Consider the following 144,179-nt stretch of genomic DNA (forward strand, 5'->3'; position numbering starts at 1 on the left):
GAGGATCTTTGCGTCTATGGCCACCTTTAGTCTGCAATCACCCTTAATTGGTGTATTCTCACTCACAGTGAGTGAGAATACACCAATAAAGGGTGATTGCAGACTAAGTACTGCTGATTCTTGGTCTGTTTCTAATCTCTACAAATAGAAAAATAATTGAAGTACAAGTTTTGTGCTAAAGCAGAAAACAGTAAATCTAAATCTCATCAGATTGGAGTTTCAGAGAACAAAAAAACCCAAAAGTCCTCTCTGAAGTCACAAGGCATTCCCAGTTGCAGAGGTAGTCTCACAGCTTCCTGAACTCCCTTAGCACAAGGTCCCCCTTAAAAAGTCCCACCGGTGGACTAATTGGCCAGAGTACTTTCTAACCATGCTCCAGGGTCCTAGCCTTTCTTAACCTGGAAATTTAAAGGAGCCAATACCTCAGCCTAGGTGCTATATACCTGGCATCATAACACAATTCCCACTATGACAAACCTCTTTGTCACACGCTGTACTCTGGGCATAAACATGAAGATGTGCTTTTAAATTTTACATTACATTTTTTTAGCTTTTGGTTGAATGACGAAAGGATTCTCCGTAGGTAATGGTGCTATAAAAATTACATTCATTTTCATAAATTTATCAGAGACCTAGAGTTTATCTCAGACTTTTCCCTCTAGAGGAACTGAAGAAACTGTTGGCCAGTATGTTTGCACAATTCTCTCTATAGCAGGAGTACCCATGCTTTACTAATGCAAGGTCTACTTTTAGTGATGTTGTTATGATCTACATCCATAAAAGCATTGTTAGCATTCTGTTACATGGAAAATATGACTTAAATATTGATTTGAGAATAAAAATATATAGGGTTATATTTAAACATCTTATGTAACCTTAATGTAGTCAATATCCAAATGAAAAGCATGACACAGAAGGGTGATTTAGACAAGCTGTTTGTTGACAGTGTTTTGAAATCTACTGATAGACCACGATCTACTGATCTTACTTTGTATTCAATCAAGGTATAAAAAAAAAACCTCTAACATTGACCTTTAATAAATAATCTCCTTACAATATTCATATTGCATTATTTCCAACAGCAACCAGAAAAAGGAAAATCTGGGCTCATTGCACGTGAATTAATTGTATTTAGCAATAAAGGCAATGGCTCATAGGCAAAGTTATGTGCCGCCCAAGCAATTTTGAGCTTGTGGCCCCTTGGAATTTGCTGGCCATTGATTTGAATGGTAATGGTTTAGAGTTAGACCCTTATGTGTCTGTTCTTAAGGCAGTAAAAATTGACCATTGCAGTTTTCCACCGGACAAAATGGCCAGCGTACCCTAGGCCTAGGTAAAAATTTGTCTTTTAACTTTCTCCTGCTGATCCTCACACAGTCTCTCAGCTGTATCCAAAAAAGTCTCCATTGTGCGGCGCTCAAATTCTCCTCCCTGGCTATCTCCTATAGAAGGCAGGGAGGAGAAATCAAGCGCCGCACGATGGATCATTGCCCTGTCACCTTTTCTGAAGAGGAGCGCAAGCGGAGTTTCAGTAAGTTATTTTTTAATAAAGACTTTGCAATTTTAAAGTTACAAATGTCTTGTTTTTTTTCTTCCGTTCTATACAAACAAATTTTAAAAATAAAATTGACGTTACTGGTCCTTTAAGTGCATTGGTGATACCGATATAATTCTATGACAGAGCTGATGTGGGCAGAGTGCCAAAATTTAATATTCTAATTTCTTCTGCTGCTTAAAGGCAAAAGCACACTGTAGGGCTAATTAATAAACAATGGGCTAATTTGCTCCTGGGCAGTAACCCATGGCAACCAATCAGACGATTGCTTTCAGTGTTGAACCTGCAGCTAATCACTGATTGGTTGCTATGGGTTACTGCCCAGATGCAATTTTGCCCAGTGTTTATAAATGAGCCCCAGTATGTGTTGCTGCCTGCTCTTAGTCTCCTCCAGCACAGGTGACAGCAAGGAAATGCAGGAGAAGGCAGCACTTACAAGATTTAAATGTTTTATCAGCAGAGAACACACCAATATAACAGTATTTTCTGATGTTTTGGTGTCCATGCTGGAGGAGCCGACACCTTTAGGCAAGTAGTACATTTACCATTATTCCCACACTCCCAACATCGGAGTGCCATGGTTGTTACTCAGCACTCCAGAATGAATACTTACTCCAAATCATGTCATATGGTCACAACTAATGAAAATCTTTTTTATCAAGCCTACATGAAAACACCACACATTAGAACATTATGAGAAACTATCGCCTACCTGCAAAGTTTTGCACATGCTTGTGAAGCTCACAACTGCTTTTTTACAGGCAATTTATAGTTGAGGGATACTAGTTTTAGATTTATCCTTTGATTTCCTACACAGTTCTACAATATAGCAGCAAATACACACACTGCTCATCTCCATATATGAAATGAAGGTTGTGTGAGATACAACTGTACATACTGTATTTTGCTTTTATAATAAATGTACATATGATCTTTTACTAGTGTGCATAGTGTACACATACCTCATCTTACTTAGCAGTCTGGCTACTTGACATTACCACCACCAACTTACAGAAGTAGCACATTACGAGCTGCAGTCCACATTCACAGGTCTAAACAAAATCAATAATAATTAGGCCTTGGGCAGAGGTTCCCAAAATGTAGGGTTGGTCCCATAATAAATTCAAAAGCAGAGGGGGACGACAGCTGCTTACCTACATACACATTTGTAACTATAGCAGGCTGTTGTTACAGTTCATTTATATATGTTTTAGATTTTTACAAGCTAGAGAGCCTACACATACGCTGGGCCACATTACAATGACATATAGTTTTCCTTAAAATGGGATTATTGGAATTATACCTCTAAACAATGAAGGTTTGTATTAAAATATATCACATATAACTGTCCACATTTAAACTAAACTACACTATTTTAACCCGTCCTTAAAACATTTAAGGGCATGTTCACCTTTTTTTTTCTTCAAATTTTAGTATGATGTAGAGTGATATTATTTTTTTTTTTTTCATTATTTGTGGCTTTTGAGTTATTTAGCCATTTATTCAACAGCTGTCCAGTTTGCAATTTTAGCAACCTGGTTGCTAGGGCCCAAATTACCCTAGCAACAATGTATTGATATGAATACAAGACTGGAATATGAATAGGAGGCATTGAATAGAATGATGAGCAATTAAAAGTAGCAATAACTATACATGTGTAGCTGTACAGAGCATTTGTTTTTAGATGGGGTCAGTGACCCCCATTTGAAAGCTTGAAAGAGTCAGAAGAAGAAGGCAAACAATTCAAAAACTATAAAAAAAAAAAAGGAATAAAGGCCAATTGAAAAGTTGTTTAGAATTAGCCATAACTATTAGCTGTAACATACTAAAATTAAAGGTCAACCACCCTTTAAATTTAAAATGCCAGTGAGATGCAAGTTATGCACAAAATTACAACCACATCTGGAAAATAATTTTTTTTAGCAAAGTCACTTTGCATTCACCAAGGTAGTGCCTGCTGGGAAATCTTGGATGTATTTGGGGCATTTATTTATGTATATTAAACCTGACGCAAAATCAATCAAATAAGGCTCTTTCATTCAAAAGGTATATGTCACTAGATAATCCCACATTGAAACACTGTAATTATATGTAGTAGAGTCCATCCCATTGGCTTGTACAAGGCACTGTGCTCACACACAAGCCTAAAGCATTCGTACATGTTAGGTAACATCAACAAATGAATGGGCAGATAATCAGCGATAGGACAAACATAAAATTGTGTCTGAAAACAAAATGACAAAATACACAGATATGTATATGTTAATTTCAGGTCAGCATATAAATGATATTTTAAGTTTTTGTTTGGAAGGTATAGTTTGCCTGTAATACCTTCCTTGATGTACTATTTGACAGTGTCCAGAAGGGTCTTAGGCTAGGGCCACATGGGTGATTAGGCTAACGTGAAGCAGCTAGAATAATCAGCGTTAGCAATGGGTAAGATTGGCAAGAAAATCATGGAGCAATCAGCAGCAGTGTGGTCTCTGTCCAATGCTGGTAACAGTGTATTTCACAAACCAGTATCAACAGGAAACAGTTACAGGCACTGACCAGATAGTGTGCCTTGAGACAGAGTGGCAACACAGCACATACAGAGACTGGCACAGGGGGCACTTCTGGGTGCTTTGTCAGTCCCATTCATTTCAATTTCTATCATCTAGACCCGTGGGTCAGGCAGTAGTCAAAGTGAAATCCTGATTGTGGTTGTTAGTAGGATTATTAGAGAAATGTATGCAGGCCTGGATTTGTGGAGAGGTCACAAGGCCCGGGCCTAGGGCAGCAGAATTTTAGGGGGCGGCATGCTGCCCAACCACACCCATATTGGTTTAGAAACACTGGGGATGCACAGGAGATATAATAGCTTTTTAAATTTCCCGTGCACCAATCCCCATTGCGCTGGTCCCCTATGAGGAAAATTTGCCCGAATTAAGGGGAGGGGACTGGGCGACCAGGGTTAGACTGGGGGGCCTAGGGGTGCCCACGGGGACTAATGTTCAGGGCCACCTCCGACCCCCGCCCCCCTACTAGGATGCACTGAGCGCGCATGCGCAGACAGGAGAGGGGACTGGCCCGGCAGGGCCCATTAAGGGTTGGGGCCATCGGGGTTTTCCCGGTGTTCCACCGGGCCAGTCCGACACCGCGGACGACAAACGGCAATTGCCTATTTTCCTGCTGAAAAAGGCCGAATCCTGGATTCGGTGCATCCCTACCCTAAACTATAGCACACTGCTGTCCTGTGACCCCTAGCCTTGCAGTAGATGTTAGGGCTGTCCAAATGTTTAGGATAGCTATGTTCTCTGCCACCCTGAGTGTTACTGCATGTCTACTTATCAGAAATGGCATTACTAAAAATCAATATATAACACAGTTACTAGAGCAATGGAAAAGCATCGCTGCAGAATGGAACCCTTAAAGCTGGAATTCCTAGAGGCTACATTTTTACAATATGTGGTAACCTGAGGCACGTCATGCAGTCGAGCTGTCCAACCAGTCAACCTTGTTGGACTACAAATCCCAGTAGTCACTGGGCGCCTAAGGAATGTACGTCAATAGCTGGGGGGGGGGCGACACCAAAATGATTCCTATAAGCACAAATGACCATTCTTTCATTAACCACTCTGAGTGACCGACGTCTGTCGCCTGAGTCAAGACTGAAACTGCTGTGGCAGGCCTGTGACTGTCCCTGCATTTGTATCATTTCCCAAACATTCCTATATGATGAGATAAGAAGGTTCACAAAGCAAGTGCACAATATCAGCAGGACAGATATAGGGGGATGTGTAATCCCTGCTCTAGGCCCTTACTCACCCTCAAGGGTTTCACATTGCACCAGATTAAGGTAATCTCCTTGAGACAAAATGCCGGCCTTGAATCCCCGTACCAGTCCTTCCAGATACCCGCTGTCTACGTTGAAGTACAGCTCTGAGAAGGAAGTCATGTTGGCAGCACTGTTCGGCATCTGAATGTCAGCAGCTCCCGGTGGCACAAGCTCACGTCACAACAATAATGGAGACCTGGAAAATGTCACATGAGCACAGCCTCGCTTCTCACGTGATCTAGTGTATCTCTCACGTGATCTAGTGTATCAATTGGGTTTAACTTTTAAAACCCGCCCAATTTTTTTATGCAAATTGTAGTGCAGCTCCTGGAGAGAGACTGCTGCTGTTCCGACACAGCACGCCCCGCCCCTGCTTCCATGCTGGCCTGTGTGGAGACTGGGTGGGTGGGGAGACAGAGTGTGGACGTCAGGACAGCTGGGCTGCCTCGACACGCCCCCCTCCCCACGGCTTCACACTGGCTGGCTGGAGTCGGACTGTGTGTCTGCCCTCTGTGGAGACTGGATGGGGACTGGGGAGACAGAGTGTGTATGTCTCCACTCATGGGACTCTGAGAGACACTACCTGCTGTAGTGTGCTGCCACTCATCACGAGTACGAGGTAAACCTCAGTCAGAGTCAGTCTGTGCAGGAGTCTTCTCTTCTTCTGCGCTCACACAGCACACTCCTCCACAACTGTCTTCTCTCTCTGGCTGTCAGAGTGAGCTACAGAGGGTTGGAGGAGAGAGGGGGGGGAAGGTTGCCAGTCTCAGGCAAGTAGCCTGTACACACACACACACTGCTGGGGTCGGTAAGGCCATCTGCTTTGCATAAGGGAAAGGCTCAGCTTGAGAAGCAGCTGGGGGGGGGAGAGATTGAAGGGCTGCTAATTTAGTCAACAAGGGGTATGGGAAATAGAATTGGCAGTATATGAATTGGGCTAGTTTTGGGCTACTTTGAAAATGGCCTTTGGCTACTTTTTGGCTAGTTTTTTGAAAGGCTTTGACTGGTTTTGAAATGTAAACCTGGCAACCCTGACGCAGACGGTAGTTGTAATGGTAAGAATGGTTACAGAGCCGTGAAAAATTTAAAAATGTGCGTTGTTAAACGTGGATGCTGTGTAAACATGATTTCTTACAAGTCTTTTGAATAAATAAATCTGCTCTAAGTCATGTGAATGTTGAATTAGTATTTTACATGGATATCTTGATATGGCCATAACCTTTCTCTGAGGGAATCCCAATAAAAATGGAAAATTGGTTTGTGAAATGGGTTTATATATATAAACCCATTTCACAAACCAATTTTCCATTTTTATTGGGATTCCCTCAGAGAAAGGTATATATATATATATATATATATATATATATATATATATATATATATATAATCTATTTTCTGTTGCAGGAGGTTATTTTCCTGGATTCAAGCTGATCATAGTGACCCACCCAAACCGGATTTACCCTTCCTGCTAGTGTTGCCACCCAGCCGGTATTTTACTGGCCTAGCCGGTAAAACACCTGCGAAGGCCGGGGCCGGTATTACAAATTTACCGGCAATGTAGCTGCCGGTAAATTTGTAATACCCTTAAAAAGACCCCTCGGCCTGCCCCCAATCCCCTGTAAAAACTTAGCTTTTGTGACTTTTGTGGCCGTCTTGAAATGTCGGTGCCGTGGCCACGCCCCTTTTACGGCACGGCACCACCGCTATCACGTCACACCCGCCCCTTTTTGTTCCCGCCCCCCACCAGGCCGGTAAAACAATTCGGAAAAGGTGGCAACCCTACTTCCTGCCCCCCTAGGCCCAGCTACTGCGCAACCCCCCGGCATTTTCTGGAAGTGAATCTTTATCCAATCAGGACATTTATGCAAAATAAAATAACGCAGACAATAAAATGAAAATAATTGTATATTAAACCATAAATAACTATTTTAAATATAACCAATATGTATATCAGTAAATACAGTAAAAAATAACACACAATTATCTTGAAGTGTAGATCTGACAAAATCTGAAAACTTTAGGATTAACAAAGCCTTTTAGAACGAACTTATCTTTGCAAACTTATCAATGATGCTGTCTTAAGAAAACTTTCTGACAATCTCAGCTTCAAGCAAGTAGAGCAAAGCTGTTTAGCTTTTCTTCACTAAGAGAAGATCTCAGGTAGTTTTTCACTCTTTTTAAGCAAGAAAAGGATCTTTCAGCACTGCAGTTTGTTGCCAGTGTGCAAAGAAAAATGCGTAATGCTACATACACATTTGGGTAAATCACTTCCAGTGAGTCTCCAACAATGGTTTTCAGCAGCTGATTAGAAGAAAAGAGGTTCCTACTAAGTATTCGGAAGGGGTTTTTTACAGCTGTGAAGATGTGGAATTCTCTCCCTGAATCGGTGGTACAGGCTGATACATTAGATATAGATAGGTATAAGAAGGGGTTGGATGGTATTTAGCAAGTGAGGGAATACAGGGTTATGGACGATAAATCATAGTACAGGTTTATCCAGGGACTGGTCTGACACAGCACTATTATTATTATTTATATAATTCATTCATTCATTAATTAACTTTTTAACCTACCTCAACTGTAAGAATTGCAATAATTAAAAAGTACAGGTCAGTACTGCAGCTGCCACCCACAGTCACCTCTAGCTGATGATTTTGCAGCCTGCCAAATTCACATGCGACTCCTGTGCTGTTGCACTTGCACTGTCTGTGCACGCCAGTCCACGTCTGTGGACTGGCGTGATTGCCACAAATTATCAAGTAAGTTACTGTGCCTTTTATGTCTGCCAATGGAAACTGAAATAAAACTTTAATCGAAAGCTTGAATGCAAAAGGATATGACAGATTTCCCAAGTGAGCAGCTGTTTTAAGGAGCTTTATAGTAGGGGTCTGAGAAAATCCATTCTTACAGTTCTAATCAGAGGTAGCCTGTTCCAAAAGAGATCTTCTGATTGATCTTTCTGTGATCCTTAGAGTCTTCTTTTCTTTTCATTGTGGTTGGAGTGTTTCATGAATCAAATTATATAGTGAATAAAGTACCCCCTCTTGTAAAATATAAGGATATTATAAGTTACCAAGGAGTTTCATGACCATATAAAAACACGAGGCCGAAGGCCGAGTGTTTTTATACAGGTCATGGAACTCCGAGGTAACTTCTAATATCCTCATATTTTACAACTGGGGGTACTTTATTTATTATAATACACAAATTTCAGTGAGTCATGTGACAGAAATGACATCAGAACTAACCGTTTATAACTGATGACATCAGAACTCACCGTTTATAAGGATATAATTTACAGGATATTCATGGCTTTTGTGTATTATAATGATATAAACAACTGGGTATATACATAGAACATATGTTTTTACCAGGAACTTTTCATTTTTAGTCAAGTGTTTACAAACGGTGTATGTCAGCACCAGATATATGGAACTTTTAAATAACCTTTTTAGTGAATTACAGCAGTTAAAGGGCCAAAAAAATAAATCTAAAAAAAAAAATATGTCCATAAACATTTAACTGCTTTGCAATGAGATCAGATGAGAGATTCTAGTAGCATACCTCAAAACTGTCTCAGGGTTCCTGCAGGGTACGTAAAGCAACCTTGGAATCTAACAGCCTTGACCTAATAGTAATTATAGTTCCCTTAGCAGGTTGTACCCTATGCCACAACTGGATGCTAATGGTGTTAATGCTGTGTGCATTGATGCACCAAAAGTGACTTCATCCATACTAAACACTGCATTGTAACGTGTGCAGTTTAACAACACAGATGTTAACTTTCAATTTCTGGGTGATGCTGATGCTACTTAGTGGGTGCCCACTAGTTTAGTACAATTTTAGGAATACCACTTGTGGGGGATTGCTCGTAGCAGCGGGTTGGGTCAGGCAAAACAGTTCCACAGATGAGACAGGAGACTTAGGTTGGCAACAAAGGTTTGCAGGCTCCTGCCTGTGGTTTAATTTCACAGCAGACAAAAATAAATGAAGCTTTAATCAAAGAAGGATAAGTGAAAAAATCAAATACGTGTGAACCTGCTGTTTCAACACACAAAATCCGTCATGTGATATTCGATTTGCAGATCTTAGAAACAGACCGGGAATCAGCAGTACTTAGTCTGCAATCACCCTATATTGGTGTATTCTCACTCACAGTGAGTGAGAATACACCAATAAAGGGTGATTACAGACTAAGTACTTGTCACGGTCACCCAACACCAGAACAAATGCCAAGCACCCTGGTCTCAGCTTGTGCTTCACCTGTAGTGTGACCGCCTTTGGCCTCGGGAGGAGCCCTCAGCTACAAGAGGTGCAAGGCTAGAGGTTCTGGATAGGCAGAGGGGCACGACTGTTAGCGAGAGTCTTTGGGCAGAAGGTCGTAGTACAAGGCCTTAGGAAATAGAGTAGTCAGATCAGGCTGAGTCGAGGCAGGCAGAGAATAAGCGTAGTCAGGCAGGCAAGGGTCAAACCGGGATATCAATCAGAGGGATTACACAGAAGAGGTAGTCGATGTTCAGGCAAGGGTCAGGAATCAGAGATCAGAATAGTCAGAAGCCAGGCAGGGGGTCACAACAGGAATCAACAGAGTAATCAGAAGCTCAAACGCACAGAAGCACCAGGAACAAGATCCTATAACGGGCAATGTGTAAAACTGTTTTGTGGTTTTAAATAGTTTAAAATTTCACGCCACTGCGCGTTGACACCACAAGACCAGCGCACATGCGCAAACAAATTAGGAAGCGGCGCGCGCCCTAACATTACACCTATTGCGGCCCAGAGGAACGGCGGCGTGGCGGGCGTCCCCGCCGAGGAGGCTGCAGGCGTCCCTGCAGACTTTCTCCCACTAGAGCACCAGGGTGAGTCATCACAGTACTGCTGATTCCTGGTCTGTTTCTAATCTCTACAAATACAAAAATAAATGAAGTACAAGTTTTGTGCTAAAGCAGAAAACAATACATCTAAATCAGATTGGAGTTTCAGAGAACAAAAAAAGTCCTCTCTGGCGTCACAAGGCATTCCCAGTGGCAGAGGTAGTCTGACACACAATTCATTCTTTTTCTCACAGCTTCCCCAAACTTACCGAACTCCCTTAGCACTTAGTCCCCCTTAAAAAGTCCCACCTGTGGACTAATTGGCCAGAGTACGTTCCAACCATGCTCCAGGGTCCTAGCCTGTCTTAACCTGGAAATTTAAAGGAGCCAATACCTCAGCCTGGGTGCTATATACCTGGCATCATAACACAATTCCCACTGTCATACCTCCCAACTGTCCCTTTTCAGAGGGACAGTCCCTCTTTTGACAGCTCAACCCGCAGTCCCTCATTTGTACTGGAAAGTCCCTCTTTTCCGTGCACTTAGCCAGAAAAAGAAACAAAGTTTCTCACTTAATTGGCTTTTAGCAGAGAGCCCAGAACAGCTAACAGGTGCAAAAAAGATACTTTGTAACAATTTTGAGACACAAAAACACAGTTTAGATAAGGAGAAATATTTTCATACTTTCATAACCTGCCAAATTTTTTAAAAAAACATGGTAATTAGGGGGTGTGGCCACAGAAAGGGGTGTGGTCAAAAAATTGCTGCGCTACGTGCGGAAAAAAAATTTTTGTCCCTCTTTTTACTTCCAAAATGGGAGGTATGCACTGTGACAAACCTCTTTGTGTGCTGTACTCTGGGCATAAACATGAAGATTTGCTTTTAAATTTTACATAACATTTTTTTAGCTTTTGGTTGAATGACGAAAGGATTCTCCTTAGGTAATGGTGCTATAAAAATTACATTCATTTTCATAAATTTATCAGAGACCTAGAATTTATCTCAGACTTTGCCCTCTAGAGGAACTGAAGAAACTGTTGGCCAGTATGTTTGCACAATTCTCTCTATAGCAGGAGTACCCATGCTTTACTAATGCAAGGTCTACTTTTAGTGATGTTGTTATGATCTACATCCATAAAAGCATTGTTAGCATTCTGTTCCAGTATGTTTGCACAATTCTCTCTACAGCAGGATTACCCATACTTTACTAATGCAAGGTCTACTTTTAGTGATGTTGTTATGATCTACATCCATAAAAGCATTGTTAGCATTCTGTTCCATGGAAAATATTACTTAAATATTGATTTATGAGAATAAAAATATATAGGGTTATATTTAAACATATTATGTAACCTTAATGTAATAAATATCCAAATGAAAAGCATGAAACAGAAGGGTGATCTAGACAAGCTGTTTGTTGACAGTGTCTTGAAATCTACTGATCACCAGCTAAAGGTCTACTGACAGACCTACCTTTTGGGCACCCCTGCTCTATAGGGATAATTCAAAATTCCACTTACAATTGTCCTTTAGTGTTTACTTTAATACTATTTTATACTGGGTTTGGTAGTTCTCTGCTTACAAAAGCTATTTCAACAGCTTTACAATATATGTTATAAATGGTAATGAAACTCCTCTGTGACTTATAATATCCCAATATTTTACAAAAAGGGGTACATTATTTACTATATTTTTCCACTTACACTTGATTTGTTTATATTAAAACATCAAGGTCAAGAGGTTAAATGTACAAACACATGACACATGTTATGTATTTATAATACACTTATGACTTATACTTATAATGTACAATATTATTCCATATATAATTCATCAATCATCAGTATTTTCTACTTAGCGGGAAGAATTGGTACTACTCATTTAGAATTACTGATGTTTTAAAATTTACCAAGATCTTTTCCTATTGCTGGGAATCTTATCAAGCATTTCCCAGTTCAAATTTGAGTAAATCTGCTCCAAAGTTGAATAGCGAGAGCATTCTGTCGTCTTCCTATATGTCAAACTTGCAGTCTAGTCATAATTTATTTAAAAAAAAAAAAAACAAGTCCATACCATATTTGTTTTAAAATATATGATTTTATTAAAACAAAAACGACACTATCAACTACAGTTATCAAAAGTATCAACTATAATAATTTAGCTTTTTTAACCCTTTAGTGCAAAGACCTGTAGGTTACATATATATCAATGTATATGTAATTATATTAGTTAATTACATAGGTAAATATTAGCTTGATCTGTTTTAACTTACATTGTCTTCAGCTATACTATATTCATCTATAAATGTTCACAAAATAAATAGACAAACAGTGAAGCATTTAATGAACATGACATAATATTTATATTTTGCATTAAGATAGCAATTAACAAAACTACAACCGTAAATTAAGATCAATGTACACATTAGTAATAATGCCGTGACATCTAAGGGCTCCCGGGTATGCTAATAATATTCATAACCTCTCATTGGAGGAGTTGAGAATAACTAATTCTTTCCATGATGGCAGTTGATGCTTGTTTTTCTACAGTAACAGAATGCATTAAAGAATCGGCAGTAACAGGTAGCACAAGGACTGCAACATGGCAGGTGTCCAACACAAGACTCCAGTAGCTGAACACATCTTCTAGGTGAGCGCTCTTCCCTTGAAGATACTTCTAGTGACAAAGCCTAACAAAATCATAAAAGTCTTTATTATTTGCATAAAAATGCCTCAAGCTAAATTACACTGAAAAAAATCAACAAATGCAGCCCTAATGATATAAAAGTACCCAGTGATGTAATACATAGTCTGATTTATGTAGCAGAGTTTTTAAATAAAGTGGAAGTACCATTTTAGTGTAATAATATAAATTAATCTAGGTTAATTACTCTAGTCTCTTAATCTAGGTTAATTAATAAAAATGATTAGTGATGCCAAGTTTGCTGTGAAAATGACGCCCATAGACTCTAATGGGTGAAAAAATTTGTTGCGTGTCAAAAAAACTTTTGGCACCCATGCAAAACGACGCAAAATGGGCCCATCACTAATAATGATGTTTAATTCAACCATGTGTTCTCTTTGTATAGTTTATTGGAATAGGGTCATTAACTAATAATTACAAAGCAGAGTGTAAAAAAGGTGTAAAGAGCCATATTTGTTGTACACTTTGTCCCAATGGGGACCTTCACTTTAGGCAGCGGTCTTTGTGCTGTCTAGCTTATGGCCCCTAGCTATATGTTATTCAGATGTGCAGGCTTGGGATAACCTACATGCACATGGTGCTAGGGAGCCGGTATGTATTAGGGGCATCCTTAATTTACAAGGATTTAGTCATTTTTGTGGCTAACAAGCTGTGTAAAGTTGGCCATACACAGGCCAAAACCAAATCCCTGTTCAATATCTGGCTGATTTTCGGGCAGTTTTAAAAATCCTGTTGTTGAACTTTTGTCTTTTTTTCAAACCAAACTACAGTATATTTTTTTTTCCACAAGCAGGTTTTTGACAAAAATAAAGTTGACCAGGTTTTAGATGGCCCCTGTCTGTACCTATGTGTGTCTTAAAACAGAAAAAAACATGCAGGCATGCAAGGATATGACAACACAGGACTCCTTGGATAAAACCTTATAGTGTAAAAGGCATCAGTTAGAAATGATTTACATTGATTCAGAAGACAATGTAATACCAGACAATTAAAATACCCTGAAAGCACTCCTAAGGTTTTGTTATGTTTTCAATTGTGTTTTTACCATGTCAAAAAAAGTGTAATTTATGAAAATACTAGTACGAAAATGAAATAATTGCACAAGGTAGAGAGCACAGTTACCCCCCAGACTATAGGGCAATTATTTAGATAATTATTATAATGTTGCTAACACAAAATGGAAAGAAGGAAGATATATTCATCACAATATGGCAACCTACTCACCCTTGGGTCAAGTAGGCTGTAATCCTCTATCAAGTCGTCTTCCTCTACTCCTGAGTCCAGTTTCAGAAATTCATTTCTAGCCAAATTCCCTGTAACAGATTTGATTATGCTTTTTATGCAAAGCCAAAAATAATGCTACTAATGTAGGTTAAATAACACTGGGACAATTAAAGTGATATTTAAATGACAGACCAAGAAACTGCTGTGTAGGAGCAATGATTTCTAATGTAAATGGGGTAGAATTCAAAGTATAGCCCAGATCATCCTCAGTGCTTGCCTAAAATCAGGGTGAAAGTCTGTGTCTTTGTTCCACCTTTACTTGCCAGAAACATAAACTCTATAGCACGGCCATAAAAGTACCACCAGGTACAGTTGTAAACACTTGTGGCTATAAAGGCCCCCCCAGATGCAGATACTTCAGGATGTGCAAGTATATAGGTTTTAGAAAGCGACATAAAGCCCCCAAAGGGTATTCCTCTGATTAGACATAGCTGTTCTCCATGTGGGCTGCAGTATTAGTAGCAGTAGCAATACAGGGTTTATAAGATTTGCAGATAACTTCTCCACATGAGAATCCACCAGGTAGATGGCTGTGGAATAGTACTTTAAACCCTAAAGGGCTGATTCCCCCCCTCTAGGTTTTATTGAGTGGTGACCATGGTGACTGCTTAGTAAAACATTAACAGAGGTGTTCTATTGAAAAAAAATGCTTATATTGTCTGCATCTGCTTATATTGTCTGCATCACGAGCGGACCTTATAGTGTATGGCAGTGATCCCCAACCAGTAGCTCGTGAGCAACATGTTGCTCTCCAACAACTTGAATGTTGCTCCCAGTGGCCTCAAGCCAGGTGCTTATTTTTGAATTCCAGGCTTGCAGGCAAATTTTGGTTGTATAAAAACCAGGTGTACTGCCAAACAGAGCCTCAATGTAGGTTGACAATCCAAATGGGGCTACCAAATGGCCAATCACAGCCCTTATTTGGCAGCCCAAGAACATTTTTCATGCATGTGTTGCTCCCCAACTCCTTTTACTTCTGAATGTTGCTCACGGGTTCAAAAGGTTGGGGATCCCTGGTGTATGGCCACCTTAAGGCTCTGGATTGGCGTTAGTGTACATTGCTTGTCTGCATCCTTTCTCCTTGCATGCAGTACACGCTAAGGCTCTGGATTGGCATTAGTGCACAGTGCTGCTGTGCCCCGCATAAGAATTGTATGTGTTTGACTGCTTGAAGGAACAGTAACATCAAATAAATAAAAGTGTGTAAAATAAATTAAAATATAATGTACAGCTGCCCTGCACTGGTAAAAGATGTGTGTTTTCTTCAGAAACAATACTATAGTTTATATAAACAAGTTGCTGAGTAGCCATGGGGCAGCCATTCAAGTTGGATAAAAGGAATAAGTCACCAAGTAGATATCAGATAAGCCCTGTAGAATACAATGGTATTTTATCTGTTATCTAGGAGGAATAGGAAAAATATCATTCATTTATTTCTAAATAGTGTATATTGTCAATTAGCCATTAAAGAAAATAATTTATAATTATTTTGCTTATAGTGAGCACAGAACAATCCATCTCTGTATGTCTGTAGTTATGCATAAGTGAGAAGCTGCCATACTGCTTAGGGCCATTTTCTGTAAATCTCAAGATAACATCTCAGTCTGGTGGATATAAATGGATTGTCTTTTTCGAGTTTTATTTTTTCCATTCAGTAATTTTATAGTATATACTTTATATACTCGGTTCCTACCTGGCACTTCCATTGCAGTCTCTTTCACTTTGCGCAGCAAACTTGGATAGCTATATCTTCCATTGCTTATGCCAGAGTTCAATGCTTGGAGCCTTTCATTACTGGTTTCTGAAGTGAGAGATGCTTGGGTTGTCTGTATTATTGCCACACACAACAGGACTGTGTTGAACATTGTGTCTTCACAACCTGCACAATGCATATAAATGTATAGCGGACTTATTATTTGTCAAGTAGATGCATTTTAAAATATTAAGACATTTTTCTATAAGTATTTGTTTACCCTTTTGCACTTGGAGGTAAAACTATAAGTTGCCAAAAGCTGAAAAAATTACCTGCATGACTGACATAACTGTATCCCACACCAACTTCCTTATCCTTTCTGGATCTAAATAAACAATACTCACCAGTAACTGTCTTAGGGCTGTGAACCATCTATAGGTAATCTGCAATGGCATACAAAACAACACATCCCACAATGCAGTACTTATTAATAATTATATGCAAATTAACTATAATACCTATATTGAGCTGTGCTGTGTATAAGGTCCATATACTGTGTATATGTAAATCTATCATAATGGTAGGTAGTTTCCAGTTAATTAGCAGCCTTAATAAGCCTTCTGTAAGCAAAAGTGTAAGTGCTCCCAGGGGGCAAGAACTCTCTACTTAAGGTCGTTGCCTGTCATCTTTTTGCCACAAGGCCAAGAAGCCTATGTGATCTTGAGTGCACTTATCTTGTACCCTAAAGCATGCTACCTGTCTCATGTTTTCTTACTTTGCATTGCCTGAATCTAAGGTACAATCATTAATAAATATGCCCCTAAGTATTACTAGAGACACTTGCTGTAGAACATTATACGCATCATTTTGCCAAGCCAAACTGGCTAACACTCAGGAATTGTGCAGATCAGCACTGGAAATTGTATGTATGCGTATTATTATTATTATTATTATACACAACAAATCCTACATTATTTTTAATCAGGCTTCAAACAGGTTAGCAAATTGAAAAAGGTTCTCTTATATTATCTTCTGTATTGTGCACAGCAAAGTATGGTCGTGGTACTGTTTTCTTCAGCAGGTATGGGGATTTTTTTTTTAAAATAGAAGTAATATTAAATGGTGCAAAATTCAGGAAAATGCTGCAAGTGAACCTGTTTTAATCTGCTAAAAACTGAACTTCATGCAAATGTTCATCTTTTAGACAAGGATTTAACCACAAGGTCAAAGTAACATTGAAGAGGCTCAATAAGAAAAATGTGAATGTCCTTCAATGGCCCAGTCAAATCGCTGATCTTAGTTCAAGCAAAAGTCTGTGACACAGTTTGAAAATGGGGGTCCCATAACCAAATTATTTTTATAGTGCTTTATTATATTCTATTATAAAATTATCAGTTGTTTCCAAACATGGAAAAAAACAAGTCCGGTGCAGGACTTGTTAACTCTGAACTGAGGATAACATAATTTATAAAATGTTTTGTTTAAACTTACTGCTTGATAAACCAAGCAAGCATTCACTTTTTTTTTTTTTATCATATTTTAAAAGATTTGCTTTGTGGAATGGTGTGGTTCACCTTCAAGTTAACTTTTAGTATGTTATAGAATGGCCAATTTTCTTCCAGTTTCAAATGGTGGTCACTGACCCTATTTAAAACAAATGCTCTGAAAAGCTACAAATATATTGTTACTGCTACTTTTTATAACTCATTTTTCTATTCAGACCCCCTCCTATTCATATTACTGTCTCTCGTTTAAATCAGTGCATGGTTGCTAGGATTATTTGCATCCTAGCAACCAGATAGCTGAAATTGCAAACTGGAGAGCTGCTGAATAAAAAGTTAAATAACTCAAAAGCCACAAATAATAATAAATAAAACCAATTGCAAATTGTCTCAGAATATCACTATCTACAGCATACTATAAGTTCATTTAAAGGTGAACAACCCCTTTAATGCAAACAATTCTGAAAAGAGTATATGTAGTAATAAAATGTTCAATCTACAGACAAAACAGTATGGTCTGTCACAGTGTTTAATGGGGCTCAATGTGTAGCACTTCTGCCTTGCAGCACTGGGGTCCTGAATTTGATACCAGTTTAGGCATTTTCTACAAGGAGTTTGTATGTTTTCCCCATGTCTGTGTGGGTTTCCTCCAGTTACTCCAGTTTACTAACACACTCCAAAAACATATAGGCATGTTAATTGCCTCCTGAAAAAATTGACCCTACTTGTTTAACTGTGATAGGGACATTAGACTGATAATAGATAATGGAATGGATGATATAATGGAAATGTCTTGATGATGGAAATGTAGTGGTGCTATATAAATGCCTGGTAATTAATACAATGCACATGTTTCTAGCTACATTAAAGGAACAATTTACAGTAACACCTTTTTTCTGTAGAAAACATCTTGCAGACATGCAGTTAACTAGGTTGCAGAACTGGATTAAGGGTCTCACTGATCTAAACATACAAATTATAATGGGCCTAATACCTGAACAGCCAAAAGAGCAAATAGAACCTGCCTCATACCTATAAGACATAAGGCAAGACTGCAATCACTGTTCATTGAAACTGGCTCTTATGATTTGCAGAGCAAGCGTATCTTACCATTTTGCTGGCAAAAAAGATAGCACATCAGAAATAGAAAATAAGTTAAGGCAAAAAGTGGTAAACTAACAAATGGATAAAATAACAGTGTGTATGTGTTCAACTGTAGGCAACAAGAACCACAACAAGTGAACCCCTAAAACAGCCCATATAGTCAGAAAGACTTTTTACTGTTGTCTATTCAATGCAAATGCAAAAGGCAGTGAACACTTAACTCTGTTAAGAACACATAAACTGTTATATTTGGTAGTGTACATACAATCATGTATATGCATGGGTGTTTTTTGCCAAATTGCAGAGGCATTATACGAGAAATTCATTAAGGCAACAGTGACTATGTAAATGCAAAAAATATCTACAATACAACAACATTTAAAACATCACTTTCATGAACCCTTCTCCTAAATATACTGTATATATATATTTCCATCTCTGTCAAGTTTACAAATGAAAAGAGAGCTGGAGCATTTTATTAAAACATTAAACATTTTATGTATATATATATATATATATATATATATATATATATATATATATATATATATATATATATATATATATATATATATATTGGTTACAGGAATAACTTACGCAGAGATGAGTTGAATGTTTCTCTGTACAGTCAGCTTGGAATGGGGTCCACTCAATATCTAGGTTTATATAGACATGTGCCTATATTGCAGTGACGTTTCCACACACAGTAACAAGTAGGAGGGCTTTGTTTTTATTGCTTTGTAGAAACAAGCAATCAACACAGGCCATCCAGAACTCAATATTTATTAACTGAAGTGTTTTGTTAAAAAGACTGGCATTAACCCATATAGCTCTGCTACTATCTGATGAGAGATATTTCTGTCTGATAGGCAGCTGTTAAAATGGCTTTGACAGACAGACACCAGCAGCTTAAAATAAAACAAGTCTTCTGTTTCTCTATTTGCTCTGGTATATAGTAATAACAATAATTCAACATTATATTTCCTTGCATGCTGTTATACCTATTTCTGGATCTTTCCTTTTCCACCATAATCCTGCTTTTTCCCCTTTTTTTTAATGTAGAACCAATGCTGTTATACCAATTTATTGTTCTTTTCTTTTCCACCATCATCCTGCTTTTCCCCCTTTTTTAATGTAGAACCAACAAAAGTCACAACAAACACCTAGTACCTAAGCAATGAAATTTGTCATGTTTTCTCAAGACAGGGTACATGGCCAGTCATGTCCTTGGCCTTGTAGCTTTCTGTAAAAGCAGTAACTGGTGTCTTTTGCTGTGCCTTTTCACGTGATGAATAAGTCTTGTAGTCTACCCAAAACTGTTAAGGTATAATAAAAGCTTTTGTTAATTCACTGAACCTTGCTGCTCCAAATCTTGTAAAGAGGTTCTCGTGTCTTAAAAAAACAAAAAGGATGATGGGATAGGGAGTGGAATAGATAGGGCAATTTAGATCTTGAATATATTTATTCTTTTCAACCAAAAACATTTATTGTTAGTGCCAGACCAGGATTTTGATCTAAATTAGTGATTTCAAATTGTTGGATTGAAATGTAAAGAATAAGGTTTCTTTTTTTTTATATGCACAGTTGGTTTAACTAACAAATTTACATGACAATGACTGTGAGACCTTTAGAGGCTATACATAACTTGACTTACAGGTGAGAGTGTGATCTTCCACTATTGCCACAAGTGATCATTACCACCATTATAGTATAGGCGAAGATATAAGCCAAAGCATGTACTCTCCTGCCTAATCTTGCAGGCAAGACACCTCTATGGAGAAATTCGAACCTGCCACATATGTGACATTAAGCAGATTTCCAGTACTGGCCACATGTAGGCAACAGACACCTTGATAACTTAATGGTTGAGGACTGTCTTGCATCCCTGAAACAATTAAGACCAAACTTGCCAAGATGTATAACTATTTTGTTATTTTCACTTGAGGCATGCATGTTATGCTCAATTATAGTCCTACAAACCTACACCAACACTGTTGGCATGGGAAGCCAGACTATAGGCTCCGGACCCCTCCAAATTATTATTTCAATTATATGGCATAATTAAGTCCTCTTAACCCACTCCATTTGACAAAGCAAAATGTAAATGGTCCTCAATTATCCTCTCATTAGACAATGACCAATGTGAGGAAGCCACACATAACATATGCCAATTTATAATATCACTCAGGAACAGAATGATCCAAATTAAAAAGGTCCACCAAAACTATATTATACCCCTGAGGCTTAAAGCTATGGGAAGACTAGAAGGAGCCAAATGTGTGAAATGGGGGTGGCCAGGTTTCTTCCTTTAATTTGGGACAAATGCCCTTGAATCAGATCTCCTGAGACCTGCTTATTAGGTACAGTATAATAGACGAGTCAGTACCCCTACAAAAATATAGAACACTGCTACACTCCATTATGTTCTATGCAAAAAAGTTAGTAATTATGAAATGGATGAGCTACAATTCTTGTACACTCCAACAATGGATTGCCTTTAAGGAATTGGTCAGTGTAAAAATAAAAACTGGGTAAATAGACTGTGCAAAATAAAAAATGTTTCTAATATAGTTAGTTAGTCAATAATGTATAAAGGCTGGAGTGACTGGATGTCTAACATAATAGCCAGAACACAAATTCTATTTACACAGTTTGTATTTTCACAATAAACTGTTCCTTTAATAAATGTTACATTGCCTCTAATCAAATTGACATTCAATGCTCAGGAACACCCAGAAAGTTTGAGAAAATATGCCAACTATGGTTGGATGCGAACCCACAAGTATCTTTACCAGAGGACTGAATACTGAAATACCGAATAGTGACTGAAAAGTATAATTTGGTAATCACATTGATAATCTGACGCTACATTACTTCCTCTGTGACTGTTCATATGCAAACAACTGTACCTAGTCTTCTTGGAAGTGCCAAGCATGATTGTTTATTTCTTTTTTTTGTTTGTTTTTATACAATGCAACATAAAATAAAAAAACAATCCTCAGCATGTATTTATATGTTATGGACCATGGTTCCTACATTTGGCACGTGTTCAGTTGTGATATATAGGACAGGTTGGTTCAACTGGTTCTAATTGCAGACAATCACCTTAGGGAAAGAACCCTATTAATTCTAGCTGTAGTATGTTAGTACATAAACACAGGGGCAGATCTTCTAAAGCGCAAATTGTCACCAGCGACCGAATTGCACCCATCGCAACACTTCGCCAGAAGCAAATGAGCTCAAACTATGGCAATTAACTAAAATGTGGAGTTTCAACGTGGGAGCAGAAATGCTGGCGACTTTTTGCTAGCGTTGCGTTGGCAATGCGCTAGCGTTCATTTCTGCCTAGCGAAACTGTGCTAGGGATCTTTGCGCTCAGGTCAATTTGCATAGGGCGGGAAATTTAAAGTCGTGTGCACGTCTTTATGTTAAATGTTGGTGCATATACTTACAAATTACACTTTTTAAAAAACATGTCCAGGGAACCTTAATAAAGACAATAGAGTTATTCTAATGCCCTACACATGTGCCCATTGTAAAATTATTGTTCCATATGTTTGCAAATGTATGGGGAAAACCTGTTACCCAAAAAAAGTTTGTTAGGTCTTTGCAGGCAATCAGGCTGAAAAAAGGAAAAGACGCCAGCATTTTTTGGACTTTGATGCATTTTTTGCTCACAGAATATAATGTAAGTGACAGAAGATTGAGGAAGATCTAGCTACTTGAATGCACTTTGCCTGGTCTGAGGTGGCGAAGGCAACTATGGCAAAAGAGGTAACGTTCAGTAAAATCCGCACTTTAGTGAATTCGCAGAGTAACGACCGTTCACCAGAGTGAAAAGTCGCCTGGCGATAGAGTTAGAATGACCGCTAGTGGCAGTCTCTTTCACTAGTGAATTGGCGCCCATTTAGTAAATCGGCAATGTCCCTGCAGGTTTTAACGCTAGTGAATTGTCGCTAGCATCAGCCACTTCGCGATTTAGTAAATCTGCCCCATAGACTATGCATACAATCCAACGGGCTGCTGCACACTGATGAAATTAATCAATTCTTTAGTTGTGCAATTTTATTGGCTCATACAAAGTAGACGGGCAACGTTTCGGACCTCACAGGGCCCTTTATCAAGCCTGAGGCAGTTAACAGTTAATGCGATTGAATGCCTTCTCTGACCATATACAGAGCAAGAGGACTTCCTGTTTTTTATAGTTGCATTTATTGAAAACCTCACTGGTGGTGCACTCTATCTTCAGAAAATAGGACAGCTTTCCTAAAACATAGTGGGTGACCCAAATTCACCTTTTGGACAGATAGAAGCTAACTTACTAGATAGCCGAATGCTATAAAAACCTATCCAGATTCAAATACTTCTTTGTGAACCAGATGACAATGATATATACTGTTTTGTAGGACATGTTCTTGTATAAAATCGTACTGAAATTAAAAAATGGTTAATATATATTCCCAATATTTATTTCATGCTGCATAATTAATTATCTCCCATCTATGTCAGGCTGGGTTGAAGAAATGGGTGATTATGAAAATAGATTCCAGGACCAATCCAATTCATACGTTTGAGGTCTGAGGCCATTGGTTTTGCTCTTTAAAGGAATGGTTTAGTGTAAAAATTAAACTGGGTAAATAGATTGGCTGTGCAAAATAAAAAATGTTTCTAAGATAGTTAGCCAAAAATGTAATGTATAAAGGCTGAAGTGACTGGATGTCTAACACAATATAACTTCTTGCTTTTCAGCTCTCTATGACTCCTGGGGAGGCTGACCAACCACTTTTTAGCTTATATATGTAGGTATGAAGTCCTATAGGGATAACCCCTGAATTATGAGAGTAAAGCCATTACCAGTAAAAGTATACTGTCGGTAGTTCCTGCACCCCAGCAAATAAAAAGAGGATAACTGCCATGTGCTAGGCTTTTCAGCTCTCTATGACTCCTGGGGAGGCTGACCAACCACTTTTTAGCTTATAGGAATATAACTCAAGGAATATCCTTTAAAGCAAATATCGCTTAAAGGATATTGTGGCATAATTATTCTAAGATTAAATGGGTTGTTTATCAAAGGTTTAGCGTCAGTGTTTTTATACCTCGAATTAATTCGAATGAACTCACAACTCAAATGGTATCTTATTTAAGAAAAAACCTGAATGTGAAAAACCCGATTCTGCAATTTCAAGTCCCGAAAAAAAACCTCAAATCGCTCAAATCATTCGAGTTTTCGGGCAAAACCCTTTCGAAAAAACTCGAACATCAGTTGGCTGTTAACATCTTCAAATGGTTCAAGGGACCTCTGCCATTGACTTCTTCATGACCACGAAGAATTTGGTGTATGGTGTATTTTCAGATTTGAACTATTTCCAGGGTCGGATATAATACATCTCTAAAAATACAAGTTTTTTTTTAACCAGAAAATGTGAGTTTTGACCAAAAAAATACAACCTTGAAAACTCAAAACCTTAAATCTGCTCCTGAATGTTCAGTAAATTACCTCTTCATGTTTAAGACCCACTGGGGACAAATTGAAGACCCACTGGGGACAAATTGATTTCATTTTCCTTGTCTGCAAGTATCAAAATATCCCATCCCATTTTTCATTTGTTATCAGCATGGAATCATGTTTACTAAGTTAATACCCTGTGCAATGTATTATAGTGGAAAAATCAGCCAAAAATTATTATTTGTTTGAATAGGGCACTTTTTTCAGATCTAATAAATATAATACCAGGTATGTTTTTTATCAATGGACCCCTGTAACATCTTAAGGACTGTGTGGTCTCACTCGGAATTTAGTATAATTTAATTGCAACCCCAAGCAGATACAACATGTATGGGAAAAATCCTCACAGTTAATATGACTTGGTTAGCAGTCATCCAAAGAAAGAATCCTTGTCCAGTTTGGACCCCATAATATTATTTAATTGTTTGGTCCAGAGTCTAGCAAATAAATCACAGTAGCTGCCTGCACAAACCAGAAGGGATCAGGCTGAATCTGCTCCTCAATGCTATCACCAACCAATAACATTCCTGCTAAAAATCTGGCAGAGATTCACATATGTGTTGTAGGGGTAAAAGATGTTGTTCTTGGCCTCTTACTTTGCCAAAACAAGCATCGATGAAGGCAGTACCTCAAAAATGCAGGTGGGATGATCTGAAATTTTCTACAAAGTGCAAATAAACACTTGTGTAAGTCCAGCATTAGAGGCAATAGAATGAAAAATTCTACCATAATTCTTTGTGGGAAGTTCCACTGAATATTTCAAAAAGCTCACAATTCATTATAATTAGGTCAACTTTGCATCCATTTTTATATACAGTATAATGTTTGCAAAACAACTTTTCTGTATCAGCCACATCAAGACATTACTCTGCCAGATTTATACATCATGGACACAATGCACAACATGACAAGAAGATATGGATACTTTGGATTCTTATAATCTTCCCTAGTGATTGAGTTGTACATTATCCATAAATAACCTTGCTGAGCTCTCTACATCCTGTCAAAGTAAATGATTTGTTTGCCTCATGTTGTAAACAAAATGGAGTAGAGATCAAATATGTCATCCTGCCTTGGAAGCACTGAGTATTCTTTACATTTCTCTGCTTTTGTCTGAGTTGATCACTTCGCATTAAGCAGAAATTAGTGTGTACATTTGACCTCATAATAAATATTTTCCACAGTCATTTTAACTTGCACTAAAAACAACCCATCTGACCTGACTGCTAATTAAAAACCCATTTCTACACTGAACAAATAGCTTGTTTATTATAACCGCAGCTCAGTTGTGCACAGATAGAAAATGAGTGAAAGTAATGAAAATGGCTTATATCTTAATCTTGTATATTTGTCAGTATATATGGTTACATTTTGTATTATGACCTCTGAATTTTAATTTTTAGATACCATTCAAACATTTCAGCCTTTCAGTAAAAATAAAATTAGTGTTTTTCTTTTTTTCCAGCTGATTTGATGCTAGTTTTTAGAGATTTCTTTTTTATCATGCTTTGGAAAACCTTATGTACTTAAATATATCAAAATAGTCACAGCAAATTATTATTATTGATATATTATTTCTGAATTCCTTCTGTTTACTACATTTTTAAAAACTGGGAAGCAGTTGTAATGTTTATACATATTTATTGCTTAAAGTGATAATGACACGTTCCTATAAAAATAGGAATGTGTCAGTATCAGTGAATATAAGCAGATAAAAGCTCCCCAAAGCAGCCCCAGCCCGGTGAACTTGGTAACGGCGACCCTCCAACACCATTAAATCATCTTCCTGAGTTGTTTCAGTCATGCTGGGCTGGGGGCTCGATAGCTCCATAGGTTAATTACAAATGAAACAGGACTCCAGCCTATGGAGGGATCACACTGCCCCAAGCCCAGCTTGACTGAAACAACTCAGGAAGGTGTCGGAGGGTCGTCTTTACTAAGGTTCACTGGGCTGGGGACGGCTTTGGGGGGCTTTTAGCTGCTTATAATTCTCACGCAGCTTCTTTTCACTGAAAGCAACATGTCCTATTTTTATCGGAATGTGTCAGTATCACTTTAAGGCATATTTAAGGCATGAATGCCTGTTGCAATCGCTTATTGCATGGCCAGCTGTCTTTATGGTCGCATTAAACAGGCCATGCCACATTTATTACCTCTGTGACATGATATAACTCAATAAAAGTAAAACTCACCTTGCATATATACAGGTATGAGGTCAGTTTTCAAGAAACCCTTTATCCAGAAAATCAAAGGAAGTCCATCTCCCGAATACTCCATCAATCAAATAAATCACATTTTTAAAAATAATTTCAGTTTTCTCTTTGTTAAAATAAAACAGTACCTTCTACTTGACCCCCAACTAAGATATAATTAATTCTTACTGGAGGCAAAACAATCCTATTGGGTTTAATTAATATTTTTTTTTTTAGGCAGAATTAAGGTATGATGATGAAAATTAAGGAAAAAAACCCTTATCAAGAAAGCCCCAGGTCCCAAACATTCTTTATTCTAATACCTGTACTTATTTAAAATATAGGCAAAGGGGTTGTTCACCTTTAAGTTAACATTTAGCATGATGTAGAGAGTGATACATGTGAGACAATTTGAGGCTATCTGTTTGCTGCTTGCTGGTGTTCAAATTACCCTAGTAACTATGTATTAATTTGAATGAGAGACTGGAATATAATTAGGACAGGACCTAAATAGAAAGATTAGCGATAAAATAACATTATATTTGTAGCCTAACAGAGCATTATTTTATTAGATAGGGTGAGTGACCCCCATCTGAAAGCTGGAAAGAGTCAGAAGAAGAAAGGAAATCACTAAAAAACTATATAAAAAAAAAAACGAAGACTAACTGAAAAGGTGCTTAGAATTAGCCATTCTACAACATCCTAAACGTTAACTTAAATGGGAACCACCCCTTTAATAACATGTAATGCTGTATTTTACTCAATGGTTTCAGTCATAAGAATCTTTGGGAACTATCTGAAACGTTTTTACCCCCGCCCAGACACTTGGTCCCCAGGTACCCCTCTGTGGGGCAACAGAAACCTTCCACATTTATGCAACTTCCTCCAGGCTGAAATTTGGGCTTTGAGAGGAATCAAATACTTGACCCAAGTAATAGAGGGGGGCCAGCTCAAATCCTTCCAGGAGCTACAAGAAACATATCACCTGCCTTCTCATATGCTATTCCGATACATTCAGCTCAGGCACGCCTTCACTGCACAGTTCTCTTCCATGCCACTAGATATTTCACAGAGCCAGTTAGAACTTCACCTCAGGAGGCCAACCTTACTGAAGCCAGTTACAATGATATACACAATTCTGGGCAGCTCCTATAAGTCTCACCTAAATGGGCTCCGACTAAAATGGGCAGCAGATGTCTCTGAGATGGAAGAGGAAGCTTGGGAAGAGGTTTTAGACCAGGTCCCTGATCTCACTATCTCCAACAGAGATAGATGGATTCAGTTGAAGTTTCTCCATAGAACCTACCTGACCCAACATAGGTTGGCAAAGATCTATCCAGGCACCTCAGACACCTGCTTTAAATGCGGTATAGAGGCGGGGACCCTCATGCATATGTTTTGGACATGTCCTCTTATCCAAAGGAATTGGGAGCAAGTCCTTCAGTTCGTAGCATCAAATTTTTCCCTTCCAAATATAAGATCTCCGGAGCTGTGTTTGCTAGGTTCCACAGGTCCCCTAGTGCTAAAGTCATATCAGAGGCTTTTTTTTTTACAGCTGTTGTACTATGCAAAAAAAGCCATTCTTTTAACTTGGAAGGACACCAGCCCTCCCACGCTAACCCACTGGAAAAAAGTCATTAATGACACACTGCCTTTACACAAAGCAGTTTACTTAGCAAGGGGCTGCTCTGACAAATTCCATGCAATCTGGGGTCCCTGGATTGATCTGCTCCCCACGGCTGCTCCCTAATAGAATCTCGTGTGACGAGCAATTTAAGAATGGACAACCTAACTTGTGAAGTGACGTAAGATGTTTTATCTGTGAGGGCCAAAACCTGCAATGATGAATGACCCTATTATTGTGTTATACCTGTCTTGCACTTGAACCTTGGATTGTATTATCTTTGTTTTATTCTTTTTAATTTCTTTCCTTTCTGTAATGGTTTATATAATTTTTTCTTTTTGAAAATGCTGTATTTTAACTAGTTGTGAGCCCATACACTTTGGAAGATCAGAGTTCTTCTGATAGATATGTACAGATCACCTCAGCACATATATTAAGTATACTGTAATTCAGTGCTGTCCAAATTCTGTGGTACCGAGGGCCAAAATTTTACTGGCCTATGTGGAGGAGGGCCGCTAATGGAGTCAGTGTTGGCCACTCCCCCTTTTAAACCACACCCACTGTAAACCACACCCATATTACCACAAGAACTTTTAAGATCGTATCCACATTAACGGTGGTAGCACACCAAAAAACCAAATGGTTGGTGCTCACTGCAGGGAAATCCCTCATCACTCATATGTGAAAAATTTAAGTCATGTTAAAAACATCCCCTTAAATCCATATGCCTCATCCTCCTCTGTGGATAATACAACAACCCCCCAACACTTGATTAAACACCTTAGGGGCCCATAACAACAATTTCCAAATGCTAACAAACCCCTAACAGGCTTACATCCCACAGGTAGCGTAGGGCAAGCAGCACTGGGCAAGCAGAGAATGGCACACACAGGGAGGCAGGGCCGGGCCAAGGTATTTTTGCACCCTAGGCAAAGGCTTCTATCATTGCCCCCTCACCCAGTCCTGCATTACCATTTCCCACCTTACCAGTCATATAGCCCCCTGTACCTGTGCCAGCACCTATCATATTGCCTCCATTGTATCTATGCCAATGGCAGTCAATCCCTCAGATTGCCCCAATCTGTACCTGTGCCAGCATAAGCCAAAACATTCATCATATTTTTACCCCCAATCTGTACCTATGCCAGCGGCAACCAAAAGAATCCATCATATTGCCCCAATTTGCATCTGTTCCAGCAGTAGCCAAAAATCCATCATATTGCCCTCAAACATCTGTGTACCTGTGCCAGCAGCCACCATATTGCCCCATGTACCTGAGCCAACAGTAGCCAATACCTTATATTGCCCCCAATCTGTACCTGTGCCAGCATCAGCCAAAAGATACACACTATTGCCTCCATATATGTACTTGTGCCAGCAGCAGCCAAATATCCATCATATCATCTGTTTACCTGTGCAAGTAGCAGCCAAGATATTGCCCACAAATGTACCTGTGCCAGCAGCTGCTGCCTGCCCCTAGTTCCAGCCCCGCAGGGAGGGAAGGCAGAACAGAGCAGGAGATAAGTAAAGCTATCATTCTAATATGTACTACATACAGTGACACAGTGCTGGTGCTCCATTAGCATTTTGAATAAGGTGTGAACAGGAGAACAATGTGGGCAGTTTCAGTCTGGGTCTCAGGTGTGAACAGTACAGGCCTTTTAAACAATAGAGGTGTCACAAGTGTGAACAATACAGGTGGGTCACAGGTGTGATACAGGGGATTAGAGTCTGAATTTGAGGTTTAAACAATGCAGGGTGCAGTTTATCTCTACAGTGATACCTTTTAAATTTTACATGTGGTAAACAGACACAGCATCTGGGGGGCCAAAGAAGGGGGGGTGGGCCCGCGGGCCGCCAGTTGGACAGCCCTGCTGTAATTGCATGTCCCTAAAACATTATGAGGCAAATTTACCAAATAACAGACTGGGGATTCCGAACAGTTTGACATTTTTTTTTTTCATTTATCCAAACTTCCCTGACAGTCAGGAAAAAGTTTCACAAACCAACACATTTATCAAAATACCTTTCCTGTCAGTTCACAATATGCTCAACTGCTTTGAGCTGTCAAACACCATTCTACTGTGTTGGGTTAGCTGATCTTAGCTACAGTGTTGAATTCTAACAATCCTCTGCATTGTTTATCCCTGCTACAAATTGAAAGTGTGAATTAAGTAATCAGAAATGTACTGTACTTCACTGGAAATTGGGCAACAATGTTGGACAGATCTATATCTATCCCTCAGGTTATAGCTCTAACTACTGTATAGACTATTGTTGATCTGCAGTTGCAAAGACATGGGTGTAACTGGCTGTTCCTAGTCTTGACATGATCCTGTTGGCCCAACATTCTGGTTATTTGGGGGACTCACCTGCTCATTATGCTAACACCTTTGCTCATTGTTAAAGTTTGTAGGCCTCATTTTACCATTGAAGGGCAAGGTGCAAAGTCCAAAAAGAGCCTGTTCAGCACTTGTGCAGATGCATTAAAAAGATGCAAAGTTGCAGACCATCTGTATATGCAGCACTTTCTCACACATATAATGAATTCAAAAATAGAACGGTTTTGATATCAGAATCATTTGGAAATGCATACACAACCCTTAGAAAACTTGGTTCAGTTCAGTTTTATTTATTATTACACCAAAAAATCAAAGTAGAAGCTGGTGCAAAATTAATGGAATATTTATAAAATTCAGTTATTGCCACCATGCATATTGGTAGCAGAAATTATTACAAAGAGGTAATTGTACATCTGTACAGAGGTAATACTCTCCTACTCTTGGGGGTTGTGGGATATGCTGAATAACCCTACATCTGAGATACTCAGCAGAGTGACCTTTCTCAAGACAGTGTTTAGAAACTGGAAGTGTGTAATTGCAAGTATAAACTGTAGATCTATGTTGAGAGAATCTGCCCCTAATACTTTGGACAGTTTCACCAAACTTGGGTAAGGTTACACGGACATACCAGCAAATACAAAATATACAAAATTGGTAACACAGCAGAAGTGCCCTCTAATCTTGAATGTCCTGTGAGTAACAGGTAAATAACAGGTGATACCTAGTCATACCTTGGACTTAAAGGAGAAGGAAAGGCAATTTACACGTTTTCATATTTCCCAGGGCAGACGCAAAACAAAAGCAGAACAAAATAGCCGGCTTTTTCATTGAAGTTCAGCTTTTTGCTCTACTGCGCATGAGCAGCCACGAGAAAACCGGGGAAGCAGGAAGAGGCTTGCTCCATGGTGCTCAATGAAAGAACCCCCGGGCTGGTGCAGATTTCTGCTGATAGGAGCACTGGCCCGGGGTGTCAGGTAAGTAAATATAATCACTTGGGGTTGCCTAACTTTTGGAACCCTCAAGTATAATTTGCCTTTTGTTCTCTTTTAAGTAAATGAGGTGAGCACTGGCATTTTATTGATTCCAACAGTAACAACAGTCTGAGGCCTGAGACCAACTGTTCTGTAGGCAGCAGGAAATTATACTGCACTCTTATGGAATTGGTGAATGCTGTTTCCACGGGCTAAGCTTTAAAGGAATGGAAATGCAAAATGCTGCTGTGTAGCCATGGGGGCAGCCATTTAGTCTGAAAAAAGAAGGAAAAAAGGACACAGGTTAGATAACAGATAATCTCTGTAGAATGTGTTTAGATTGAAACTTTTAAGTTTTGGTGTTACTGTTCACCAAAAACAATTTTTACTTTTTACAATTTACTTTTAAAAAAATGCATTCCCGTGTAATTAATCATTAAGCTGTGCCTGCTCATGGGAAATTATTCAGTCAGCAACCTAGCCATATATGTATATGGTAGCTTTAACCATTTAAGCTGCAGCCCTATCATGGTCACTTTGATACACCAAGGAGGCAATGTGCATTTTGGAAATACAGAAATAGAAGCTGTTCATCTCTAGGACTGCTTTGCTTGACCACCAAAATGTAAAAGTTGTGGCTGCATTGAACATTTCCCCACTGTGCCCAAAAGTCTCCTCCACATTTAGAAATGGCAGAGCTTTTTCAGTAGGTTTAAAGCAGAGCTTTACGCATGTCTCTTGGCATATTTCACAGAAGGGGCTAAACTCTGCAAGGAGCAGAAAGGTAAGCTCTGGATTTACCAAATCTGAATTTCTATCAGTTCTTCCATTGAAGAACAGGAAACAAGCTTCATCAATTTGCAATGACAGCATATTAGCATTGATGTGTGTTGTTTACCTATATTGAAATGTTCCCAGCTGCTTGATTTGACATCCAAAATAATATTCTAATGGAGAGACTCTTGAATACCGGGAAGATACAAAGAAAACCACTGCATGACGTACGAACAAAAGAAAAGGAGTAATTGAGGAAGTTCATCTGTTCTCTGGCAGATTACTCAGACCTTTAAACCCCTAATTATCTAAATAGGCGAGAGGTGCTTTAAATCAACCAGGATATGATGGTAGGAGATTTTGTTAAAAAAATATCCGTAGCTTAGCCATGTCATTAATTACACCTTAATGTTGCTATGATAGCTTTAATATTTTATAATTTCTATTTTCAAAAATGTATTTCTGTGCAAGGATGATCTGGTTTCTAGAAAACATATTGCTTTTAGCTCACCCTGCCTCATGGAATTGCCTCATGATTTTTTCACTAGAAGAGAACAGCCTGTGCTTCTGTTGTTTGTTCTTCTTCCATGCCACTCCACGCAGTCCATCCTGAATTTGAACTTGGGGTTCTTATTAATAACGGAGTTCAACGCACGGCACCTCTCTTTCATGGGATCAGGTGATGCTTTGCTGCCACTCCAAAATGTATCATGGGTTACATCAAACCCTGGCCAAATAAGTTATGGCCAATACTTTTAAATGACACATTTTATGGTACATTGTAAACAGAAAGTCTGATTTATTTTAAGAAGGGGGAACTAAAAAGGGTCAATTTCATTGTTATGAGTCGGCCAACTATACACCAGTGATGTATGGTAATAACATGTTTCAAGGGGCTTCACCATTCACCATTTTTGTACTTGCAAAACAAAAGATGTAGGGCACCATTTATTAAACCTTAATTTTTTTGTGGTTGAGGTTTTTTAGGTGAAAAAAATAAAAACTTGGAAAAATGCAAGTATATATTGTGCAGTGTTGTAAAATAATTGGGTGTATACTTTAAACATACTCATCCATGACTTTTCACATGAATAACCTTTTTTCACTGAACTGAATCTGGCAAAGTGTGGGAATGGTCAAGAGCAAGCTGTGCTAAGATGAAGCTATGCTAAAACAGATGAAGGTAAACATCTTTAAAGAAGAAGAGAGATTGGTAGAATTTCAGACAGAATATGGAAAACAAATTCCAGAGAAGGGGTCAGCTCTTGCAAAGTCTTGAATGCTAGCATGTGAGGAGGTAATGGGAGTGGAGTTGAGGAACAGGTCATTAGAGGAGTGTGATAAGTGGGTTTGTGAGTAGTGGATGGGCAGGATCAAGAATAACCCCAAGGTACCGGGCCTGAGGAGATAGGAGGTTAATGGCGTTAAATGTGATAGACATTTCTGGTATGTTATGGGTGTTTGATAGTGGAAAGAGAATACTTTCTGTAAGGGAGAATATGATGTTCCATTGTACGAGACGCTGAAAGAACGATTTGAGGGGTAGGAAGAAAACCAGGACAAGACAGTGTCTTATCAAAAAGGCCAAGAAAATGAAGGGACTGGAGGAGAAGAGGATGATCAACAGTGTCAAAAACAGCTGAAAGATCTAGAATAAAAGCTAAAACATGTTTAAAAAAAAGGGCAGAGTTTTTTCAAACACCAGAACCAAGTTTTGGGGCTCTAAAAATATCTGTTTTAAAAACTTGCTGAGAATATCGCATGCATACCTACAGTGCCAGAATTTTGGAATACTAATGCTTAAAGGGGTTATTTACCTTTCAATAAAATTTTATTATGTTATAGAATGTTCTATTCATAGCAACTTTTCAATTGGTCTTCATTATTTATTTCTTATAGATTTTACATTTTATTTCTTTATTCTGCCTCTTTCTAGCTATCTAAGGGGTGTCACTGACCCCAGCAGCCAGAAAATATTTAGTATGTTATAAAATATCCTCTTCCTAGCAACTTTTTCAGTCTGTCAAAATTATTTCTTATAGATGTTGAATTTAGATTTTTTTTATTCTGCCTCTTATTAGCTGTCAGATGAGGTTCACTGACCCCCAGCAGCCAAAAAAACTATTGCTCTATGAGGCTACAAAGGTGCGGTTATTATTCATTTGTGTTACTTGTCTTTCTGTTCATGCCCTCTCCTATACATAAACAATCAAACCACTGTATGGTTGCTAGGGTAAATGGGACCCTAGTTACCAGATTGCTTCTGAAATTTAAAATTGGAGAGCTACTGAACAAAAATAAATAATTCAAAAACCATACAATATACAAAATGAAAACCAGTTGCAAATAGTCTTAGAATATGAACCTATGTCATACTAAAAGTTAATTCAAAGGTGAGCCACCCCTTTAATTTAATATGGAGGAATGATTCCCATCAATGCCAATCAAACTAAAATGATCCATTTGATATAATTGATGTTATATTGTTATTTTAACTAACGGACTTTTTCTTTTGCAGTTTTCTTTTCTTTTAAATATACAACATTATAAATCATGATAGGAGAATACAAAGTATAGCTGCTATTGTTGCACACTACTATGCAAATTAAAAATAAAAAATACCTAGTGTCCTCTTTGAACCTGAAGTTATGTTTCCTAGTAGGTTTACAACAGACTGCTATGCAAAGATTTTTTTGTGCGTTGGGATTATATGGCCTTAGCTGCATTATGTGGCTAACCAGTTACAGAGGCAGACAGTCTCCTTCTCTTCTCCTGCTTTCATCAGTATACTTTATTACCCAGCTCACCTTCCCTTCAAGTGCTTTCCAAAACACATACTCTTCCTTTATCCCTTTAGATTAGCTCTTGTGATTAGGGACCTCTGGCCCTATTGTTTTTACTCTGTAACCCTTGTTTGTAAAATTATTGTAAGAGGGAAAAATTAGAATGCTTTCTCCTTTGCCTACTAATTAAGTGGTATGGGTAAATCAGATAATTAATAGTAGAGGTAGGTTACAGACCTCTTCACTTAAATGAAGAAGAAGAGGCTAAGCTCATGTTGTAAATAGTAAAGGCATCTAGTTTGGGTCAAGTCTTGATAATGGGGGATTTAAATTAGCCGTAAATTGGAGCGAAAGTGGACTGTAGCAAAAGTTTATAACTTGTTGAATGACAACTATATGTTACAGATCTTTTGGACCCAACTAGAATTAGAACCCTTGGGCAATAGTGACCATAATGTACTATCATGTAATGTTTGTTGAAATGCAAGCATACACTGGGTCAACAAATTCAGGAAAGTAAATTTAAGCATCTTGAGAATGGTACTTTATTGCATAGATTGGGACTAGGCTTTCCACTAATAATACAGAAATGGTTGTCATTTTCAATCAAGTCAATGGCGGGCACAGAATATTGTACTTAAATGTTTGCTCAAAGAGTTAATGTGAACAAACCCATGAATACATAAAGGGTTTAGTTCAATTTTAGCCAGGTCACTTTTTCAGATTTTTTTTCACGCTTTCTTTTTATCGTACCTATGGAATGAAGTAAAGCTAATAGCTTTAAGAAAGTTTGAAAGGCATTTTGAGTGAGACAATATACTGAAATTACTTGTAGTACAAAGCTGATCTAGACAACTGTTATCTGGAGTGAGGAAGGATTACATTCTCCTCTGAGGCAAATTAGAAATGCTTCAGATGGGGTTTTTCATTTCAGAGGCAATTCAGCCCTCATAGCTGTCCTGAGGCAGCCTACCTGATGACGCGCTCCCTCCCCCCAGCCACATTTATATTTTTAGTGTAGTCCACAAACTCTGTGGATCCTGTTTTCAGATGAGACAGAGTGGCAGAACAAAGGATTGACCAGACATTATATACCCTCTGGTACGAAACTTCATGAGAAAGCTATATAAAGGGAGTTTAGGGGATGATATGAGGGATATGTTTCAGAGTCCAATTATCTCGTATTGGAAAATAAAGGAGTAGCTGTAGATGAGCTCAGGGACGATACTCCTAGGCACAAGAGTACAAAAACAATACAGGATACTGATAAGAACCGACTCGGCAGATGTTACACATAACCTTCAAACAGTTTCTAGAAGGGCCCCATGGGGACTTTGAAACTGTTCACTCTACTAAGGGGGGTAAAGCATGGCCTGCAAAACTTTCCCTCCACAATTCCCCCGTTTTGTGAGTATGTCTGACAACGATAATACAAAACAAACAACTAAATATAGCATACCTAATAAATGCTGTGAATACCACCTATATGAGAATACATGTGGTATATAATGTTGATATACTGTGATGATTAAATGAAATCATTTTTGACTTTAAGGGGCAGATTTATCAAGGGTCGGATTTCGAAGTACAAAAAACTTCGAAATTCACCCACCGAATTAAAAAGCTTTGAATTTGAATATCGAATTCGAAGGTTGTTCAGTAAATTTGACAATCCTGCAATCGAATAGAAATTGTTCGATCGAACGATGACTTCGAAAATTCACTCGAGCTTAGTAAATCTGCCCCTTAGTGTTCTTAGGATAGAAAAGAACAGGCTTAGAAGAACTAGCCTTTGAGTGGAAGCAAGGCAATAAAGGTGGTAAAATAAGAACAAAAGCAACAAATGATGTTAGGAAAACAATAGATGATTTGAAGAATGACACCAACACAGACAAGGACATAAAGGATAGTATGGAAAATCTTTGCAAACCAAGCACTGATACCTTGGAACCTTGTGGATGGGTCCAACCAAGAGAAGATGGACTGTTCCGTGTGATTGGTTAGAAAGGTGTCCATCATCTGCTAAACCTTCTCCAGGTGCTTGTCAATAGTGTCTTCTACATCATATGTATCGTCAATGTAAATACAACAGGCTGTCTTTACCACTGTACATAACCCTCCTTGACTAGCTGTAAAATAATCTAAAACTAAACAATGCTGCATAACTTCCTTCTTCAACTGTTGCAGTTCATGGCTGACTATCTTGAAAGTGTCATCATATTGATCTGTAACATTATCAAGCAACAACGACAAATCAGACATGAGGCTAAAGGCTTTCTTAATGCAACATCTATTAACCCAGGGGATCTCAAAGAGAGCTCTGGCATTACCTTTACGAGATGTACGCTTAGCTAGGTAGTGTGCTGGAATCTGAGCTATCTTAATATCATTAGCTTCCATATACCAGTTGGGAGGAAGCAATCATACATACCCCCATGGGAACCTTTTAGTAACAAAGAATAAGCACGTTTACCACAAACAAAGTAATAAGGTGAAGGTAAAGTGTAAGGAAAATCGAGACCTATAAGGTAGGTTAGTCTTAGCAACATGTCGGTGCTTAGCATACATTTAGTAAAAGGATTACTGCAATCAACCTTGAAATATAAATCATTTCTTTGGTCAGTGCTGGATTTATCTAGTACTAGTGAGGCTGATTCGCAATTAAGGTCCGCTAGGTGTAAATGATTAGCTGAAATGTTGATGCAAAGGCCATCAGAACATAAGTGTACCGACTTACCAATATCCTTGGGCGACACAGTTTTTTTTAAACACCCTACTGGTAGTTTACTGAATCCTGAGATGGCCACAGGAATAAGTGTAGTGTTATACTGGCGAAGTGTAAAATTACCTTGTGGCATTTTAACTATATACTCTGAGGGGATAGAGGTTCTGCTATGTATGGCATACTCCGAGCTGTAAAAGGAGAGTGTGTACATATCCAACAATCAGTAATATTGAGTGTGGATGCTGCCATAACATGCATTTTAACAAGAGCATTATCATTAGGCTCAAACAGTTGTGCATATGTCTCTTTTGACAACTTTGTGAGCTGTTGATGAAACATTAGCCTCAGGTATTGAAGCTGCTGGTGAGGCTGCTGTTGTGTTGACTTGTGACTTGTCATCAACGGCAGGCTTTATGAGTGCTGTAATCAGCACAGCAATGAAGATAAGTATGTGCAGCAGGAAGACACAGATGATGTCTTTTGTCCAGCTTTGGACCAAAACATCTGGCCACAACAAAGACATGATGATGCTGCTGAAGATTTGCCCTGGTGCTTGATCTTCACCCGATGGGGACCTACTTCCTTAGTACTGGATGTTAGGGTCCCTGGGACTTAGGTGGTGGTGGGAAAGAGGCGTTATTATGTTCTGCAATTCCCCCACTTACACAACAAGTGGAAGTTGAGTCTCCTTACAGTGAGACGCGTGGATCCAATTTGGTTTCCCTTCAACCTTTACAGCTGTCTCTGATGTGAGGAGTACCTGGAATGGTCCTTCCCAGCGATGCTGAAGAATTTTGGCGATGTGTCTCTTTATGAGGACCTAATCTCCTGGGATGAGAGCATGCAATTCCGGAACATCTGCTATCTAGTAATGAAGAATAAACTCAAGAATGCAATTTGGTCAGTTCTTTATGTAACTGAGTAACACATTGAGTCATTCTTTCATAGTTCATGCAAAGAAGATCAGCAGGAGGAAAGTATGCTGGTCTCCCAAACAATATTTCATGTGGGGAAAGTTTAGTTAGCCTTTGTGGAGTGCGCCTGACAGACATAAACACTATACCAAGGGCATTTGGCCACGCAAGTTTCGTTTCTGCACATACTTTACTTAGTCTGTTTAAATAACACCATTAAGACTTTCCTACTAGCTTGGGGATGGTAAGGTGTTTGAAACATTTGATGTATCCCAATGTCCTTGCAGATTAATTGCATTACATGTCCTGTGAAGTGTGTACCTTGATCGGAGGATAATATCTGCAAACAGTCTCTGCAATCATCTTTTTAGCTATAGCTTTAGATGAAGCTTTTACATTGGGCCAGAGAATTGGTCAACACAAACAAGTACATATTCATAAGTATGACATTTAGGTAACTGTTTGTAATCTATCTGCAATAACTGAAATGGGTATATTGCTTTAGGAAAGTGTTTGGTAGGTGTTGGAACTGTCCTGGATTGTGTTGCGCACAAATGAAACATAATTGTACATATTTGGCTGTGATAGACAAGAACCTGGGGGCAAACCACACTCTTGATTCTGCATCACACATCCCCCCTTTTTGAATGTGAATGTGAGACGATGTGAGGCAGCAACCAAATATAGTAATAGAGCACGGGGTGTGACAGGGCAATCGCCTAAAGCCAAACAGAAACATCACCATCTGGAGTTTGTGTACACTTGGCTTTAAGACAATGTTCTTACTCTCAGGTTCCGCTTGGTCCTGAAGGGCTGATAAAACAGCACTAGAGGGAACAGGTATAGTTTTACAAGACATGCTTTAATTATTGGAGTCATTAGTAAAAGCAAAAAGGTACGGACTATCAGGATGTATCTTCACAGAGTAAAATGCTGCAGCTAAGTCTAAAATTGTGGTGTGTTGCATCCGGTGGGATTTGACTGAAAATAGTAGTAGGATTAGGCACTACCGGATGGGATGCAAAACAATTTTATTAACTTCCAAGTTACAGGCACGAAACGTGTTAGTTTGCACCGCACTGCTGTAATCTGATTATGTGTGCTTAAATAAAGAAGCCAGTTTTGATATTATAGTCTCCCCTGTATTGGATCAACGCACAGAGGCGAGGTTATTGGTGTGTAGAGGCACTCCTGGGCCAATGGATACTTCCACCGGCCTTGTTTCTGCCAAAGGGATAGGATTTACTTCCACTGCCGTGACTACATTGCCAGATAATGGCAGATTTGGGTCAGTCCTGAAAATTGAACGGGCAGTACCGGTATCCACTAAGCAAGAGAAGGGTAATTCATTAATAAAAATTTTGATAAGGTGGTCTGGGAGTTGATTAGAAGTGTTTTTAAATACTGGTACCTTCAGTCAAAATTTATGAGGGATGCATTGGAATGTGTAGGGGCTGCATCTCCTGCTGGGAGAAGGCTTTTCTTTGGGGATTTGCACTTGTTAGCATAATTCCTTGGCTTGTTACAATTGAAACCAATAACTGTCTTTTTGTTAGATTGTTGCTGAACGAGTAACACCTGCTGGGGCTTAGGATAGGAGCCCCTGAGACTTGTGGCAATGGCAATTATCTCTTCTAACTTCTTATGCTTCCAGGCAGGACTATGTATGCTGAGTTTAATTTTAAGATCATCTAATAAACCTGACACAAAGGCAATAGCAAGTAACATTGTTTTTCCATCATTGTTAGGGCAGCCGGTCCGCCACAAGCAATGACCCTCTCCTTAAAGGAATTGTTTAGTATAAAAATAAAAACTGGGTAAATAGATAGGCTGTGCAAAATAAAAAATGTTTCTAATATAGTTAGTTAGCCAAAAATGTAATGTATAAAGGCTGGAGAGTTTGATGTATAACATATCAGTCAGGGGGCGTGGTTTACGCGTGCATGTAGCTGCACGCATTTTCCTGTGGCTCCGGTCCGGTGTGGCTCAAAGCAGTTCATCACAGCAGTCCCAGGGGGGGTACCAGCTACAAACATTCAGGAACGCCTGCGGACATGACCAGGAGAAGGCCTAAGCAGCAGCCGCTGCAACTCACTGATTTTTACGGGTCCCAGCCGAAAATCTCTCTGCGCAGTAAGGCCCAAGATGGCGCCCGATCCTCTTCTAACGCATCCTCGCCAGCGCACAACGAACCTGTTATGGAGCAACAGATAGATAAGTATGACGATGACCCGCAATGCTTAACGCAGGCACACTTAAAAGTTATGCTTCTCCAGCTCAGGGAAGACATTCGTTCTGATACTAGACGTGCTGTGCAGGATTTGAAAGCAGAGATGCAGGCTATTGGTGAACGCACTGACCACCTTGAAAACAAGATGGCAGAATTGGTGCAAGTGCACAACACCATGGCTGACACAGTAAACGCGCAGGACACAGAGATAGAGAGGCTGCAAAATAAGATTGCTGACTTAGAGGACAGGTCTAGACGGAACAATGTGCGGTTGCGGGGGATTCCAGAGGACATCTTACAACCTCAGCTTTGTCAGTATGCCCAAGATCTCATACTGGCTGTGCTCCCAGAAACCCCTACAGACCACCTCATGATAGATAGGATCCATAGGATCCCCAAACCCAAGACTGCACCGAGTAGTGCGCCAAGGGACACAATCCTCAGGATCCATTTTTTCCAAGTTAAAGAGGACCTGATGCGGTTTACCAGACAGCACAAAACTATACCATCACCATATGATAAAATACAGATTTTTGCGGATTTGTCAGCGGCTACCATGGCAAAGAGGCGCGAGTTAGCAGGAGTAACCCAGACCCTGCGCCAGCACAACATACCATATAAGTGGGGGTACCCAACCAAATTGATTGTGCACTGGCAAAATACAACCAAAATTATTGCCACTGCGGCCGAGGGTAAAGCTGCCCTCAAACACTGGAATCTCCTAAACGAAGTGCAACAGCCGCCACAAGCTTCGCTGGGGCATATGCATGTCGACCAGGAATGGAGCAAAGTTAATACTTAACTGTTTAATCGATTGATTGCTTAACTACTGCATCATCTCCCCCCTTCCTGGGTCACCTGCCCAGATTACAGTTCCACTCACCGGAATATGCCACTTAAGATCGTTACATCTGATCTATCTACCCCTTGTCTACTCTTTATTGCTGGACTTTCTGCCCACATAGGGCATGCAGGCAACGAGAGAACGGCCAATTAGATTGGCGCCATTGTACATACGTTATTTTTGTTCTGTTTGTTTCATGCTCTTCCTTCTTCCCCATCTTTTGTGATGCATGTGTTATTAACCCACTGGGTTTCAGCCAAATGCGCTCAACTTAGCATATCTAAGATGTATCATGGTCCTCAAATGTGTTAGCGTTAATGCAAGGGGATTGAATACCCCCCGAAAGAGATTGTTAGCACTTGCTGAATGTAGAAGGCAGCACGCAGACATTGTTTGGTTTCAAGAAACCCATTTTAGAGTAAAAGATCAAAATAAGGTGGAAAATAAATATTTTAAAATGTTGGCAGCTGCGAGCTCGCATACCAAAAAAAGAGGTGTAGCCATTTTGGTTCGGAATTCTTTAAACGTCGAAAGTGTCAGGCATTTGGCTGATTCCAAGGGCAGATGTTTAATTGTCATATGCCGGATTAATCAACAGGAATATACTTTGGTTAATCTTTATTCCCCTAATACAGGTCAGAATGTATTTTTGAAGCAGGTTTTAGACCACGTTCAGGGTGTCAAGCAAGGCATAGTCATAATCGGTGGGGATTTCAATAACATATTGGATCTGGTAATGGATAGGACCCCCCCAGCCTCAGCCCTGCCCAAGAAATATAGCAAAACAGTAACCAAGGAATCCCTTCGGTTTACAAAATTGTTGGAGCAGCACAATTTATATGACGTGTGGAGAATACATAATCCCACTTTAAAGGATTTTACTTATTATTCAGCCTATCACAAGTCCCATACTAGAATAGACCTCTTCCTGATCTTCCCACATATCATTCCCCTAACGTCTCATTGTACAATACAAAGCACGACTTGGACGGACCATTCCCTTGTAGCATTTACACTTCAAGAGAAACATCAATTTTCTACTAGACCCCCATGGAGACTCAATAATGCACTGGTAATGGATAAGGGAATTCAGAATCAGCTGACAACTAGCATAGCTGATTTCTTTTCCCTGAATGACAGCCCTGACATAGCTGATCTTACCCTCTGGTGCGCTCATAAGGCGGTGATTAGAGGGCATCTGATCAGTATAGCCTCACATAGAGTGAAAACAGCAAGAACTAAACAAGAACAGTTGCTACTTTAAATTAACCAGTTAGACCGACTACATCGCACAGCTCCCTCACCCACTGTCTTGGACGAATTAAATAGGCTCAAGGAGGAGGTCAACCGCTGATTTTAGGTAGATGCCAAGTTCAGCTTACAAAACTTAAATGTACATCATATGCTATGGGGAACAGAGCAACAGCCACTCTTAAGAAACAATTAGTGCATCAAACACAACAGTATAGAATTGGGAAAATACAAACTGCATCTCATCAAACCAAGGTCAAACCCAGAGATATAGCTGATACGTTTGCAAATTTTTATAGTGGCCTCTATAATCTTAAGGACGACGCGTCCATGACCATACCCTCAGAGGAAAATATCCGTTCATTCCTTGGCCAGCTGAATCTTCCTGCTCTGCCTACCTCTAAGTTCACTCTTTTGACTAGCCCAATCGAGAATGCAGAAGTCCTTCACGCAATAAGCACTATGCCAAAACATAAAGCCCCAGGCCCGGATGGGTATACGAATATGTACTATAAAACCTTTGGCAGCTTACTCTCTCCCTACCTTACCAGAGCCTTAAATGCAGCAGCCATACAAGGGAAATTCCCTAAGGAAATGCTGAAATCATATATTTCAACGATTCCCAAACCTGCCAAGGACGTCACCCAATGCCCGAATTATCGCCCCATCTCTCTCCTCAATGGCGACTTAAAAATGTACGCCTCCATACTAGCAAAAAGGTTGCAATCTGTATTAACCCACCTAATCAATAACGATCAAACAGGCTTTGTCCAAGGTCGCCAACTCCATGATAACACGAGACGACTGATCACCTTAATACAACAATTGCACCAAAGTAACACTCCATCCTTAGTATTAGCACTAGACGCCGAGAAGGCATTCGATCGTGTAAATTGGACTTATCTTACACTGGTCCTCGAGGCTTTCCAAATTCCTACCCCATTTATCACTGCCATTATGGCTTTATATTCAGATCCGACAGCTCAGGTTAACATAAATGTTTTTTTATCAGATCCATTTGCGCTAACGAATGGGACCCGGCAGGGATGCCCCCTCTCGCCCATTATTTATATCTTAAGCATAGAGCCACTAGCCCAGGCCATCAGGCAACGACAGGGCATACAGGGCATTACGATAGGCCCCCAAGAACACAAGATATTACTGTTCGCAGATGATATTGCATTAACTATAACTAACCCTGCACTTGCTTTACAGGAACTGTTTGATTTACTTGGGCAATTTGGTCAACTTTCACATTATAAATTGAACGTTACTAAGACACAAGCGCTACCGATACATATGCCAGACACGGACATTCTCAGGCTAAAGCGGGACTATGACCTAGACTGGCAAGTACATACGATTGGCTAACTGGGCACCAAAATGACAGCGAACCCAACGTATCTTTACCATTACAATTATGGTCAAATTCTGAAGGATACTAATACCACCCTACAGCAGTGGAACACTTTATATGTATCCTGGCTAGGACGAATCAACGCTGTGAAAATGCTGATTGTGCCAAGAATTTTATACAAATTTCGGGCTCTACCCATTCCTCTACACAACTCCTTTTTTCAACAGCTCCAGAGATTCTTACTAACCCTCATTTGGAACAAAAAGAAACCAAGAATATCGCAGGTCGTTATGTACGCAACTAAACAATCCGCAGGGCTTGCATGCCCTAACTTGCAACGTTACTACAAAGCCACCATCCTAGACCAACTATCCGATTGGCATCTGCCCTTAGGTTCCAAGAAATGGGTAGACATGGAAAATTGGATTTACAAATCCCACCTGGGACACTCGACCGTAGCACATATCTGGTCTATGGACAAACACCACCGCACCGTTGTGGACGGTTTGCCTCTGCCCATACAGGCAACTTTATGGTCATGGTACACTACGAAACATAACCATAATCTTGCCAACCCCCCGACCCCGCTCCTGCCACTTGACATCTTGGAAGAGATAATCCCAGACTTGTATCTGACTCAATGGCGGACACGGGACATTACTAAGATAAGTAACCTCTATGACCAAGAGGGATTAAAAACCTTCTCCAACCTAGAACTTGAATACATTTCCTACATACCAAGCATTGGAATGGCATACACCAGCCAACTCGATTTGAGGCTAAATGCTGGGCCCCTATGGGGAAAAAGAAAGGAACCAAAACTGTGTATAACCTACTACTACAGCCTGGTGTGGCGAGGACTCCACCGGCATTAGTGCACTGGGAAAAAGACTTGCAATTACCTCTACCGGCAGATCTATGGAACCGGTTGTTTCTAAACACGGCCAAATACTCACGAGCACTAAACCATCATGAGCTGACCGTTAAAATAATGTACAGGTGGTACATGACCCCGGATAAAATTCACAAGGCTTTTCCAAACACACCTGATCTTTGCTGGCGGTGCCTGGCGGAGTCAGGCTCTATGTTACACATATGGTGGTCCTGCTCAACTGCAACACGGTACTGGGAAGTAGTGAATCTGCTAATTAACGAACTTGCTGACCCTCATATTAAACTCAACCCAGCTCTGGCACTGTTGGGATATGATCCTGAACAAAGAGATATACAAACCAAGCGTACTCTTACTCGGCTCTTGCTAGCCGGCAGAACCTTGATAGCAAAGCACTGGAAACAACCCTCTTTACCCACTTATGCGGAGATAAAAGCTGAATTTGAGCGGATTCAATTATATGAACGAACATATTTCTACCTCTCTCTTGGGCTATAACGGTCATTGAGCTAGATTCGGTTCTGTGAGGCCCAAATATGTTGTCTATTGGCCAATCTTGTTTATCCTTGGATTCCTCCACTAAAAATAACTGTATGTACACGTGAGTGTAAATTTATGTCTACGAGTTATTGCATAGGGCCTTGAGCTTGCTCATGCATGCGTGTACAGGTCACCTGCTGGTATTCTAGGTTATCCAAATGCTTATTGTGTATCGTTTTTACAGCAGTACATGCCAGTTCTCCGCATTCTCCTCCCCCTCCCTTCCTTCCTCTCCCTCTCTCTCTTTCTCTCTCTCTCTCTCCTTTCTCCTCTCACCCTGTAAATTTCTCCTGTTTGATGGGAGTGTTGTGAAAACTTCAAAAATTGTTAATAAAAAAAAAAAAATCATATCAGTCAGAACACTACTTCCTGCTTTTCAGCTCTCTTGGTTTACACTGAGTGGTTACCCTGGCTACCAGGCAATAACCAATCAGAGACTTGAGGGGGGGCCACATGGGTCATAGCTGTTGCTTTTGAATCTGAGCTGAATGCTGAGGATCAATTGCAAACTCAATGAACAGAAATGTACCATGTGGCCCCCCTTCAAGTCACTGACTAACTCAGAGTTATAGAGCTGAAAAGCAGGAAGTTGGATTCTGGCTGTTTTATTAGACATCTGTTCACTCCAGCCTTTATATATTACATTTTTGGCTAACTAACTATATTAGAAACATTTTTTTATTTTGCATAGTCTATCTATTTACACAGTTTTTATTTTCACACTGAACTGTTCCTTTAAATCTGGTTGCATACTGCACAACAGACTCTTAGGCATCTTGGTTAAATTTAAAAACTGTTTCCCAAGAAGCTTCTGGAAATATGGTGCCTACAGTACCTTCCAGAGCATGTAAGCGGACCCCTACTTGGACTAGGTCAGCAGGGCTAGTATCCCAATTCATTTTGGCTAACAGATGTTGGTAATCCCCTGGACCACACACATGTTTGAGTACAACTAACATATTGGTCCAATTAGGGTTATGGGCACTATGGACAAACAAGTTCCTGTACAAATTGTGTGGATTAGTGCAGGGATTTGGAACGTCTTGAAAAATCCTTCTAAGATCTCTCCCCCCTCTTCTCTAGTTTGTACTGTACGGGTGGGGTAGAGCTTGGCTGTGGGGCTGAGAACTGCCTGTATCAGAGCTGCTGTTTTCAGCACTGAAAGATAAATTGTCTCTAAGATGTTTGACTTTTAGGTGTCATTTCTCACTATTCTCTATTTTCTGACGTTTCTCTTCCTCTAGCACTTTCCTGACCTTCTTCCTCACCTTTTCTGCTGCCTTCTCTGATTCCTGCTCTCCCCTGCTCTTAGTTATTATGGGAAACATCCCAGCATAGGGGGTTGATGGCTCTATGTATGTCTTATGAGTTACAACCACTCAAATCTGTAGGGCTAGAGCTTCTGATATATCAATGGTGTACAGTTTATTTATGTACTTAGATGCCGGTACCCCTGTCTCGTGATCTCATGTACCATTTAGAGGAATAGCAAAGGACTTTGTTTAAGTTACTCCACTTAGGCAGGTAAGACACGTTCCCTCATATGTAATTAAAGGCACTAAGTTTGCCCAGTAGCAGTAACCCATAGCAACCAATAAGATATGTGTTTTTAAACAGGTGACCACCTCATTGAGCTTAGAGCCCATCTTAAAAAAAATGCCCTCATCCCTCAAATCCTCAGACTAATGTTGGGGTGTATCTGTGGTACCACTGGTTTCTTAACAAATGAGGTGGGTTAGTACAAGTCTTATAAGCAGCGAAAGTATGGAAGAGTTGGAACTATTTCACTTGGCAATTAGTTCCCAGTCACACGCACATTCATACAGGACACATGGTTAAGACAAACACAGATACCTCGAATGATCTCCTTGGGTCAGGCTGGTTGCACAGCAACACCCAGTCCGTGGGGAACTGGAGGAGAAAGGAGACAGAACAAGGTATGCTTACCTTGTGTGGCCACTCCTGTTCCGGTTCTTACTGTGGATGGGGGAAGTCAGCGTCTTGAGCCTGCCCGCATTCGACCACCATTTGTTGGGGAAAAATCCAAAGACCAGAGATCACGTGAGGTGAAAGGGTTAACCAAGTTTATTATTCATATAATAAACATACACGAGCTCCGTGGATCCTGTACTCAAACGAGACAGAGTGGCAGAACAAAGGATTGACCAGACATTATATACCCTCTGGTACATGAGAAAGCTATGTAAAGGGAGTATAGGGGGGTGATATGAGGGATACGTTTGAGTCCAATTATCTTGTATGGGAAAATAAAGGAGTAGCTGTACAATACAGTATAAAGATAAGAACCGACTCGGCAGTTGTTACACATAACGATCAAACAGTTTCTAGAAGGGCCCCATGGGCACTTTGAAACTGTGTACTCCACTAAGTGGGGCCAAGCATGACCTGCAAAACTTTTCCTCCACACTACTGTATTGCTATATTCCATATATGCTGTACCTGTTAAAATTTATGTGTACTAAAACTATAGCACAGTGCTGTTCAATTGGAGGCCTGCAAACCGCCCCCGCTTGTGTGGCCCCCCACATGAAAGTCTGCCTGCTTTGACTGCTTACCTTGTATAAGCTTTAAAAGGTATCAGAACTGAGAGTAACTGGTCCCTGCATTGTTTACATCTCACATTAAGACTGTAAGCATTGTTCATACCTGTAATTCCCCCTGCGTTGTTCACACCTGTAACATCTCTATGTTCACACCCATACAGCCCAGTACTGTTCCCAGCTCACACACAGACTGAAAGTGCCCACATTGTTCACTTCATACAAACTGCTGGAGGGGCACTAGCATTGAGCCACTGTATGTTGCACAGTATATATGCCTGCCTTATGCTCCCTGTGTGTGTCATACTCTGCTTGCCATGTGCTTCTTGTGTGTGCCAAACTCTGCCTGCCTCATGCGCCCTGTGTATGGCATACTCTGCCTGCCCTATGCTCCATGTGTGTCTCACACTCTGCCTGCCCTATGCTCCCTGTGTGTGTCATACTTTGCCTACCCTATACTCCCAGTGTGTGTCATAATCTGCCTGCTCTATGCTCCCTGTGTGTGTCATACTCTGCCTGCCCTATGCTCCCTGTGTGTGCCTTACTCTGCCTGCCCTATGCTCCCTGTGTGCACCATACTCTGCCTGCCCTATGCACCTGTGTGTCACATATTCTGCCTGCCCTATGCACCGTGTGTCCCATACTCTGACTGCCCTATTCTCCCTGTGTGTCCCATCCTCTTCCTGCCCTATGCACCCTGTGTGCCCTATACTTCCTGCCCTATACTTCCTGCGTGTGTCATACTCTGCCTGCCCTATGCTCCCTGTTTGTGTCATACTCTGCCTGCCCTATGCACCCTATGTGTCTCATACTCTACCTGCCCTATGCTCCCTGTGTGATTCATACTCTTCCTGTCGTATGCTCCCTGTGTGTCCCAAATTCTGCCTGCCCTATGCTCACTGTGTGTGTCATACTCTGCCTACTCTATTCTCCCTGAAGTGTGCCATACTCTGCCTGCCATATGTTCCCTGTGTGTGCCATACTCTGCCTGCCCTATGCTCCCTGAGTGTGCCATACTCTGCCTGTCTTATGTTCCCTGTGTGCCATACTCTGACTGCCCTATGCTCCCCGAGTCTGCCATACTCTGCCTGCCCTATGCTCCCTGTGTGCCACACTCTGCCTGCCCTACTGTACCAACTTGTTGTGTCCTACTCTGTCTGCCCTATGCAACCTGTGGGACATGAGCCTGTTGGGTTTGTTAGCATTTGTAAATTGTTGTTAGGGGCCCCTAAGGTGTTTAATAATATTGTGGGGGTGTTGTGTTATCCACAGGGGAGGAGGAGGCATATGAATTTAATGGCATAAAAATGACTTTCATTTTTCACATATAAGTGAATGCCAGTGTTTAATGATTAAGGACCATATATATTTTATAGTTTTCAAGGATTCATCACATGCAAGGCCCATTCTGAGGGCAAGGGGACATTCAATAACCCTTGCACTTACACCATGTGCCAAACTCCTGGGAATTTGTGAGACTTCATTTACCAACAGTATTACAGCATGGCTTTTACCACTCATGGCTGAACATAAATAGAGACATATAAATGACTATGAAACAGTGGTATATTCAACATGTTAGTCTGAAGCAAACATTAGTATATTTTCTTCAATACACTTTTTTCAGCTATAGATTGACTGGAGGTAGAAATGCAATAGTGTAAATCTTACACAGACCACACAACTTATGGGTTGTACCCTGCTGATGTAACATGCTTACAGATTTTAAATCAAGTTCGTTATTACTTCATATATACATAGGACAAGGAACTGTATAGGATTATAAGGCATGAATCACGTTGCTTTGATTTGCTTTTTTGCTATTCTCAACTTGCCAACACTATCCATTTTACTGTCATAAATCTAAGTAGAGGTTCTCTACAGTATTTATTCTGTCCTTCATAAAACAGACAAGAGACCTTTACTTTATCTTTTAGTTGAGGGAAGCAACCCTTGGACTACTAGGTTTAACAAATTCTAGTCACTTAAATGCATATTTTGGCAAGAATGTGATTCCTTTTAATAGTTAACTATAGCGTAAATAATTCAGGGCTTTCTGGATTATCTGCAGTCTTTCTACAATCAACAACTTAACATGACTTTGATTATTCTAAATGCACAGTATTTTATATTTATACAAAGATTAGATGCAAAATGTATTAAACATTACATAAAATGCAAAATGAGGCATTTACATACAGTATACATTCTAAACCAGTTTGAACCAGGGAGAGTTAAAGTAACAGACGAAAGCAGCATTGAGACACAAAGACAGAATGCTGTAAGAAGAAACCAACACACAAACATGTCTGAGCTGAACCTCTGTCCACTGGTTTAAACTGGTTTTCCTGACCGCACCTGACCCTAACCCGCCCTGCTCCAGAGAAACGAGACTATAAAACCTGAAGTCGGAAGTCGGCATAGGAACGCAGGGAGAGCAGGAGAAGAGCTCAACCTGCACCCACCGCCACCCGCGAGGAGTAGTGCGAGGTCAACCCGCACCCGCCCGACCCGCGGGTATCGGGTCGGCCCGCACATCACTAACACACACCCCTCCATACTTTCACATAAATTATATATACCTATACTAACTATAGAGTTTAGTATCACAATAGTCTTTGATATTCTGTCTGTCCAAAAAATCATCCAAGCCATTCTTAAAGGCATTAACTGAATCAGCCATCACAACATCACCCGGCAGTGCATTCCACAACCTCACTGTCCTGACTGTGAAGAACCCCGTACGTTGCTTCAAATGAAAGTTCTTTTCTTCTAGTCTGAAGGGGTGGACTCTGGTACGGTGATCCACTTTATGGGTAAAAAGGTCCCCTACTATTTGTCTATAAAGTCCTTGTAAAGTGCAATCATGTCCCCTCGCAAGCGCCTTTTTTCCAGAGAAAACAACCCCAACCTTGTCTACCCTCATAATTTAAGTCTTCCATCCCTCTAACCAGTTGCACATCTCTGCACTCTGTCCAGCTCATTTATATCCCTCTTAAGGACTGGAGTCCATAACTGCACTGCATACTCCAGATGAGGCCTTACCAGGGACCTATAAAGAGGCATAATTAATGATCAGATTTTAGTTGATAGGACAGGTTCGAAGATTTTTGTCAGCTAACAATATTATCTCTGTATTTATTGCTGATTTGATAATATCAGTGGGTGACTGTCGCTACCATTTGTCAGACATAATTTTCGTAGCGATTGCTGTCGGTCAATTAATGGCCAGAATATCATCGGATTTGTTATTTTTACTACTATATTCAATCTGAATAGTTAGTTGTCGATCATTATATAGAAATGAACGATCTTTTGTCATACAAAGAATAGATTAAATATCTGTGCTCAGCGCTGGGGTGCACATGACAGCACTGTCATTACCGCCTGCACCAATACTCCATATCTTGCATATCTGATTGACGCACGAGTTAGAGGACGAAAGGTAGAATGCCTACGTGCTTCTTTCTTTCTGTCCCTCATGAATACAATACTGCTGAACACAGCCAGCATTGTATTTAAAGGCCAAGCTTCATTCTGGATCGCAAGGGCCAGTGTCTCTGGGTGCTATCAGCAGGAAAGGCTGATATGGAATATGTAGAAACATATGGCAGATTACACCTGTTTTTTTGCATTTTGCATCCTGCCCCTACAACGGTAAATGGCCCATCCTGTTTTCATAGGACACAAATCTAAGGCCTATCTTTACTTCTTTATTTGCCTAATATTTTCAGAAGGTATATATTGCAGTCCTAACTGTAAATCCTGGGCAACACTCCATTCCACTGAGCAGGAAGTAATTGCAGGGCAGTTAGTGGAGTAGTAAATGCCACCACCTGACCCCAACCAAATGTCACAGTTGCTTGATAGAAAATAAACACTGGAGACCCTTAAAATGTGATTTCTGCACTCTACTTTATATCTGTACTTTAGAGTGGAATTACATCAACTTTGTATTGTATCAACGATTGTTTGCTTTGTGGTTTTTTTTTTACAGCCTTCTGCCTCCCCCTATTACTGTTCCCTTTCACTACTGTAACACTGCATTTTTGACTATTCCCTAGATGTTACATCACAAAATGTTATCAGGGAAAGTGTTAATGTTTAGAGAATGTGGAACTTCAAGTTACATGCTTAGCAGCTACTTCCTGGAGTGAACGAGAGTAGTGAAAATAAGTCACAGGCAGAGGCAGTGAGAGATAAGTAACAGAAAGAAGCAGAACCCTGTGGCAGAGACCAACAAAGTTAACATGTCTGAGCTCAATCTCCGCACTGTCTTGGTGACTGGATCAAACCGGGGGATTGGATTTGAATTTGTGCAACAATTTCTTAACAGCCAGAATCCTCCTCATAAGATATTTGCCACATGCCGGGACCCAAGTGCTCAGCAGAGTCAGGTAAACAAAATCAGGTCACTTGACTGTAGGGTGGCCATTTTTCTAAATCTCTTAAAAGAAGGACACAGACACTGAAGTTACCCTTAACCACTTAAATGAGAACTAAAGCCTAACTAAAGTAGCTAGAAATGTACATTATGTTTTTGGCTTCTGTGCCAGCCAAAGGCAACCACAGCGCTTTAGCAGGGAAGATCTATATCTCCAATGATGCCCTAGTAGCTCCCAATCTTCTTTCTGCTGATTCACTGCACATGCTCTGTGCTGCTGTCACTTACTGAGCTTAGGGACCAACTCACAATTTATAGTACACATAAAATATTTATGTCACAATATAAGACTGATTAGTAATTAATACAGATAATTACGATATGGCATCACAGAAAACAGTGAACTAGCATTATAATTTAATAATCAGCCCTGTAGAATCAGCTTATATTACAGCCAAATCTAATTTTCTGCTTGATAATTTGTGATGACCCTTAAGCTTACCTTCTCAACAGCTGCTCAGAGCCCACTGAGCATGTGAGTATTGCAGACACTTTCCAAGATGGTGACCTCCTTTATTTTAAGTTTGAAGTCCTGGATCATTGCTGCTATTGAGAAGCTGAAACTTTAGGCTGGTGCAATAAGTTATAGTATATAGAATATGAACTTTTTAGCCATATTCATTTTTAGTTTTCCTTTAACCAAACATGTTTTATGACGAATTTAAATTTATAAAAAGATTGCAGAAAATATACTTAGAATAATTTATTTGTCAAATATCATACTGTGTTTCCAATGGCAACTACATAAAATTGTAATAAAAATAGGTTAATGGTTTATTGTGGCCTTCAGTTCACACTTGACAAAGGGCGCCGCCCGAAACATGTTGTGTATCTCTACCCCCAATAAAGAAATTATTGCAGTCCAGTTGCTGCCTTGGATTTGTCCCACACCTTCATATTTTCTTCAGTTCCTGCTGTTTTAGTATAAGGAAGGTAATTTATATAATTCTTTATAGACAGGCCTCAAAAATTAACGTGGCACAGGATGGCGGTCATAGTTCTCAAAAACAGGACTGTACTGCCTAAAGCAGTACAACTGGCAATCCTACTTGACTGGTTTAGCAGAGATTCCAATACTGAATAAAATGCATTCCATAGCCACCTATTCTGCACAGAGCCTCATGAGCTAAAGTGCCCTTGGCTTACCATGCAGTTGTTTTCTCTCAATAGCAAACTAGATTTTGCTGCATTTACATGGGTTTGACAAATGGTATCTGCTCCTAAGTACTGACCTTTAGTAACTTTTGTCTAATCAAATTAGCAAAGTGTTATGTTTTGGGTAGCCGAGGATGAGTATAACTGTGCTTTATTAGCAGAGTCATGTAGCCATTGCACAACAGTAAGCTTTCACTTTTAAGCTTCCAGGAAGTATGCATAGTATAAGTATGAGCACAGTGACATCTACAGGCCATTTGCATGAACACCACACCACACAAAGGCTATGTATTTTAGTTGTTTTGTTTTCTTTTTTAGAATTTACCTGGTTGCCAAGGTGACATATAATATGACATGCTCCTTTAATATACAGCATATCAGTATATAAGTGGCCATTATAAAAAGGGTGACATTTCATTTAATGGGATACTGTCATGGGAAAAAATTTTTTCAAAATGAATCAGTTAATAGTGCTGCTCCAGCAGAATTCTGCACTGAAATCCATTTCTCAAAGGAGCAAACAGATTTTTTTATATTCAATTTTGAAATCTGACATGGGGCTAGACATATTGTCAATTTCCCAGCTGCCTCCAGTCATGTGACTTGTGCTCTGATAAACTATAATCACTCTTTACAGCTGTTCTGCAAGTTAGAGTGAGATCACCCCCTTCCCTTTCCCCCCAGCAGCCAAACAAAAGAACAATGGGAAGGTAACCAGATAGCAGCTCCCTAACACAAGGGAAGCAAACAAGTGGTGCTATAATTTAGAATTAGCAGTGTTTGTCATAATTCAGTAATAACAACCGAATGATTTAAAGGGGTTGTTCACCTTGTAGCCTGATGTAGTGTAGTGATTTACTAAAATCCGAATTTTTATCATATTTTATAAAAAAAACAACGACCAAACTCCCATTCCCGATTTTAGCTTGTTTATTAATAAAAAAAACTCAGTTTAATTGAATCTAGGAAAAACTTGATAAAAACAAGCAAAAAATCTTTCGAGCTTCCTCACGAATTGCTCAAATTTTTTTGACTTTTTTCTCCAAATTTTAAAATTTTTTGTCCAAAAGCCCCCCAAAAAGTCGGTGTTGTTTTAGAATAGATTACTATGTTTTACATCACAATACAAGTTAATATAAAGAAAGCATCTTCTTTAAATTAGATTTTAAGTTACCAGTAATCATTTATAAAATAAGTTTACACTGTTTACACTGCAAATAATTCCCTCTACCACTCTACCATATAAAATGTTCCTGAACCAACAAGTTTTTTTTAGTTGTAATATTGATGTGTAGGCAGCCATCTCAGGTCATTTTGCCTGATCCTGTGCTTTCAGAAAGAGCCAGTGCTGCACTATGCAATTTCTTTCTGACAAGCTATTGTTTCTCCTACTCAATGTAACTAAAGGAATCGCAGTGGGACCTGAATTCTTATATCTACCTGGGAGCTATTATCTTGTGTTAGGGAGCTGCTGCCTGGTTACCTTCCCATTGTTAGGCTGCTGGAAGGGAAAGGGAGAGGGGGATATCACTCCAACTTGTAGCAGAGTGACTGAAGTTTATCAGAGCTTAAGTCACATGACTGGGGGCACCTGGGAAACTGACAATATGTCCGTTCCCCATGTCAGCCCCATTTCAGATTTCAAAATTAAATATAAAAAAACAGTTTGCTCTTTTGAAAAATGGATTTCAGTGCAGAAGTCTGCTGGAGCAACACTATTAACTGATGTGTCTTGAAAAAACATGTTTTCACATGACAGTATCCCTTTAAACATGTCTGAACTTGTGTAAGTGATGCCCTAGGAACTGTTTCAGATGGTGCATGCAGCTGTGATTTCTATTAGTAATCCTGCACATCACAATGGATTATTACCCGTCCATTCAGTGGACATATACTGCATGAGGCCATTTAACGTTTGGTTAAACTGACAATTGCACCAGTGGGTTCTGCTGCAAAAAAAATAGATAGTGCTGAAGTGTATGAGATACATACAGGAAATTATCACAAATAATAGGCCACATCAGTTCTATTCAGTTTTAGGTGCTAAACCATGAGATTCAGTTTTGTCAAGGTGAACTACACCTAACCCAAATATTGTTCATTTAAGGGAGTCCTAACTTTTACTCCTGCTCCAGTTCAACTTTTTGTCTTGTTTGTTTTTCCCTGCCTTACTCCCATGTTGTACTATTCCAGCCATACTTCATCTTCTATTACTACAGCCATGTGGTCTCCTTCTAAAGGGAACGTGGCTGCAGTCATGCTACAAGGTGTCACAAGGAGCACCCAATATACAGTAAGCGCTAGGAAAAGTAGAGTGGAGCAAGGCAAGTCAATAAAACAAATCTTTCCTTAAACTGAATGACTGTAGTTTTTATAACTGCTCAATGGATGATGTTAAAGTCGGCAGTGGACAATTTATAGGTGCCAGTGAAGGATTTTAAAAGATACAGGTATGAGGAAACAAAAGAGAATAGATATGAAAAAGGAAGTGAACTACGACAAACTAAAAGGGTGCAAAAAGAAGGTGTTACAAAAAGCGCAATGAAGTTAAAAATAAAATATATATAAATATAAACTGTATGTTAGAGGCATATCTTGTGTAAGTGATCAGATGAGGAACGTCCGTATTGTGACATTATCAAACAATCATAGTTACATAGTTAAATTGGGTTGAAAAAAGACAAAGTCCATCAAGTTCAACCCCTCCAAATGAAAACCCAGCATCCATACACACACCCCTCCCTACTTTTAATTAAATTCTATATACCTATATTAACTATAGAGCTTAGTATCACAATAGCCTTTGATATTATGTCTGTCCAAAAAATCATCCAAGCCATTCTTAAAGGCATTAACGGAATCAGCCATCACCCGGCAGTGCATTCCACAACCTCACTGTCCTGACTGTGAAGAACCCCCTACGTTGCTTCAAATGAAAGTTCTTTTCTTCTAGTCTAAAGGGGTGGCCTCTGGTACGGTGATCCCCTGCTATTTGTCTATAATGTCCTCTAATGTACTTGTAAAGTGCAATCATGTCCAGTAACGGAACTTGGTGGGGGCGGACCCTGGTGCGGGCCGTGCAGCCGGGCCCGCCCCCACCCTCGTCTGCGTGATTTTTCTCTGCGGCTGCAGCCGACTCCAGCCGGCTGCAGCGCGTGATCTTCCGGGGGGGCCCTGGGGGGGTGCAGGCCCTGGCCCAGTTGCACCCCCTGCTCCCCCAGTAGTTACGCCCCTGATCATGTCCCCTCGCAAGCGCCTTTTTTCCAGAGAAAACAACCCCAACCTTGAAAGTCTACCCTTATAATTTAAGTCTTCCATCCCTCTAACCAATTTAGTTGCACGTCTCTGCACTCTCTCCAGCTCATGTATATCCCTCTTAAGGACTGGAGTCCAAAACTGCACTGCATACTCCAGATGAGGCCTTACCAGGGACCTATAAAGAGGCATAATTATGCTTTCATCCCTTGCGTTAATGCCCTTTTTTATGCAAGACAGAACTTTATTTGCTTTAGTAGCCACAGAATGGCACTGCCCAGAATTAGACAACGTGTTATCTACAAAGACCCCTAGATTCTTCTCATTTAAGGAAACTCCCAACACACTGCCATTTAGTGTATAACTTGCATTTATATTATTTTCGCCAAAGTGCATAACCTTGCATTTATCAACATTGAACCTCATTTTCCAGTTTGCTACCCAGTTTTCCAATTTAGACAAATCACTCTGCAAAGTGGCAGCATCCTGCATGGAACCTTTAGACAGCAGTCTAATTTGTTTTAATGAGAAATTTAAATGAACATTGATAAATAGGTAGATAATAAAAAAACAAGGGGTTCAGTGCATAGTGAGGTAGGAAAATGTACAGGGAAAAGACACACAGACACTCATTTATTATCACTGGGAAAATTTGTCCATGGGCAGTAACCCATGGCATCCAATCAGTGACTGACAATAAAAGCAAATATTTGATTGGTTTCTATGGGCTACTGCCCTGGAGCAAATTTCCCCAGTGTTTATAAATGAGCCCCACAGAGAGGGATAAATAATGGGGTGGACAGGTAGTTGAATGTATACTGTGCACAGAGATGGCAAGCCGAGAGAGTTAATGCTTTAATTAGCTATGCAGGCCCGGATTTGTGGAGAGGCCACCAAGGCCCGGGCCTAGGGTGGCAGGATTTAAGAGGGCGGCATGCTGCCCAACCACACCCACATTGGTTCAGAAACACTGGGTATGTGCAGGAGTTACGAGAGTTTTTTTAAATTTCCCGTGCACCAGTCCCCATTGCTTATGTCACACTGATGAAAATTTGAGCGAAGAAAAGGGTGGGGAAGGGTTTGACAAATTACAGGGGGCGTAGGGGCCCCCAATATTTAAATCCGGCCCTGTAGCTATGTATATGAGAGGTGTGAATATAATATTAGACTAAACAATTGGTGTGTGACATGATCAAAGTGGAGCTTACTCTTAATATAATGATTTAGAGATATAATGCCCAGTCTATTAGCTTGAGATAAACCATTTTTCTCATTTGTGGGGTATAGAACAAGCAGAGTGGGAATAAGAAGTGTTCCCTCTTTTTCTATTGATTTTTCTTAAAATAGATAATGAACATTTATTTAGAATTCTTTTTGCCATTCTCTATGGACTAATTATTGCAATATTTTTTATTGAAACAGTGCTAATGAAAAGTGGGTAAAAACTGCACTAACTTGATGTATCCCAATGATCACCATAAATAAATACTAGCACATATATTAATGAAATTACCAAATACATACCAGATATCTGTATATAATTAAACATTTTACTTGGTGTTATTTTACAGGAGTTAAGGAAGCTGTCTGAAAATCATCCAAATGTTGTAGTAATTCAGCTAGGTAAGTTGACAATACATTAGTTTGTCTTGCTTAGGACTTGGGCATTTATATTTTCTCTTTTTCATACTACAAGCACCAATCACAAGCTTACACACACTCATGTGCAACACAATCATGGATATTTGAGTTCAAGAAAAAAAATACACGATAATTGCAAAAAAGTGGGCCAGAAAAGAATCTCGTGTTTTTCTCTGTGATGGAATTTATTTATTCTAGAGTACTAGCCTGTTTAAGAAAAGGCTGAATAGTCACAGTTGCATTTAATCATGGAAAAAAATTTCACACAGACAAAAATCACATTGTTCCATTTATTTTCAATCAGACTGAAAATCTCAACCGTTTTAATAAAATATGGAAAAAGTACTCAAAGTTGCATGGTATTAATTTCTATTTTATTTAAAATTTTTATAGAAATTATCTATACAGTAAGTATATGTGTGACTGGTTGTTATTTTTTACTGGCCCAATAGATTTGCAGAGTTACATTATGGGTTATGTTTTAAAAATTATGCACCAGGTCTACTAACCTCTAGCAATCAATCATCACATAGCAATTAAGGTGGCCATAGACACACAGATCGGATCGTACGAATTGAGGATTCTTCTTTTCGGATCGTGTGTGGCGTGTGCCGACATCTTTCGCCCGGCGGAGATCGGTCGTTTGGTCGATCGGCCAGGTTTGATTTTGACCCGACCGATCCCGCCGGAGCTCATGGCACATCGTAATCTGATCGTTCGGCCATACGGCCGAACAATCAGATTACCCCCGATATAGCCATGCCTGTTAATGGCATATCGGGGAAAGATCCGCTCGTTTGGCAACATCGCCAAACGAGCGGATCTTTGCATCTATGGCCACCTTTAGTGGTACCCTGTTTGAAAGCAATCATGTGGGTTAATTGACCTAATGCAAATGGCTTTTATTACACTCTCCCAGTATAAAGACATAACATATTTGTATTAAACTCACAACTGATTATCTCTCTACTTTCCAGATACTACCAACCCTGCAAGTGTTAATGCATCTGTTAAAGAAGTAGAGAAGCATCTAAATGGACAAGGCCTGGACCTGCTGATCAATAATGCTGGGATTATGAATCCAAACTCACTGGAGACCCAGACTTCGGAAGACATGATGAATGTCTACAACGTCAATGTAGTTGGCCCTATGCTAATGACTCAGGTTAGAGCTAAGAAGAAAAATACCTTAAAAATAACTTTTAGTATGATGTAATGACTTCCTTTCTGAGACAATTTCCAATTGGTTTTCATTTTTTATTTGTGGTTTTTGAATTATTTTGCTTTTGCAGCAGCTCTGCAGTTTAAAATTTTAGCAGCTTGCTAGGTTCAAATTACCCTAGCAACCAGGTAGTGTTTTGAATGAGAAAAGTGGAATATGAAAAGGATTGGCCTGAATAGAAAGATAAGTAATGAAAAGTAACAATAAAATTGTAGCCCAACAGAGCAATAGTTTATTGGCTGATGATGTCGGTGACCCCCATCTGAACGCTGGAATAGTCAGAAGAGGAAACCAATTAATGAAAAACCTATAAAAAATGAAGACAAACTTCAGCGTTGCTAATAATTGGCTATTCTATAACATATTTAAAGTTAACCACCCAACCTAAAGGCATGCATATACAAATATTTGATTGCTTTATGTTCTGGTGCCACGATGAGCTGACTGTGTAATACCCAAAATGGCAATTGGACTAGTCCCTGGATCAACTATCTCTCATAACCCTGTATTCCTTCACTTGCTAAAAAGCCATCCAACCCCTTTTTAAAGCTATCTAATGTATCAGCCAGTACAACTGATTCAGGGAGACAATTCCACATCTTCACAGCTCTCACTGTAAAAAACCCCTTCCAAATATTTAGGCAGAACCTCTTTTCTTCTAATCGGAATTAGAGAATTAGAGAGATTATTATATGACCCCCTTATATATTTATACATAGTTATACTATCACCCCTTAAGTGCCTCTTCTCCAGCGTGAACTTGACCAGTCTTTCCTCATAGCTAAAATTTTCTATACATTTTACCAGCTTAGTTGCCCTTCTCTGTATCCTCTATAATACAATAATGTCCTGTTTGAACACTGGAGACCAAAACTGTTTGGCATATTCTAGATGGGGCCTTACCAGAGCTCTATACAGTGGAAGAACATACCATTAACAACCACCCTCTGTACCCAATTCTGTAGCCAGTTTCCTATCCATGTGAAACAGTCATTTGTGGGGTACGGTATCAAACTCTTTGGCAAAATCCAAATAGATCACATCTACTTCCCCCCCCCTCACTGTCCAGCATCTTGCTTTCCTCATCATAAAAAGCAATCAAATTTGTCTGACATGACCTATCCTTCATAAAGCTATGATGATTGCTGCTTATAATGCCATTCATTAGGACACAGTTTTGAATGTGATCCCTTAACAAGCCTTACATAATTTTTCCACCACAGATGTCAAACTTACTGGCCTATAATTGCCAGACTGACATAGTAATCCCTTTTTAAATATTGGAATGACATCAGCTTTTCTCCAATCCATAGGTACCATACTAGAAAATCAAAAATAGGGGCTGTTGAAAAACTAAAACTAAGCTCTCTTAGAACACAGGGGTGTATGCCATCTGGCCTGGTGCCTTGTTTACATTAATTTTTAATAAAGCTTTATGAATCATATCCTGAGTCAACCACTGACTAGGGTACAGGGTGCTAAAGAGCAGTTCTGAATGCCAGTGGCACTGTATTCATTAGGGGAGCTCAAACTATAATTATTGAGGTGAATGCAAAGACCTATGTTCATTGAGCAGTGGGGTAGAGTGCAAAAAAAATGGTAGTTTGCACCATTTTTTGACCTTATAGACCTGCATAATTTTATTTTTCCTATCAGAATATATTTATTTGTGCAAACCTGATTTTTACTATAATGTGTTTTAATGCTTCTTCTTCTTGTTTTTAGGCATACCATCAGTTGCTAAAACGATCTGGAGTGGAAAGCTCAGGAAAATCAGCTATTGTTCATATTTCAACTCTGCTTGGCTCCCTAGAAGAGCTTCCCCATCTGTTTTCAGCATTTCCAGTTATCTCCTATCGCTGCAGCAAGGTATGACAGATAAATGACAGTATATCACAAGCACAACACCTGTAATTTCCTATATAGGGTACATTATCCATTATATAACATTTGCACCTATGGGTGATAAATTTATATTTACATTATACATTCATATATTAGTCTGTGATTTTTAATTTCAATTAAATGTTGAATTCTAGATGTAATTGTACAGAGTTGCATGAAATATTTGATTCTAGATGCCAGGGCATATCAGTTACAAATACATTGAACCTGTATCTTTGGGTTTGATTTAATGTTGAGTTTCTTAACAAAAGATTTGTCCGAATACCGAACCAAATCCTAGCACTAATTTGCATATTCACATTTGAGAAAAATAGGACATTTGGGGTGACAAGACTGTCTTGCACAAACCATACAGTGAACTGCACCTCATGCCAGAATTTTTTTTTATCTAGTGCAAGGTGCAGAGTGTAGCCAGACCCTGGCCATAAGTGCTTTGTGAATGAGAACTAAGGGGTACAAGCATGTGCATACCATAGTGCTTTTGCACTTTTGTCCAGGGTCTTAATAAATGTCCCCTGCGATGACCCAGACCAAGTCTGTTGCCCAGCCTTGCTTACATACACTAAGAGCAGCATGGGCAGGCAGTTCAGGGTAAATGATCATAGCTAATTCCCCTTGCTGCTGCTGGTTTAAAGACATAACAATATCACAGAGCTATTTCTCTTTTTATTAATCTGCAAGATGGGCATGACTATGAAAGATTGTTTTAATTTGTTAATAAATGTTAAAGATTTATAAAAATATGAGGGTTTAGATCTTCTTTTAGCTTTTTTATTCAGTATCGTTTGAAACTTCTGCAATCTGGTTGCTAGGGTCCAAATTACCCTAGCAACCAAGCTCTGATTTGAAAAAGAGACTGGAATATAAATAGTAGAGGCCTAAATATAAAGATAAGTAATAAAAAGTAGCAATAACAATAAATTTGTAGCCTTACAGAGCACTTGTTTTTTAGATGGGGTCAGTGACCCCCATTTAAAAGCTGTAAAGAGTCATAAGAAGAAGGCAAATATTTCAAAAACTATAAAAAATATATCATGAAGGCTAATTGTAAAGTTGCTTAGAATTAGCCATTCTATAACATACTTAGGGGGTTATTTATCAAGGTCCGAATTTATCCAATATCGGCTGCTACAAACTCCGATCTAACCGCTTGGGTTTTTAATGCTTATTTTCCCTTGCGGGAAAAGCTCAGATTTTCACGATTTTTTTGTGAAATTTCCCCGAAATCTCAGAATTTTTCTGAGTTTTCACCATTTTCAACCCCAGACACAACCATAAATCAATGGGACTGTTCCCATTGACTTTTATGCAAACTCCACAGGTTTCATATGCCGTGTTTTTATATTCGGCCTTTTTAGCCCTCGGGGTTTAATAAATTCTGAAAAAAGTTCGATTTTATAAAAAAAAATCAATCGGGTATTTGGAGCTTAGTAAATAACCCCTTAAAACTGTTGCTATGCACCTGGAAAACTAGCAGGCTGCAACAGAACCTTTTTTGGACTGGTTTAAACTTCTTGTAACAAACTTGTTTAGTTTAATGTCAGTTGTAATGGTCATAATACGAATTTACTGTACTGTGCTTAATGGACCATATATTGGTGCTCTGATATACAGGCTGCTCTGAACATGCTCTCAAGGTGTCACATGGAAGGTTACAGGCAGGATGGAATTATTTCGATTGCTATACATCCAGGCTGGGTGAAAACTGACATGGGGGGTGAAGAGGTAAGAAAAATACTAAAGAAAAAGAAATAAAACAAGACATCAATATAATAATTTTTATGCTTACATATCTTCATTGTCTGTTTAGATTCAGTAAATCAATATTGCTTAGCTATGAGCTCCTTACTGCTGTATAATTGCCTATCCCCTGAGGGAGCTTTTTGAAAATTGGAAAATTCTTCATGATTTTTCATGTTTCATTTGCTTTTTTACTCAGTAATTATGTGTACCATTATTTTCTTAAACATCTAAATGTGTGAGAAAATGTTTTCACTTTGTGCAAGGTTTCCTGTAGACTTTAAAGGGATACTGTCATTGGAAAAAAAAATTTTTTCAAAATGAATTAGTTAATAGCGCTGCTCCAGCAGAATTCTGCACTGAAATCCATTTCTCAAAAGAGCAAACAGATTTTTTTATATTCAATTTTGAAATCTGACATGGGGCTAGACATTTTGGCAATTTCCCAGCTGCCCTGGTCATGTGACTTGTGCCTGCACGTTAGGAGAGAAATGCTTTGTGGCAGGCTGCTGTTTTTCCTTCTCAATGTAACTGAATGTGTCTCAGTGGGACATGGGTTTTTACTATTGAGTGCTGTTCTTAGATCTTAGGCAGCTGTTATCTTGTGTTAGGGAGCTGTTATCTGGTTACCTTCCCATTGTTCTTTTGTTTGGCTAATGGGGGGGATGGGAGGGGCCGATATCACTCCAACTTGCAGTACAGCAGTAAAGAGTGATTGAAGTTTATCAGAGCACAAGTCACATGACTTGGGGCAGCAGGGAAATTGACAAAATGTCTAGCCCCATGTCAAATTTCAAAATTGAATATAAAAAATCTGTTTGCTCTTTTGAGAAATGGATTTCAGTGCATAATTCTGCTGGAGCAGCACTTTTAACTGATTCATTTTGAAATTTTTTTTTTTTCCCATGACAGTATCCCTTTAATGATAAAGCAACTCCAAGCGCTTTTTTTGACAGCTCTTGGAGTAATAGAATGAATTCCATTTATATAATGATATGCTCATTCTTAATCACCCAAATTACGTAGTAAAAAATGCAGTTGGGAAGACATAATTTTCTTTAATGAGATTGAAATACATTTTTATCTTTACATTTGTTCAGCTCCCAGCTATGAAGTTTTGCTGTTTTTTTAAATAGATGTTAGATATTAGAAGATGGAATATACCCTATTTCCAAGTAGGTTTAGCATTTATTTACCATATATATATATATATATATATATATATATATATATATAAAAAATACTTGCCGTCACTGCACTCACCACTCATTTGCGTCAAGGCTGGGTGCTAACCAAAAAATTATAAAGTCCAGTAGATGAAAGCACTCACAGCTCCATTGTAAAGTTAAAGTTTAAAAGGTTTCTTTATTGAACCCACATCAGATCAACGCGTTTCAACCCCCACAGGGCCGTCATCAGGATAGTGCAACCAAGTGAAACACCCATTTTAACTAGTGATAATCCAATCAGTGATGTGTGATCGTGATTACATCATCATTTATCTATTTAACCCATGGCATACCAACTTTAGCACCAGTAAATCCATATTTTAAATCTCAATCATTATTTAGTCAGATTCATTTCTGTTATTAAAAGACACAATTCATCATATTTTCATATATTCATCACAATTCACCCATATAAATACGAACCTATTAAATACAACAATACAGATAATAAATTAACTAGAAATATGATAGACTGGGAATTAATATCTCGAGAGTGATTAAATACAATTAAAAGTGATTAAAAAATGATTAAAAAAATGTGAAAACCATTTCATTATAAGATGAAATGCATAAGAGAACCCAATCCCACTGATGGTCTCTAAGTTAAAACCCAAGTACCATCCGTGAGATAGTCCTATAAGATACACTGTGTATAATCCCTACTGTGCAATGTTGAGAAAGTGCCATGTGCCCACATCGAAACATAATATAATATATCATATGGCATCATCTGGAAACCCAGATGATTCGCCGTAAAAATTCACACAATTACATTAAAAAGTCTTCTCGACTCAATAGTCCTTAATTTCAAACATTTAGGGGAGATCATTTTCAATTTACGGAGATTCTGGAATACATGGCAATATCCAAGAATTATAGTTACTATAGCGGATATAGATTACAGTCGATTATTAATATTTTCACCCTTACTAGGGCCAACAGTATCAGTGGTGTAGGAGGCATTACAGCCATCTTATAGGAAGCATGATAGAGATTGCATCTCATTTAACCCCTTAGGGGAAATAGTGTCCAAGGTTCCGATCCATCTGGCTTCCTTCTGTAGTAGGATCTTACCCCTATCACCCCCTCTTCTGGGGGGTGGAACACAGTCAATTAACATTGCTCGCAATGAGGGGAGTGAGTGATTATTGGTCAAAAAATGCCTAGCAAGAGGGGTGTCAGCTTTCCCACTACTCAAAGCCATGCGGATCACTGATCGATGATTGTTCATCCTTATCCGAAAGGATGTAACACATTTGCCAATGTAGTATAGGCCACACGGGCACATAATACAGTATACTACATATTCAGAAAGGCATGTCAAATTATGACGTATCGGAATTCTCTTACCGGTGTGGGGGTGAGGGAAGGTCCCCCCTGTCAGTAGGCACCCACAGGTTTTACACCCACCACAGCGGTAGCACCCAAGTTTACCCGCCTTAAGCCAGGTTTCACTTTTCTCCTCCCGCTGATCCGTCTCCATTAATATGTTTTTCAGAGATCGTCCCCGCCTGTAAGCACATATAGGAGGAGACATATCCGTAAATGGTAGATTTGTATCCAATTGCAATATTGGCCAATGTTTTCTCATCACTGAATTCACCTGTTTGCTCACAGGCATAAAATTAGTCACAAAAACCATTTTGTCATCCCTTTTCACATTAGTCACCTCACCCACTTGTCCAACTCCAGCATTTTTGCATGCTCTCTCGAGTTCTCCATTGAGGAAGTCCCATTCATATCCCCTTGTAAGGAATCTATCTCTCATTTCCAAGGCTTGTGTTCTAGCTGTGTCCCCATTTGTGTTAACCCTATAAACTCTTAGGAACTGGGTGTACGGGATTGATTTCAGCACTGCAGGCGGATGAAAACTCTGAGCGTGTAGCACCGTGTTACGGTCTGTATGCTTGCGAAAAAGTGTAGTCCCCACACCTTTAGGGGTACGGAATAACCTGACATCCAAGAAATCAACCATGTCACTGTGACAGTTAGCTGTAAATCTGACCGGGGTCGACAACTGGTTCAAATGGGTTACAAAGCCCTGGGCGCTACTGAGGTCCCCTCGCCAAATAATCAGAATATCATCGATGAATCTCCGATATAAAAGGAGATATTGACTGAAATTGGGATAAATATACTGGTGCTCAAAAGAGTCCATATATAGATTGGCATAAGAGGGGGCCACATTAGAGCCCATGGCGGTCCCTGTCTTCTGTAGATAAAATGTCTGTTCGAATCGAAAATAATTACACTTTAAGACCAACTCTAATAGAGTACATAAGAAATCGATTGGTGGATTCCCACTGTGTGTAGCCTCTAGTGCTCTCCTACATGCCAGCACGCCCTCCTCAGTAGGAATAATTGTATATAAACTACAGACATCTATTGTCATAAAAGTAGTGTCTTCTGGCAATGTGTCAATTTGTTTCAATGTTTCCAATAATGCTGCCGTATCTGCCACATAAGAATTCATGCCAGTACATAAGGGCTGCAAATGACTATCTAGAAAGCATGCAACATTGGAAAACAGAGATTCCCTTGCTGATATGATCGGTCGGCCGGGTGGAAAGGTGGAGTCCTTATGTATTTTCGGTAACGTATAGATTATAGGACATTTCGGATATTTATTCATCATATATTCGCCACAATTTCCACTAATCCACCCGGCCGAAACCGCCATCTGCAGATGAACATCCAGCATAGCTTTGAACCTATTAGTGGGGTCTCCAGACAATCTCTCATATACATTACCATCAGACAATTGTTGTAACAATTCCTCCCTATAATAGGATTTATCTAATAGTACCACTGCACCTCCCTTGTCCGCAGGGCGTATTATCAGCTCACTATCATTTCGCAGTGAAATAATGCCATCCCTCTCATGTTTGGTCAAATTGGAAAAATACTTATTGGTTCCTTTAAGTATCTCCGAGTTCTCCCTCTCCACCTTTCCACCCGGCCGACCGATCATATCAGCAAGGGAATCTCTGTTTTCCAATGTTGCATGCTTTCTAGATAGTCATTTGCAGCCCTTATGTACTGGCATGAATTCTTATGTGGCAGATACGGCAGCATTATTGGAAACATTGAAACAAATTGACACATTGCCAGAAGACACTACTTTTATGACAATAGATGTCTGTAGTTTATATACAATTATTCCTACTGAGGAGGGCGTGCTGGCATGTAGGAGAGCACTAGAGGCTACACACAGTGGGAATCCACCAATCGATTTCTTATGTACTCTATTAGAGTTGGTCTTAAAGTGTAATTATTTTCGATTCGAACAGACATTTTATCTACAGAAGACAGGGACCGCCATGGGCTCTAATGTGGCCCCCTCTTATGCCAATCTATATATGGACTCTTTTGAGCACCAGTATATTTATCCCAATTTCAGTCAATATCTCCTTTTATATCGGAGATTCATCGATGATATTCTGATTATTTGGCGAGGGGACCTCAGTAGCGCCCAGGGCTTTGTAACCCATTTGAACCAGTTGTCGACCCCGGTCAGATTTACAGCTAACTGTCACAGTGACATGGTTGATTTCTTGGATGTCAGGTTATTCCGTACCCCTAAAGGTGTGGGGACTACACTTTTTCGCAAGCATACAGACCGTAACACGGTGCTACACGCTCAGAGTTTTCATCCGCCTGCAGTGCTGAAATCAATCCTGTACACCCAGTTCCTAAGAGTTTATAGGGTTAACACAAATGGGGACACAGCTAGAACACAAGCCTTGGAAATGAGAGATAGATTCCTTACAAGGGGATATGAATGGGACTTCCTCAATGGAGAACTCGAGAGAGCATGCAAAAATGCTGGAGTTGGACAAGTGGGTGAGGTGACTAATGTGAAAAGGGATGACAAAATGGTTTTTGTGACTAATTTTATGCCTGTGAGCAAACAGGTGAATTCAGTGATGAGAAAACATTGGCCAATATTGCAATTGGATACAAATCTACCATTTACGGATATGTCTCCTCCTATATGTGCTTACAGGCGGGGACGATCTCTGAAAAACATATTAATGGAGACGGATCTGCGGAAGGAGAAAAGTGAAACCTGGCTTAAGGCGGGTAAACTTGGGTGCTACCGCTGTGGTGGGTGTAAAACCTGTGGGTGCCTACTGACAGGGGGCACCTTCCCTCACCCCCACACCGGTAAGAGAATTCCGATACGTCATAATTTGACATGCCTTTCTGAATATGTAGTATACTGTATTATGTGCCCGTGTGGCCTATACTACATTGGCAAATGTGTTACATCCTTTCGGATAAGGATGAACAATCATCGATCAGTGATCCGCATGGCTTTGAGTAGTGGGAAAGCTGACACCCCTCTTGCTAGGCATTTTTTGACCAATAATCACTCACTCCCCTCATTGCGAGCAATGTTAATTGACTGTGTTCCACCCCCCAGAAGAGGGGGTGATAGGGGTAAGATCCTACTACAGAAGGAAGCCAGATGGATCGGAACCTTGGACACTATTTCCCCTAAGGGGTTAAATGAGATGCAATCTCTATCATGCTTCCTATAAGATGGCTGTAATGCCTCCTACACCACTGATACTGTTGGCCCTAGTAAGGGTGAAAATATTAATAATCGACTGTAATCTATATCCGCTATAGTAACTATAATTCTTGGATATTGCCATGTATTCCAGAATCTCCGTAAATTGAAAATGATCTCCCCTAAATGTTTGAAATTAAGGACTATTGAGTCGAGAAGACTTTTTAATGTAATTGTGTGAATTTTTACGGCGAATCATCTGGGTTTCCAGATGATGCCATATGATATATTATATTATGTTTCGATGTGGGCACATGGCACTTTCTCAACATTGCACAGTAGGGATTATACACAGTGTATCTTATAGGACTATCTCACGGATGGTACTTGGGTTTTAACTTAGAGACCATCAGTGGGATTGGGTTCTCTTATGCATTTCATCTTATAATGAAATGGTTTTCACATTTTTTTAATCATTTTTTAATCACTTTTAATTGTATTTAATCACTCTCGAGATATTAATTCCCAGTCTATCATATTTCTAGTTAATTTATTATCTGTATTGTTGTATTTAATAGGTTCGTATTTATATGGGTATTTATATGATGAATTGCGTCTTTTAATAACAGAAATGAATCTGACTAAATAATGATTGAGATTTAAAATATGGATTTACTGGTGCTAAAGTTGGTATGCCATGGGTTAAATAGATAAATGATGATGTAATCACGATCACACATCACTGATTGGATTATCACTAGTTAAAATGGGTGTTTCACTTGGTTGCACTATCCTGATGACGGCCCTGTGGGGGTTGAAACGCGTTGATCTGATGTGGGTTCAATAAAGAAACCTTTTAAACTTTAACTTTACAATGGAGCTGTGAGTGCTTTCATCTACTGGACTATATATATATATATATATATATATATATATATATATATAAATTGTAGCAGCACACTCCTGGGACTTCTTTTAATAAATACATTTATTTCAGCATGGTACAAAATCAACGTTTCGACTCACATCCTTTGTCCAGATTAAATAACCATTAAAAACACACACCTTTAAATTGTTCGAATCGACCGATTTTACTTCGATGAGACTTAGAAAATGGTTGTAGAAGGTCCCCATAGGCTAACATAGCACTTCGGCAGGTTTAATTGAAGTATTGAAGTCAAAGTTTTTTTAAAGAGACAGTACTACTATTATCGAATATTCGAACTATTTTTACTTCTAATCGAATTCGAAGTAAATTCAAAGACGTAGTATCCTATTCGATGGTCAAAGTCTCCAAAAAATTACTTAGAATTTAGAATTCCCTCAAATTCACTTTGACCCTTGATAAATATGCCCCTTAACAAGCATGTTATCACAAGAGTAAGTTCAGTAGCCTTAATTTCATCTTACATTGCGAAAGCAGTTAAAATAACACTGCTCATTCAACCCATTTGGGGCCAAAGTTCCCAGTTTCTTTATCCAATAGGTTTCCCCTTGTAATAACAATCGGGACCAATCTCCACATCTCCAAGGTGGTTCTGGCACATGATCGATACCTATATAGTTAAATGTTGGTAACCTATGTCCCTTTTCAAAGTAATAATTAGCAAAAGGCTTAAGTGACCCTTGGTCTCTGAAAGCCGTACTAGTTGCAAATCTATGTCAATCCATACGTTATCTGAGGGTAAGATCTGTTTACCTATATATGATAACCCACATGGGCAGGTTATCATATAGATCACGTGTGGTAGTGCGATGTTTAATTTTTATCCTCTTCCTGCTTGTGGATGACTGAACACTTCACCGGAGGCCAAGTAGATTGTGGCCTCTGGTAGAATATTACCATATCTGTTAGCACCAGCATATCACACAGATGTTTAAACCTCAAATTCAGATTTTAATCCCCTGTATTGTTCACACATGTCATCCCCCCCTGCATTGTTCACATTTCTAACACCTTTATTGTTCACACCCTACTGTTCACACCTGAGACCCAGACTGAAACATTGTTCACACTCATACAAAGTGCTGGAGGTAGGGACCCCTATGGTGTGATTCATGTGCTGGGGGAGCTTTGTTATACACAGGGGACAGTAGCGGGACTACCGGGGGAGCAGTGGGTGCAATTGTACCAGAGCTCGCAGTCTCGGTGCAATTGTACCAGGGCTCGCACCCCCTGTGAGACTGCTGGCAGTTTACGCGAGCAAACAGAACACTGAAAAACCTGCTTCCGGAGGGAGATGGGCGGGCCCAGCTGCACAATCTTCACCCATACACGCCACTCCATAGTTATGTTGCTGAAAGGGGAGGAGGAGGCATATGTATTTAAGGGGAGGAGGAGGCAAATGGATTTAAGGGTATGTCTTAATATGACTTTACATTTTTCACATATGAGTGATAAGTGATATCCTTGCAGTAAGCACCAACCATTTGTTTTTTTTTTGGTGTGTTACCACAATTAATGTGGGAACAAGACACACTGGCACAGCATGGGTGAGTTCAGCAGGTTAAACCTTGCTCGTTTATTGCGGATGCAACGTTTCGGGGCGTGACCCCTTTCTCAAGCATGCTTGAGAAAGGGGTCACGCCCCGAAACGTTGCATCCGCAATAAACGAGCAAGGTTTAACCTGCTGAACTCACCCATGCTGTGCCAGTGTGTCTTGTTCCTACGTTGTTTCTGAGGTTGCCCATTCGCTCTAGCATCGAGCACCTGGGAGTCGCTGAAGTCTGGACGGCCAGGGTGTGCGAGTGTAAGTCTTTCTTTTTACCACAATTAATGTGGACATGGTCTTGTGGTAACATGGGTGTGGTTTAAAAACAGTGAGTAGCTAAAGCTGGCCATAGATGCAAAGATCTATATTTCGATCATGTGTGGAGTGTCCCGACATTTATCTTGCCATGCTGATTGGTCGTTCAATCGACAGGTTTAAAGATTTCTGTTGGCCGACGATCATATCTCTGCATGTATTAGCGATCTGACGATCTTCAGTGGGAGCTGTCACTGTCAGCTTTGTCGGACAAAAACTTTCCTACGATTGCTGTGGGGCAGAACATCGGCTGGTCTGTTCTTTACTGCTTTGTTTGATCTGAATGGTTAGTGGCAGGTCGGGAGATGAGGACGTACGATCATTCGTCCGATATTGCAGGGAAATCTTTGCGTCTATGGCCAGCTTATCACTGGCTTTTATTATTGGCCCTCCACCATGTAGGCCAGAAAAATTCTGGCCCTCCATACCACAGAAGTTGGACAGCACTGAGCTACAGGAATATACTTGTCCTTGTTTGGGGCCCACTAGGAGATTCCAATAGGAAGAAAAGCCTGACATGTATGGTTTCTTAGACAATAAGATGTGGGCTTCTGGGGCATTACAGCTGTAATACTGCAGAAGTCTGCAATAAAGGCATTTTTATTTTAAGAAGATTGAGTGGTGCTGTTCCAATTCAATGTTTGTTACATTTGCCAGTGGAAAGTGGCCACTGGGGAACCTGCACTTTGACACAAGAGAAAAGAAAAGATTTATGAAGTTGTGCTGACTATCTTGCTTCCATAAGAGGTGGGCTGACATAGTTGCAAAGGTAAACATAGCTAAGGCTGCCCATACATGTACCATGTACCGTTGATATTGGTCAATTTGGGGATAAGGTGTGTTTGAATATTTTAATTTCTGATCCACCAAATCTGCTAGTATATGCCGCATCGGCAGATGAGTCTTTCTATCTGAACAATCATAACAATAGAAAGAAGACGCACATATAGTTTAGCCTGTGGGCTACATACCTTGATACATAATTTTGTTGAAATAGAGATACTTTATAACAACACTCAGAAGTTCCTATTTGTTCTTACTTCAGCAGAGCACCCAGAATGTACTCACAAACTTTCTATTTCTCATCTACAAAAATAATGAATAACTGTTTAGGTTTTATCATTTTTCTTTTTGTTACAGGCACCATTAACAAAACAAACCAGTGTTGCTGCAATGATGAAGATAATCTATTCCTTGACTGAACAACACAGTGGCACTTTTGTTGATTGGGAGGGCAAAACAGTTCCTTGGTGACCCCATTAAAGACTAAATTCTGTATAATATGCCAACAGAGTTGTGTATTTCTTGCAGAGATGTTTCAGTATACATAACTGACATAATATTTTAAAGGTATGTTTTAATTATGCTGCTTAAAGAAACATTTTACCTGAAGACAACATTATCTATCCAAAAATGTTTTTGGTCCATGTGAATCCCTTCTTAACAACTGAATGCCCCCCCCCACAAAATCAGAAAACACAGAAAGCCAAATGGGATAAAACTGGCTTATCTGGTAAATGATTTGCCTGGATGGTGCTAAAAGGCCATCTACATATCTTCCCTATTCTACTCATTATATATTCCCTCACTATAGATAGATAGATAGATAGATAGATAGATAGATAGATAGATAGATAGATAGATAGATAGATAGATAGATGATAGATAGATAGATAGATATGCCCCCCCCCATATATATACCCCTGGCCTCTCAATAGATGCTGGTTCTGGTTTCTATATAGTTTGCTCCCTAAAAAAGGGACTAGGGTGTTCTATAATTATATGAATGTTCTCCACCCCTACCCGATGAGGTGGAAAAGCAACATTTATTCTAAGCTTTGCACTCATGTGTGTGCATCTGAAGCCAGCACACACAACTAATTGTGGTGCAAAGAATATTGTGTTAAAATACATAATGATTCACTTATTCTGACTTACCCTCTTCTCTGTGCATGTGGTACTTAAAAAGCACATGCAAGATATTTTTGCACACACATTCAAAGACATGAGGGAACATTGGTTTTGGGAAATGTGTGGCCACTCACTTTCTGTTTTACTTGAAATCAGAGATTTACTATTTACTAAAATCCGGATTTATCTTATATTTTATTTAAAAAAAATGAGACCAAACTTACATGCCTGATTTTAGTTTATTTATTAATAAAAAACCCAGATTTAATTAATTGAAACTCATATTGCTTTTTCCCAATTTGCTCAAATTTTCTGTCTTTTTTTCTGAAATACTCCAAACTTTTTGAGTTTTTGCCCGAAACCCGGAAAAAGTCAGATTTTTAGGCAAAATCCAGAGCAGACCACGAAACCTTCAAATTGGGATAGGTGCCTCTCCCATTGACTTATAGAGGGCCTCAACAGGTCTGAGATGACGATTTTCGTATTCTCGCTTTTTGCAGTATCAGAGTATAATAAATCTCAAATTTTTTGAAAATTGGATTTTAACAAATAACCACCCAGGAGTAGGGGAGAGTACAGAGGAAATGATGTTAGCTATCAGCCACTTGAATGAATTTGAAAGAGTAGTTCATAAGGATGGTGAACCACTCTTATGATGTATTGGCTTCTAACGAAGTGACCTCTATAGTCACGAAACGCGTATAGCCATGCACTCCCCTGCTTAGTTTCATCCATTTTTGATTTTTCATATGTTTTTTTAAATGAACCAATAAACGTGGATTTTTACTCTTATCCTTACCTATATGGTAATCTCTACCCCTACCATTGAGCCAGTGAATGCGCCTTTAATTGAATCGTTTGTCTAATGCCATGTGACCAAAGTGGAACGATCAAACTGGACGGAGGGAGAGAGCTCTCACCTTACCCCGTATGTGGAGTTTGCCTGCGCTTATTTGCTTCTCCGCATATATGATGTATAAACCTAACATAACAAGCTGATGTGGCAGAAACACATTTGTAAAGGACAGTATAACTAATTTACAGCTGGAAGGGCAAAAATGTCCACAATCACCATGTTTCACCCACAATACAATGTTTTGCCCAAAATTTCCAAGTAATTAGCATTTGCTTTAGGAAATCATGTGCAAATTGTGTGTGTTTAGTCTATTTATGTGTGAATGGCTTCACTTATGGAGTGATAATTCACTGCATCAATAACAGCATTAGCGCAAAAGTCAGTTGTATGTGTAGGTGCTAAATGCTAAGGGATCCCTAGAAGTAACATCTCCTTAAGGCAGGTATTAATTGCAGGGCCCTTGCATCTGTGGGTCATGTGCATCTTGTACAAAGTTCATCAAAGTAAGTGGAACAGATGCATTGGTGCTATGTGCAGGATGTATTATATAGGTGCAAATAACTTTGTGACTGGTGTTTGAGAACGCACAAAATATTCCCAGATTAATTGGGTTATTTATCAAAAGTTTTTTTTTTTATACCTGGAATGAAATCATAACTCTTCAATAAAGCAATTTAAATCAAGCAATTCACTTGGATCTGGTGCGGTCCTTCGGGCCAACACTGATCTAGGGGGCAGATGTGTGACCATTATGGTCCTTTTCCCCCTGACTCTAACCCTGGATGGAGGTCATCAGTCCTTTTCCCTGGGGCAGTCATTAGGCCGAAAGGGAGTTAGATAAAGAGACCCCCCCCAGCTTCGCGGTGAAGAGGGTTTTGAAGACCCTTGCCCATGCCTGGCTTAGTGCCGGGGTTAAAGGGGTCTGCCCTAGACCTGAAGACTTCAATACGCTGTGTATCTCTCTTTAGAGATAGGTCCAATGCACCGTTATGCACGTGGGTGGTTTGTCTTGAAGAACTTGCTTTGGCTTCAAAAGTAAAAAACAAACAAACAAGGTACCGTATTCATATTACAGGGAAAAAGGTAATCTTTTTATAAAAAAACATTTTTATTAAAATTTAATCTGTGGGAGATGGCTTTCCCGTATATTCACAGCTTTCTTGATAAAGGGTTTCCAGATAATGGATCCTATACCTGTACATTACAATTTATTACAGTATAACTCAGCCTGTATATTACTATGGTATGAGAATGTATATAATTGTCTATATATTTTTGTTCAAGCTTCTGTATTCTGTATTGATCTCCACAATTAGTCTGTAGTAACCTGCATATTATTGTAAGTCATTACATTGTGATACCAGCATCTGTATAACAACACTACCTTACATATTATAGAAAGAATATTAAATCTCAGTGTGCAGACTCAGTGTTCTAAGTGGAATGGAATTTTGAAAATGACAACAAGGCCCAGGGGTCTGGTACGAATTCATATTCATATTTCTTTACATTATGATTATGTTCTAGGCACACCAGTGAACGTATTTACTTACCTGAAACCCCAGTGAGCACCACAGAGCGCTCCTCTTCAAGCTTCTTCTTTCTTCGTGCGGCTGTGCATGCGCATTACAGTGAAAAAAAAAACTTTAACTAAAAAGTCGGCTTTTTCATTCTACTGCGCGTGTGTCTGCCCCAGGAAATTTGAAGAAAGAAGAAGCCGGAAGAGGATCGCCCCGTGGTGCTCACTTGAAGAATCCAGTGTCAGTGCAGTTTTCTGCTGATATAGGAGTACCGGCCCAGGGTTTCAGGTAAGTAAATAGTTCACTGCCTAACATTTGGTACCCCCAAGTGTTAAACGACTTTCCTTCTCCTTTAAATACAATCTGTTTTAGGTGATCTACAATTAGACAGACCTGCAATATTCAAAAGGTATAGTTTGCCTTAAAAGAGTTCTTGTCTACGCTTTCTTGTAATGTTTTAAAATTGTGCATTTTGTACAAATTCAAATTTTTTGTGCTAACTCAATATTGTAGATCATTTTTTTGTTTTCGAAAATAAGTACCCCATTTTCCACATAAGGATCAAAAATGGTGCAATAAATACAGATAATTTGAGAAATGCTTTTATGTAGGCTGAAACGTTAGTTTCAACAATAAAAGACTTTAATACACCACAAGTCCTGAGCTGTGCTATGGATGTATTGTTTTGTGTGCTGAACTACACCTAGGCCTCCTTCAATGGATTATATATGTCAGCATACAAATATATATATAGATTGAAGAAAAGCTGTTGCACTCTAGGGACTTCTTGCAAATAAAAACATTTTATTTAGATCGACGTTTCGATTCTCACGGGAGTTTTTATCAAGATAACAACACACAGATATAAACGACAAATTTATAACCTCGTAGGAGCACACCCCCCAGACAGGTGCTAGCGACAGGTGTCCAGCATCAAGTCAATTAGTCCAATTTCCAGAACCCACCAGCACACCCTGGCCTCTCCAGCATAAGTTGGCCCGGTGCACAGTCAGAAGGGATCGGCAACCCCAATTGTAGTCAGCGTAATAAAAGAAAAACTGGCACTCAGAGCTCGATGTATGCGGTAACGTTTCGGGGGCAGGCCCCTTCGTCAGACCAAGTCCAAGTCAAGTCTATTAGTCCCATATTCCTTGTGTAGATATAGTCAAACATTGCCACCTAAAGGTGAAACATAGAGCCCAAAGTGAATGGATACAAGAATAGAAAAATATCACATTAAAAACAATTATTAACGTTCATCTAAAAAAGACACAAATGAACAATATTAATTTAGACCCCTTGGAGAGATAGTGTTAAATTTTTGGATCCAATAAGTTTCTCTTTGTAAAAGCATGCGGCAATGGTCACCGCCTCGACGAGGGTTAGGAATGGTATCTATCCCCATAAACCTGAATGTGGGTGGACCATGGCCTTTTTCCAGATAATGTTTGTAAAGCTTGTTGTTTTTCAAATGCTGCACGCATGCTGCAATCCTGTTCAGCTTGAGAAAGGGCACGAAGCTGGCCCGAAACGTCGCAGATGCAATTTTTGTATCAACAGGCCATATATGATGCTTATTTGTGAACTTTTGTAAACTTTTAATACATTTTTTTCACTGATTTTTCAAAATTGAGTGCTGTCTCCTTTTTGTCTGGATACGTTGTATATTTTGTGTGGGAAGGAAACGGAACTTCCCCTTTGAGGCTTTGCACCAACAATCACTTATTAAGCTGATATTGAGCGAGTGCTGCTAAGTGCTTGTATTTTTTAAATATATATGTATATATATATATATATATGTATGTATGTATGTATATATATATGTGTGTGTGTGTATATATATATATATATATATATATATATATATATGTGTGTGTGTGTATATATATATATATATATATATATATATATATATATATATATATATATATATATATATATATATATATATATATATATATATATAAATAATAAAGCAAATGGACCCGCACTCCTTAATAATCGTGAAGAAATAGATGTGCTTTATTCACAATGCATTTCCAACGTTTCGGCCCACATTGGGGCCTTTTTTTTTTTTGTGGGCCGAAACGTTGGAAATGCATTGTGAATAAAGCACATCTATTTCTTCACGATTATTAAGGAGTGCGGGTCCATTTGCTTTATTATATTGGAAGATTTGACCTACGCACCCATTTATGTATCTAAAATCCGGAAAAGTGCGTTCACCTGTTTGGACATGTGTGTGTGTGTTTGTGAGGCGGGCCAGGCAAGCCGGGTGCCCAAGGCAGCCTAGCTGCCAGCTCGCCCCCTCCCTTCCCCCGCATGCACAGTAACGGCGCTGGTGCGCATGCGCAGTATCGTTTGGGGCGCATTGCATACGATAAGTTCCAGGTGAGTCCGGTCTAGGGGTAGGCAGAAGAGGTAGCTGCCCAGCGCCCCCTAATCGTTGCGCCCTAGGCAGCTGCCTCTTTTGCCTACCCCTAGTTCAGGTCCTGATATGTGTGTGTGTGTGTATATATATATATATATTAAAATAAAATAAAAAAAAAAATAATAAAAGAATAGTTGCATGTTTTAAGAAAGAGAGGCTCTTGACCTTCGCCAGGAGAGAGTAACCCCAAAATGTTGATCTTTGTGGTTACACTGGCATAATAAATGGGATGAGGTCTACACCTCTACATTGCAAGTATCCTAGAACGTCGCCATATATCTAGAAGACCCTGAAACATGGTAAGACATTTATTTTCTTTGAAAAAGGGTTTTGGGTGACTCAAAATCTATTTGAACTCATAACTTAGAAGCTCAACAAGGTGGTTAATACATTTAGCAACTTACAATAGTAAAAAGAAAGGTAAAGAACGACCTGAAAAAGAAACGTAGACGAGAAAGGTAATGTGGTAAAGCCAAAACCTTGGTCAACACAGAACATGACCAGGAATATAAGAAGATATGTGTGAAGAAATATAATAAGGTGAGAAGAATATTTAAATGAAAGAGACATATTATATTATAAAATGTATCCTTTCTCAAATACACAAATATGAATGTTTTACCGCACAATTATTAAATGATTTCTAGAAATCTAATTGAGCATTTTTAGGTGCATGTTGTATGTTTGTTAACAGTGCCATTTCAAAGTCTAGTTTAGTTACTATGTACTCTCGCAAGTTGTGTATAAGCATCAGGTTCTCAGCAACAGAAACATTTGACTGGTTTGACTTTTGTAGTCATGGTACTTAGCAGCTCCACCTTCCTACATTTACACTAACTTTATAAGCACAAGGATGAACCAACCCAGCCCAAAATAATGTACTGAACAGCAAGTATATAGCTAATTTATGAATGCAACTGCAAAGTGCTATTTGCAACTTTAGCTTGCTCTGATGAATTACATGGGTTGGGTAGGTTGCCACCTGGCTGGTATTTTACTGGCATGCCAGTGAAAAATGATACTTGATTCCAATGTTATTGACTGAGGAAAATAACAAGAACATGGAAAGTATTTTTCCTATAAAAGGAGGCAGTTTTTATTCCATACCAAGTGCTGGAAAATACTGTGTTCCTCAATTTGTAAGCAACGTAACACCTATCACCTCTTAAACTGGCCATACATACAGAGATCCGCTCGCTTGGCAAAGTTACCAAACACGTGGATCTCTCCCCGATATGCCCACCTTGAGGTAAGTGATATAGGGCTGATCCGATCGTGAGCCCCAGGGCCCAACTATCAGATCGCAATGATGAGAATACGGACGGTCGGATCAAGGACCGCATCAACAAACCTATACGCTTCTCAATCCAATAGGGTATTTAAATTTGCCCGATCGACATCTGGCTTATTTTAGACCAGTAGTGATTTGCAGGTTAGCCCGATACCAGCGGGTTTACCCGCAGCTTTGCTGCACCTTTTGCGGTTCACAGGTGAGTCCTGGTTGAGGAAAAGGTCTGCTTCATCTATAGCTTATAGAGAACCCCTCCCCTTCCCCAGCCGCAATCTTACCTGCGGCGGGGAAGAAGAACGCAAGTCGGCTGGGAGTAGGCGGCCAGGGTGGAAAGTGGGAGGATTGGGCCCCTTTTAAGATTCCCCCGTGCCCGGCACCACTGTTGATAATCTCCCATTGATATTGTCAGATAGGCAATACATGCAGAGATCTTATCATTAGCCAATATAAATATTTTAACTTGTCTGATCGATTGAGCGACCAATAACCATGGTACAAAAAATGTCGGGACACTCCACACATGGTCTGAAAATCGTACAAACCTTAATTTCGTATGATACTATCTTTGCATTTAAGGCCGGCCTAAAGGGGTTGTTCACCATTAAATTAACTTTTAGTATGATGATTTGGTAATTGGTTTTCATTTTTTATTATTTGTGGTTTTTTGTTATTTAGCTTTTTATTCAGCAACAATTTCAGTAATCTGGTTGCTAGGGTCCAAATTACCATAGCGACCTGTATGATTTGAAAACGACACTGTAATATGAATAGGAGAGGCCTAAATAGAACGATGAGTAAAAAACAATAGCAATAACAATAACTATGGAGCCTTACAGAGCATTTGTTTTTATTTGTGGTCAGTGACCCCCATTTGTAAGATGGAAAGAATCAGAAGAAGAAGGCACGTAAATACAAAACTATTAAAAAAAAAAAATGAAGACCCATTGCTTAGAATTAGCAGATTAGCAGGTTTTGAAAGTACAAACTAGCCAAGGTACAGATTTGGGCTACTTTTTCGGTCTTTGGCTGGTTTGTACTTTGTACAAACCAGCAAACGTTTTTTGTTGCCCTAATGTGCTAGGCCTGTGCCTCCAATGAATGTTGAATAATGTAGTTTTTGTTAAACAATTTGCAGACAAGTATAATGTAAGACTACAATACCCAACATGCAATGGGACCGACTTGTGTAGGAGTTACCAGATTTTGGGCTCTGTACCCCAGTCTCCTGTCACTCTTAAACATTCTCGTGTTTTCTCAATTTCAGACAATTTTGGGGCAAAAATCTATTGGCCACCGAAATGTCTAGAGGTTGACATGTTTTACCAATATTTATTGAAATTGTATATGTATTAAGCCTCATGGGGTCCCTATACCTCCTGGGCCCCCCTCTGTAGTTACGCCCCTAGTGACCGGCTATTATGTCCCATTTTACTTCAAAGAAAAATTTGCAAAAAGGCGTATTTTCACATATATTTATTTTTTCCATTTTTTTTTCACTGCATATATTGTGATATTTTTGGGCTACTTTTGGGGTGACTCTTGGCTAGTTTTGTAGCTGATTTTGAAAATTAGACTTGGCAACCTTATAGCAGACTTGCTTTCATCTGGCTCAGCCCCCCCCCCGCATCCTCCTCCATGAGCTTTCCTCGCATTTTACAATACGGTAAAACATTTACATCACTGAACATGTGAGGAGGGAGGAGGATACATAAACACTGTAGGGCAGAATTGTCCATGCAGCCCAGGATGGATATGAATGCTGCCCAGCTTGAAGGAGAGAGAAAAGGAAGAAAAGGGAAAAATAAGAAATAAATGTATGGAAACACAGAGAAAACGAGAGTGAAATAACACTTTGTGCTCTCCAGTCCAGACACATTAACCACCTCAGCCTGCCGTCTTGTTAGGAACAGGCTTACTATGCCAGGTTGTAACAATGCGGTGACCTATGGAGTAGGGAGGATGGGGGACTCTGCCCATTGCCCAGTTAAAAATAATAATATAATAATAATTCTGTTTATTATCCAGGTGTCCCATAATCCAATGTATAGTTTCATCTGGTTATCCAACTGGTATTGTAGTTCTTTTCTTTAATTTTACAAATCAAAAGTGTTTGTGTATTTCATGTGTGGCCCCAGACCATTTTTCTTTTTCCAACGTGGCCCAGAGAAGCCAATAGGTTGGACACCCTAGCTCAGTGATCCCCAACCAGTAGCTCGTGAGCAACTTGTTGCTCCCCAAACCCTTGGATGTTGCTCTCAGTGGCTCTATGTAGGTGATTCCAGTCTTGGAGGCAAGTTTTGGTTGCATAAAAACCAGGTGTACTGCCCAACAGACCCACCTGTAAGCTGCCAGTCAACATAGGGGCTACTAATAGGCAATCACAACCCTTATTTGGCACCGTCCAGGAACATTTTTCATGCCTGTGTTGCTCCCCAAATCTTTTTACATTTGAATGTTGCTAGCTGGTGAAAAAGGGTGGGGACCCCTGGCTGCCCTAGCTTTAGGGGGAATATTGGCAGCACTAGACCCAGGATAGAGCTTGAAGGGGGGCGTGGAGGAGAAAGCAGGCACGACGCATAACTAACAGTAAGACTGAAACAGCAGTGTTGAAAATGTATGAAATTTCAGGTCCTATCTGTTGAAACCAGAAGCTTTCTTCACGCGCGCGAACTAATTTTTACTATATATGCTTGTTTGAGCATGCGCTTTACACACACGCGCGCGCACGTAAACGCCTCCATAATTGGGTTCTGCACATGCGCACAAACCCAATTTTAATATATTCTAGTTAATCTTCCATCGTGCGTATAAATGTAGGCCCGCACTGCTTTGTCTGCCACCTGCGTTCCTCGGATATTATCCCTGAGTCAAACCAATTTATAATGTGTGAAACTAGAGCGCTCACTACAAAAAGAAACAGCCCTCTGTTTACACTGCTAATGATTAGTATCCGACGCTTTAACCCCGCCCCATCTCAAGCTTTTCGACTGGAGGCCCTGAGCACCTATCGTAACCATGGCAACTGACAAGCTACGACGCGAAGCACTTTTTTGATCCTCAGCAGATTCCGTAAGGATCATCCCTTCCCTTCCTCTCTGATTTCTACTCTGCTTCTTAGTTCAGACTGCGCCCGTTGTATATTCATAGCGTAAGTAATATCTAGCCATCATTAAACTTACATAGAGACATATTGATATTGTCTGTTTAGCAGTTCCGTAACGTTCTCTCGAATAGTTGTGGACTGGTGTTAATTTATTTTACCTTTCTCGTATGTGAACTGCAGACAGCGGAATTTAATTACCAGGATAGGAGTTTTATGTTAATAATATTAGATTTGTACAGTTTTACGCAGTAGTGTTCACAGGATATTTAAGTACAGATTTGGGCTGATCTACTAACTGTTGGCAGGAGATAAGTAAATCTATTATGGCGGAATTCTGCCTCATTTAATGCAGTCACTTCGCTTGTATTTGTATACATGATCCATATACAGTTTAGAAGTCATAATAATGTTGTGCAATGCAACACACAGGTCTGCTATTATGTATGCCTTTATAAAATGATTGCTTTTGTGTACAGGTATGGGACCTGTTATCCAGAATGCTCGGGACCAGGGCTTTTCCAGATAACGGATCTTTCCGTAATTTGAATCTTTATCCCTTAAGGGCAAGTCCACACTGGGCGTTTTGGGGAGATTTGGTTGCCTGGCGACTAATCGCCTGTCTTTGCGGCGACCAATCTCCCTAAACGCCTTCCCTGACTCTGCACCGGCTTAAATGAAAAAACGCAGGTGCTAATCACACGCGGCTGTTAGTTTTCCGAAGTTGCCTCACAAGGAAATTTCGGCCGACTTCGGAAAACGAATCGCTGCGCGTGATTAACGCGGCATTTTTACATTTTAGCCGGCGCAGAGTGAGGGAAGGCGTTTGGGGAGATTGGTCGCCGCAAAATCGAGACGATTAGTCGCCAGGCGACCAAATCTCCCCAAAACGCCCAGTGTGGCCTGACCCTAAGTCTACTAGAAAATCATGTAAACAAATAAATCCAGTAAGATGATTTTGCTTCTAATAAAGATTAATTCTATCTTAGTTGGGAGCAAGTGCAAGCTACTGTTTTATAATTACAGACAAAAAGAAAATAATTAAAAAAATTGGGTTTTTGGATTATAATGGAGTCTATGGGAGACTGCCTTTCTGTAATTAGCAGCTTTCTGGATAATGATTTCCGGATAACGGATCCCATACCTGTACAAAAATGTGTGTGTTTCTGTTATAGCCTATTTAATACACAAGATTCATGAATATCTGTAAGTAATATCCTTAGAAATGGTGTAGTTGTGTCATCAATTATAATTGCTGCTCAGTGATGTTATTTCTGCCACATGACTCCCTGAAGCTTGTTTATTATAATAAACAAATTACCATCTTTTGTAAAATATGGAAGTGTCCCTGTGGGCAAGCTCATCTGATTTCACATCAAATACATGTTATAGAATGGCTAATTCCAAGCAACTTTTTTTAATATATATGTTTTTTTAAATATTAACTTTCTTCTTCTAACTCTGTCTAGCTTTCAAATGGGGTTCACAAACCCCTTGTAAAAACAATTACTCTATAAGGCTACATGTTTATTGTTATTACTACTTTTTATTACTCATTTTATTCAGGCCTCTCCTATTCATATTCCAGTCTCATTTAAAGCAATACATGGTTTTGGAACCCTGCATGGTAATTTGAACCCTAGCCAGATTGCTGAAATTGCAAACTGGAGTGTTGCTGATTAAAAAACAAAATAACTCAAAGACACACCAGGAGATGAATCGCTAGCGATAAATTGCTGTTTCTCTGGGCTACTAATCTCCTGCAGTCTCCAGTAAAAAGCTTTCCCATAGGCAATAATGTGAATCGCTGGTGGTAAAACCCATGTGTTGCTCCAGTCTCCCAAAATCGATTGAAGTTTCCTCTTGTGGCGATTTTGGGAGACTGGAGCGACACGTGTTTTACCACCAGCGATTTGTATTATTGCCTATGGAAAAGCTTTTTACTAGAGAGTGCAGGAGATTAGTTGCCCAGAGAAGCAGTAATTTATCGCTAGCGATTAATCTCCTGGTGTGCCCTAAATGTTGTTGACATTTTTGTGTTTGATGTTGATGGTATTCCATGAAGGAATTTGGGGAGGCAGCAGTTATTGTGCTGTGTTTTTTTCTAAGTAATTAATTATACAGTCTACATAGGCCCATTGTTATTTTTGTTTGTTTGTTTTTTTTTTTTGCAATAATGTTTCCATGTATGGACCCTGTAATTACCATCTGTTTAAAATCAGGTACTAAGTATTGGGCCTAGTGACAATGTTAACTAAGGGGAGAACACACAGAGCTACTAGTAGCAGCTATTTGTCACGGCTATAAAATAGACAATAGTGATTAATGGCTTTGCTAAGACACTACATGTGTTTTAGCAGAGGCAAGTCTCAGTATTGTCTGTGGCAGGGTATTTTTTTGGCATTTTGCATTTTGCATTGTGGCTACAAAATACCCTGCCATATCTGCTACTAGTAGCTCTGTGAGTCTTGACCCTAACAGTCAGAGTGCAGAATTGCTGCTAAATAGCCCATCTGGATTTTTATTTAGATCTAAAAGTATCTGTTTAAGATGTATGTGTATCTTATGCTTCCCATTTTTACCATGTAAACTATTAAAGAATTAAAATCCCAAACCAAAAATGGCATGTTTTTTCCTGATTGCAGGATCACCCTGAGAGAGATACAATATCACTATGCTTGCATAAGTAATCCTAGTTAATAAACACAGTTCTGCTGGAAATTTAGTGTATCGTGTCCCTTTAAAACAGGATGCAACTTTTTCTATTGTTTAAAATCCTTTTTCAAATGCATGGAAAATTTGACATTGCAAATGTCCTGTCTTAACAGCAATGGTTGCTTATTATATCACTGTAAAATGAATGTATGTGAATAATTTTCTATCTAACCACCATTGTTGCATTTTATGAACAGCTCATTCCATCAACCGCAAAGAGACATGGGCATTTGGAAAAAGCTACTTTGTATACAGGGTTGGAAGCAAACAACATGAGCTGACTTTCCTGTCAAGGTTCAAGACAAAGTCTTCCTATGCTGAACACATTTAGAAGCCATCTTAAAATACATGAATTATTAGTTCTGGTACTGTCAGATGGGCATTCAAAAAGGTAACTATTATTTAAACACAGGGCATTTACCCAATACAAGGCAGTCTCCAGTGGAATGTAATTCTCCTGCTTTTTCAAATCCAGCAAGAGTTAATGACAGATATTGCAAGACCTATTTTTAAAACTTAATTTAGTGATAATTTGAGAAGTTGCTTTATCTGTCTGACATGAGCTGCAAATTGTGTTTATTAAAGGAACGTTGTATATTCAAAACTACTTTATTATTTCCCCATCACCAGGACAGGATACAATAGCTTAATTTTCTGTGCTTGTAGTGAAGCAGTTTACTATATCTGGCTTATCTGCTTGTTTTACCTTTAGATGTCAGTCTGCAAGAAGCAGTCTGCTATGAATGTGCCCGATAAAGAGAGAGGGGAAGTCATTTCAGATCCACCTCAACATTCAAGAAAAAATGGCTGGAGTTGGCCCCTGCACCTGCTGCAGCTTGTTGCCTGGTCCACTTTTCTCTTCTTTGCTGTTATAGGACTTGGGATCTTGGTCCCTCTTTTACCACAGCATTGGTTGGCAGCTGGTTACATTGTATCCTTTCTCTGTAGTTTGATAATTGATAGGGATGCTCCGAACACTCTTTGGGAATGGATTCAGGCATATACTGAACCAGATCCGAACCCTCAGCAATGCTTGGCCCTAGCATAAACATCCCCCTCCTGTGCAATCAGCCCAAACCATTGATGCACAAGACTAAAAAATATATGAAATACCAGATAAAATAGGCCTGTTTATTTAATGTAATATTGTACTGGGGTGGTAATAAGACAAGAAAAATTAGTTCTTTTTGACCCCCACTACAGATGAAACTTAGAGTAACAGACAATGATTTGTCTTTACTTGATTCACACACTTAGGTCCCAGTGTGGCACTAGACTTATAACCACTTTAGACTAAAGGCAGCCATAAAATGACCAATTTTGTATTGTAGAGTTCTGAATGGATGGTTACCACCCAAAGGATCATACATGATATGGCCACATCTCTATTATTCAGCTTGTTCAGACCAAAAGCCAATAGTATACAAATATAGATCAGGATCACCCTGCCAGAATACACAAACCAAAATAACGTTATCTTCAAGTGTGTGTCCATCTTGAGTTTATAAGATGACTTGAAAAATCTAGAGCTCATCCAAGAAAAGCAAATTTGGTAGTTGCTCTGATTGTAGAGTGATTGAATTTAAATTAAATGCAGGCAGTACAGCTTTTTTTTTTTTACTGTCACCATCTTTTCACATGATCTGGTAACTGTAACTTAGACATCTGATTCTTCAACCCAGTGGTAAGTGTAAATAGAAGTGTATTTGCTTTATACACGTTTACTCATGTATTAGCCACAGTGACAAACCAACCCCTTGGTTCTCATATGAGTCAAATTAGTAATATGCTAGGCAATAAGAGAGTAAACAATTTTACTATAGCATGGAAATGAACCACCCCCTCTAACTTAAAGGAACAGTAACATAAAAAAATAAGTGTTTTAAAGTAATAAAAACATAATGCAGTGTTGCTCTGCACTGTGTTTGCTTCAGAAACACTACTATTGTTTATATTGTTTATATAAATAAGATTCTGTGTAGCAATGGGGGCAGCCATTTAAAGGAGGAAACCATACGGTTATACAGAAGACAGCAGATAAGCTCTGTAGAATATAATGTTGTTATCCACTATTTAACCTGTGCCATATAGTCTTTTTTTAATATCTGCCATTACTATACAGCAGCTTGTTTATATAAACTATAGTAGTGTTTCTGAAGCAAACAGATCAGTTTTACCAGTGCAGGGCAACAGTACATGATATTTTCATTACTTTAAAACAGTTTAAATTTTTGGTGTTACTGTTCCTTTAAAAAGAGTGGAGTTGGAGTTGATGTCGGTGGTACCATAAACTGAGGAGTCGAAGGATTTGTACATACTCCACAGCCCTGCAAAATTTTGTTTTTCGCACCAAAATCTACCCTGTGCTTTCAGAATACAAGAGGGGCAGCGAGTATCTTCCAATGAACATATTAAGAAGCCCTTTGTTCTCAAGGTCACGTTTTTATTTTTCTTTCAAAGTCATTTTATAGAATCTGACAAAACAAAGTTTATCCTTAATTACTGTCACTCAGTGTACTGGAGTCATGTTTACTTTCCACTGTGTTGTCCACTTTCTGGCTGTTACCATTGATCCTGCTGATGACAATGTGCAGGCCAAAGGTTCTCTTGGGCCTCTACCAGCATTTGATCGCAACAAGCACACTCATGTAATTGAAAACATGCATTGTTATATCTGTGAGGTGGATGTGTAAGTAAAAGATGACCCTTCATGTTGTAATATTTTAAAGAATCATTCAGGCCACATGGGATTGCCATTGGAAGGATTTACTCTAAGGTTACATGAGAGCACTCACTGCCTTATTTTGACAAGGTCCCTTAACATTTATAGATATTTGGAAAAATAAACTATTAAAGGAGAAGGAAAGTCATCCTGCACTTTGGATGCCAAATGTTAGGCAACCCCAATGATTGGAAAACCCCAGTGATTGTATTTACTTACGTGAAACACCGGGCCAGTGCATAAAAATGCACCGGCCCAGGGTTATACCATTGAGCACCATGGAGCGATCCTCTTCCGGCTTCTTCTTGCTTCAAATTTCCCAGGGGCAAACGCATGCAAAGAGAAGCGCTCTGTGGTGCTCACTGGTATAACCTAGGGCCGGGCAGTTTTCTGCTGATAGGAGCCTGGGGTTTCAGGTAAGTAAATACAATCGCTTCGGGTGCCTAACATTTTTATTATTGAAGGTTATTTAGCTTTTTATTCAGCAGCTTTTCAATTTGCATCTTAACCAATCTGGTAACTAGGGTCCAAAAAACCTTAACAACCATGTATTGATTTAAATAAGCAACTGGAATATGAATAGGAGAGGGCCTGAATAGAAGGATCAGTAATAAAAAATAACAATACATTTGTAGCCTTACAGAGCATTTATATTTTAGAAGGGAGTCAGTGACGCCCATTTGAAGGCTGCAAAGATTTAGAAGAAAAAGGCAAATAAATATAAAAAATAAATAAAGAAAAACAGTTGAAAAGTTTCTTAGAATTGACCATTCATTAACATAACATAAAAAGTGGTGAACCACCCCTTTAACCCTGGGTTCATCAAGCATTTAATGCACCAGCATATTTATCTTGCTGAAGGCTGGCTTCATTGTGCTCTATAAAATCATTTATCTTCTTGAACTAATTTGGATTAGCACTATATCAAAATATCAAATAAACTGCAAAAATACATTGCTAGAATAAGGAATGAAGCATTGTGTTCTTGACAAGCAGTTTTTATCTCTTGAAATATTGAGCAAGTAAAACAAAGCACACAGACGTGGTGTTCATTAATGTTGACAGTGGCAGTGCAGTGGTTATCATTGTGTTAAATATTTTGTTTTAGAGGATAGACACCAGGAACTCCATCAAAGCATCTACAAAAATCCTAGTTTTCCTCAGTTATGCATTGCTTTATAAAGTACATAACGTGAAATACTGCAAATAAAGGTGGCAGCAGAAAGTATGTAAGGTGACGTTGCCACACAACTCTGTGACAACAGAAACAAATACAATCTTTGGTGAATACTGGGCGTTATAGATCAGGGCTGTCCAACTGGTGGCCCGCGGGCCACATGTGTGTCTGCTTGCCATATGTAAATTTTAAAAGGTATCACTACAGAGATTAACTGGCCCCTGCATTGTTTAAACCTCAAATTCAGACTCCAATCCCCTGTAATGTTCACACCTGTGATCCCCCTGTATTTTTCACACTTGTGACACCTCTATTGTTTATATCAGGGGTGTCCAAACTACGGCCCGCGGGCCAAATGCGGCCCGATATCCATTTTTAATTGGCCCGCAGCGTGCAGAAATCCCTCCCCCCTCTCAGCATCCATAAAAAAAAAGTTTCCTACCACGGCGTCATTGAGGGGCGGAACCTACAGTGCTTCACAGAAGCTACAGAAGCTTGTCCTATACTCCGCCCTCCCCTCCCCGTGACTGGAGTTTAGTGTAGTGCGGGGAGGGAGGGGGAGCCAGTAAACAAACTGAAAGCATGGCTCCAACTGCTGCCTAACCTGGCCTGGATTTCCTGCATGATCTCATGAACTGTGAGTAAAACTGTTCGGTGCTTGGCTTGGGGGGAGGGGTGGATTTAGTGAGGCTGCAGTCGGGCAAGGGAGTCAGTTACAGATCGAGTGTGTGAGTTACTGTGTGTGTGTCTATCTGTATGTGTGCCTATCTGTATGTGTGCCACTGTGTGTGTGTGTGTCATTGTATGTGTGTGTGTGTGTGTATATCTGTCTGTATGTGTTTCACTGTGTGTGTGTGTGTGTGTGTGTGTGTGTGTGTGTCACTGTATGTTTGTGTGCCTCACTGTCTGTGTGTGTGTCTGTCTGTATGTGTCACTGTGTGTGTGTGTATGTCATTGTGTGTGTGTGTGTGTGTGTGTCTGTCTGTATGTGTGTGTGTGTTACTATATGTATGTGTTTCACTGTGTGTGTGTGTGTCACTGTGTGTGTGTGTGTGTGTGTCACTGTATGTGTGTGTGTGTATCTGTCTGTATGTGTGTGTGTCTGTGTGTGTGTGTTACTATATGTATGTGTTTCACTGTGTGTGTGTCACTGTATGTGTGTGTGTGTGTGTGTGTATCTGTATGTGTGTCACTGTGTGTGTGTGTATCTGTCTGTGTGTTTGTATGTGTGTGTTACTTATTTAAAATTTGTAAAATGAACATGGTAATCAGGGGGTGTGGCCACAAAATGGGCGTGTCCACAGTGAGTGGCCCGGCTGTTTGTATATTTTACCGCATATGGCCCTTGGTGAAAAAAGTTTGGACACCCCTGGTTTATATCCTAAAACCCTGTACTGTTCACACCTGAGACCCAGACTGAAACCGCCCACATTGTTTACCTGTTCACACCTTATTCAAAATGCTATATACAGCACTGTGTCACTGTATGTAGTACATCTTTGAATGATAGGTTTCCCTGTCTCCTGCTCTGTTCTGCCTTCCCTCCCTGTGTGTGCCATTCTCTGCTTACTCAGTGCTGTTTGGGTGTGCCATTCTCAGTTTGCCCAGTGCTGCTTGTGTGTGCCATTCTCTGCTTGCCCAATGCTGCTTGGGTGTGCCATTCTCTGCTTGCCCAGTGCTGCTTGTGTGTGCCATTCTCTGCTTGCCCAGTGCTGCTTCGGTGTGCCATTCTCTGCTTGCCCAGTGCTGCTTCGGTGTGCCATTCTCTGCTTGCCCTATGCTACCTGTGGAATGTAAGCCTGTTAGGGGTTTGTTCTTGGGGTTTGTTAGCATTTGGAAATTGTTGTTAAAGGGCATGTAAAGGCAAAAAAATAAAATCCAATTTTTAATGAAAAAGAAACCTATCTCCAATATACTTTAATTAAAAAATGTGTACTGTTTTTATAAGAAACCTGATTGTATGCAGTGAAATTCTCCCTTCATTTACTGCTGTGGATAGGAATTTTCAGATGGTCCCTAACTGCTGAGCAGGGAAACAATCATACTTATGAACAGCAGGGGGAGCCCCCACCTTACTTTCCAGCCATACAGAACTAAAGCAGCTTTGTTTATGACGATCCCTAAGCAGCCCAGACCACACTGAACATGTACACAGCCTAGTCTTGGAAAGATGTGTAACAAAGTTTCAAGATGATGACCCCCTGTAGCCAACTTTGAAAGCATATATGAAAGCAAAATTATTTGTTTGATTAGGCTTGTGGTGCAGTAAGTTCATGTTTATATTTAGTATACAAAATACAGCATTTCTAGCCTTATTCTATTTTAGACTTTACATGCCCTTTAAGGGCCCTGAAGGTGTTTAATCATGTGTTGGGGGGTTGTTGTATTATCCACAGGGGAGGATGAGGCATATGGATTTAAGGGTATGTTTTGTTTCAATTTTTCACAAATGAGTGATGAGGGATTTACCTGCAGTGCGCAGCAACCATTTGGTTTTTTGGTGTGCTACCACCGTAAATGTGGATATGATCTTAAAAGTTCTTGTGGTAATATGGGTGTGGTTTACAGTTGGTGTGGTTTAAAAGGGGGAGTGGTCAACACTGACTTCCATTATCGGTCCTCCACCACATAGGCCAGTAAAATTTTGGCCCTTGGTACCACAGAAGTTGGACAGCACTGTTATAGATAATTAGAAAAACACACGCAAACAGTATATGATGAAATAAAAAGTTTACTAATGGACTATAAATATTTTTCAACTTTAGTCATCATGGAATTGCAGGCTTTGCCATAACAATGCATTTTTCAAGGTCTTTGCTTTGCAGCCTGATCCCCTCTAATTTATTGGCATTAGTTCTTTATTAATGAATAGGAATAGTTACCTTAAGAAAAATTGGTATCAGAATCTGTATTTCCCTATGATGTGCATGCTATTGTTCATGCTATATTTTAAATAAGAGAAAAGGTTGTTCTAACTGGCATGTTGGAAGCCACTATTCTGTGTTCCTCTTATAGTTAAAGGAACAGTAACACCAAAAAATTTAAGTGTTTTAAAGTAATGAAAATATCATGTACTGTTGCCCTGCACTGGTAAAACTGATCTGTTTGCTTCAGAAACTCTACTATAGTTCATATAAACAAGCTGCTGTGGAGCAATGGCGGCAATTGAAAAACGGCTATATGGCACAGGATAACTAATGGATAACAGATAACACCATTAGACAGATAGAGCTTATCTGCTATCTACTGTGTAACCTGAGCCTTTTCTCCTTTGAATGGCTGCCCCCATTGCTACACAGCAGCTTATTTATATAAACAATAGTAGTGTTTCTTAAGCAAACACAGCGGTTTTACCAGTGCAGGGCAACACTGCATTATATTTTCATTACTTTAAACCACTTTTATTTTTTGACGTTACTGTTCCTTTAATCACTGGGACATGTAGCCACTGTTGAAGCACGTACTAATGCCAAAACCTGCAATGGAAACTGGGAATTATTGTCAAGTAATGTGAAAAACATCATGGCCAGGCTCACTGGTAAAATTGTTTTATTTCAGGGGTCTTAAGTCAAAACACTGCAGTATATGTAATAAATGCGTCAGCAATTTTGATCACCACTGCAAATGGCTGAATAACTGCGTGGGAGGAAAAAACTACTGGTAAGAAAAGGGGATATTTGTTTGTAAATAATCTGTGCAAAATGCAGGTAGAAACTAAAAAAAGGTCAGATGAAATCAAACATGACTCATCATTGGCAAAACAGGAGAAAGGCATGTTTCTTTAAATGCAGAAAATAAATCCTTTAAATAACTTACACTATTAAAAATATCTGTAAAGGAATTGTTCAGTATAAAAATAAAAACTGGGTTAATAGATAGGCTGTGCAAAATAAAACAAAATAATCAATATGGTTAGTTAGCCAAAAATGTAATCTATAAAGGCTGGAGTGACTGGATGTCTAACACAATTGCCAGAACACTACTGCCTACTTTGCAGCTCTTTTTTTTCCCACTGGTTGCCAGGCAATAACCAATCAATGACTTTATGACTTTAACTGTTTGCTTTTGAATCTGAACTGCATGCTGAGGATCAATTGCAAACTCACTGTACAGTTATGTCCCATTGGTCCCCTTAAAGAGAACTAAACCTCTCGCAATGTTAAGTCCCCACTGGCCCACCTCCCTGCCTCCTCTTTGCACAGTCTTACCCCAGAAATCTGTCCCCTCGTGAAATAGTGACCGCACATGCGCAGTGGAGCGCACGGGCGCCATCTTCTTTTCTATGGTAATCTTTGTGAAGTGAGTAGCGCAATGGTGCATGCCCAGTTGGAGCAATCTTCTGGTTTGCGACAACTGCGCATGCGCTGAAAAAGTTGGAAAATGCCAATGGGGAGTAAGAAGGCACAAAGATTACCGAAGAGAAGAAGATGGCGCCCATGAGCTTCGCTAGGCTCAGTCTGCATGTGCAGTCACTATTTCAAGAGGGGACAGAATTCTGGGGTAAGGGGGGGGGGTGGTTTGGGTCTTCTTTAAAGTCACTGACTGATTCAGAGTGAGAGAAGCAGGAAGGTGGGCTCTGTTCTGTTCGACATCCAGTCATTCCAGCCTTTATAGATTACATTTTTGGCTAACTGACTATATTAGAAATATTTTTTTATTTTGCACATACTATCCATTTACCCAGTGTTTATTTTTACATTGGACTGTTCCTTTAAAATTAGGTACAGACTATTTTTTACAGAGAATCCTTTTCTCTTTGCATATATTTAGTTATAGACATAAGTGGGAGCTGCCATGTTGCTTGCCCACAATGAAGCATTGTTCATAGACTAACTTCTTTTTATGACTACTAATGAAGGAACGCTAGTTTATGGAGAATCGAGTTTACTTTATTTTACAGAAGCAATACAGCAGTATATTCTGTTGATTATTTAATGTTCAGAAACTTTGCCTATTTATGTACTGGTACATAATGCTTGATTAAAGATCATACTTGCATAACTGAAAAGTTAATATATGTTCTTTTGTGCCGTTCTAGGCTGTTTTTCAATTGTCTGATTTCTGCGTTTTTGGGCACATTTCTGCTCAGTACAATATCAACATATGTGTTTGTTGAATACTTTGTTGATCCAGCCATGTTAAGAACCAGCAAGCAGTTTGAAGGTGTGTCTCTCTTTGGTTATTACTTACAAATTACCTAGGGGGTAGTGTTTACAATACAAGAGTTGGGACACAGATTGTGTAATACCAGAAGAAGGATCCATGTGGTCCGAAACATGTAGTGTTTTCTACATCTACAAATAAATGTAAAACTTAATTGCATTGACTTAACTCTCCAGTGGATCTTATTTCATATAAACTATACTAGTCTTTCTGAAGCAAACACACAGCTTTTAACAGTGCAAAGCAACAGTACATTATATTTAATTGCTTTGATACACTTTCAGTTTTTGGTGTTACTGTTACTAATGTAATTTCCATGTTGACTTATAGTACACCACATATAAGGCATTAAGCTCAAAAATATAAATGGCCTTTGGTAATTCTAAAACAAAATCAAGGTTAAACTACATAAACCTAAAACAACTTACATATTAATTGAACCTGGCATATAGCTGTATAATAGTGGTTAAATACAATCCAAAATTAGCTGAAGTATTGTTCTTAGGAACAGAAATGCTTCTGCTATATGCTCCTTCATAGAAGCTCTTAAATCTGATTTCATTATATTCAGTGCTTGTATTTAAAGTTAGTAATCAGTCGATAAATTTTTCAGATACCCAAACTTGTTGTGGCGCTGAAATCCCCCGCGTCTGTCTACACCCATGCGGAAACATGCTTCCAGGTGCAGGCAGAAGCAGAAGAACAGCTTTCATTCAGAGAAAAAAACTTGGCTCCCTACAGGATCAAATGGTTTTCTGCTTTAGGCAGATGTCACTTGTGGCACTTTGTCGCATGCACTCCCTGCACAAAACCAAAACATTCATATCTCTTAAAGGGGTTGCTCACCTTTCAAACACTTTTTTCAGCTTCGTTGTTTTCAGCAACGGAGCTAAAAAAAAAATTTGTATTTTCTATCTTTTATTGTTTTTTAGAAATCGAAGTTTAAAGATTAAGGGGCCGATTCACTAAGGGTCGAATATCAAGGGTTAATTAACCCTCGATATTCGACTCGGAATTAAAATCCTTCGACATAGAAGTCGAAGGATTTAGCGCAGATAGTACGATTCGATTCGAAGGATTTAAATCCAACGATTCGAAGGATTTAAATACAACGATCGAAGGAATATCCTTGATCAAAAAAACGTAGGAAAGCCTATGGGGACCTTCCCTAACATTGAGTTGGGTAGGTTTTAGATGGCGAACTAGGGGGTCGAAGTTTTTTTTAAAGAGACAGTACTTCGATTATCGAATGGTCGAATAGTCAAACGATTTTTAGTTCGAATCCTTCGATTCAAAGTCGTAGTCGAAGGTCGAAGTAGCCCAAAAAACACTTCGAAATTCGAAGTTGTTTTACTTCGAATCCTTCACTCGAAGTTAGTGAATCGGCCCCTAATATTCCTGTGTGTGGTGTTTTAGTCTGCGAGCTTGGTAATACTGAATGCTGAATTGAATTGTTACAATTTGCCCCATTAGTTGAAAAAAAAATAAAACAAAATTTAAGTTTAAACTTCAATATTAGAAAAATGGTCACAAATAAATAATAGAAAGTAACCGAAGAAAGTCTTTATTTCTGTTGAACTATCTGAAAACAACTGTTGGAAGGTGAACAACCCCTTTAACTTTGCAAAAGTGCCCCATAGCACATTTTCGTTTTCTTAAGCAATAATACACTGTTAGCATAGAGCAATTTCCACATGATTTAGTGTGGCCAACATAATACTCTGTGTGCCATTGCCCTTAGACAAGATAAGCTGGATTAGCTGCCAGCATCAGGAACTATCAGTAGTTGACTACTTACATTTCATTTATGTTTTGTTTTGCATGGCTTATATTACTTTATTATGTTTGTGTTTTTCAGCAATACAGAACCTCTCCGATGTCTGGTTTGTTTTCCTTCCCTCTGCCCCAGTGGAGACAAAAGCCCCTGCAATACTGGCCTTAGCAGCAATTGTTTCTGTCATGGGACTCATCACAATATTGCTGATTGGACAACTGCTTTGCTTTCATGTTTACCTTTGTAAGTATCATAGGGTCTGACCAAGTAATGTTAAGCAAATGAAAATGTCAACCTGTTATATACAGTCATTAGGAGGTTATCTTATCAGCTTAGTTTATTAAATGCAATTTATATTTACATAAATGATCTATTTATTATACCTGTACCAAGTACTACTCTGTGCCCACCATTGTAGCAGCACTATATTGTATGCACAGAGTTTTGCATGTAGAGAACATTTCCTAAGGACTTTCATGCAACTCAGAGTTTTTGACTCCCATTCTTCATAATGATACGCATATCATATATTTTGAGACAATGTAGGGTTTATTCTGAGACTGTTATTATTATTATTATTACTTTTCTTTAGTTTCAGATCCTCTTCTACTCATTTTAGACTATCATTTAGACATGTTCCTGGTTGCTAGGGACACCAGGGGCAACTAAAAACTTAATTGCTAAACTTAAATAAGTTAAATACTTTAAAACCTCCAAATGGTAATTAATTGTAATGTATGCTTAACTTTATGTATAATAATGGCAGATCAATCAAGGACACATCTAGTTTTCATATACAATACTGTACTGGTAATTTAAGGAGCAGACCTCAGTGTGCATTTGTGGATTTTACTGTTTTCTACTGGTGAACAGACATGTTTAGTAATTATCAAGCTATAGTTTATTACCAGTGTGTTTACTGTTTACTTTTCCTCCCTCAGTGTGGAACAAACTCAGCACTTATGAGTATATAATGCACCAGCGTCAGAAGCAAGAAATTAAATCAAACAGTCTGCACCAAGAAGATGGCGAGAAGTCTTCAGCAGGCCGTCCTCCGATGCAGGTGAGAAGAATAACTGAAATTGTGTGTTAATATGCAAAAATAACTAGCAGCAGTTGGTTCTAACACATCTGCCAGAAAAATATATAGGATCTAACTGTCAGTGGAAAGCTGACATCCAACTTTTGCAAGAAGACTGAATGCAGAGAGTGAAGATGTGAATATAAACTTGATTATTTTAGAAACAGCACAGAATTTTTTATCGATTATATATAGAATTTTTTTTTTATTGCAGTATGATTTAGTTTATATTAAATTTTCATTCTCACAATAGTTGCCCTTAGAAAAACATGTACTGCAACCTTCCTACTCCTGGTTATTAATATCTAGCTACCGGTCCATACTTGTCTTTTTAGCCAAACAATATATGTGCTGTGTATAGTTGAACTATTTTCCAAATTTTTTGTTTTATTATTAGGAGGAGAGCTTTGGAGGAAGTCTTATTTATACAAACCCAGATGTTCAGATAGAAGGTCCTTCATCTGGATCATTGAAGAAAGAGTGAGTAAACCTCTCAGAAGTGGCTTGAGTGTTGCCTTAAAGGAGAACTAAAGCTTAAAGGGATTTTTTTCAAAATGAATCAGTTAATAGTGCTGCTCCAGCAGAATTCTGCACTGGAATCCATTTCTCAAAAGAGCAAACAGATTTTTTTTTATATTCAATTTTGAAATCTGACATGGGACTAGACATATTGTCAATTTCCCAGCTGCCCCAAGTCATGTGACTTGTGCTCTGATAAACTTCAATCACTCTTTACTGCTGTACTGCAAGTTGGAGTGATATCACCCCCTTCCCTTTTCCCCCCCAACAGCCAAACAAAAGAACAATGGGAAGGTAACCAGAAAACAGCTCCCTAACACAAGATAACAGCTGCCTGGTAGATCTAAGAACAGCACTCAATAGTAAAAACCCATGTCCCACTGAGACACATTCAGTTACATTGAGAAGGAAAAACAGCAGCCTGCCAGAAAGCATATCTCTCCTAAAGTGCAGGCACAAGTCACATGACCAGGGGCAGCTGGGAAATTGACAAAATGTCTAGCCACATGTCAGATTTCAAAATTGAATATAAAAAAAATCTTTTTGCTCTTTTGAGAAATGGATTTCAGTGCAGAATTCTGCTGGAGTAGCACTATTAACTGATGCGTTTTGAAAAAAACATGTTTTCCGATGACAGTATCCCTTTAACTAAAGAAGTAGGCTAGAAATGTTGTACTTTATGTTTTGGGCTTCTGTACCAGCCCAAGGCAACCACAGCCCTTTAGCAGTAAATATCTGTGCCTCCACAGATGCCCCAGTAGCTCCCCATCTTCTTCTCTGCTGATTCACTGCACATGCTCTGTGCTGCTGTCACTTACTGAGTTTAGGGACCGACTCACAATATACAGTAAGGAATGTCTTAATATAAGGCTGATTAATAATTAATACAGATAATTACTACATGGCAGCACAGAAACCAGTGCAACTAACATCAGAATTTAATTATGCATCAGTTTATATTACAGACAAACCTCATTTTCTGCTTGATAATTAATTTGAGTGTCAGAAACTTTCCAAGATGGTGACCCCCTGTGACAAGTTTGAAGTCCTGGATCATTGCTGCTATTGAGAAGCTGAAACTTTAGGCTGGTGTAATACGTTGTAATACGTTTAATATATAAAATATGGCATTTATATCCATATTCATTTTTAGGGTTTAGTTCTCCTATAAACTTACACAGCTAATAGCAATGGCTGCTTACCTTTTACACACCTCACAGGAAAGTGAAATCCGCATTAGGTGATAATATATTTGTGTTCTCAATGCCCTTGTGCATTTTGCATTGCCTATCATTGAACAAACTGCTTTTGTTTTTGGGTAAGAGTGATAGTGTCTTTTTTTTTTTTTATCAACTTAGCAGAACGATAGATTACTAGAGCCATATAAAGAACACTGTTTGTCCTTCTATCCTTTTAACTTGCAAATTGCACCAATATTATGAATGGGTTTCTTTAGTAACTTCACAGTATACTTTCAGTTGATGAAAGTTTCTGCAGAAGTTCTTGGTAAGGAACAAAGTTAAAATATATTATTTATTTTTGCATTAACAGAAATTGCTGATAAAAGAGCAGTCTTACCTGAGTCAGTTTCTCATTCAAGTTTTTTCCCCATATTATGGGTCTAAAAGAATAAAATCCATTTTAACTAAAGATGCTGCTTTGCTTTGTTTACACTACTGTAAATTCCCTAGTGATGTTTTAAGTCAGTGAGACCTGGGTTATTACTATGATCTGCATGTGAGCTATGTTGAGCAAATCTTGTGGATAACACCATCCAAATATTTTGTTGTAATGTGTCCTATGAGTTTTGTGTTCAAGCATTTCACTTTCCTCTTCGTGATTATATTCAGTTGCCCAATGCTGACCAGTGATGACAATAATGCAGATGGGGACATTGAGTCAAACACACAACCATCATTAAGTGTGGAGAAGAAGCCAAGAAAGGTAGTATTCAAAAAGAATATGCCTTACATATTTTTTTAAATAGAAAGTAAAATGAGACTGTTACATGGGCATGTTTTTGGTATAATCTTGCCTGCAAACTTAACTTATGTTACATTTTTCATCCACTATACTGAAAAAATATAGCACTAATCTTTAGGAAGTCTGTGACTATTCATGGAGTTATTTGTTTATATCAGCCAAAGTTACCCTGCTCCTGTAACCAACAGATATCAGTCAGATGTATGTAATTCTCAAGAATTATTTTTTTTTTGATTGCAGCAAATATAACATGAGTATTTTTCTTGCCAACAGAAGAAGAAAAAGAAAAGAAAAAAATCTAATAAAGTTACACCAGAAGCTGCCAAATGCCATTCTGTGGATGGCCATAGTCCACGCGTGCTTCTACCACCACCACCCTGTTCAGGTAATGTTTACAAAGAACTGCTAACCATTACCAACTTTTCTTCATTTTATACATGCTCTGTTCTAGCTCCCTCCAACTTGGTGCTTACTATAGTATCTGATTGCTAAATTCAGTGACCCTGGCAAATCCAGGTTTTTGATAGACTATACATGAAAAATTTAATTATAAGCGATGTTCTCTCTAAATTATTCATGCAAGTAATTTAGTATTTATTTGAACCCAACCATATCACACAGCTCTTTAAAAGTGTGCATGACTGATAACTTTTTTTTCCATATGGCCAAAGGACATTAAAGGGAACAATAAATAAGTAGTTGCCTGTACAAAGCAAAGTAAAGCAGTAGGCATAAGGAGTTAAGTCATGACATACCTTTGATACATATTTTGAAAGTGATAAATTTACATTGAAGTGTAAACTGTAAGAGCAAAATAAGCAATCTACCTTTTTGTGCAATTCATTATTTTGCTTGACCTTTGACATAAAGATGCAAATAATGCTACCAGTACCTGTTAAATTAGTGTGCTGTAGCCCATTTGTGTCAAATAAAAGTCACACATACATGATTATAATAGTCAGTCCTATAGTTCCAGTGATATTAACACAGTAAATAACCTCAAATATAACTCTTATTGGTCTTTAGGTAAGGACTTCCTGGCTTTCCTTTTGTCTGCTTCTGTCTAAAGTATTATACATATGCCCATGTGTTGTAGGAAATCCACATTCCCAGGTCTTATCTTGGTCAAAAAGATGAAATTAATTCAAAGGCAACATTTCGGCTGTTACACCAGCCTTTCGAAAGGTGCAACCAGGTGCATTGCTTCTGACATTCTTTTGCATTATTTAAGGGGAACTCCGGGTTCTGGCAAAAATCTCCCAAACTCCTATTTACATTAGAACAACCTTTGCTCAGTAGGAATACATTCTTTTTTTTTACCTTTTTTAGTCAATTTTGTTCCAAATTCCTTCCTAAGGGTTACTTAGCCCTTATCCCCTCCATCTTCTCCGACTCCTGTTATAGACCTCTGAAGTGTACAGTAGTCGGCATCACAAATCTTGACGTCATCACGCTCAGGAGAAAGCAGAACCTTAACCCCTGATAACCTCCTTTCTTCCCACCCCTCAGTGTGCTTTCAGAGATCCTTGGGCAGTGAGATTTGTTAAGGTAAGGGGCAAGGGTGTTTTAACCTTTTCCTCTTTTGTTTTTATTGCCCCCTTTATGTGCAGGAAGGGGGGGGGAGAGCAGGCTACAAAGAAAACACTGTGGTAATCATTGTCCTGGAGACTAATAAGCGATAAGGAGAGGCATTATGGGGAATGTAGTTTTTGGTAATTTGAAATTTGTAATTTGAAAAAGTAGTGGTGATGTCAGAAGCAGGTTTAACACACCTACATTGGAAACCTTTTGAAAATAAACAGATTAATGCTGCTAGTTTTCTGCAGCAGAAAATAAGTAAAAGCATATTCAAAGATTAAGAGGTGGGGATTTTTGGATGCTTAATATTATTACATATATATTACATATTAAGGCTCTCTCTATTGAAGATTTTTATCATAAACCAGGAGTTCCCCTTTAAGTATTTTACAAAGCAATCTGTTGTGTGTCCCCTATAGAAGAAAAATACAGTTTATCAGGAGCAAGTAAAACATTTTTCTGTATGTCTTTGTAAGTTCCCATGGCTAATCTTCAGGCATCTTCTGTTTTCCAGATCATCCTGTACCTCTTTCACCCTCCACTTTGGCAGTACCCCCTTTCTCATCCCGTTTATTACCTGTCTTGGCTCCCATCAATGGCCATCTGATCCAAGCTGCTGGTCCACCTGCAGAATACCACTCTGACTCCGCAGAGTCAATGGAGGAAATTCCTGTGGCACAAACTCATCTTGGAAGCTCTTCCATGAGTGAAAATCTCTTTTACAGCCAGCGAAATCCAAAAGAGTTGGTCGTTACATTTGAGCAGAGGCAAAGCTACCTGTTGCCACACACTATGCAGCAGAAGTTTGAACTCCGTCCTAAAGTTCCCTCAATTTTTGTAAGTGAGAGCAGTGGAGCACCTTTGGCCAATGGACTTCAGGCAGAACCCAAAAAGCAGAGCAATCATTCTGTGCGGTACAACAAAATGTGGGTGGCAAAAGGTAAAGAAGGGGAGCAGGTTCTCTCCATGTCTAATGCAGAATATTTAACTATCATTAATGGAAACACATTAGCCTAATCTTTTTTTTATTAAAACATAATCTAACATATCCTTTATTCTTAATAAAATACTTTTTATACTGAACCTTCTAGAATACTGTTTTCAATATTTTGTGGGCCCAGTGCAGACATATGATAATGGTTGTTGTAGCCCAATTTATGATTAAGCTGCAGTTACTGGAATGATAACAATATAGTGAATAAAGTACCCCCTCTTGTAAATTATAAGGATATTATAAGTTACCGAGGAGTTTCATGACCATATAAAAACACGAGGCCGAAGGCCGAGTGTTTTTATACAGGTCATGGAACTCCAAGGTAACTTCTAATATCCTCATATTTTGCAACTGGGGGTACTTTATTTATTATAATACACAAATTTCAATGAGTCATGTGACAGAAATGACATCAGAACTCACTGTTTATAACTGATGACATCAGAACTCGCCGTTTATAAGGATATAATTTACAGGATATTCATGGCTTTTGTGTATTATATAGTGAATAGAGTACCCCCTATTGTAAAATATGTTACCAAGGAGTTCCATGACCATATAAAAGCACGAGACCGAAGGCTTTATACTGGTAAAGAACAGGGCGGTCAGTGCAAGAAACACCTGTAGCTAGGAGTGTGTTTACTAACACTGGAGATAAATATCACTGGTGATGTTTCCCATAGCAACTACTATGTATTTGTAGTTAGTGATAGGATTCATCTCCTATGTTGGTTAACACACCCCTTAATGTCAACCATAGGCTATGCAGATATGAAGTAAGGCCAATTCTGAAAAGCCCTTTCTAAAGCACCTTGTATGGCTTGGTTAACTAAGTAAAAATATAGAAGTGAAATATATAATGTCTGATGTCTGAATGTGCTGTGTAAAAACTTGCGAGAACTGCTCTGTCTTTGGACAAGACCGCCTCCCAAAAACTAACTACCATTTCACTGTCATTCCTGTAGCTTGGAGCAGAGCCTCAACACTCTCTTTTAAAAGTTAGAGGGCAGTCCTACACTACAACTCATGTAGTAGAAATAACCCTAACTTACCACTAGCAGCAACAAACGCTATACTGACAACTATGCTTACCTCTTACTTGTGGAGTAAAGCCACATACAAACTATATTGTGTTAGATACTAAGTTTTGCTTTATAAGATCAGATTGAAAAGTGGCAGATATGCCATTTTTTGTTCACTGAACATTAACAATTTATGTTAATATATGAACAGCAGGGGCCATATTACTTGCCTAGGCTGAGGCCCTCTCCATGTTGAAGACCATCTGTTTATGAATATCAGGTATACTGATCTGTAGCCGTCTCTCATATTTGGCATACAGTAGTGAAATTGCCTTCCATACAGAAAAAATACCATGCTTTTACGGGACTTAAGTAAACCCTACCCTACCACACAGCATTAAATACCAAGTCACATTTAACTGGATAGTGACACACAATGTATCTTGTGTTTTTTATCTGTGACTTTTCACAGTGAAAGTTTACAATGCAAAACTGAGAAAACACTGAGAAATATCTGACATTAGTAATAATAAACAGATTACTTATTTCTGTAGCCAAATTTCGGTTATTATCATTCTTTATGTATGCAGTGCCAAAATACTCTGCAGTAATTTACTGAAAAATCACACCAATAACTGCCCCAGTGGATCTTACACATCAGCCCCTGCCCCAGTGGTGCTTACACATCAACTCAATGCAAAATTCTTCTGCACACCACTTACTTGATTTTCAAGGGTTCATACAGTTCCTGGCTGCTTCCAGACCAACTAGTATCCAGTAACTTTGTATGTGCTCCTTCCATACAAAGCTACTGCTTACACATCAGCCCCTTGCCCGAGTGGTGCTTACACATCGGCCCCTTGCACCAGTGAAGTTTACACATTGGCCCCTTGCCCTAGTGAAGCTTACACATCGGCCCCTTGCCCCAGTGGTGCTTCCACATCAGCCCTTTCCCCAGTAGAGTTTACAATCCAAATTACTGTTACATGCACGCACACACACACAGCATTCAGTTTAACTAGGTACCAGTTAACCTGCCACTAAAGTTCTTGTTAAACAGGCCTTGAGCTGAGGATAATAATGTCCAGTGGTTGTCTCATGAAAACGTCAGTTCTGTAACAATAAAACCAGACTTTAGATGATCGTTTTCACTGTCCTAAAGTACATATTAAGCTAGTTATTCACTAAATGACCATCATGTGGCACTGTGAATCAATGTGTACTTGTGCTTTTATTTCCTTATTATTATTTTAAAATGAGATAATGTTGTTTTATATGAATTTATTTATGTGATGTTCTTTATACTTCTTTTAAGAGACTCTGTCCTTGGAAGACATTCCAGTTAGAGAAAGGCAGAGGATAAAGCTGTGCTCATCCAGCCATCAATTAGTGGCATCTGGGGATAACAAAAACGACAGAAGCAGGTTATGCTATATATGTGACCTCTCTGGATGTTTGGGAGTAAAGGGCATTAAGCTCACTGCACTATTTTACTTGTTTTGGATATATGAACAAAGCCCTTTGCACTATATTGCTGGCTCACCTGAGCTAATAAACATAAAGCTATAAGCTTTAAAGTCTGCTGCATGTATCAGTACTTGTTGCTTACTAGACCTGCTGCTTCTATATTTGAATAGATGAACTATAGAAGACTTAGTAATGGATCTAACAATGCCAATTTACCTACTTGGGAGGTTAGGAATAGTTGACAGACCTGGGGGATATTTATTTAGAGTGAAATGGGTAAATATGCAACTTTCCAAAAAAAGTTTTTTTGTTTAATACTGCCACAGCCAATTGACTTTTACTTTATTTTCAGAGACTTTCCTGCATTATCGTCATTTTACCCTTAAGGTAAATATGCCTTATAACTTCACTTCTGCTACAAATGTTATTTTGAGAAGTCACTAAGCTTATCTTCTCAACAGCAGCTCAAATAAACACAACATGTGGAATGTAGCAGGCAAACCTTGTTTAGCAATATACATACAGTATAAAGCTTCTTTTGGATTGCAAAGCATTGCATATTACTGCCATAAAGCTGCCTCATTTAATGTACAGTAGTTGACTTTTATTTGTCCTTAAATGAAAATGAATTGTATATATGTTGTATATACTTTTTTTGCTGAGGCAATAACCAAATAAGAGAAAACATTGCAAAGTGTAACCTAAAAGGTACATGTTATGGAAATAGTTACTGTACTAAACACAATAGTGATGACTCCTGTCCATGGTGCTGAATGATGCAACAATGCCTGAACATTTCAGTCCAATAGTTCATGAATGACAATGCAGGGGTTCAAGGTATCTTTAAAGGTAAATATCAATTGTTTTCTTTTCTCCAACTTAGACATGTGGAGCTATATAGCTCATTAATTCAACTGACCTTGGAGATACTTCATTTAAAAATTAAAGCAGCTGCCAAACAGTTTCAGTATCTTTAACATCTTTAGATGCTTTTGCTGAACTGTTCCTTGACAGTTTTACTTTGTTTAATTTGAACCCTAGCAACCAGATAGCTTGGAATGCAAATTGAAGAGCTGCTGAATAAAAAGCTAAATAACTCAAAAACCTTAAATGATAAAAAATGAAAACCAATTGCAAATTGTCTCAGAATATCACTCTCTACATCATACTAAAAGTTATTTCAAAGGTGAACAACCCCTTTATGATAAATATGGAATTGCTTGCTTTAGCAATCAATTACATTAGATCACTAGTCTAACCAATGTAAAAACCCTCTGGCGACAAAAACCTAAATGGCACTGCTTTATTGGTGTGTTGACATTGCTGCTATCATGGTTAACAATACTGCATGGCCAGCAATATAAAAATAGTATATCCTATCCAGTTTTATGTCTATCCGCTGTACTGCAATCTTTTAAAAAACAATTCTACTTTTACTGTAGATGTATTTTTAAACAAAATGCTACAGTTTAATATACAGTATGTTATAAATACAAGGTACACAATCAGAAACAGGTACTCTTGTCTGCAATCATTTTGAGACTGTGCATTATATTTTTCTGAGCATTAGCTGAAATTATATGCTCAATTATGCACACAGGGGAGCAGAAATATGCTTGTTAAAATGTCTAAACTTTGTTATATCATGAGAAGCATTAGGCTGCTGGCTTATTCTTAATCCCACTTAGCAACCAGATACAAACACAGTGGAAAAAATACAGAACTGTGCGTGATGACTGCACTGAAATATGATGACTGCCTGTTTTTAATCTTCACCTTAAAGTCCTAAATGACAGGAGGAAACCACACGCAATTCTGAGACGTCTTCATGGCACCATATGAGCCAGCAGGCATGTTCTGGGACATTTAAAAAAAGAAGACATACTTGCAGAACGAAACAAAAACATTTATATGGGCATTTTTGGAAAGAGCAATTTAAATTTAGTGCAACCTAAGCAAGTTAATTTGAAAGATATATATATATATATATATTTTTTTTTTTTTTTACCCTAAAGACCTGATTACATTTGCACTCATCAAGTTAAACCATATTTGTTTATGTTACTGCAACAACAGGGTTTTGTGAGTCCGGCACAATGTAACGATTCTCTGTGCTAGATGTGAAGTTCTAAAATGTTTTGTTTACCTTTTGTGGATGGAGGACTGCAGAGACTTTTAAGCTTGTGCCCACATCCAGAAGTCAGATGCCCCAACACCGTTTTCTTTTAGTTTAGTTTGAGGATCAGGGTGTATCTGTTCTCTGTCTTATAATATAATATCTATTTCCCTGGAGGAAAGTATAGACTAAATTAATCTTGATCTAGATTCAAACCCATACCAACCCCCATTATACAGACCCACATAGTCCAGCCACCCTGGACACTTGGACAACACTAGCGACCTACAGTTGTTATAGTAGTGGGATAATATTAGCTACTGTTCAGCACTTACAGTAGCACATTGGTTTACCCAATAATATATAGAACATTGAGTACCGGTGTTTAACATTTGTAGACAAAACAATGACCTCCAGCCCTTAGACTGGTAAAACACACCACAGTGACCTACAACAGGACAGGTATTGACCAAACTCTATGATGCCCATAGACTCTAATGGGTGAAAAAAATTTGTCTCGCGTAAAATTTTTTATTGTCCATAGAATTCAATGCATTAAGACAAATTTTCACGTTAAAAGGGTCAGATTCGCCCATCAATCAACAATTATTTTTCCAGGTCCTTCACATGGCAGTGGGCATCAATGGGTTTATCCCTCTCGTCATATGAAGGATAAAAAAAAAATGACAATTTTGCTTCCTGCACCTGTATCAGTCCATTAGTTTTCTGACCTTCTTAAGAGCTCACCCCAACTCCAACCTATGTAATGCTATGCATCCTTGCAGACCCTACTTCTGAGCCATGACCTTCTGTTGTCTATCACCAACAATTTGTAAGTTGTCGATTACTTTCCCAGACCTCAGCTTGTGGACAGAAGTGACACGGCTAGCTCCTGATGTCAATTCAATATCAAGAGACGACAGTTGGGCCTCCTCTAGGGACATAAATCACTCCAGTAAGTGCTGGTAAAGTTGTACTGTTTTAGTCAAAATGTTACAGGGCAACCCCTTTGAAATAAGATCGAACAAAAGTGGTATAAAGGCGATTCCTTCAGCATGAAAAAGGAACTAGAATGTTCTGAAAGCTTGCTATGATTATCTTAGTTAGCCAATAAAGGTATCTTTATACCAGTTTTTTAGATTTTGTTTCAAAAGACTTATAACATCCAATAAATGCTATTAATGGAAAAGTGTTTTCATTCTTGTATGCTGTTTACTGGTGCCAAATTTATTGCTTCTTTTGCCCTGGCAGCCATGACTTCTGTGAGGTTTTCTAATTGAAGTTCAAGGGGGTAAGTGGACAGTGTGACAGAGCTAAATTAAAAAAATAAAAGAGAACTTATCTTCTTTAGTTTGGTTTATTGTTATTTCCATGTGTTCGCCAAGCAGATGCATGGAGGAAGATCTTAGCATACAAAAGTAATCAATAAAAGATGTTTGTCACGAAACAATCTAACATTACCGCAAAGAAAAAAAAACCTGTTACGATTTTTTTGACCAGCTCTCAGGGACATCTTTGTGTCAGCAGTTTTTCAGTTTAATGAAAAGCATAATAATTTCTATTGAAAGGCTGCCATGGTCACATAAAATGTAATTTCACAACGTCAACATGACAACAATAACCAAACTGTGGTCGGCCCATCTGAGATCAACATCAGTATGGGCCAAGGGAAATCTTACGAGATCAACTATTCATTAGATTGAAAGGAGCATATGACAGTCTCTACTCAGTTTATGAAAGTAGGTATTTATAAACGTTGACAACATGACTATAGTCAAGCAAGGAGGTACAAGGAGCATGTCATTTCTTCACATATTCCAGTGGGCAGGAATGTATCTGGAGAAGCAGACTCCATGTTCCATGGAAAATGAATAGTTGTTAGTGTAAAGATTAGACTGTCTAATGATAGGCTTGATGGTAATCTCTCAGATCAAGAACCTCTCCTTATGTTCCAGATTTGAGTGATAATAAATCTTCCTTAGTGTCCCAGATGCTTCAGGTTTCCCCAAATATTCAGTATTTCAGTCTTGCCACCTGACACCATTTAGGATTCTGGATATGCTGAGGCAAGTCCACATTTTTTAACCCAGTCCAGGAAACTGGATGTTCATGGCATGGTGACTGAAAGACTGAACTGAGAAATAGATGCCTAACAAAACAGTAAACACCCAATTAGCACCAAGGAAGCCATTTACATCTTATGTACTGCAAAATTTGGTAAATATATCTAAATTGGAGCCTTGTTAATTAAACACATATGAAAGTGCCTCCTTGGAATATCTTCACTTCTTCAAGAGGTTTTTGACAAGGCTTAAAAACCCTAAACTCTTATGGAGCCCATTTCAACATGGCCAATATTTAGCTGTAAAAATTTGTCAAGCTAGAAGTGATAATGGTAATACAAAAATCAACAAGATATCTGGCACCTAAGGCTTCTCTAAAACTATTAAGCTAAATTATAGGATTGGTTTTATTTAAAATGTTGCTAAGCCATCACAAAACACCCAGGAGAGCAGCTTAGATTAAAGACATTGTAGCTAAGATTGATATAAATTAGAACAAACAGTCCTACAGCTGAGTTGACAAGTCAAATATCTGGCCAAATCTTAAAAGGATCGGTTCTCGTGTTATATGATTCATTAGGGTATGCATCGTTTTAATCAAACGCTATACCCAGAGAGGTTGCATCACATTGTGAGAGCTGTGAAGATGTGGAATTCTCTCCCTGAATCAGTTGTACAGGCTGATACATTAGATAGCTTTAAGAAGGGGTTGGATGACTTTTTAGCAAGTGAGGGAATACAGGGTTATGGAAGATAGTTCATAGTACAAGTTGATCCAGGGGCTGGTCTGTCATTTTGGAGTCAGGAAGGATTTTTTTCCCCCTCTGAGGCAAATTGGAGAGGCTTCAGATGGGTTTATTTTTGCCTTCCTCTGAATCAACTAGCAGGCAGATTAAAAAAAACAAACTAAAAGGTTGAACTTGATGGACGTGTGTCTTTTTTCAACCTTACTTACTATGTTACTATGTTACATATTCACTGCAGCTTTATTTCACATTCTATTCAACCACAAAGACAGCAAGTGAGGGAATACAGGGTAATGGAATATAGCTCATACAGGGACTAGTCAGGAAGGAGTCAGGAAGGAATTTCCCTCCTTTGAGGCAAATTGGAGAGGCTTCAAATGGGTTTTGTCCCCTTCCTCTCAGGGCCAGATTTCTGTGGCGGGCGCTCCTAGGCTATGTGGTCCAATCACTCAATTGCACAGTCCTAGCACCCGTCCGCACTACCCCCCTCCCCCGCCCGAAAGCGCATGCGCAGAACTGATGGTGAACTGTTTTTTTTTCAACCTAACTTACTATGTACTGTATGTTATTTTACCTTTATGTTACCATTATTTTAGCCATTTATAGGTTTTCGCAAGTAATGGTCCAAAAACTAACAATTTTAGAGGTTAGCACATCTTCATGTTTTTCCTGTTAGAACTTTTTATACTTGGATCTTTTAATAACTTTCATGGCATTTGCGGTTTTAGAGAAAATGAGTTTAATCGTGTTTTCTACAAGCTCTAATACCACTAAAATTTGACCTTTAATAAATGGACCTCCAATGGTTAGATACCTGGGTGCTTATAAAAAAATAAAAGAAGTATAGTATTCAGTAAGTCTTAAATGAAATGAAACACAAGGAACTTAGGAAGAGAGTTGCACGAACACCATGTTTTTTTGCAGGAATATCATAGGAAACGAGAGGAGGTGCGGTATTTACAATTGTTTGACTTTAAATGAAATGAAAACCTTTTCTTTTAGCCATTCTGACTTTTAGAGGTTTTCTGATTTTTGTGCTTGTAATTGTCTGAAAAACTCTAAATCTATGACGTTTTTTTCATCGTTTAACTTTTTTTTGGTGTTTTTGGTGTTTTAGTAGCTTTCATGGCATTTATGCTTTTAGAGAAATGGTTATTTGTGGTTTCAAAAATGACACAAATTTAATTTTGATAAATGGGCCTCCCCTATGGCAATCAGACCAGTCTCCGGGTTTATTTTTCTTTAGTAGGAAATAAGAATAGTGCAGTACTATTTAATGTTGGATATAAAGGTGAATAAGACTAAGGGTACTGCCCTTACTTTTAGTTTTAGGTAGATCCTTTTGAGTAATATTGGTTTTACTGATATTTTGTGTGCATGTTTCAACAATTTATGTGAGTTAGACTTTTAGCATTCTAGGGGCAGATTGATCTAAATGAGAGATTATAACTCAACACAGAAAGACTAACCCACTTTCTAGTCATTCCTATGGGATCTCACATTATGATAAATCTGCCTCCAAGGGTTGTAACTTGAAGTCACATGTATTACAGATACTTTGAATTTACCTATATGGTGAAAGCTACTTTTTCTTGATTTCGTTTAAAACGATGTATTTTCGGTATCATGCTAGCGTTTTGCTTTATATTTCATTTACAGCCTGTGGTGCTGATCACTTATTAATAACATTCAGCTGTTCATATTTCAGATACATTTAGATATGCTTTACTGAGTAAGAAAAGCCATGCCAAACATGGCATTATGAGTAGGCTCTAAGTACAGGTCCCTATTTTATGTGCTTTTTGTATTACATTTGGATCCCAAGCCTGTTAGAAATTGTTTGCTCCTCTTGCCAAGAAAAGTTTTCCTGCACACCTTGATATATTCCCCTTTCTTTGTCCTTCACTGTTGGCTGTTGCCTTTCTTTTAACAGCAGTTTTTGAACCGTCCCTTTCACCCCAAACTCTCTTGTGCAAGCCACAATGTTTGATCACCATCCTGTAGGTATCCAGGGAACAACACATGTTTATATATCACTGGCCTTGAAATCACTATCCACAATCCACTAATTGCTTAAGTTAGAATTCCTGCCTGTGTTGAAACTGTGGTTGAGGTGTTTGTGAAAAAGGAGATAGTAACTAATTGTATTGGCAGGAAACTGGCGCACAAAAGATGTCTTGCCACATTGTTTGTCATCTGAGCAGTGACAATCCAAAAACAAAAAACTGTTTTGCCTAATAAAAGAAAACAGAATTCTAAGCAACTATGCATATACATTCATTAAAAATGTTATATGGGTTATTTGTATCTGTATTGTGATTGAAAGCAGTGTTTTTTCCCCCTATTCTCTGCCCTGGTGGATCAGACTATTGAAACAATGTAAGACAAGGCAGCTGATTAACAGACCTGTCTTTGCTGGGGAACTAAGACTTTTGCAACATTGTTTAAAAAGTAACAACCAGGAGTAAAGCAAATTCTGCTTTCAATAGCAATTGTTTTTACAAATAACTTAAAAGCAGTGAAAATGTTGTAGTAAATGTGTATTGGAAAGTTGCTTAGAATGAAGCTTAAAGTTTCATTAGGTAAACTTTTATTTTGTGGTTGACTTGCCCTTTAAATACAAGCCCTAAAATAGGACTTCAACAGTTTAAAAGTAGTGATTTGCGGGCCGGCCGATACCCACGAGACCCGGGGCCAACCTCAGCACATAGTTTGCGGGTCGTAGTTGAGCTCTTCTTCCTGCTCTTCAAATCCACAACCATACACAGCTGGCTTCCTGCTTCCGTCATTCTTTTTATACCCGTGCACTTACCCCATCCCTTTTGTGACATCACCGGCGGGCGGGTCAGCACGGGTCTATAAATAAAGGGGAAGAGACGGGTGTGGGCAGGTTCGAATTGAGTTGGGTGCGGGTCGAGTTTTTCTCAACCTGCACATCACTAGTTAAAATGTAAATTCTACAATGCTGTGTGTAGAGCAGTGATCCCCAACCAGTGGCTCGTGAGCAACATGTCACTCATCAACCCCTTGGATGCTGCTCCCAGTGACCTCAAAGCAGATGTTTATTTTTGAAGTCCTGGTTTGGAGACAAGTTTTAGTTGCATAAAAAACAGGAGTTCTGCCAAATAGAGCCCCCTGTAGGCTGCCAGTCCACATAGACGTTACCAAATGACTGGCACTTATTTTGCTCCACCCAGAACATGTTTCATACTTGCATTGCTCCCCAACTCTTTTTACATCTGAATGTTGCTTCTGGGTAAAAAAGGTTAGGGCCTGGTGTAGAGTGTCATTTATGAAGTAACTGGGTATTGCCACACCCTTTTTGTGATTTCATACACCACTGAGGAACCCACTTACATCACAGATATTTGTTCCTAGCCCAATGCAAACCTATTAGGTGAATAACTTAATTTGAAGATAGTTTTCCTTTAAGTTCCCCAAATGCTTTCCATGTTCTGAATTAACATACTTGAATGATAAATATAAATATATAAATATAGAGTAGGTGAGTAGGCATTAAAAACATGAGCTTTCAGGACTACTTAGGTCCCTGCTTCAGGCATGGTATATCAGGCAAGACATTGTTGGAAACTGAATGTACGTTATTCAATTCAATTTTGTGCTCATTATTTAACCTAGTGCTTGTGCCTTTAATAAATTATCTTTATGTGATTTTAATTTTCTTTTCTTATAGCAGCTAAGATGTTTTGATTCTCCTTGGTAATATCTAGTAAATAAATACAGCAAATAAAAGCCCTATTCATCTTTCAACTGATGAGCTTTGGTTTCCAAAGTAGCCATCCAAAGCAGGAGGTGTTTGGACAGTGCAACACAAAGGCAGTCTGTCTTTAATTCGAATCTCAGTTCTGTAATCTAAAAAGTACTTAACATATGGAATATACAGAACTAAGTGCACTGCCACTTCACTGAGCATGCAGCTTGTGTGTTCTTCTGTATCATAGATACCAAACCAAACTGTAATTTATGTTATCGCCAACAGCAAATAGAATTAGTCATGTATGTACACAAAAAGTGACCTTGCAAGGCAGGGATGTAGGAATGTGGGAATGTATAATACTTCAGAGAATCAGATAAGGAGATTTTAATTCAAATGCATATTAGAAACAGATATTGTTATGTATTGCTTTGCTGTTTCTATTTCTCTTCATGATAAAACATAATAAACACAGATACGATTCTAATATAGATTGGGCTATGGGGACACAGGCTGTTGACAGCCTGCATATTTTTGCAGGCTGAGAGAAGCAGATCTACTCTGCTCCATTGATTTGAGTTTGATCAGCCTGTGCGCGGTCAACCTAAATACTGACCTCAGCTTTGTGTGACCGGATTCAAATCAATGGAGCAGAGGCACTGAACAGAATCTGCTTCTCTCAGCCTGCAAAAATACACAGGCTGATAACAGCTGCTTACAACAGCCCGTGTGCCCATAGCCTTACTGAGGTTGGCTTATAAAGTTACATTTAAAATTAGGAGTAAAGTGTCAAAGAGACAAGAGAATTGAGATCCCGTATCTTGCAGGCACAAATCGGAGGTTTGAGAGAGAGAGAGAGAGGGAGAGAGAGGGAGAGAGAGAGAGAGTGCTAAGCAGCGTTGGATCAGCAGGAAAGAAGAACTTGGAGTTTGGTATTCTGGCTGTGCAAGTGTAGGTGAGGGTATGCTTCAATACAGTATATCAGTCTTACTGGCATGTCTGGAGTTAATGGAGTGCTCATTGGTCATTTCTACAGTGATCTTACTGACTTGTCTGGGGATAAAGGAGTGCTCATTGGGCATTTCTACAGTGATTACACTGACAAGTCAGTGGTAAATATATTGATTATCCATTTCCTGTAGTAATTATAACAGCACGTCTGGGGTTAATATGCCGATTATCAATTTCCTTTAGTAATCATAATGGCATATCTAGGGTTAATGTGCAGATCATTTTCCGTAGTAATTTTACTGGCACATCGTGGGTAAAAATGGCCATTATCTATTTTATTTTGTTATTATACTTGCTCATTTGGATTAATAAGAAGGCTTTCCAGTTTCTATAGCAGTTATACTGGTACGTCTCAGGCTAATATGCTGATTATCCATTTTCTATAGCAAGTGATAGACAAGCTTATTGCATACATCACTTAAAATGATAAAGCATGATTGCTGAAAAAACTGTTCATTCACTATATTTGAAATTAAACAAAATATTTTGAAACTGCTTTGAAACTTGTCCTTAAATTTGTCATTAGGTGATATTCTGACAAACACTCATACCACTTTAACCCCAATACCGAATACCGAATAATACCACTTTTTTAAAAATTTTACCATAGTTACCAAAAAGGCGTTTGCTTTAGGGTTGGGGCAGATTCAGGGAGATTTAGTCACCTGGCAACTAATCGCCTCTTCTGCGGGGCGACTTTGACTTCTTCATTCAAGCAGGCGGAAGGCAGTTGGGGAGGTTGGATTCTTAACCGACCGACCTGTCGGAGCCCCTAGGCGCATCGTAATTCGATCGTTCGGCCATACGGCCGAAAGTTCGAATTACCCCCGATATAGCCATGCAGTTTAGTGGCTTATCGGGGAAAGAATGGGGAAAGATCTTTGAGTCTATGGCCACCTTTACTGCAGGAACAGATTAGAGGTGCTGGATGATTGCTTGCTAACTACATAGCAAATGAGCTTGGAATTAAAATTGATTGAACACATTGATAAGTATAGTAAATAAAACCTGTTAGTTTATACTTATGTTGGGAAAACTGCTTTAAATGAACTTTACCTGAGTAAAATTGTAACTGTTTTGTGAATTACCCTTTCCTGTTACTGGGAATACTACTCAGATAAAGGCGGGTTGCAAAATGTATGTCAGACTGTGACCAGAGGGAGGCAGGAAAGCCGTGTGAGGCTTCTTGGGCTGTGGGTCGCAATTGCTTTTCAGTGTAGAAGACAGGACAGTATATATCTGTCTGCAGAACTATAGTCATGCGTACACTGGTTTATATGGTTCTGGTGCCACAGCATGGACTCACTTTATTTACCAATAATTATAATTTTTTGTGATTCAGCTATCTGAGAATACTGTGCACACTTAGCTAGTACTGAAAGGAGTTTAACTGCAGCATGTTGGTTGGTGCCCTAAAAAGGAAATTTATGAACACCCATGTAAGTCACCTATATTACCACATATCTACTACATATCTGCTACTCTCAAGGAGACAAATCTGTGGACTAAATGCATGTGTTTTCTTACAGTGAAATTGCAAACATTCCTAATAATAGATACTAGTATGGAATATGGAACAAATGATCTACACAATTATACCCATATAGTAGGGATAATCTAGTACAGAAACTGCACATGATGACTGCTAGTGTACCTAAATCTGTGTATCTGATGAGCAAGGCAGGATTTTAGGGGGCAGCATGCTACCCAATCACACCCACATTGGTTCAGAAACACTGGGGATGTGCAGGAGATACAATTGTTTTTTAAATTTCCTGTGAGACAATCCCCATTGCTCTGGTCCCGATGGTGAAAATTGAAATGAATAAAAGGGAGGGCCTAGGGGCGGCCACTATGTAAATCCGGCCCTGCTGATGAGTAGAGGCTGAGCTAGCAAACTTAATAGGAATCTGACAAACAGGGTTCCATTGCCTATAAAATATACATGCTGTTCCATATATCTTTAAATAATCTGTCAATTAGCAGATATATTTTAAGGGTCAGGGACCACACTCAGATTCGGGGAGATTAGTCGCCCGTCGACAAATCTCTTCTTCTTCGGGGCGACTAATCTCCTCGAACTGCTTCCTAGAATCGAAATCACCAGCTTGATAGCACTCAGAACGCTCAGTTTTCCAAAGTTGCCCGAAATTTCCTTATGAGGCAATTTCAGGCGACTTTGGAAATCTAAGCACTCCGAGTGCCATCCCGCCTGAGATTTAGATTCCAGCTGGCAGGAGGCAGTTTCCCCGGGTGACTAATCTCCCCGAATCAGAGCGTGTGCCCTGACCCTAAAAGAAATTAAAGTTTAAAGGCCTTATTATACTTTATAAGGGATATACTAGCACTTACAACAACCTTTATGCAGTTACCATTTTTCAAATGTCAGTAACCTCTCTTATCATTTAATTTATTGACTCTGACTAAAGCCAATAAAACACAGATTAGAATCCTGCATCGGATTGGGATCCCGCAGAATGCCTGACATGTGGCAGGGTTGTGGTCAGAAAATGACAGGCATCATCTTGTGGGAGACATTTTTGGGTGGAATGCCTCTGTTCTTCCTGCCCCCTAGATTGGGAGGGCATTCGGGGTCGGCTATTACCAGGCATTCAGGCATTCAGTGGCACCCCCCTCCCAGCATCGTCCTATTGGGGGGGTCCAGGGCTCACCAAGGCTGCCATTTCAGGGCCCCCCACACTTTCTGGGCTCCCCACTCCAGTCGGGAAGTCAGATCCTCCAATGAATACGCAACGCCCACTCCTCCACCACGTGTACCATATAATCGGCCGCGATTGGGAGTGGATCTGGGTCAACAGGGCCCACCAGTTTTTTTCCCGGTGCCCACTGGCACAGTCCGACGCTGTCTTCTGTGTGGGTGTGACAGGAGTAGCTGCCAAGCTAAGACAGCCATGCAGCCAGCATTTTTATCCGATTACCCATGGCCTTGCCTATGTCTGCTTGCCTATCTGCCTAGTCCTTGCCCTACCTTCCTAAGCAGGTTACACTCTTATTGCTTGTATGTGTAATAAGCAGGCCAGGCTGCAGTTAGGGTCCAAGAAGGAAGGGGGTCGGGTGGATGGATCAATGTGGGTGAAATTGTGGACTATGGGTTCGCGCTGCAGCTTGTGGGTATGGGTACAGTGCAGGTTTCAAAAAATTTACCCACACAGGACTCTAATACAGATCATAAACACATTTTATAACTTATTACAACAAGTTAAACTAGCAGTTATGCAGGTAAAAATAGTCAAAAGGTTGAACTTGATGGACGTGTGTCTTTTTTCAACCTAACTTACTATGTTACTATGTAACTAACTTACAATGTATGTTAAGTTATCATTGTACACACTCACCCACAGCAACAAATGGAATCTTTTGTTCAAAGATCAGTGTTATATGGTATCTAAATCATAATCACCTGTACTATTTCACTATATTGATTGTGGCTTAGAGAAGCCTTGATCCTTTCGCTTTTCATTTGACTTGAGTTGTTCAATTTAAGGTAGTTTTTACAGCAAAATGAAAGTAGCCAATTCCTGTACCTCATTGGCAAAGTGCAGCTGTAATAACACCAATAGCGTTTTTCCTAATTTGATGGGCATGCACATGTTTTGAAGTATGTAAATCAGGCAGCGAGAGATTCATTTCAGTCCTACTGCTGAGAAATCCTTCAGCTGTTAATAATTAAGGCTGTGAATTCCAGCTTGGAGTGTTTAATGCAGCAACTGTTCCTAGGGAAACCTCACTCCCAGCTTTTATCCCTGGACATAACCGCATTATCTAACAGCTGAAGCAGGATATGATGTTCTTTTAAAGGGGAAGTGCCTACCAGGAATACTTAGCAGTGATATTTGTATGTGGTTAACTGTACAGCTCTAGGGATTAAAACCATCATACATGCCATTCAATTTCAAAATGATTTTTTTGGAAATGCAGAGTGTGTGTGAATAAATTCAGATATAGTAAATCCAGTGGGGCAGTGGTGAGCATTGCTTCCTTGGTCTTGGTTCACTTCCAAACAGGGCTGGATTTACATAGAGGGCACCCCTAGGCCCGCTGTCATTCATCATCCCTGTCACCTCCCTTTTATTTGCTCAAATTTTCATCGGGACAAGAGCAATGGGGATTGAAGCATGGGAGACTTAAAAAACTATTGTTATCTCTTGCTCATCCCCAGTGTTTCTGAACCAATGTGGGTGTGCTTGGGCATCATACCGCCCCCTAAAATCCTGTCGCCCTAGGCCCGGGCATTGGGGGCCTCTCTACAAATCCGAGCCTGCTTCCAATGGGCACTATCTTCAATTCGCCCTGCGATCTTGTGGGTTTCTTCCAGGTACACAGATTTCCTCCAAAAACATACAGGCAGGTTAACTGGCTTCTAATAAAACTGACCATAGCGCTTATAGATTGTAAAGTTCCTAACCTTTTACCTAATTTGTTGTAAAGTGGAATATTGACTTAAAAATGCCAGGATTGCATCATTATCTTTCTGATGGTTTGGAAAAATCAGACATTCTGTTCCAGAGCTTGCTATATAGTCTAGTAAAGTTTAACTGCAAACCTAAACATGTTGCAGGCCTAATTAGTTGTCAGTTCAGAGATTTACTGTATACAGTAAATTATTTTCTACAAAGCCATTTAATTTGAAATAATCAATAATTAGCCTGGCACCATAAGTAATGCTCATAGAGCAAACTTCATGAGTGTGACTTGCTTTATTTTGCTTTGTGGTGCGTTGCAGCATTTTCAACCACATGCCACCATATGTATTATTGATTCCAATTACCCAAATGGCTTTATACCCAGTTTTTGCAATGCACACTTCTTGCATTTGTCTGAGCACAGCCATGGAGACATATTGGACTGATTGCAACACAAAGAACTTGGATAAGTTCTGGGACAAGCATAATATCTAGGGCTACAATAATAATCAAGGGCTATGGTTGCATTTGTTAAGTCCCAGAACAGATTTGGCCAAATGCAAATCCAATTTTGCATTCAAATCCAATTTTGCATTCAAATCCGATTCAAATCCTATTTTGAATGTTAAAGTTTAACCAATGTCCAAAAAATGCATCACCTAAACATAAACTTATCACTTATAGTAGTGATTTGCTTTAGTCACTTAACTTTTAAGGAGAACTACACCCCCCAATAAAAAAGCCCCATCTACTACCCTCTTAGTGCATAATTCCAGAAAGTGCCCCTGGAGAGCATGCTCACTTATTTATGAAGAGTTGCACAGCGAAGCTCATGGACACCATCTTCCGAGTCTTCTGTCTTATTCGGATCCTCTTCCTTCCCTTAAGCAATTTTCAGCACATCCACAGTTAGGACGAATATCGGAGTGCTCCAACTGCGCATGCACCAAATACGGTGTTCCCTTACTGAAGAAGACATAAAGTATTCCATTGAAAGGGAACATTTTTCTTGATCATAGGTTCAGAGGGATGGAAGCATAACATTTTTAGAGGAAAACCATGCATTCAGTCTGCATTTTGTGCACTACTAGGGATGTAGCGAACTGTTCGCCCGCGAACTAGTTCGCGCGAACTTCGACCGTTCGCGTCCACCGAATGTTCGCGAACGTTTGGGAACGTTCGCAGTTTGAGTTCGCGTTCGATCGTTCGACCATTCGAATTCCTTCGACCGCTAAAAATCGAACGATTTCCATTCGTTCGAACGATTGTAAGCATTCGATCCAATGAAAAGCATTCGATCGAATGGCTTCGATCGTTCGATTCGAATGAAAATCCTTCGATCGAACGATTAAAATCCTTCGATCGTTCGAATCGAACGATTTTAGCGGTGTTCGAAGTTCGCAAACTGTTCGCGAACGTTCGCATTTTTTGCCGGTGTTCGCGAACGGCGTTCGCGAACACCAAATCGGCAGCTCGCTACATCCCTATGCACTACATGTATCTGACTGTCAGATAAAGACGCAGCATGCGGTGTTCACATCTGACAGTCGAATACATGTGGTTTGTACCTGCGATTTCTTGATCAGTCCCATCATAATCTGGATGTCCGACATGTCGCATGCGTGTCATTGCCTGGCGAAGAACTGGTCTTCAATGCGTCGTGGAGTTCAGCCCTTAAACTGTTCTAGTTTGTGTTTTGTGAATGTGATAAGGACCTTTAGAGTGTAGGTTCCAATGGAACTGGGACTTGTGTGAATGATGAATAATCTCTTTAAAGTAACATTTTAGAGCTATACAACAGTAATATTAATAATACCCTTGGGTAGAATGCATCAAAATCTTATCCCCCTCCAGAAGAGAGGTTTCTAAGTGTTTGTAATACATTTTATATTTTATAGCTGCAGAAATGTTAAATAATCAGAGAAAAACGACTTGCCAAAATGGCAAGCAAATAGAGTGCCATTATGTTAAATAAATAGTGCAAGTCTTATGGCTTATTTTTACATTTATGATAGAACTTACAAACTGATTGGTTTCAGCTGCTGGTAGTTTTGTGGGCAGAGGCAGAAGCTGGCCAAAGCACTCACAGGTGCTTCCTGTTCATGGAGCCAGCTCATTTTCTATAAAACTACTGTATGTCTCATCTCTCTCTCTCTCTCTCTGTAAGCAGATGGGCATTTATTTTTTGCCCTGTAAGTCAGCATTCGAACTAGTGAACTCAAACCCCCAGTTTGCCATGCTCCCATTTTATAGGACTTGTTGGTTTCTCAGTTACATTATATAATTATTAGAATATTCATTGCCCGTAACTGACATGATAATGTGAAAATTGTGACCATAATAGGGATCACTTTTGGGCACAGACTTTTCTTTTTGTGTTTTGGGCTAATATATATTTACAGTGGTGTGAAAAACTATTTGCCCCCTTCCTGATTTCTTATTCTTTTGCATGTTTGTCACACAAAATGTTTCTGATCATCAAACACATTTAACTATTAGTCAAAGATAACACAAGTAAACACAAAATGCAGTTTTTAAATGAGGGTTTTTATTATTTAGGCAGAAAAGAAATCCAAACCTGTGTGAAAAAGTAATTGCCCCCTGAACCTAATAACTGGTTGGGCCACCCTTAGCAGCAATAACTGCAATCAAGCGTTTGTGATAACTTGCAACGAGTCTTTTACAGCGCTCTGGAGGAATTTTGGCCCACTCATCTTTGCAGAATTGTTGTAATTCAGCCTTATTTGATGGTTTTCTAGCATGAACCGCCTTTTTAAGGTCATGCCACAACATCTCAATAGGATTCAGGTCAGGACTTTGACTAGGCCACTCCAAAGTCTTCATTTTGGTTTTTTTCAGCCATTCAGAGGTGGATTTGCTGGTGTGTTTTGGGTCATTGTCCTGCTGCAGCACCCAAGATCGCTTCAGCTTGAGTTGACGAACAGATGGCCAGACATTCTCCTTCAGGATTTTTTGGTAGACAGTAGAATTCATGGTTCCATCTATCACAGCAAGTCTTCCAGGTCCTGAAGCAGCAAAACAACCCCAGACCATCACACTACCACCACCATATTTTACTGTTGGTATGATGTTCTTTTTCTGAAATGCTGTGTTACTTTTACGCCAGATGTAACGGGACGCGCACCTTCCAAAAAGTTCAACTTTTGTCTCGTCAGTCCACAAGGTATTTTCCCAAAAGTCTTGACAATCATTGAGATGTTTTTTAGCAAAATTAAGACGAGCCTTAATGTTCTTTTTGCTTAAAAGTGGTTTGCGCCTTGGAAATCTGCCATGCAGGCCGTTTTTGCCCAGTCTCTTTGTTATGGTGGAGTCGTGAACACTGACCTTAATTGAGGCAAGTGAGGCCTGCAGTTCTTTAGATGTTGTCCTGGGGTCTTTTGTGGCCTCTCGGATAAGTTGTCTCTGCGCTCTTGTGGTAATTTTGGTCGGCCGGACACTCCTGGGAAGGTTCACCACTGTTCCATGTTTTTGCCATTTGTGGATAATGGCTCTCACTGTGGTTCGCTGGAGTCCCAAAGCTTTAGAAATGGCTTTATAACCTTTGAAATTGAACTCAGGTGTGATAACCACAGTTAAGTTATTTTTTAACAAGGGGGGCAATCACTTTTTCACACAGGCCCATGTAGATTTGGAGTTTTTTTTCTCCCTTAATAACGTAAACCTTCATTTAAAAACTGCATTTTGTGTTCAATTATGTTATCTTTGACTAATAGTTAACGGTTTTTGATGAGCAGAAACATTTAAGTGTGACAAACATGCAAAAGAATAAGAAATCAGGAAGGGGGCAAATAGTTTTTCACACCACTGTATATTTCTATTGGAAAATTGAGTCGATAATTCCACTAGTTTTGCAGGGGAAACAAGAAGATCTTGGCTAATATTTCCACCCAAAGCAATTGGATCCCATACAAACTCTGTACCATTTTTTGTGATATTGTTGTGACACAGGTCAGTAGTGACGGATATATTCATGTTAAAAGAAGCCATTAAAAGAAGGGGTCAGCCCTGCTAAAAAATGCTGTGAATGGCACCTCTCTTTCCACTGACAACTCTTTCTGTTTTCTTGTTTTCTGGAATACAATGAAACTATACAGGGGTGATCCTGGCCATTTTGCCGCCCGAGGCGGCCTTCGTTCTGCCGCCCCCTCCCCGCGGCACTCATATTTTCAGCGCCGGAGGGGGGTCGGGTGCATCCACGTCGCTAGTGCAGTGAGCACAATTGCACGCTCTGCATTAGAAGAGACGAATTTCCAGGTTAAAAAAACGGAAATTCGTCTCTTAGTTACCAGGAGCCGCCAGGCAACCATGGGGGCACTGCTGCCCAGGGCCGCCATCAGGGGGGACAGGGGGGACTGTTGTCCCGGGCCCGGATGGTTTGGGGAGATAAGGGGGGCCCGGCCGTGCTGCACTTACTTGCACAGCCGGGTCCCTGCATCGGAGCTCCGATGACTGCCTCTTGTGTTCTGATTCGCCATGAAATGTAAGTCCCGGTAAAGCCACATGCGGATTGGTTGGGAGAAGTTTGACCCTCCCCTCTACTTTATCCAATCACCATGTGGCTTTACCGGGACTTACAGTTCACTGGCGAATCAGAGCACAGGAAACTGAAGATACCGGCATCTGAACTCCCTGGCTAAGGTACGTGCAGTTTTTTTTTCTTTTAACTTGTGGGGGCCCTGACCAATTGTTTTTTTTTTAAATGTGTGGGGGCCCTGGCTAATAGTTTTTTTTTTTAAATGTGTGGGGGGCCCTGGCTAATAGTTTTTTTTTTTAAATGTGTGGGGGGCCCTGGCTAATTGTTTTTTTTTAAATGTGTGGGGCCCTGGCTAATTGTTGTTTTTTTTTTTAAAAAAAAAAGTGTGGGGGCCCTGGCTCATTGTTTTTTTTGTTTTTTTTTTTTAATGTGGGGGGGGGACCTGGCTAATTGTTGTTTTTTTAAAAAAAAATGTGTGGTGGCCCTGGCTCATTGTTTTTTTTTTAAATGTGTGGGGCCTGGCCACCAATGTTTTTTTCTTTAACGACCACCTGACCACCAAAACTTGTAGGAGGGGCCTGGGCACCAAAGTTATTTTTTTAACTTGTAGGGGGGCACTTAATGTTTTAATGCCTGTGACTTGTGTGGCCTTCATACTGAGGGAGGGGTGGCGAGGGGGGCCCAGAAAATTTAGTTGTGCGGGGCCCCGTGATTTCTGATGGCAGCCCTGCTGCCGCCTGAGGAGAGTTCCTCAACTCGCCGCATTGACGGAGCGCCCCTGAAACTATACCAGCACAGGTATTATGTTGTTCTAAGCACAATTTTGCTAGAGGGTATTTTGACCCTATAATGACATTGAAAGTGATTTGTGCATATTTTCAGATTATGTTAAATGTTGTAAATTTGGGGATTACAGCTTGGCATTTGCTTATTACGATGTGGTAGAAAGGGGAAAACATTGGCAAGTGGGGTTTTATGTAAAGTCGGGCACTTCATTTACAGTAAGCAAACTAATTCCAGATTAAAGAGTATTTCGTTTATGGCTATATCAAAGAGAGTTTTATTTCTACATATAACATAGATCAAAATCCATGCTATACACCACAAATTATTTCCCAGTATTTGCTCTGTAAAAATAAAATGTAGGAAGGTTAAAACTGAGTATATATATAGATTACTGTGTCCTTCAGATATACCCCACATAATTCTGATTTGTGTAAAAACCTTAAAGAATTTTATGGCAACAGAAGGTTATTTCTGGAGTAAAGTTAAAAGGAATTATGTTTTGTTCATTGAAGTAAGGACTATTGCAGTATTTTAAGTTAGAGAAATTTAAGTGAAAACTATGATTTGGCTATTGTGAACTACATTGGGCCCTTCAGCACATACAGTAAAAATACTAAATAATCCACAAAATATTTTACATTCTGTAACAAATTGTTTAGTATACTCATAATAAAGGTATGAGCAGTGACTCAACTGTATGAACAGACTCCATGACTTTGGGGTGTCTGGATGTCTGATAGAAACTGAGCTTGTAAAGCATATGTAGAGGGTGGAGATTGTGAGGGGCACACACACATACGCATACACAGGAAAGGTGACCAAAATAGTTTTTTGCTGGAGGTCCCAGAGCTATGAATTTATAATCATGGGTATAAACTCTATCATTTGCAATGCTTGAAACCTGGAATTTTAGGGATAAGCCATATTTCAATAATGTGGAGCTCCATGCCTTATGGCGTCTTAAAACCTAAACATTAAAAAACAGCAGATGTTTTATTTTGTTTAAATAGGACATGATGGCAGTGCATGCTTGATTGATTGCTGTATAACAGATCCATAGCTGTATTTTATTTATACTTGTATAACAGACCCTATAAAACAACAAAGTAGTAATTTCACTACTTCCCCTCAAATAGCAGTTTCCACTGATAATGATCACTTCCTATTCCCTATATTTAATTAGCTTTTCAGTTGTCTCCAGATATGTACCAGGTGGAAAAAAAATCTTCTTCACACCACAGGAAGTAGCGGGATTTCATCAGTTTTGACAAAGTAATTTCAGTAATAATTCAGGGAAGTGAAATCATGACATCCAAGTCCTTATTTACAAAGTGCAGGGCAGGGTGCAAAGAACAAAAAATGGCCACAAACCCCTTTATGCACTTTTGCACTCTGCCCCCGTGCTTTGCACCATGGATGACAGACTTTGCTTCCAGAATGGAGTACAAAGAGCTATATTCCCTCATGAATGCAGTGTTGCAGAAGTGCTGTATTCATAAAGAGCAGGCTGAGTGACACACATACTGTATGTTGTTCTCCATCCCACCCCCTAATTTAGTGAGCTTTGGCAGATGCAGGGTACTAAGGAGCCCTGTCCATACCACTTACCCTATGATAGAAGGTAATGACAGACCTTCATTGCACCCACTGATGGTGGACTTTGTGCCTTGTGACAGATTTTGCATTTACAAGCATTAAAGTACTAGATGCCACTAGAGTTGTCTCAACGCAGCATCAGTATCAAAATGAAACATTTGCAGTTTATAAATAGGTGAAACTGGAAAAATGTTGCCACTTTCCCACTTGCCAATGCTGTCCAGATGTGCCAGGGGCCTGCCTTGCTGACTGATCTCACGCATAACTAAGGAATCTGATACTGAAGAGTGCTGCATCTTCTCCTGGACCTCCAATTGTGTATGTGCCGTCCAGCAAACAATCTTGGTGGTGCTGTCGAAGCAAATGATCCGGGGGGGGGCAGATCATCATCTGCTTTTGGCTTTTAAGTGTATCAGGAGTATTCCTATACAGTAGAATGGAGTATGTTAACTCCTGTGTTCCTGTACAGTGAAACGCACCTCATATTTTGGAAGTGCTCATGTTTAAAGCTGGTTATACACATACCTGGCCCCTACAGATTATTGGCCTGTGTATAGGGGCCTCTGGGGAGGATTTTCCAATTTATATCTGGTGATGTAGAGCGATACATTTGTGTATTTAGGTATAGTTTTTACTTTCAAGGAGGAATATACCTACTGTAATGTCCCCCACAGATGTTACTGGGCCCCAAAGAAAAGTCACTCTTCTGTTTCATGATTTTCATTTGGATATTTATTATATTAAAGTGGACCCGTCACCCAGACATAAAAATTTGTATAATAAAAGTCATTTTTAAATTAAATAATAATCCAATTTCTTTTTTTTATTAAAGCATTCATAGCTGTTGTTAACTCATTTAAAAATATCATCTGTCAATCAAATATTGCCTACCCCACCTCTATGCCTAGGCATAGAGGCGGGGCAAACAATTACTTTCACTTTCCATTCAGCACTTCCTAGATGTCACTGCTCTCCCTGCATTCCCCCAGCTCTCTTAACCATTTAATTGTGTAACCAGTGCATGGGGATGGACATTGGGTCCCTGTCCCCTGGTGCACAAACAAGATTCTGAGATGATTCAAGGCTTGTCTTAATAAGAGTGTCCACAAAATGGCTCCTTCCTGGTTGCTATAATTATGAGTTCTCAGACTGATGGAAACAATATTCAGATAATGTATACAGTGTAATTAAAGTAAATTTTGCTTGACTAACATGATAAAATAGGATTTGGAATAATTTTGTTTGGGTGACGGGTCCCCTTTAAGGTTAAATAAGATAAGATTTTTAAATATAACCCTTTACATTTTTATTCTCATAAATCAATATTTAAGTAATATTTTCCATTGAACAGAATGCTAACAATGCTTTTATGGATGTAGATAATAACAACATCACTAAAAGTAGACCTTGCATTAGTAAAGTACACAACTGCTTCAGTAACTGCGCTCTGCAGCCCTCTTGTCACTATATGGCAAACTTAGTGGATATATCCTTACAGGGTTGGACTGGGCCACCATAACCATAACCCTAAACCTTAACCCTAACACCAGGAAAAAAAACACGGTTGGCCCTGCTGGCCCAGACCCGCTCCCCATGGTCATCTGAGCTGCTGCTTAACTGCGCTGTGTCCTGACCTCCCCCTACCCTGAATGTGCCTACATGAAGAAATAAGAAGATATGTGCGGGTGAGGGTGGGGATTTACAGATGGGGTAGGGGGGTCCATTGGGTGTATGGGTGCGGGCCCCTAATGCGGCAGCCCTGACCCCCCAGACTCACACTGTATTTTGAGATATGGGACAACTGATGCAGATCTCACATCTAGGTTTAGGCTTTAGGATGGCAATTTTTTGTATATTGATGTATATCTTTGATATTAAATTGACTTTCTTCTAATATTGCTAAGCAGCACTGACATTTTATGAAATCTAGCAGTGTATTGTTCCATTGCACAAAAATTATCTTCAAATCAGTGCTAAATAAATGTATGTTCTGTCAGTCCATATCTTAAGGTGTTGACAGATAAGTGTTAAAAGTATGCAATCTCTTTTAATGGGAGAAGGGCCCAGTGACTGCATTGCATTGATGATTACAGCGTTAACATTAGGTGCAAAAATATGATTGGATTATGTTTAACTTTCTATATTTCTTCTAAATAAATTGTACATTGTATTTTGAAATGACATAACGAGTAAGCAGAAATATTTTCTCTACATGAATTCTTACTGCAAAAGGTGTGAAAATGTAGAGTTTTCCAAGAAGTAATTTGTTTCAGCTAAGGTGGATTGGAATATCTGACCTGCACTTTCCACATTCCACATGTGAGTTTTAGCATGAAACTGTCTAGCTTGCAAGAGGGTGGTGTTCAAGTAATGTCCACTTTATACATATAAACAAACTATACTTGTCCTCTAAAGGGATACTGTCATGGGAAATGTTTTTTTTCAAAATGCATCAGTTAATAATGTTGCTCTAGCAGACTTCTGCACTGAAATTCGTTTTTTAAAAGAGCAAGTGGATTTTTTTTATATTTAATTTTGAAATCTGACATGGGGCTAGACATAGTGTCAGTTTCCAGAGCCCCCCAGTCATACGACTTGTGCGCTGATAAAATCAGTCACTCTTTCGTGCTGCACTGCAAGTTGGAGTGATATCATCCCCCCCCCTCATGACAGAATCCCTTTAATTTAAACCAAAACCAATATTAAAAAATACAGGATTTTAACTTTTCTTGACCACTAGTAATGAAGTTGTTAAACCCAGGCTGATTTTTGTGACATCTAGACTCCTGTCCTGGTTTTTGCTCTTCCAGTATTTTACTATGAAAATTGAACTCCTATTCTTTATGTATAGAAACCCCATACTGTGTACCAAAATTGTATCATATCCCCAAAAGGAAATGTTACTTTTGGGGTTAAGAAGAACACAAAAATGGCCATTGCATTTTAGTAGCTTAAGGCACTAAATGTAGTCCAGGATTTCGGGCTTGGATGCCCCTGGGCTGCTGGGTCCTAGTACCCGGCGCTCTTGTGAATGCACCCCCCCCCCCCCCGAGCATGTGCATGCACCGGAGCACTGGGGATTACATGTACAGGAGAACAACTTAGGCTGTGCCAGGGCGGCACGCCGTCCCTAAAAACTTGCCGCTCTAGGCTTCACCAGAAATCCTGGCCTCACAAAATAATTGATAATGGGTTGAGTGCAGTATTTGTATTTGCTCTGTTTTTCTTGAGAGGACATTGTGATCTAAAATACCCTTGAACTATAACACTATTCACTTAGAGCCTTACATCAAAAAAACACAGTTACTTATGGTTCCTACAGACTCATTACACTAGTATCACGTTAAAACAGTCAGTAATCCCCATCTCCAGATAAGCAGAGTTCCAGCAGAGTAGCAGTGTAAGTAAAGTGCAGGAGGTCAAGTTATGATATGTGGCTTTATTTAATAACAGACAAAGCTTCCTAGCAACAAACTTTAGATTTTTTTCCCACAGAGCTCATGAAAAGCTGTTAAGATGCTTTTGGCCTGGTGATATTTGCTTTTACATATATTCTTCAGATAAAGAGATGCTTGAGATACTTTCGGCAAATGACATTCTTTTCTTGAAAACGGCGAGCAAACACATCACTTTGCACTACATTACATCTATTGTGCATGGCAACTCAACCAGGTAATAAAATGAAACAAACAACTTTTTCCCATGGTTTCTTTAAATCCTACAGTACAGCATTTTAATACTGGTGATTTTTATTTTTGGGAAATGCCTGATTACCTACTCTTATGCTGTAGCATCTGTACTGTGCAGTAGCATTACCAAAAAGTAAGCAGAGGAGTGGAAGAGCAAGGGACAACTAGAATTGGCCAACTAGGGATCACGTATGATCAGCCTATGGTCAACTCTCCCACTGGCCTATCCCTTCTTATCATTCATTCGTCACACCTCCATACCACAGTAAAACCACAACACCAAATATTTCAACTTCCTGGATGTGGAACAGGCTTTTATTAAATGCTCACCACTGATTATAACATTAACAATGCATATTAACCTTAAAATTGTATGCAACTGAAACAGACAGATATTAAAATCCCTGAGATCAACTGAGCCTATTTCTTTCCCCAATCATGGGCACAAGAAATTAAAAGAAGGTAGGCATGGGGATTGCAGCTGGGGCTGGAAGATGGAAGGGGGTTGCTGCGGGGGGACCAAAGGGACCCTTGAGGCAAAAGCCCGGTGGGCCCTGGACCCCCCCAGTCCAATGCTGCTTGACCCTATGGGTACACAGGGGCTCCAGCTACCAAAATTTACCAAATTTTTAGAGTTATTTCCTTAAGACAATAGTAACCTCAAAAGCAAAGCAAGCCTATTTAACCATTACAGCTGGCTGCTTTCAACACCAATTGCCCTCATTGCCAAGGACCATGGGCATTATCTCACTGCCACAAGAATGCAAAACTAACCACCATAGGAATGCATCCTTGCCCATAAAGAATAGGCATGCTCAATGCATTCCCCAATAGCATTGTTCCAAATATCATACCCAACATCGGTTAGATGGATCCCATCTGCAGTGAAAACACCTGGCTCTGACTCTAGGTACCTATGTCTCACGACCACCACTCCATTCGGCCAAACAAACTTGTCCTTGTTAACTTTTACTCTACCCTTACCTATGACTTTCTGCAAATGTGCATCTCTCCGAAACAATCTCGGCATGATTTCTGACCATGGGGACCACCCTGTTGATGAGCTGATGAGCCAATGAGCCTCAAAATCTCCAAAAGGTCCTACTTCATCTCTTTAAAAAGTTCACTCATAGGCTGAACCCCAAATAATTTCCCCTAGTCCCTAGTCTCTGATCTGGCACACCACCCTATACCATATCATACTCCTTACCCTCAGCCATTGAACATTCATAATTTATCTTGAAAAATATAGCTCTTCCATCCTGATGACATCCTGTTTTCCTAGCAGCCCAGTGCACTTATGAATGTCCAATGATCCATGTAAAGCAAATTGAAACACCTATATCAAAACTGCAGAAATTGTATATATATTTTAGTAACAGGACGATGATGGCCCACACCTCCTGTCGTCATAAAAACTGCATCCACAGCTGCATCCACTCAAGCACATTGTGGTACCCTCTGCCCAGGGCCAAACTTCCATTTACCCATAATCTGTGTAACCTTTCTCCTTCAGTCCAGATCTGTCACACTCTCACTGCTCTGAAACAAGAAACAAGTAATTTCCACTACTGCCACTAGCACCTAGCTCAGAGGTACAAGCTGTAGGAAATGAAAGTTGAGCAATACTATCCTGATGGTCATGTTTCAGCTGCAAACCTCCTGTCTTGTATCTGCCCCTGTGTTAAATCCTTCCCTCTGCACTGTGAAAGCAGGCATTTTCAGGCCGATTTCTGCTCTGTTCCGTGTAGCAGAATGCCAAAGCTGTGCCTGTCAGTGCAGCTACATATTAGAGCAGATCCATTTTTTCCGCCTCATTAAAATCCACTCGGAGAGAAGTGCTTAATACGTAACGCGTACCCTGTATTTTGTAGGCAGGTAGAGAAAAGCAGATCTGTACCTATACACTATTAGCTGTCCTGCATCTGTATTGGCTTTGATAACTGTGCTAGTGTGTTAAAAAATCTGTAATATTATTTTTATTATTACTTACATAACTATTAGTAATAATTATTAGTAGTAATAATCAGCTATAAGGGCCGATTAATTATGGACAGAACTGGCAGCCCCCTGTTCTGTACATAATTAATCAGCCCTTATAACTGATATAATAAATGTTAGAAATAATAACAATAATAATACTACAGTAATGATAATGTAATTCCTACTAAAGTGGATGTTATTTCTTTCATCTTTTCTAGGGGGCGTTTAAAGCTTAGCTGTCTTTTTCTATTGCAGGATATGCCTTTGGAATCTTTGGCATCCATATATTTTCTTCCAAGTATTCTCACTGTAGAAATGTTCCATGAATTACCGGATGGCCATCTCTCATAGACTCCATTTTAATGATTTTTGCCAAACATTATTGCGATTATCTCTGTAATCATAAAACAGTACCTTGTACTTGATTCCAATTAAACTATAATTACTATAATTAGTTGAATTAAGGAATTTTTTTAATACCCCTGGCCCGACCAACTAGAATTCTGTCTGCTTGATTATAATTGGGGTCTAACACATGTCAGTGTAACAATTACTTAACCCAGATTTAGAAAGAAAGAACCGCACTTATATCAAGTTATATCAACCGTTGTTTAATTGTAACTTGATATAAGTGGGGTTCTTTCTGGGTACTATAATTCGTTCTTATTGGAAACAACCTGGGTTTATTTAATGTTTAAATGATTTTTAGTACGTTTATGTATGGAGATCCAAATTACAGGAGACCCCTTATCCGGGAAGACCCCCAGGTCCCAAGCATTCTGGATAACAGGTCCCATACCTTTACTGTTTTAGAGAAAAAGGAAATAATTGAAAAAATATATATAATGATTTGCTTCAAAGGAACTCTATGGAAGATGGCCTTCCCGTAATTTGGAGCTTCCTTGATAACAGGTTTCCAGATAAGGAATCCCATAGCTGTGTGATATTGCTGGAACTGGACAAGTTACACATGGAAGGACTTTTCATGATGAATATTTTAAAATCACAGGATTTATAGACACCATAAATAGGTTAGCCACAAAGCAGGCATGCCAACCACAATGTGTATCCTATTAACAATTTTTCTTTGTGTGCTAGAAGTTAGCATGTTATGGTTTTTGGACCGAATGTGTCTGTATAATTATTGCATTTCGTTCCAGTCTGAACTTGAAACTAGAAACAAAAATATTTCTTACAATATATTCTGAATAATGAACTATTTGTATGATCCTACAGTCTAGAAATGAGAGCCAAACCTCTCTCATCCTGGCACAAGCCAACCAAATAGTGTGCACTGCATTACACAGTCTTTTATAAAAGGGGCTCTGTCTGCTATCCCTCCATATTTCATCTTTCCAAGCAAATTCACTCATTGCAACATCATACTGGGAAATTTTGTTTCCACCAACGGTTTGATGTGTTTTGGTTTCTAGGTGGATGTGACCCTGCTTGATGTGTTTGGCGAGATCTCTAGGCTGCAGGAAAGAGGCCTTCCTCTCCAGAGAGTCAGAGAGAAGAAAAATAGGGAACGCTTATTGAAATAGAGGCTGTGGAAGTGAATATCGGATATGTAATGAAGAGATATGCTAAGCATAACTTTATGAGACACTCTTCAACTTAAAGCCCTGCTTAAAAGCTTCAGTTCCTGCCAGGCCATAAATAAACATCTCCTTTTCCCTATTTAAGCCTTTTCATGAAATATATGTCAAACAGTTGACTGTTCGTTAGGAAAAAAGAGGCAAAGAAAGACAGACAGGGTCTGTGTTTATACATTTTAGATTATGTCTGTTATGTAAACTATTAGGGAAGAGCAGTCCCTCTGCATGTATACTGTATATGCCCAATGCTAAGCCTCAGAAGAAAATGGTGCCTGTGTTTTGATTGTAGTCAGGAGGCACCACTGAGCCAAAACATCTTTTTTTTGCAGCTATGTGGTTTAGCATTCATGTCACTGATTTAAAAGGGAAACAAAAGATGCAATTGCGTCCTGCATTACACACTAGGCATAATAAAAAGACATGTGGTATGCTTGCTTTTACAATGTTATGTGTGATAGGAATAATTTGAAAGCCCAGATTACTGGATAATATTATCCTTTATAGCACAGGCTTTCAGTATTTTTGGGTTCAAACTAAACTTCTTTTAGTATTTTTTGCAGAAGTTGGCTGAACTGAATGCAATAAGTTTTTGAATATGCAAATTAGTGCTTAGCCATATCTTTTATAAAGGATTCAGTATATGACTGAACCCAAAAATTAGGAATTCACTGCATCCCTTCTTTAAGCCCCTTAATTCAAGCTCAGCATCTGAGTATAGTCACCTTAACTTATAACTCACATATTATCAGTTACTCTGCTATAGTCCCAAGAGTATCTAAGACATTAAACAGGTGTTCAGCAATATCTAGGAGAGCAGATAAGCATCCACCTTATTAATCTTAATTTACCATCTGCCATAATTAACTGTTTGGCTGTATTTACTAGTGTGCCCAGTAAGCCCAGCCCCTTGGCATAGGAGACTCTCCTTTATAAGCACAAAATATTATACTGAAAAGAGGCCTAGCTGTTGCTGGAGGTCCCCCAGCTACAGATAGCAAGTAATCAACTGATTTAAGTCAGTTTTTTTCTCTGCCTATGGGGTACTGGCTGATATGCAGTTGTTTAAATATATTAGTGAAACCAATAATTTTCCCCGTGGTTTGGGGGCTGATAAGCCTAATATGATCTTGCTGTAGGAGTGCAGTACCTTCTAGCTAGACTAGGGTTGCCACCTTTTCTGGAAGAAAATACCAGTTTTACAATATATTTATATCTCCCTTCCTTATTAATAACACTGGCATCAGGCATTATTTTTTACCAACCATGGGGCAAGCCTAAGTGGGATCAATACAGAAGTATTTAGTTTGATGACATTAGGTCATCAATGCTATCTAAGTATGAAAGCACAGGAACAACCAGGACATGACATCCTCATTGTGGAGATCCTGTTTAAGCTTAATACATGGAAGATTATATGAAAGATGAATACTTATTTTTAGAAATGCTCATTGTGTTTTAATGATGCACTGATCTTTGATACTGAGCCCACACTGTACATGGCATTGTACGGACATCTATATACTGTATCTGCAAAGACATTGTTGCTTAAACTTGGAAAGATTTTTCTACCCTAGTATTTTAATCAGATCTGTGTCCTCTATACAGAATCATTAGTCAAACCATCTTTGGCAAGTTTTTCTCAGGTCTACTGAAACCATTTTGTGGTGTGACAGCCAAATGAGCCAGGTAATGCCCAGCAATTGCTGAAGACAGCAATACTAGGAAGCCTCTTGAGTCAATCTCACAGATATGCAACTAATCACTGGAATGTATCTAAAGGAATCTGTATCCCAAAGTGAGGGTAATCTGATCTAAGCAAAGGGCATTCCATCTTCTCTGCCAGCACTTCAAGCAAAGGTCCACAATCAAGTTTAATCATGTTTAGGATGATCCCATAGGGAGGGATGTCATTTTCATGGCCCTCCAGTTATTTTGTCCTACACCTCTCAGCATCCTTATCCATAGGACAGGAGGGCCAACATCAAAGTTACTTACAACATCAAACAGCTTACAACATCAAAGTTGTCAAGTATTGTGCTTAAAATAATTATATTTTTCATATTCATATTGATCAGTCTACTACTAGAAAATGGAAAGAAGAAATCTGAGGATTCATATACAAAACACACTGCCACAAGTGCTAGAGCTTTAGGGAACATAAATCTGCAACTCTTAGGGGCAGATTCACTAAAGGGCAGAGTGGTTAACGCTAGCGACATTTAGTCAGCGTTACCATCCACAGTGACTTTGCCAATTCACTAGGGATGCACCGAATCCAGGATTCGGTTCGGGATTCGGCCAAGATTCTGCCTTTTTCAGCAGGATTCGGATTCGGCCGAATCCTTGTGCCTGGCCGAACCGAATCCTAATTTGCATATGCAAATTGTGGGGTGGGCGGGATTTCATGCGACTTTGTGTTACAAAACAAGAAAGCAAACCAATTTTTTTCCACTTTTTCCTTTCCCGCCCCTAAAGTATGGTTCGGATTCGGTTTGGTATTCGGCCGAATCTTCCAAGATGGATTCGGGGATTCGGCCGAATCCAAAATAGTGGATTCGGTGCATCCCTACAATTCACTAACATGCATAGAGGACAAATCACTAGAGAACGAGACCGTTGCTAGCGTTTGTTCGCACGATATTATCAGGTGACTTTTTGTTTTGGCGAATGGTTCAATAAAGTGCGGATTTTACAGAACGTTACCTCTTTCGCCACCTTAGACCAGGTGAAGTGATAAGATGAAACTCCATATTGCATACTATTCTGCCAATGACAACATATCCTTTAGCATAATTTCCTCATATCCTGGAGGAAAAAACGGCTGCAACTTTTCAAATGTACATCTTTGTATTTTTTCAAATTATACATATTTAAAGAGAAGAATTTTTGGAAACAAATAACCTCCAACATTAATAATGATTGAGCATTTCACACATGCTGATGGCTGCCCTTCTCACACAAAGATATAGGGACACAAATGGTCAAATGTCTAATAAATGTGTTTAGTTTTCATTATTGTAATGAAATAAACAGTCAGTTGCATATGTTAAGGATTTGCCCATGCATTAATACACTCACAACTGGAAACCCCTTTGTTGCAATGTTCTGTAGTGTTGTTGCTAAACTATAATAATACAGTTTTTGTTTCATCGATATATTTTTACTTTTGACTGTACCTGACAAAAGACATATATATATATATATATATATATATATATATATATATATATATATATATATATATAGATATATATATAGATATATATATAAAAACAAAGAAATGGATCAGCATTCACAGGACTTAGAAAAATCAAATAAAAATGTATTTAAGAACTATGGACTGACGTTTCGGCTCCTCCAGGGCCTTTCTCAAAGTGGACGGGCCGAAACGTCAGTCCATAGTTCTTAAATACATTTTTCTTTGATTTTTCTAAGTCCTGTGAGTGCTGAGTCCTTTTCTTTGTTTTGTATTATTATGTTGGCTTTGAAAAAGCCAACATCTTGATCTACTAGTTCAGCTCGTTATGTTGGCTATTTCATAGCCAACATACTGTTCTTCGAGTTCAGCTCGTTCTTCTTCTTCTTATTAAAATTATTATTATTATTGGCGAACCCCATTTTCTAAACGCTACTCCTCCTACAGTTTTAGGGGTGCAAGCGCCAAACTTTCCACACTTATTCCTCTTATAGCAAAGTACGTTGCTTGTGCTTTAATAAGCGATCCCACCCACCCCGCCCCTGTGGCGACCCCCCGACGACCCCTTTTTCCCATTGACTTTGACAGGGAAAAATTTCAAATCGCCGCCACTCGTACAGTTTGAAGATACAGTCCCCAAACTCGGACCACATATTGTTGATGTCACCCCGAATAAAAATAAGTATTTTGGGGGGGCACCCCAAAGTGGGCGGAGCTACCAACGCCCAATGAAAATTTAGCAATTTTCTATACGCTACTCCTCCCAGAGGTTGGGAGTACAATTATGATACTTTGCACACTTGTTCGGCTCATACCCGAATAGGTTGCTTGTGCTTTGTTAAGCGATCCCACCCTCCGTGCCCCTGTGGCGACCCCCCGACGACCCCATTTTTCCCCATAGACTTTCATTGGAAAACTTGAAACTTTTGCCACTTGTACAGCTTTGAAGTTACACTCACCAAACTTGGGTCATTTAGTCATGAGGTGAAGCTGAAAAATTCTGTCCTATTTTGGGGACCCACCCCGCCCCTGTGGCGACCCCCCGACAACCCCTTTTTTCCCATTGAGATTGACAGGGAAAAATTTCAAATCGCTGCCACTTGTACAGTTTTGAAGATACAGTCCCCAAACTCGGACCACATATAGTTGATGTCACCCCGAATAAAAATAAGTATTTTGGGGGGGCACCCCAAAGTGGGCGGAGCTACCAACGCCCAATGAAAATTGAGCAATTTTCTAAACGCTACTCCTCCCAGAGTTTTAGGAGTACAATTATGAAACTTTGCACACTTGTTCGACTCATACTCGAATAGGTTGCTTGTGCTTTGTTAAGCGATCCCAACCTCCGTGCCCCTGTGGCGACCCCCCGACGACCCCTTTTTTCCCCATAGACTTTCATTGGAAAACTTGAAACTTTTGCCACTTGTACAGCTTTGAAGTTACACTCACCAAACTTGGCTCATTTAGTCATGGGGTGAAGCTGAAAAATTCTGTCCTATTTTGGGGACCCAAATTTTCCCTATTGACTTCAATGAGAAAATGTAAACAGCTGTAATTCTCACAGTATTAAAGCTAGAGCTCTCCCAAACTTGGCACCGTGGGTCACTGGGTGACTCGGCTAAAATTTACCTAAAGTGGGCGGAGTCTACAACAGCCAATCAAATTTCAGCCATTCAAATAAATAGGAAAATGTTAAACTGCTGCCGCTCTTAGACGGTTAATGGCAGGGTCCTCAAACTTGGCACAGTTGGTCACTGGGGGACTGGGATTAAAATTAATAAAAGTGGGTGGAGCCAAAACCAACCAATCAGATTTCTTTGATTGATTTTAATGAGAACAATTAAGAAGGCTGCCATTCTCTCAGTATTGATGTCAGGGACCTTGAATATCACAAATGTGGTCGCTGGGGGTTTCCACTTCAAGTTTAGAAAAAGTGGGCGGAGCCACCAACAACCAATCGAATTTCATTCATTGATTTTCAATAGAAAAAAATAAAAATGCTGCCATTTTTACACAATAAATGACAGCATTCCCAAACTTTGGAATGTTAGTCACTGAGTGACTGTGGTTCACAATTAGGAAAAAAAGGGGCGGGGCAACAACAGCCAATCAGATTTCAGCCATTGACCTTAATTAAAAATGATAAACTGCTGCTATTATCACGGTTTAAATGCTAGGTGTACCAAACTTGGCTCAATTACTCACTGGGTGACTGCGGTCAAAATTTAGGAAAAGTGGGTGGAGCCAAAACGGCCAATCAGTTTTCACCTATTGACTTCAATGTAAAATTTTTGATTACTGCCGTTCTCACAGTTTTAAAACCAGAGGTCCCAAACTTAGCACTGACCATGACTAGGTAACTGGGGTTAAAATTCAGAAAACTGGGCGGAGCTTAAGACAGCCAATCAGATTTCTTTGATTGATTTTAATGGGAACAATTAAGAAGGCTGCCATTCTCACAGTATTGATGTCAGGGACCTTGAATATCACAAATGTGGCCGCTGGGGGTTTCCACTTCAAGTTTAGAAAAAGTGGGCGGAGCCACCAACAACCAATCGAATTTCATTCATTGATTTTCACTAGAAAAAAATAAAAATGCTGCCATTTTTACACATTAAATCACAGCATTCACAAACTTTGAAATGTTAGTCACTGAGTGACTGTGGTTCATAATTAGGAAAAAAAGGGGCGGGGCAACAACAACCAATCAGATTTCAGCCATTGACCTTAAAGAAAAATGATAAACTGCTGCTATTATCACAGTTTAAATGCTAGGTGTACCAAACTTGACTCAATTACTCACTGGGTGACTGCGGTCAAAATTTAGGAAAAGTGGGTGGAGCCAAAAACAGCCAATCAGTTTTCACCTCTTGACTTTAATGTAAAATTTTGTATTACCGCCGTTCTCACAGTTTTAAAACCAGAGGCCCCAAACTTGGCACTGACCATGACTAGGTAACTGGGGTTAAAATTCAGAAAACTGGGCGGAGCTTAAGACAGCCAATCACATTTTACCAAACGCTATTCAATGGGAATATTTAAATTCCTGTCAATCTTACACTGTTAATGTAAGAGTGCTCAAACTTGGTCCATTTGGTGAAGGGGTGACTGGGATGCAAATTTTTAAAAGTGGGCGGAGCCAAAAATAGCCAGTTTGTTTGAATGGATTTCAATGGTAAAATTGGATTGGCTTTAAATTTCACCGTTTTAATCCGGATTCTACCGACTTTGTGTACTCTCTAGGCACCGGGGGCGACTGGGCAAGACACCTATAGCGTTTCATAGCCAACATCCCGTGGTTTCTTCAGAAACGACACCCTCTAGTTCTTCTTATTCTTATTATTATTAGCGCCCCCCGGTTTTCTAAACGCTACTCCTCCTACAGTTTTAGGGGTACAAGCGCCAAACTTTCCACACCTATTCGCCTTATAGCAAAGTACGGTGCTTGTGCTTTAGTAAGCGATCCCACCCACTGCGCCCGTGCGGCGGACCACCGAAGACGCCTTTTTTCGTATTGACTTTGACAGGGAAAATTTTCAAATCGCTGCCGCTCGTACAGTTTTGAAGCTACACTCCCCAAACTCGGACCGCATTGTTGGTGCCACCCCGAATAAAAATATGTATTTTTGGGGGCCACCCCAAAGTGGGCGGAGCTACCAACAGCCAATGAAATTTTAGCAATTTTCTAAACGCTACTCCTCCCAGAGTTTTAGGAGTACAATTATGAAACTTTGCACACTTGTTGGGCTCATACCCGAATAGGTTGCTTGTGCTCTGTTAAGCAATCCCACCCTCCGTGGCCCTGTGGCGGCCCCCCAAAGACCCCATTTTTTCCCATAGACTTTCATTGGAAAATTTGAAACTTTTGCCACTCGTACAGCATTAAAGTTACACTCACCAAACTTGGGTCACTTAGTCATGGGGTCAACCTGAAAAGTTCTGTCACATTTTGGGAAATCCAAAAAGTGGGCGGAGCAACAAACAGCCAATCAGATTTTCCCTATTGACTTCAATGAGAAAATGTCAAACACTGTCATTCCCTCAGTGTTAAAGCCAGAGACCCCAAACTTGGCACCATGGGTCACTGGGGTTAGAATTTGGAAAAGTGGGCGGAGTCTACCACAGCCAATCAAATATTAGCCATTTGTTTCAATGGGAAAAGTTAAAACTGTCGCCGCTCTTAGATTGTTCATGGGAGGGTCCTCAAACTTGGCACAGTTGGTCACTGGAGGACCGGGATCAAAATCTGGAAAAGTGGGTGGAGCCAAAAACAACCAATCAGATTTCTTTGATGATTTCAATGGGAAAAATTAAAATTGCTGCCATTTGCACATTATTGCTGTCATGGACCTCGAATATCACAAATGTGGTCACTGGGTGTTTTGCACTTCAAAGTTAGGAAAAGTGGGTGGAGCCACCAACAACCAATCAAATGTCATTCATTGATTTTCAAGAGAAAAACATAAAACTGCTGCCATTTTTACAGGTTTAATGTCATGATTCCGAAACCTTAAAGTGTTAGTCACTTGGTGACTCTGGTTCAGAATTAGGAAAAAAGGGGGCGGGGCAACAACAGCCAATCGGACTTCAGCCATTGACCTTAATGAAAAACGCCAAATTGCTGCTATTATTATGGCGTCCATGCCAAGTGTCCCAAACTCAGCACAATTACTCACTGGGTGACTGTGGTCAAAATTTAGGAAAAGTGGGCGGAGCCAATAACAGCCAATCAGATTTTACCTATTGACTTCAATGTAAAAGTTTCAAATACTACCATTCTCACAGTTTTAAAGCCAGAGGCCCCAAACTTGGTACAGACCATGACTGGGTGACTGGGGTTAAAATTCGGAAAACTGGGTGGAGCTTAAAACAGCCAATCAAATGTTACCTATTGCTAATCAATGTCAATATATAAGTTGCTGCCATTCTTTCACAGTTAATGGCAGGGACATCAAACTTGGCACAGTCGGTCACAGGGGGACTGGGATTCAAATTTTAAAAGTGGGTGGGGCCAAAAACAGCCAATCAGGTTTTTTGGATTGATTTTAATGGTACAATTTGATCTGCTTCAATTTTCACAGTTTTAAACCACATTCTACCAACTTTGTGTACTCTCTATGCACCAGGGGCGACTGGCCCCAACACCTCTTGCGTTTCAAAGCCAACATCTTGTGGTTTCTTCAGAAACGACACCATCTAGTTTAATATGCTGATCGTGCACCCAGGCGATTTATCACCTTATATCGTGAGTGCTGGCATCCCCCCAAAAGTATATATATATATATATATATATATATATAGATATATAGATTTATATATATATATATATATATATATATATATATATATATATATATATAATTTTAAGTTTTCTGTACATTTTATTTGTCCATAACTAACCTATTACAATATTTCAAAAGATACACAAATACTAGTGCATCACATGTCCTAATCTTTTTTTCTGCAAACCATACATCAACTGACAATTATCATCACAATATACATACTGGGATACTCAGAGACATTTCTATGGGGGAAAAATTACCTAATACACACATGTTATAAATGATCTGCAAAAGCTGGGAGTGTTATGTGCAAGAAGTGGTTTTTATTTTTAACAAATTTAAAACATAAATAAAATTCAGTGGCATTTAGCATTTAGCACTACACATTACAATTCACATTTGTGTGTTTTTCAGGGGATGCAGAATATGGCTGTCAGCCATGGATGCTGACCCCCCACTGTTAAAGAAACAGTAACATAAAACAAATTAAACTTTTAAAGTCAAATAAATATAATGCAGGGTTGCTCTGCACTGGTAAAAATGCTCTGTTTGCTTCACAAACTCTACTACAGTTGATATAAACAAGCTGTTGTGTAGCCATGGGGCCAGCCATTCTTAGGCGAAAAGGCTCAGGTTAAACAGCACATAACAGATAAGCTGTGTACAACATTATGGTGTTGTCTTTTAGCCACCATTTAGCGTGTGCCATATAGGCTTTCTTCTATTTCCAATATTGTAGAATACCGCACCTCATCACCTTTCCTATCTTTCTTCTGCCTGGTGGTGCTGATCCCTTTAGTACAATGAGATTTTCTATTACCGCACACCTCCTTCCACTTTTCTGCGTAGTGGTGCTGGTCCTCCGTTGACCTGGCCAGGTCTCCTTACTGCTTTGTAGTTTTGAAAAACGGTCCGCACACACCAATATTGCAGTCGGGGATTGTGCCCCTTTTATTAATGCCACCAACAATCAACGTTTCGGGGGGAACACAGCCTCCCTGAAGAAGGGAGGCTGTGTTCCCCCCGAAACGTTGATTGTTGGTGGCATTAATAAAAGGGGCACAATCCCCGACTGCAATATTGGTGTGTGCGGACCGTTTTTCAAAACTACAAAGCTGATCCCTTTAGACCAGTGATCCCCAACCAGTGGCTCGTGAGCAACATGTTGCTCACTAACCCCTTGGATGTTGCTCCCAGTGGCCTTAAGTTAGGTGCTTATTTTTAGATTCCTGCTTTGGAGGCATAAAACAATGTGTATTGTCAAACAGACACACCTGTAGGCTGTCAGTCCACATGAGGCTTTCAAATAACCAATCAAAGACCTTATTTGGCACCACCTGGATGATTTTTTAATGCTTGCTTTGCTCCCCAACTCTTTTTGCATTTGAATGTGGCTCACAAGTAAAAAGGTTGGGGACTCCTGCTCTAGACGGTCGGATAGGGTTGCCACCTTTTTTTAAAAAATTTACCGGCCAGTGATGGGGCGGTAACGGCGTGATGTAAAAATGGGCGGACTGTGATGTAAAAAGGGGTGTGGCCGCATGCGTCGTGATGCAAAAGGGGTCGGGGCCCCATCGCGAGAGGGGCAGAAGACTAAGGAGAGGTACGTTTCTGCCGGAGGGTCAAGGGCTTTTGTTAAAGGTATTACAAATTACCGGCAGCTACATTGCAGGTAAATTTGCAATACCGGCCCCAGCAGGTATTTTACCGGCAACCCTACGGTCGGAACACATCAGTGACATACAAACAGATTTGAAAGAGAGTCGAACAACACCAATTTTGTTGCAGGTGGGGAACTTACCCTTTTATTTTCACCCCACGTGCATCAACATTTTCGGAGGTGGTTTTCAACCTCCCTTAGATCTTTGATAAATATACCCCTAAATTAGTGCTTATACTGTATATACAGGACACATTAACCCTGAATCAACCGCAAGTGCAAGGAATAGCGCTGTGAGTGCAATGCAGTACTGTAGTCTTCCATAGTGAAGGCTCTGCATCTATGGGCAAACGTACCTTTGTAGATAATGTCAATCCAAGCTATTTTTTTGTGTCCTTTCTAGCACCTGACTTGCATTCATTAATAAGCCCTATAGTTTAGGACTTTTTTAAATAATTTTTTAGGAAGGCCATTTTTTTAAAAAATTACCTTCCTTAAAAATGGCAATTTTGTGACTGGGAAACCAAAATGATATTACATATTGAAGAGGCCTTTCAACTGTTTAACAACAAGAAGAAATACAGCCAATGCAGCAAAGAGACTCCGCGTGCAGATGGTT

General features: G+C 39.4%; 4 protein-coding genes across 4 annotated transcripts; 3 read left to right on the plus strand and 1 right to left on the minus strand.

The window, feature by feature from the left end:
• Window positions 1-12,351: 12,351 nt before the first annotated feature.
• On the minus strand, window positions 12,352-19,672 carry agrp.L (agouti related neuropeptide L homeolog). The gene is made up of 4 exons (XM_018257827.2): window positions 19,070-19,672; window positions 15,867-16,052; window positions 14,114-14,202; window positions 12,352-12,875 (listed from the first exon to the last, which is right to left on the minus strand). The coding sequence occupies exons 2-4, from the start codon at window positions 16,036-16,038 to the stop codon at window positions 12,693-12,695; spliced, it is 444 nt and encodes a 147-aa protein (XP_018113316.1). The 5' UTR covers window positions 16,039-16,052; window positions 19,070-19,672; the 3' UTR covers window positions 12,352-12,692.
• Window positions 19,673-52,118: 32,446 nt separating this feature from the next.
• Window positions 52,119-73,176, plus strand: LOC108714011 (C-factor). Its single transcript, XM_018257828.2, has 6 exons — window positions 52,119-52,375; window positions 58,404-58,455; window positions 59,451-59,638; window positions 61,421-61,564; window positions 63,215-63,325; window positions 73,034-73,176. Exons 1-6 carry the CDS (start codon window positions 52,229-52,231, stop codon window positions 73,145-73,147), a joined length of 756 nt encoding a protein of 251 aa, XP_018113317.1. The 5' UTR covers window positions 52,119-52,228; the 3' UTR covers window positions 73,148-73,176.
• Window positions 73,177-82,698: 9,522 nt separating this feature from the next.
• Window positions 82,699-102,797, plus strand: LOC108714012 (palmitoyltransferase ZDHHC1). Its single transcript, XM_041590139.1, has 10 exons — window positions 82,699-83,050; window positions 85,915-86,108; window positions 93,175-93,276; window positions 94,655-94,779; window positions 96,638-96,796; window positions 97,495-97,616; window positions 98,032-98,114; window positions 100,004-100,097; window positions 100,410-100,521; window positions 102,229-102,797. The coding sequence occupies exons 2-10, from the start codon at window positions 86,032-86,034 to the stop codon at window positions 102,729-102,731; spliced, it is 1,377 nt and encodes a 458-aa protein (XP_041446073.1). The 5' UTR covers window positions 82,699-83,050; window positions 85,915-86,031; the 3' UTR covers window positions 102,732-102,797.
• zdhhc1.L (zinc finger DHHC-type containing 1 L homeolog) lies at window positions 82,961-88,436 on the plus strand. The gene is made up of 4 exons (NM_001096323.1): window positions 82,961-83,050; window positions 85,915-86,108; window positions 86,430-86,648; window positions 88,231-88,436. The coding sequence occupies exons 3-4, from the start codon at window positions 86,430-86,432 to the stop codon at window positions 88,408-88,410; spliced, it is 399 nt and encodes a 132-aa protein (NP_001089792.1). The 5' UTR covers window positions 82,961-83,050; window positions 85,915-86,108; the 3' UTR covers window positions 88,411-88,436.
• Window positions 102,798-144,179: the final 41,382 nt, after the last annotated feature.

Source organism: Xenopus laevis, chromosome 4L, assembly GCF_017654675.1.
Source record: "Xenopus laevis strain J_2021 chromosome 4L, Xenopus_laevis_v10.1, whole genome shotgun sequence".
NCBI lineage: Eukaryota > Metazoa > Chordata > Amphibia > Anura > Pipidae > Xenopus > Xenopus laevis.

Coding starts and splice junctions, on each gene's coding strand:
- agrp.L (XM_018257827.2), bottom strand. CDS start 16,038: ATGTTCAACACAGTCCTGTTGTGTGTGGCAATAATACAGACAACCCAA. Junction 14,203..15,866: donor GACTGCAATGGAAGTGCCAG/GTAGGAACCGAG, acceptor AATCTGTTACAG/GGAATTTGGCTAGAAATGAA. Junction 12,876..14,113: donor ACAGCCTACTTGACCCAAGG/GTGAGTAGGTTG, acceptor TGATTTTGTTAG/GCTTTGTCACTAGAAGTATC.
- LOC108714011 (XM_018257828.2), top strand. CDS start 52,229: ATGTCTGAGCTCAATCTCCGCACTGTCTTGGTGACTGGATCAAACCGG. Junction 58,456..59,450: donor TGTTGTAGTAATTCAGCTAG/GTAAGTTGACAA, acceptor TCTACTTTCCAG/ATACTACCAACCCTGCAAGT. Junction 61,565..63,214: donor TCTCCTATCGCTGCAGCAAG/GTATGACAGATA, acceptor TCTGATATACAG/GCTGCTCTGAACATGCTCTC.
- LOC108714012 (XM_041590139.1), top strand. CDS start 86,032: ATGCTGAACACATTTAGAAGCCATCTTAAAATACATGAATTATTAGTT. Junction 86,109..93,174: donor TCAGATGGGCATTCAAAAAG/GTAACTATTATT, acceptor GTTTTATTTCAG/GGGTCTTAAGTCAAAACACT. Junction 100,098..100,409: donor TGGAGAAGAAGCCAAGAAAG/GTAGTATTCAAA, acceptor TCTTGCCAACAG/AAGAAGAAAAAGAAAAGAAA.
- zdhhc1.L (NM_001096323.1), top strand. CDS start 86,430: ATGTCAGTCTGCAAGAAGCAGTCTGCTATGAATGTGCCCGATAAAGAG. Junction 86,649..88,230: donor GGTTGGCAGCTGGTTACATT/GTATCCTTTCTC, acceptor ACTGTCACTCAG/TGTACTGGAGTCATGTTTAC.